General features: G+C 44.4%; 2 long non-coding RNA genes across 2 annotated transcripts; one reads left to right on the forward strand and one right to left on the reverse strand.

Annotated features, from left to right (window-relative positions):
* The first annotated feature begins 26,794 nt into the window (after nt 1–26,794).
* On the forward strand, nt 26,795–116,743 carry LOC129386150 (uncharacterized). The gene is made up of 3 exons (XR_008613612.2): nt 26,795–27,126; nt 39,744–40,019; nt 116,649–116,743. It is a non-coding gene; the product is annotated as an uncharacterized lncRNA (long non-coding RNA).
* On the reverse strand, nt 39,710–53,038 carry LOC129386152 (uncharacterized). The gene is made up of 2 exons (XR_008613615.1): nt 52,976–53,038; nt 39,710–39,991 (listed from the first exon to the last, which is right to left on the reverse strand). It is a non-coding gene; the product is annotated as an uncharacterized lncRNA (long non-coding RNA).
* Nucleotides 116,744–144,179: the final 27,436 nt, after the last annotated feature.

A 144,179-nucleotide genomic window follows, 5' to 3' on the forward strand; every position in this document is an offset into this window, starting at 1 on the left:
CACACACACACACACACACACACACACACACACACACACACACACACACACACACACACACACACACACACACACACACACACACACACACACACACACACACACACACACACACACACACACACACACACACACACACACACACACACACACACACACACACACACACACACACACACACACACACACACACACACACACACACACACACACACACACACACACACACACACACACACACACACACACGCGCGCGCACGCGCACGCACACGCACACGCACACGCACACGCACACGCACACGCACACGCACACACACACACACACAGACGCACACCCACACGCACCTAGCGCTAAAGCAATGCGCAAAATGGACAGTGCTTAGAACAAATATGGAGCCTTAGTAACGTGCGCTTAATAGTTGCGATCAAGAACTTACCAAATGCGCATAGTCAAATTTCTGCAATGTTATTGAAGCTAAGGCAGGAGGCGGGCCATGCTAATATGCTGATAAAATTAAGCATCCTGGGAAGCTTTGAGTTCTGTGCATTGTTGCAATTTAGCGGTTTTCCGGCAGAATTTAGCGCTTCTGTGCGCTGCCTAGCGGGAAAGCTTGTGCTTTAGCCGACGATGGGGTTTTTCGGTGGTTTTATATGAATTTGCTTTTTTTAGCAGAACAATAACCAGCTACTTTTATTTCGAGCTTCACATGTCCCAAACATGCAACTACTTCATGCCTCTTTGGAAGTGAGAGGCAATTATCATTATCATGGCCAAACAATGCGCTTCACATTTCTGGCCTTTATCCCAAACTTTGTGCGGGATGGTCTCCGAAGTAACAATGAATGCTGCTTCAGTAACACGCTGCTTGAGTCCCTTATTCGCAAGATCGGCACGGTGGAGGTCTACAGGGTCAATGATGGGACTGGCCCTAGACCCAGACATGCCAGCGAACAAATACACACAGAGGACGCGCGATCTTATCAAGATGAAACACAGTAGACTTTTCTGTAATCTTAATCACTACCTGGTAGATCAACTTGTTCTCTGGTCAGTGTTTGTGGTTGGCAGAACCACCTTTTTTAATTATTTTGCAATATGCTTCTGCATGCCATAGCCGGACAAAAAAGCGACTATTATATTCAGAATGTATATGTTCTATTGCATTATAGACGAAAACAAACAGACTTTAATGCTCAATGAACTTCTTTGACTCTGTTTTACGTAGACGCGGTAAAACATTTTGAACGTGATTCAGATGGATTTCTGCATATAGCGGGGCTTAGGCAGCTTTTGGATGCTCTTATCACGAGTTTTGTCGTTTTTTAGGTCTCGACCACCGGCGTTCTTTAATTTCTAGTTGGCAACACTGGTTCTCTGCCCGGTTCTAGACCATGGCCAGGCGTTATACATACAAGCTGTTCAAACATGTTCGAGGTCGGCCACTCAGCCTGAGATAATTTCTACACAGTATGTGCCCTTTAAGCGCAGTAAGGCAATGTAAAGCAAGGTAAAATAAGGTCATCATCATCGGCCTGGTTACGCCCACTGCAGGGCAAAGGCCTCTCCCATACTTCTCCAACTACCCCTGTCATGTACTAATTGTGGCCATATTGTCCCTGCAAACTTCTTAATCTCATTCGCTCATCTAACTTTCTGCCGCCCCTGCTACGCTTCCCTTTCCTTGGGATCCAGTCCGTAACCCTTAATAACCATCATTTATCTTCCCTCCTCATTACATGTCCTGCCCATGCTCATTTCTTTTTCTTGATTTCAACTATAATGTCATTTACTCGAGTTTGTTCCCTCACCCAATCTGCTCTTTTGTTATCCCTTAACGTTACACCCATCATTCTTCTTTCCATAGCCCGTTGCGTCGTCCTCAATTTAAGTAGAACCCTTTTCGTAAGCCTCCGGGTTTCTGCCACGTACGTGAGTACTGGTAAGACACAGCTGTTATACACATTCCTCTTGAGGGATAATGGCAACCTGCTGTTCATGATCTGAGAATGCCTGCCAAACGCACCCCAGCCCATTCTTACTCTTCTGATTATTTCAGTCTCATGATTCAGATCCGCGGTCACTACCTGCCCTAAGTAGATGTATTTCCTTACCACTTCCAGTGCCTCGCTACCTATCGTAAACTGCTGTTCTCTTCCGAGACTGTTAAACATTACTTTAGTTTTCTGCAGATTAGTTTTTAGGCCCACCCTTCGGCTTTGCCTCTCCAGGTCAGTGAGCATGCATTGCAGTTGGTCCGCGCATTCCGCGCATTTCTCTATCACCTGATTGATAGTGTGAATATGGTCTATTGTTGAGTAACCATTACGGAATCCTGCCTGGTCCTTTGGTTGACATAAGTCTAAGGTGTTCCTGATTCTATTTGCGATTACCTTAGTAAATACTTCGTAGGCAACGGACAGTAAGCTGATCGGTCTATAATTTTTCAGGTCTTTGGCGTCCCCTTTCTTATGGATTCGGAGTATGTTAGCGTTCTTCCAAGATTCCGGCACGCTCGAGGTCATTAGGCATTGTGTATACAGGGTGGCCAGTTTTTCTAGAACAATGTGCTTACCATCCTTCAACAAATCTGCTATTACCTGATGCTCCCCAGCTGCCTTCCCCCTTTGCATAACTCCGAAGGCGTTCTTTACTTCTTCCGGCGTTACTTGCGGAATTCGAAATTCCTCTAGACTGTTCTCTCTCACAGTATCTTCGTGGGTGCCACTGGTACTGTATAAATCTCTATAGAACTCCTCAGCCACTTGAACTATCTCATCCATATTAGTAATGATATTGCCGGCTTTGCCCCTTAACGCATACATCTGATTCTTGCCTATTCCTAGCTTCTTCTTCACTGCTTTTAGGCTTCCTCCGTTCCTGAGAGCATGTTCAATTCTATCAATGTTATATTTCCTTATGTCAGCTGTCTTACGCTTGTTGATTAACTTAGAAAGTTCTGCCAGTTCTATTCTAGCTGTAGGGGTAGATGCTTTCATACATTGGCGTTTCTTGATCAGATATTTAGTCTCCTGCGATAGCTTACTGGTATCCTGTCTAACGGAGTTACCACCGACTTCTATTGCACACTCCTTAACGATGCCCATATAATCGTCGTTCATTGCTTCGACACTAAGGTCCTCTTCCTGAGTTAAAGCCGAATACCTGTTCTGTAGCTTGATCCGCAATTCCTCTAGTTTCCCTCTTAACGCTAACTCATTGATTTGCTTCTTTTGTACCAGTTTCTTCCGTTCCCTCCTCAAGTCCAAGCTAATTAGAGTTCTTACCATCCTATGGTCACTGCAGCGCACCTTGCCGAGCACGTCCACATCTTGTATGATGCCAGGGTTAGCGCAGAGTGTGAAGTCTATTTCATTTCTAGTTGCGCCATTCAAGCTCCTCCACGTCCACTTTCGGCTATCCCGCTTGAGGAAGAAGGTATTCATTATCTGCATATTATTCAGTTCTGCAAACTCTACTAATAATTCTCCCTGCTATTCCTAGAGCCTATGCCATATGCCCCCACTGACTTGTCTCCAGCTTGCTTCTTGCCTACCTTGGCATTGAAGTCGCCCATCAGTATAGTGTATTTTGTTTTGACTTTACCCATCGCCGATTCTACGTTTTCATAGAAGCTTTCGACTTCCTGGTCATCATGACTGGATGTAGGGGCATAGACCTGTGCGACCTTCAATTTGTACCTCTTATTAAGTTTCACAACAAGACCTGCCATTCTCTCGTTAATGCTATAGAATTCCTGGATGTTACCAGCTATATTCTTATTAATGAGGAATCCGACTCCTAGTTCTCGTCTCTCCGCTAAGCCCCGGTAGCACAGGACGTGCCCACTTTTTAGCACTGTATATGCTTCTTTTGTCCTCCTAAGCTCACTGAGCCCTATTATATCCCATTTACTACCATCTAATTCCTCCAATAACACTGCTAGACTCGCCTCACTAGATAACGTTCTAACGTTAAACGTTGCCAGGTTCAGATTCCAGTGGCGGCCTGTCCGCCATATGAATCCGCCATTGAAGGTCCTGTCGGCCATTGGAAGGTAAGGTAAGTTTAAATAAGATAAGATAAGCGTGCACATGTGATGAAATCTTCCTTGTAACAAGAATATGCCCCTCTGCTACAAAAAAGCGGTACTTAGGGTGCAAAGATTGCATCGTGAATATTTTTTAAAAATTCTAAAATGGGGCATTTTAGCTCAAAAAAACACTCTGGCTGTGAAATGCGCATGGAGTCTTTATCATCAAAATTGCCATTTGGTCAGCTGAATGAAGTGAATTCACAGAGGCTATCTTGATTTGTACTACGGGATCAGATGAAAATAAGGTCCGATCCTATGTGAATGGGCAACCTGAAAGCCGAATTTTCGTACGATTTAAGACTGTTTCAAGACCGGCGGGATTTCAAGAAAAACATACTGTGGCGGCTAATTTGCGCATTACGTTGCTTTTGTCCAGTTCCTGCATAATTTCCTTCCTTTAGAGAAATATTGTATACGCGCTTGTTCCTGCTTGACATATTTAGAGATAAAGAAGTAAAATGATGTTGAGCTTATACCAAATGAGTGGCGTCTGTTATTTATTTTAACGTAATAGCGTTAAGGGACCCGTGCCGCAGAAAATCCGACGTCGGCGTTCCGCGCCCAGCTTCAACCGACATTTCGGCAAAAATCATTCCGAACCATACAAATCAAACCACGCATACCCAACCACTCAGACCCTCCGTATAGTGCAAAGAAACTACTGAACCAATTGAATTTCTCAGAGTAAAATACATAAGAAAAATCGTACAGTAATATATACACACAACTTACAGACATGATAGCACTGGATTGTAATTTGAATATACCAGAAAAAATAATTATCTTACGTGGAAGCTTAAATACAAACCCTTTTTCCAGCGTTTCTACCATCCATATACCGGCCACGGCATCCGACATTTGCGCATCGGCATGTGAAAATCTCTGAGGCCATGGAGCGGCCCGCCCGGTTCCTTGAAACACTTCCAGATGTCGCTCGCCGCCGCTGCGTCGCGGCCCACGCATAAGGCCGCGTTTCTACCAGAAAGCTCGCCTTCATGTATCGCGTTCGCCGCCAGCATTTCCCGGCAAAAATTGCCGTTGCATCAGCTGCAGTTGCCGGGAAGCGCGATAAGCAGTCAGGGATGTTTGAATGCCATCACGTTGCACTGTTAAATGCGAAGCTTAAGCGTCCTCCAACTTTTTTGTCATTCTGGATGCAATAAAGAGCTTTCAGAAAGGGAGCGCACGGGTCATAAGTAACTGCCATTGAACGTTTGTCTTCCATTTCGGGACATAATAAAAGTTGAGCCGCCATTTCCTTTTCAGAAGTGTTGCCCACGGCAAGGTACGTGTGCAAGATCGTAAGCTTGGGAAGAATCACTGGCCGTGATTTTTTTAAAAAGAGGCCGTAGAATGGCATCAAAATATAAAAGAAACTAAAATGAAGCGAACACCTCATGGTCGGATGACGTCGTTATTTTGGCAGTTTGTCAAAAAAATAGGGTCACAGCTTCCTTTCTCACACTGTATGACCTGCGGGCATGGGAGTGGGGACATATCTGTGGCGGCGCAATAAATGTTTTTTTCTCTTTTTGTCGCATTGCATTATAACTGGGCGAGGACAGGCTCTTCAAATCTTTCTAGTGTGAAAGTGTGCGCAAACACTACGCTTCTGTCAACTTTTCCAAATTGCGGAGAGGTCGGACGTGATAACCAAGCATGGCGGAGTCGGAGACTTCTGTTAAAATGTTGTTCTTTGCGGGAGGAAACGCGGCCGTCTTGACAAATATCACCAGCTAGGCTCATTTAAGTTGGCCAGAGGGCAAGAGCAAAACGTGCCTAGGGACGTAAAGAAAGCACCCAGAAGACAGGATGCCGAGATGAACACGAAAAATGCACTCGCTTGAGGGGAAGCAAGCATCGTTGAAGACAAATGCTCGCAGTTCTTCATAGGGTGAGCGCCACTCCACTTGCTGGCCACCGATAAATCGGCGAGATTGTGTCCTCGCATTCAGAGTCACAGAAGGCTAACCTGCCGATCAAGCCATGACGATGCTTTCGTCGGTTTTTACGCGGAAGTCGTTTGCTCGGTTTCCGTTGTCAAGCGGCAAATCGTTATATCTGCCAGATCGAGCGGAGCATTACTGACCGACTCAGGGAGCTTGAAAGTAAAGTAAAAAAGAATGATGATAAATTTCAGGGTTCGGAAGCGAATTGTGTTTCAAATGTCAGTCACAATTTTGCGGTGCAATAATTTTAGACAGCAGCGCTAGTAGAACGGGAATGTTTGGCTTTATAGGTGCGATTCATAAATAAGCGTAAACGAAAGTACCAGTGAAATGTCACTTTACCTGGCAATCGGCTGAGGCTTCTTTTTTGAACTCTTGGTTGTGGGGCGTGTGCATATAGCTGGTACTTGTTAATGCATGGTCACTAGAATTATTTGTATATGCGTTAGAGAGGTTATATTTTCATAGATTTAAGGCTATGGGAATACACCGAAGTTATTGAGTGACACATGAACCAACGCTTTTGTGTCGTCTTTCTTGTTTCTGTTTGTTCTTTGCTTCAGTTACTCTACCTAGAGAGTGAGTGAGCATGACAAAATACATCGCTAAAGTGGAGACAGGCTTCGCTTACTTCTGCCTCTGGTGTTTCATATTTTTATTTGAAAGAGCATGAGTTACGTATTCGTATTTAAAAAAAAAAGAAGATCGTCAAGTATGGAGTTGCTGCGTGCATGAGCGAATTAAAAAAAAAGAGGTCTTTATCGGGTGTTGATTAAATAAGGATAGAAAGACTTGTAAGACAATATCGAACACGTTCCCACCGAACATCAGTCTAAAATTTTGGGCATATCTGCATTGCAACAAGGGAGAGAAAAATGCAAATGAGAGAAAGGCAGGGAGGTTAACCAGAGTTAAAGCCTCCGATTTGCTACCCTGCACTAGGGGAAGGTAAAGGGGAAGTAAATATGGAAAGAAGAGCGGGGACAAAAAGAAAGGCGGGAAAAAAAAAGGATGGGATTATTATAGTCTTTCTAATAGGTCACTGCCACGTAAAAAGGCCAACAAAGCATTGACCGACTTTCGGTACGACGAGAGTTCATGTCGGCATTCCAAGTCTGTCTGTTATGAAAGTGGCCGGTCATCAAGGTGTGCCAACACAGCCGCTAACGACAGCCGGTGCGCGCTGTATCGAGGACAGTGGCACAGTACGTGTTCTATAGACGTCTCCTCGCCGCCACAGTGACTGCAAGCCACGCTCTCGTCCTTGCCGACTCGGAAGGCAAAATATCTTGTGTAAGCGACACCAAGCCACAGTCGGCAAAGTACTGCTGTCTCGAGTCGAGAGAGTCCAGATGGGGGCCGAAGTCGAAGGGACGGGTCCAGTCGGTGCAGACGTGTGTGCTTGAAGCTTGATGTGTTCCATAAAGATATTATGGCTTCATTTGCAAGCACACGAATTCACTGCAACAACAGTTGTTCTAGAACTTGTACATTCCTGTGCCATCGCTAGAGACTACAGATTCGATATTGTAAAGCGCTATTTGAGTCGCGTATCCAGGATGAATAGATAAGCCTGTCTCGCTACTGAGTCGGCGACAACGTTCACAAAGTTTCGAATAGAACAAACGCGAGAAAGTAAGTAGTATTGCGAGAGAACCATGACATTATGACAGCGGTAATTCCATTAAAGCCATGAGTGGAAAAAAGTAGAACAACTTCATCTGTGAGGCGGTGAACGCAAGGTTATTACAAATAATTATACAAAATGCAACTAGGAACATACATTAGTAAAGGTGTCGAACATAATTTCTTTGTCAGCACAACCACAAATTTATGTAATTATTTAACTGCACTGAAATTTGAGCGAGAATATTCTTATAATACAATATAAACCCTGTACAAATATCCATCACCCCACGCCCCCCCTCCCCTCCCCGAAGAAAAAAAACAAGAGTGTTTCACCCATTAGCGAAACCTTGAACCTAAAAAGGCAGCAAGAAGAAAAAAGAAATGATGCAAGATAAGGTATTCGATATAATCCAGATGCCAGCCGGTTTTGAGACAGCCAAACGAATGCTAGAAAATGTCTATGTGGTATCTGGCCTGAAGCAAGAAATGCTTATGTTTACCGAGATCGCTACTTTGAAACTAGCGATAAAAGCGAAGTTGTCTCTGAATGTATTCACGCAAAAGAAACGCATAGGCAAAATAGGCGGGGGAAAGAAAAAAGAAAAAGAAAGGGAGGGGGGTAACGAAGCACGAGAATAGTTCCTATTACGATATATTCGAAATTTGTTGACCAAAAAGCTGAATAATGAATAGAGCGTTTTCTAAAGCTACAAGGTGCTTCTTTTTATGCAAAGCACCTAAAAAAAAAGAAATATGTCATATCTAGGCTACTGCCTTTCTTGCAGGTTGTCTATATGGCTCGGCGGACATTACCAGGAAGAAGATTTTTTCTTGCTGGTACAGCAGCCTGAACAAGTACAGTATGGATCCCGCCTTAATATTAGACCATATATGCTATTCCTAATAGGAACTAATCAATTAATTTTAAACAGCGGTAGAGAACATTCACTCTATCCCACTCCGTTCGTCTTTCTTTCAGGGCGAATAAAAGCGAGAGAAGATGAAGTGGAACCCACAAAGAGGTTACCAGGACGCCTTGGTATGAGCAAAAGATTCTTTCTCGATCATTTTTAGAAACAGAAAAGCTTGTGGCTCTACAGGAAATTGAAACAGCAAGAACTATAAGATATCTTGGGTACCATTTCCTCAACTAATGCGAAATGCCAGAACAACGAAATAAGCATAAACGCAGCGGACATGTACATCTTTTTAAAATTTTTTGGACACAGGAAAAGCAGGAGCACGACGTGCAGACAGACCTTTTTTTTTTCAATATAAGAAACCTGAGTCTTCTTTCATCGACAAGTACTCTACTTTTTTAGCCTTTCCTACTTCAATCTTTTTTTTTTTTGATGGCCGCTTCCAGAAAGGAAAATCGTATTAGAGAAGTAAGGCACGACACCAGGATCCCGTGACAGCTCTTCCTGTAAAAGCGTCCTCGCTCTGCACAGCAGAGACAGTGACACATCCCGAATGAAATTGAAGTTTCAGACAAACGTGGTTTCTTGCTTTTGGGGCAACAGCTTGTTCGAAATCGCTTCCCTGCCCGTTCAGTGTTTGGAGCATGCAGAGCCCCGCACGCTCGTCTGACGACATACGTTGTTCGTGTGTCTCTGGTAACGCCGTCTTTGTGTTGGATCGGTTTGACGCTTGGTGGCTCAGCGGAAGGGAAATCTCAGTGTTGAACACATGGTCACGGGTGTGATTCCCTGCCCATGTTCGGGAGTTGCATCAGATGGTGGGGGCTTCTTCTTCTTCGCTGTGGAACGCTGTGGTTTCATGATGCATCGGCTCCGTCTTTTTTCGTGTGCGGTGTCCAAATTTTTGTTTCGACTATTGTGATTTTTGGATCACTGGTGCTGTAAGTGACCCGCTGTCGAACGACACCTCTTCAGCGGAAATCGGACTAGTTATCTTCAGTTCATCGCCATTTATTCGAAACATCCGAACCCCCGCGCCTCTGCCGCGCAACGCGGGCAGCGTGCGTCGGCGGTAGCAGCTGCAGCAGCCATGAGTCAGGACGGCGTCGTCGACAGCGTCGACATGACTCCAGAAGAGATGCTCGATTGGCGCGAGAAATTTATTTACTCCGACACCAAGAAGCCTTCGCCAACCTCGCCCAGCACCCTCAAAACTCCACCGCAAGTAAGCCACATTCTGCCTCGTCCTCCTCCACTTCCAGCTGCAGAATACAAAATAATTCTTCGTCTACATGGTGGAGTCACCTGCGCCAACCTACATCCAGTCTCTCTCCGGGACATCGTCATCAAGTCTACTGGTCTCCCCACGGCTGCAGCATCGCTAGATCGACTCTGGACAAACGAGATTAACAACACAATCATCATATGCACTCCCTGCATGGACAGGGCTGATCGCTATTTGAAGATCGCCACCCTCACCATCGTGGGCAAGAGCTGCGAAGTCTCGACGCACGTGGCAAAACCTAAAAATTCGTGTAGGGGTATCATCAAGCTGCCGGCCTCCCTGGTAGAAGGGAACGTGTTGGCTAACTTTTCGAGAGTCCAATCCAGCAATCAACATCCTAGCTGCTCGAAGAATGGGCTCTACAGACGCCATGCTGGTCACTTTCGAAGGCTGAAAGGTCCCCTTCTACATTCACTACCTCCGCACAGACCTCCGCTGCCGACCATATCGACAAAAAGTGGAGGCGTGTACTAAGTTCCACCAGCTTGGCCATCGCCAAGACGTCTGCCCCAATGTGACCATATGTCTCTGCCCAAAATGCGGCACGCCAGATCCTCCTCAGGACCACAGCTGTATTCCCACTTGCATCATCTGCACCGAAACACACGAGACCGGTTACTCAGAGTGCAAACTTCGTTACAAACCACGGACACCGCCCCCGCACCTCCAGAGTCTAAACTGACACTTCCGGCCATGAACACTGTACAGGCCTCCAATCAACGCACTGGACAAGAGAAGCCGCAGAGCAGGTCTGGCCGCAAGAGCACTGCAACAGCGGCGCAGCTCCCATCATGGAAGCAAGCTTGGCCTCCGCTGACTCCACGCAATGAGGAGAGACTGCCCATCAACCATACAAAGGTTAGCTGGGCAGGAGTAGTCTCCCACAATAGCAGCTCCTCACAAGATGCTGATAGCTCTCTCCGCAAATACTTACTAAATCAGAAATAAATGCTTAAAAACGAAATCAAGCAGCTCAAAGGAGTCCTCCACCCCCCATCGATATCACTGACACTCCTGCTGCTACTTCCGAACCACTGCCACAAACGCTTGCGCCCACACTCACACGTCCTCCGACAGAACAAATGAACACTCTTGCATCCACTGCTACGACGGAAGCCGCAACTCCAATGCCGCCTTCATCACACACGCAGCCCCCACCCGTAGAAAGGAAGAATGCCGAAATAACAGACACCGAGAACACCGTTGAAAACGCCATTGTCCTCACTGACCGCATGGACATCCTGGAAAACAAACTTGTTGCCCTTGAAAATCGGATACAGAGCAAGCTTGATGCATTTATTTCTGAGGCATCTGCACAGTTTTGCCGGTTTCAAGAGCTAATGGACAGCTGGGGAAGACACTCCGCGACGTCACAAGTTCCCGTCCTTCGAAACGACAATAATGATGAAGCCAGCCCGTAGTATAGTCATCTGGCAGTGGAACTGCAGGGGGTTCCGCAACAAGCGCGCATGTCTAACACTATTTCTACAGAGTCTTAACTAGCTCCCTGACATTATAGCTTTGCAGGAAACACACGGGAAAGTCACGCTACCTGGATACAACACGTTTCAAGACCCTCACATAGACAAGCCCAACACTGCCATACTTGCAAGGCGACATCTTTCTGTTAAACGGGACACATTCAGCAGTACTGAAATCCCCCACGATTTCTTCAAAATTCTATTTCAAAGCCACACACAACCCACCCTATGCGTGTTGAATGTTTATAGCCCTCCCAATGCTCGACAACACCGCTTTGAGAACATGCTTGCTCAAGCCAAAGCTAACGCCAATAAACAGCCGCTAGTCGTAACGGGCGACTGCAATGCCCGCCATCAAATGTGGGGCCACTCCGCATCCGCTCCTAAGGGAAGAGCTCTATGGCAGCACATACAAAATCAAGGTTTCACCATCTATAATGACTTCACCCTTCCTACCCGGCTAGGAAATAGCGTCAGTAGGGATACATCACCCGACCTCACCCTAACTCACCGCATCACTCAGGCGACGTGGCAAAACCTCCAAAACAACTTAGGAAGCGACCATTACATCCTCGAACTCCGTGTAGATTTTAAGCACAGACCGCTAGCCACGAAACCATTAAGGCTTACCAATTGGACGGAATTCAGAAAATCGCGCTGCAACACTAACGAAGAAACCATTACCGACATTGAGCAATTGGCGAACGCCATGCAGGCAGACGTAGAGGCCCATACCACCACTCTCCCGCTAGACACACCCTTGGCCACAATTGATTCCAAGCTACTACACATGTGGGAAGCGAAGCAAGCTTTACTTAAGAAATGGCTAACAGCACGTTACAATCACAAACTCCGAATCCGAATCGCCAAATTAGACTGTCAGATCCAACAATACGCTATCAAATTGGCGGCACAGCAATGGACTCAGATTTGCGAAGGAGCGCATTGTAATGTCAGCACCAAAAGACCTGGCAATTGCTCCGGCACCTGCTCGACCCCATCACGTCTAGGACGCATAATAACCACCAGATGAATAAACTGATGCATGAACATTCAGCCGACCTGCCGACCATGTTCAGCAACCTGGCCTCCAAACATATTCCCCCTCCTACGCAAATACCCATGCCCGACTGCGCTGGTGAACCCAATGAGGAGCTTTGCAGCCCCATCACAGAAGCGGAGGTTCGACATGCCCTCAACCAAGTGCGAACCACCACGGCACCAGGCCCAGGCTCTGTGACTAATAAAACGCTTCGCAACCTCGATAAGCAATCCATAAGCAAACTCACCGAGTATTACAACCACTGTCTGGAAGAGGGGGAGATAACCCAACAATGGAAAGCAGCCAAAGTGATCTTCATTCCAAAGCCGAATAAGCCAATTCACATTGATAACTTCTGTCCAATTTCTCTCACTTCATGCATAGGGAAGATCTTGGAGCACGTAATCCACCTACGCCTCTCCAAATACATCGAACATAATCACTTGTTCCTTCGGAAATGACTGGCTTTCGCAAATCTCTTTCTTGTCAGGATGTCATGCTAAGGCTCAAAGAAGACATTATCGAACCAAGCGACGCACGTGACAAGCAAGCGTTGCTCGGCCTCGACCTCAAGGGCGCCTTCAACAACGTGTCCCACTTAGCCATACTACGCGAACTTAGCAGTATAAACTGCGGGGAGCGAATCTACCGCTATATACGCAGCTTCCTCACGAAGCGCACTGCGACGCTACAATTAGGCAGCGAACAATCTGGCCGAATAAGTTTAGGAAGCACTGGCACGCCCCAAGGGGCAGTACTTTCCCCCCTCCTCTTCAATTTGGCTATGCGACCTTTAGCTTTCACTCTCAAGAAGATTCCTGACCTCCGATTCACACTGTACGCGGACGATATTACGCTGTGGATGACCGGAGGTTCTGACGGGCACATCCGAGACACCCTCCAAGCCGCAATTGATCAGGTCGAACAAGCAGGTCACGAGTTGAATCTCAGGTGCTCCCCCACCAAATCACAGCTACTCCTTCTGCGCCCCACAAGATGCTTCAGGACTTCACCGCGGAATATCCAACTCACGATTGAAGAACACCCAATACCCCAAGTAGACAGGATAAGGGTCCTAGCATTAGACCTCCAATGCAACCGAGCAAATCAGCATACCTTGCAAGCACTACAAACGACGATAGATAATATGCTCCGCCTGATAGGGAGGATCTCCAACAAACACGGAGGGCTTCGAGAGAAGGAGCTAATTCAGCTAATCAAGGCTTTTGTCTTAAGCAAAATCACCTTCGCACTGCCGTATCTCTCACTTTCTAGGCAGGAAGAGGATACTGTGAATTGCTTGATCCGCAAGATACACAAAGTCGCTCTTGGTGTTCCAATGAGAGCATCCACACAAAGGGTGATGGCCACGGCCACACTAAATACCCTTCAAGAATTAACCGAAGCCCATCTATCGTCGCAATACCAAAGACTCACCACCACTGAAGCTGGACGTGAGATACTGAGACAACTTCATCATGCTCCACCATTCAACGAGAGCAAGCGACATCAACTTCCTCCAAACATACACGGCCAATAGCACATCCAGCCCCTACCCAGAAGCATGCACCCCGAATTTCACGTCAAACGCCGCAAACTTCGAGCCAAGGCGCTACAACGCAGCTATGGACAGGCTGAAGGAGCGTACTGTGTGGACGCTGCAGCCTACACCCCTAAACATCGTTATGCTATAGCGGTCGTAGACAACCAGGGCAACACTGTTTTTTCAGCATCAGTCAAGACCACCTCGGCGGGTGACGCGGAAGAGGCCGCCATTGCACTTGCATCGGGGCTACCCGATTGCGACGTCATCATTAGTGACTCTAAGACTGCTATCCGGAACTTCAGTAACGGCTACATTAACAACCTCGCGCACTCTCTATTTCTAGCTCACCCACCAGAAAAAGACAACGCTCTCGTATGAACTCCAGCACATCAAGGACTCCATAGCAACGAAATGGCTCATGCCGCTGCTCGATGATTCACGGACCGAGTGGCCGCAAATATGGGCCTAACTCTAGAACCCAGTTGCTCCCAACAACACACCAATAAAGACACACTCGTCACATTCCATTAAATTTGCACACATGACAGAAACCAACGCCTAATGTATCCACCTCTCTATGTGTCTAGAACGCGTCAGAGGGAAATACTGTGGCGACAACTACAAACTCGCACTTTTCTTACCCCGCGCACTTTGCACTTATTCTTTCCCGTCACCTACCCGACACCCAAGTGTCGCTTTTGCCCTCTCCCCAGATCACATTTCTCCCATATCATGTGGCAATGCCCCATAAAAACTCCCCCCCGCACGCTCAAACCATTAATTAGTAGCGAGGAGCTGTGGGAGACTTCCCTGCGCAGCTCCGATCCCACCCTACAGGACCGAGTCCTGAGGCGGACTGAGGAGGTAGCGGAGGCCTACCATGACTAGTAGACGGACTTCTAGCCACATAATGTGGTGATGGACGCCTGCTGAGACTGGAGTACTTGGACCTCACTCCCCCCGCCCCCGGCCCCTCCCCTTTCTTAAAAGGGGAATGAAGTTCATTCATTCATTCATTCATCAGATGGTGGTAAAATAGTTTGCTCCAAAAGAATTTAGTACTTGACTGGGGATAGAGGCTGTGGGGCAAAGTGCCCGCCGCGGTAGCTCAGTGGCTACGTCATTGCCCTGCTTAGCTCGAAGCGGCCGGTTCGATCCCTGACGCGATGGCCGCATTTCGATGAGCAAAAACGCAAAAACGATGAGAAACGGCAAAACGCTTGCGCACTTAGATTTAGGTTCACGTTGAAGAGCCCTAGAGGGAAAAATTATCCCCCACTACGGCGTGCCTCATTATCGTATTGCGGATTTGGAACATAAATCTCCGGAATCTAAATAAATTTTAATTCCTTGACAGCCGTAAGTAAACACTGTTTACATTAAAACAGTCATCCACTGGTTTCTAGAGTTTTTCGGATCGGCTTGCTTCTGGCGCTCAAAAAACAAAACGAAAACATTCAACGACGATTGGGATACTTCCTAATGCGAAATTTGAGCGCAGCTGTATACGCCTTTTCATATCGTGGTTCTCGTGCGGCACGTTGCAAATTGAGTGAATGTGTTTCGCGACTGCCCCGATAACAGGGGGATGGAGAGAGGCGGCTCGTGGGTGGCGCGTGGGCGCGATTCACAGCAGCTGCCGCAGACAGACCTCCGCTCATGAAGCGCTTTATTTCCTTACAAACAACGCACACTACTCTGGAGCCGTCTCGTAGCCACCATCATTGCAAAGTGTGTCTTGCGCGCCACTACGCTTTTCTCGCGCTTTCGCCATACCCTCCTCCTCCCCTTTCCACCTCGTGGTTCCACCGCACCCTTTCCACGGCTTTCCTCCTCGCACTCTCTTCGCTATCGCAGTCTTTCATCTCCCGCTGCGCTCCGCGTTCCCTTTCATCTTTCGCTCTGTTCGTTCGCTCGGTTACGAGGGACAACGCGGACGCTCTCCGAAGGAACGCGCGCCTGTGAGCTGCACTCTAAAAGAACAAGAACAAAATGCATAAGCTCTTTTCGGATGTAGATGCAAATAAAAAAATCACTAATCACGTGCATAAGAGCCAGATTTTCAGATTTCTAGTGGTTTGTTTATTTTCATGAAAACCTGTGCACATCGCTGACGATGCCTATGGGCAAATTCTCGCATTTCGCGTGCGAGAATCGCACGCGAAATGCGAAGGTTGTGGAGGCGTTCCCCATCTGCTGCAAGTTGTTTTCTCATCCGTTTTCATTTCCTATAATTTATCATTTCTTTGATTTCTTTGTTCCATTTAATAAGCACCAGTAATTTCCCCTACGTTGTCCTTGGTGTCAGTGTTTGCTGGCTTCTTATGATATGACTAATAAAGATCTGGCCCCTCGGTTAACCCCCTTTCTTCTTCTCGCACACACACACACACACACACACACACACACACACACACACACACACACACACACACACACATATATATATATATATATATAGATCGCGCGACCAAGTTGGTCGCAAATGGTAGCAAACCGTCGCTTTTCTCGAAAAGCGACCATTTTGGGCCAGTCGCCCACTGCGCGAATTTTCAGTCTCGCGAGCGTGGTCGCAAAACTGATAAACCAATCAGCGGCGCACCGGAAGTGATCTTTCACATGTCTGCATCCGGCCTCCTCCCGCGTCGCGGCGAATTTCGCGTAGATTCCGAGACTTCTCGCTGAGAACAATAATATCCGGTATTGCGGCTTGCGGGTCGCGCTCAGCCGGGCTTGCCGGTGTGAACATCAGTCGCCTTCGGTCGCTTTTTGATCGCGAGTCGCAAATGGTCGCGCGACGTCCTCAAGTCGCCGGTGTGAATGAGCCATAAGGGTTACGGACTGGATTCCAAAGGAAGGGAAGCGTAGCAGAGGGCGGCAGAAAGTTAGGTGGGCGGATGAGATTAAGAAGTTTGCAGGGACGACATGGCCGCAATAGTACATGACCAGGGTAGTTGGAGAAATAAGGGAGAGGCCTTTGCTCTGCAATGGGCGTAACCATGATGATGATGATGATGATGATATATATTTCAATACCAATTTGCCCATGTTTTAGTCGCTTACTAACTATCTCTTAATGTTAGTGTTAGCAGTATAGATGGAGTATAAAATCAGGTGATACATATATTGAACTGAATATTTCGTATCTGTTGAATCAGATTTGAACGTTAGCAGGTAATAGATGTGAAGACACATAGCTAACAGGACAATGAAGGTTGCTTTAGCAAAGATAATTGAGGTCAAACAGAAGAAAAAAATTACTACATTATTTTTAATTCCGATTGTTGCTATGCGGCCGCATTGCCAGATTGCCGTATAGTCATGGATAAAGATGAAAAAGCGTGAGTGGGATGGTCATATGGCAAATAGTAAACTTCATTTTATTGAAGTAAGAAAAGTAAGCATGTGACCATGCGACGTGATAGGCAGGCCGTATATTTAGTCATTTCATGCCGTTAAGTTATTGGCCTCCTTTCGCGGAGGAAGGAATCCGACGGCCTACATCACTGTATGCTGCCACAAAAAAGTAGAAGCCCACGAAAGACGGGAAAATCATTGTAGGATTCTTTTTTCCACGATGCTGATCACTGGCGGCCGAACCCGCTAGCGAATAGAAACAAAAAATAAAAGATATCAGTTTGGCTTACGGAGGCGCATATAGTGCCCTCCGGCATTCTGGACCTCAAGCTTTTTTTTCCTCCTTCCTGCGTATAGCCGAGGAAGACAGGCGAAATTTATTTGAAGAAAGTCAGAGTGAGCACTAAGATATACAGCACTCTTGCTTGACTATCTGCGCAGAAGGAATGAAGAAGGAGAGAAGTGGTGCAAGGGGTGATGATTAGGACGAGCTGCAGAGAATGCATGCGTGCAAATATGTGTCCGAAGGCCCTATTCAAAGCCACAATTTGAGCTGCGTGTTGTCAGGCACGGTTCTTTTATAGGGACAAAATACAGGTTATCAACTAGTTGATGTCGCATATATTGTTTCAATTTTGCTTACATGTACAGCCAAGCCTCACAGGTGCGTCGAAAAGATTTGCGAGCGGACTTGTCTTCGTAATAGAAAATGCCTGTGGCGTCTTCAAGTCGGCGAATTTTTTTTTAATTGTGCATCGTTACATACATAATCGATTCTGCAGCGACTATAGACAAATGACTATTCCATCAGGATCAGTACTTCCCGTTCTCAAGCGCCCTGAAAAATAAACAGGTTTTAAAGCGGATGGAGATATAACAGCTCACTTGTGAACGAATGAAAGGGAATGATCTTGCTCCATCTCCAATGCGTGATCAAAGTACTATAAGAAGAACGTGAAGTTCGACTATTTCGAGACCAACGCAGCGATATTTCTCGCGCACTTTGGTTACTCAAACCACCAAGTCAACTAAATGTATTTATTTATTTTTTGCGAGTTGCGTAATGTCAAAAGACAGCCGTCATATATCACAGCTTACGATTGGAATGGTTTTCAGAACATTCAAGGTCACGTCGGAACGAGAATTTCCGCCATTTCTAAGCGTGCTCCTGGCTGATAGCCAGAGACTCTAGAACGGTGGCGATTACGATGCTCACTCGACTTCCACACTTGCAACGATCATTTTATTTTTCTATAGTTGCCTTCGTGAACATTCCCGCATAGGTACAGCCTGTGAAACTTAGGATTAACAATTCACAAGAAATGTCGACGACAAGATAAATGACGCCTAGAGATATCCATTTATGAAGCATAACTGGGTTTCCCAGGCCAATTTCCCGAGAAGCTGTTAGCCTAACGGCCGATACTTTGATGTATGTTGGCCAGTTTGAGCTAAGTTTCCCAGCTTTCCTTGCATGGAACAATTTTCATTTATTCATTTCAGGAGTGTTTATGAAATAGCTTGTCAGAGCTGTCTCCATGAAAGTAACAAACACGGTTTCTTTCTTTTTTTATTCTTTCCTGAGTTGGGTACATTAGATTTTCTGATGGCCGGCTTAAAGAGACCTACGCTTGCTATACTGAACAAGAACAACGCTCGCTTTAGTGATTGCAAGACTTCGAAAAAATTGGCGTAAAATGCAAAATAAGTTCGAAAACGTGTTGTAATAGAAAATATATTTCAAGCAAGCAATGAACACTATACACAGAGAGACAGAGAGAGAGGAAAAAATATTTTTGCATGAAATGCAGACAGATTGGCCTGCGCCAGCATTCTCTGCACTGGGAAAAAATATGTAACGCGATTCAAATTATAGTTGAATTCAAAAAGCACAATGTCTTCCTAGGCAAGTTGGGGCTGAGAATGGTATGTATGAACAGTACAGCTCAAAGACTATTTCGGTAAGCAATTTCTTCTGGTGCGGCATGGAATTTCGAAGGCTTGTAGGGAGCGAGCGCCGGGCTCATTCCATGGTGCTTCCCCCGATGTACAGAAATTTCTCCGGCGAGAGCGCCATGTCGCGCTCCTCTATGCACTGAAGGCGGAGTTACTGTGCGCAGCACTCTATCGCGTCACCGTTTTCGTGAGGGTAGTAAGAAGCACGTTGGGGTTTTAGTCTGCACTACCTTCAGGATCGGCCCAGATAATTAGACTGCCCTATCTCAACAATCGGCAGACGAAAAAGGCTAGAAGTGAGGAGCTGATTTACCCCGTACGGAAAAGTGGCGGTAACTAGCCAAGGAAAGCATTGTCTTCAAGAAGGAGTAAATATACCCATCAGATCAGTTAGGCGTGATATGGCGGCGGTGCAATTTAGTTTGACGGACAAGAATTAAGATCAATTATATAATATAGTTCCTGGAATAGAATTCAATATTTCGTTTAAAATTAGTCAATCTGTTGAAACAACAGTTCAAAGGCTTCGGCTAGGCACTGCCTGTACTAAAAGCTTCCTGTAAATGATAAGAATAACTAACAGGGCTACATGCTCATGTGAAGAGGCTGAGGAAGACATAGAACTGCTTCTCCTACACTGTAAAAATTATGATGCTCCCGGCAACAACCTTTCGGAAAAGCTACATATCTTGGATAGACGACCCTAATCCTTAGGAAAAATTTAAGATCCATGGCCAAAAGAAAAACTTGAAAGCATCGCTGCGCGCGCCTTAATACAATTTCTGGAGGAATGAAAAGTATGACAAAAATACTAAGTCCTACAATAGTTATTGATCGCATTGTTATTACTAACAGGAACCCTTAATTACATGTTCACTGTGTCTTCGTGTTCATGTAGTATTTGTATTTGTTGTGTTGAGAGTGCAGCATTCAAGTGCCCAACATCTTCTGTGTGAACATCTTGGTTTTGTGAACATTTATGCTATGTGAACTCGTGTGTTGCGTGGGAACCCTTCGGTTTTGTTAGTATTTATGCTATGTGAACACTATTGTTGGGCGCGATCATTTATTTATATTGCAGTACTGAGACTGAGCACGTGAATATTCATTCATGTGTTCATTAGTCCAGTTTTGTGATTGTTGGCAACTTTCCGTCGACAACTATTATATAAGAGAAGAGGAATAGCCGGCGCCACACATAGGCTCCCACCTCTCCTTAAATACATTTAATAAAGAAAAGGTACATGTGTAAAACAAGCGCGTTCCATCCATTTAATTATTTTCTTACGAGACTTGAGAGTCAGCTGAAAACTAATATCGCTTTCACGCATTCGCGACACACCACACGCCAGATAATGTTGAGACCGCAGGCGGTGAGGTTTCAACATACGCTTATTACAGCTTTCTTCTATCCGTGTATAGGAATGTGAGTTCAGTGGCCGATGTTTGAACAAATTCCTTTTTCCGGAGCAATGTATTTGAGATAGTTTGATAGCTGGCTATAAATAGGCCTACCTCCTTATTTTCTATCGTTTAATAATAAAATAGAAAAGTATGAATTGATCAGATTAATTTAAGGCATTGTACACTTTGTACAATGTATCGTGCAAGTCCTTCCACTTCTAAGCATTTCACTTTGAAGAGAGAGGCAATACATATTAGGCATTGTTGCTTCAGGATTTATTGAAAAACTTTTGCCTTTTAGGATTGGTTGGCTCTTTCATTCTGTTCGTGAAGTGTTTTTATTGCTTCTCGTAATTCTTTCCAAAATTAAAAAACAATCCGAGTGCACATTTACATGCATGACAAAGATCTTAAATTTGACGAAGTGGTAAAAGCAGGGAGCACTTGAATCTTACAAGTTGTGAAGCTGACATTATTTGGCCCACTATGCTATGGACTTCTGAAAGTGCGCTTGCATTCATTTCCTTTATTACAAGTATAAAGGCTTAAAGTAAGCAAAGAACCTAGTTCGACGAAGAAAGAAGCAGAAGTCCGTAAACTACTTTGCTTTCGGCGTCGAACGCGAAAGGCTTCTCTGATCGGGACGACATAGCCCGAACGTACCTGTTTTTTAACGAGTCTGAAAGGCGAGCATTCTATGCAGAAAATAACGTTGCGAAAAACTCGCGGGTCCGTGCATCAGAAAGCGAATTGCTCACTGATCTATAGATTTTTCTTTTGCCTGCGAGAAAAGGTTGATATTTTCTTGTAGTAACGCGAGTAGGTTTGGTAGGGAATCGTTGAGTCCGTGAGGCGACGTAATAACGTTGAACCTGTTTTGCAACTCTATCGAAAAGCCATTTGTCAAGAAAGCTACATTGAACGGATGTCGAAAGCAAGGCTCAGCAAGTGTGGTTTCGGTAACGGTTTCGCAATGGCGCTGACGTTCGTGTCATTGCACGGAATAGTAAATGTCGAGGTGCTATCTGCAATCGCGGCACGCTATTGGAAAACAGCACAAAACTTGCAGTTTCAGAGGATTCTTTGGAAAAGAACCTTAACAGCGACACTGGAGCTTGCTTTTATAACACAATACGAATCACTGTGTATGCGGCTCGCTCAAAGGGTGCACGAAGCGCAAGTGCTTACGTAATTTCGGACTATTGACATTGCGATAAAGTAGTCAATAGCCCAAGGCAATCCACAGCATGGCTTGCAAAAACTTCTACTAGGCAAGATCAAAACTAGGTGAGCGTATCTTTGCGTAATCAGAGAGTGAAGAATGTAGAGGCCTACCGAACTGTCAAATTGAATTTGTTGCTGTGACAACAACAGTACACTGAGATAGGCGCAGTACACAGGCGCTCACGGGAAGAGTACAAATGAAGCTGTGCAATGTGAAATGGGCTGGGCAAGTCTTGAAGGTAGGGAAGCTCACAGTAAAATTAATTATGAGGAAAGACTGAGAAATATCGAAGAAAGGAAATGGGCTGGGAAAGTGTTCAGGTATTTGTACAGGAAAAACATTGATTCAGAGTTCAGAAAAAGAACTAGGAAGCTTACCAGCAAGTATGCGGCCTGTATGATGAGCAATACAGCAAGGAATAACGTCAAGCGGGAATTGAGAGAGGCTTAGATAATCTTATGGGGGCCGGCAATGGAAAAGAAACCTGCCATCTGTAACTATTTAACAGAAAAAAAACGAAATCAGGAAAAAGCAATTTATCATAACTCAAAGGCAAGCTTACTACTTTTCCAAGCGAGATCAGGTTGCCTTAGAACACGCAATTATAAGGCGAGGTCAGGATGCTTAGAAAATGCACTTATAAAGCGAGATATAAGAAGGAAGAAGAATCATGTGCATAGTTCGGCATAGAGTCTCTCACTACGTTACCTGGAGGGAAATCTGGCACTGCTGCTCTGTGGTACGCATGGGGATGCCGGTATAGATTTTGACTGCGGATAGGCATTGTTCTTGGAGAGCCAGGACACCTGCCTCGAAAGCCCCATTCCGCTTGTCTCAATGATTCATTCTCTACTAAAACAGCACGTAAAATCCTGTTTTAGTTCTGTTATTGCACGAAAACATGTTTTGTTTAATTATGAAAACTTGTTATTGCATGTACAATTATATGAAATGTATAAAGTATCAGCGGGCCGCCATAGTTGGAAGACAGACGACAAAATTCGTGCTTGCTTTGGAACAATTTGTCGTTTGTTCTTGCTTTTATTCGCTTCGTTATGCATGTAGGGGAGTAAACGTCATTGGAAGATGTAATATGGATGAATGAATGCCTTTTGTGAAGATTTTACTTTAAGGACGCGTTATTTGTGCAGCCATATCCTCGTTTTAGACGAAGCCTCTTACAACATCTGCGAACACAAGCCTCGCAGATGCATATATCGTCATTGGATCCCATGACGGCACAGCGCGCCTTAGGAAACTCCCATAGATGGTAGTGCTAGATTTCCCTCTAGGTCTTATAGTGAGAAACTCACTATAACTCACCACTGTATGTGATGCGGTAAAGCTAGGGAAGTGATAGAGCATGTTTTATTAGAATGTGGTACCAAGGTACAAGGTACCGCTGGCCTCCTTGAAGCCCTTGGGTGCAGCGAGAGCAGGGGGAAAGTGAACATGTCCGATATAGAGGTTAATAAGAGGCGATTGGAAGATTGGTGGAAAAGTAGGGAAAAGCAAAGTTCAAAATAGGGGTTCAGAAATTTTGGTTATGGGAATTGATGGAGGGGAGCTAGTTTTTTATTTTTTAACATAGGTAGGACATTAGGCAATATAATAATAGCAGCTTAGTGGCGTAACCCACCGCTCCGCCCCAAAGGGGGCGGGCATAAGATCTATCCAACCATCCTTGTGAATATGCAATGAAGTTGTAGAAAATTCAGCGTGGACTCAAGGTAGGATTCCCTCTGTCTTTATTGTTGTTCACGCCTTGCGTTAAGGGCGTAGAAAGACGATTGGACAAGAGCGAATCAGGTTTCGATGTCTTTTACATCGGGGATGTGCAAAGGGTTAAGCAGAAATTCACTGGGCTGATGTATGCCGACGACATAGTGCTTATAGCGAACAATGCGAGAAATTCACAGAGATGCGATTATGTGTGGCAATACAGCGACAAAGTTAGACCTTCAGTTTAGCACATAGAAATCTGGAATTATATCTCTAACGAAGAGACTTGTAATGACGGGGTGTCATTTTAACAGCACCTCTGTACTCATGGCCGAGAAACATAATTACCTGGGTGTACACACAAACGACGAAAAACGACTCAAGCACCTGCTAAGATAATGTAAGAATGAAGAGGAAGTGGAATGCAGCAATTGTGAAAGATGGAGGACTTTCAGGCTAAATAAATATAAGGTGGGGCGAGCAATTTCAAGCGAGTAATGATGCCAGCCCTAGTGGTCACACTTGCCATTCTATGCTTAAAATCGCACTTCTCGGCGTTAGAAGTGCACCAAAGATTGGTAGGCTGGTTGACTTTGGTAGCCCGCAATAAACCCACAAACGAGGCAGTGTGGGGCGACATGGCCTCTTTTGAAGAAGCGCAGAGCAAATTTCGTTTTGAAGAAGTGCTTAGAAACCTGGATCGTAAAACATCTATCCTGCGATACGCAATTACTTAAATTTACAACCGACTTTAATACGGACAATACCCCCAAAAACTTACAGCATTTTTCTTGATTCCTCCAAAGCTATTGGCTGTGTTGTTCATTGCTGGCCGTTTTCACAATGAAATTCCCTCGAACTAGACTTTGCTGTTTGTCTCGGATTAAAATGTTTTTATGATATTGCAAATAATTTACATTTGTTAATAGCTGTGGTTCTTCCCTGGCTGATGTAACTTCGGGAGTCCCTCAGAGCGGTGTCCTAGGCCCTTTACTTTTCCTAATTTACATCAATGAGATTGCGATAAGTCCAATAGCATTTCTTCATGTATAGGGCTTTTCGCTGATGATTGTATTGTTTGTAGACGAAAAACTTCTCCCGTCATCCTGCAAAATGACACTAACCTAATAAGTTCGTGGTGTAGTAAATCGGAAATGGTTGTACGTTCAGGCAAATGCAAATTCATTTCTTTCAGTCGCAAGGTATCCAATTCAGATTTTTCCTACTTAATTAACAACTCTGCCATATTTCGTGTTCAGTCATAAAAGTATCTAGGAATACACCTGAGTCACGATCTTTCACGGTCACCCCACCTTACTGCTGTCTGTGCTAAAGCGTCCAAAACGCTTGGGTCCACTCATTGCAATCTGTGTAAATCGCCATCTAACATTCGCAAGTTAAATTACCTAACGTTCACGCCCACAGTTAGCATTCTCGTCATCGATCCCCTCCCCCGTCTCTTCCCCAAGATTACTTAATCAATTTTAGCCTGCAGGAAAATGATACTACCTGGGGATCTTTACAAGAATTACGCAATCGGGCTCGGTAATGACCTCACATGTATTTCAAATAATTTAGAAACCGGTACTCTCGCAGCATAAGAGTATAGCGTTGTGCCAGAATCAACAGTTGTTGGCATAAATCAGCGTACGGAGATTCAGATTAGGACAGCGGCACGAGGCTTGGTGCAACGACTGAATTCCCGGGTGGCTGGCCTTGTTTGGGATTCCAAATGAAAAGGCGCAGAGTGCAGATCGGGCAGTGATGATTCTGTCTATGAACGCCTGAACATTGAAGCCAAAGTCCGCGAGGCCTTCGTCACTGAGGAGAGACACTACCCGCCCGCGAAGACAATGTCACATGTGTCACCTCTGCTTCACAAGCACCTACTATAGCCTACAAATATCTAGCAGCAACACGAACAACGGGAACACATCGCGTTAAAATATGCACCGCACACCACGACAAAAATACGCGGTATCACAAGAAGAATGAGAAGGTACAAGAAGCAAAGTATTGTCTCTATAGCAGCCTTTAATTAAAGTGCATCGGTGTGGAGCATGACGTCGGCAGGAAGGCTATTCCACTCCGAAGCAGTCTTCACGAACAAGCAGATAGATGTGCAGCATTTTGAGCAAGCGGAGGGTAACAGCGTTTTATTGCTCATGCGGCAGGGCAGTCGGTGCGCTGGTAGAATGATTGGAGCACTGAGCTAATAAATGTTAAAACTCTGAATATAGGCACATCATAGAAATTTGACGCCTTTGCGCTTCAACTCCTTGGCCCAAGAAAGCAATTTTTTTTTTGAAGGGCGCAACTTTGACTATTATGGGTCTGTTCTTGTTACTCCTGAATTTAGCTAGCGTATGCACTCTTTCTCAAACTCTCGGTTCAATTGTGCTGCCCATTTGTACACAGTGGTGCTCAATTATTGGTGTTTCAGGTGCTACCGATGTTTCGTGATCGGAATCTGTCAAATAAATTAATAATAGAGTGCATCTCCTCGCTCTATCTTTCGCGTCATCGAGTCTAGCCTGTATTGACGCAATTTGGTTTGCACTCTGTTCGGCAAGTGTTCGAATGCCATCGACGTCATTCTTTAATGCGATAATGGACAAGCTGTCTTCCATTTTAGTCGGCCACTTTTCATTGCCACAGGACGATTTGTCGCTCTCAGATAATTTGTGTTTTAATTGCTTTCATTTCATCGAACAATGAGGTTTCGCTGAAACAGCTTTCATTAAGCGCCTCCTTAATTTTATTAGGTGCACCAACGCTGCGGCTAATAAGTCTGTCGTTTAGTTCGATATCGCCTGATAAGATGAGTAGCTGTCGAACAACAAGAATGCACTCAACAATAATGGCAAGGCAATACCGTGGGCCCGGCAGCAAAAGTACAGCAGCATAGCGAGTATGTCTAGTAAAGAGAATAGCCATGCTTTACCTGCAAGGCGAACAGTCGTCGCAGGCGGGTGTTCGTCAGCATTGCTGCAGTACTGCCGGGCCCACAGATGGTGGCGCAGGATCTGTACGGCTTTAAGATGCAGCGATGGGGTGAGAGCGTAGCCGCCAGTTGATTAGATATCTGCGGGTCCACGGGGGGGGGGGGGGGGGGGGAGTAGAAATAAAGGACGCGATCGTCTCGTTCGGTGGCGCTACTTGGCTCCGGGCAATGGAGGGGTAACACGCATGCTGAATGGTGTACGTTTAGGTTGGATGAACGAGCGCGTAATGCAACCAAAACACGCTGGGTATAAGACCCAAGGTACCCAAGTTCTTTGCACGCATTGGAAGGAATTCGCCTTACCGTCCCACTGGCTGTATCCGCCGAGCAAGAAAATGGCTGGACAGTGTACGCCCAGTTCTGCGGTGCCCGGCTTAGTGTGTTGATAGCCAACGGGCCGTGGGCATGTGGCCGAGGCAGAGAACCAGAGGTCCTTCAGGCAATACCGTAGCATTACACGTTGTGCAGCAGGAAGACAGCGAGAGTACCTGCAAGTCGAACAGTTGTCGCAGGTAAGCGTTCGTCAGCATGGCTGCAGTAGTAACGGGCACACATGCTCGCGATATTCACGCTACAGCTACAAGTGACGGGACAGGCAGGTCGCGTCGCGGAGCAACCACGCGGACGCGACATGAAGAAAGTAGTTGTCACAAATTTACCTTGTTTCACGAATCAATACAATTATAGTACAACAATCGTAAATCATGTCACTGAACCGACAAAATTGACGTGTCAGTGCCTGTACGGTAGACTTGTAATCAAGACACAAAAGAAATGGCCGTGACTAAAACAGTTCATGTGCTCTTGAACGTGTGAAGAAGTGACTTAGGATAGAATGAATGAATAAAACCAGGTTTATTCCGCATTAAAATTAAATTAAAGGGGTGACGATTGCGGTCCATTCTGTGAAGGGTGTTGTCAGTAGTTTGTATCACGCGAGACATTTCGGTGTGTTGCCCAGACGCTTGAACCGTCCTGATAAATTGTGGGTCCAGACGCTTGTACGTGCTCTGTGAAGCCGTTTGTTGACGTTTTTTCCTTCTTGACGTCATTCTGTGGTGTTTAGATTTCCAGTCTCACCTATGTACACAAACTTGTAATCTGCGCATAGCATTTTATAGACTACAGCAGGAAACTCGCATAAAGGCCGACCTTCAGATATATACGTTGACGAGGACCTGTTTAATTTCTAGTCGGCACGTGCGCTATACGTATGCCGTGTTTTTGAAAAACGCGCGTGAGAGCTTCACTTGTGTGCGTCATATAGGGGACCATGGCACGCTTTTTCGGAAGCGCTACTGTGGAAGCTTATGCTTGTGTTTGACGTTGACGCTTGAAGGCGCTTCTCGCGGCGTTCCGAATAAAGTATTTCAGATGCCGATTTCGCTTAAGGTCATCATCAAACTTTTTCAGTTCCGCTGCTGGATGTCATTCCCAAAAGAGACCCGCCATGGTTGCTCAGTGGCTATGATGTTGGGCTGCTGAGCACGAGGTCGCGGGATCGAATCCCGGCGGCGGCGGCCACATTTCGATGGGGGCGAAATGCGAAAACACTCGTGTGCTTAGATTTAGGTGCACGTTAAAGAACCCCAGGTGGTGAAAATTTCCGGAGTCCTCCACTACGGCGTGCATCATAACCAGAAAGTGGTTTCGGCACGTAAGACCCCATAATTTATTGTTTTAATTCCCAAAACACGCCTGAAGTGCGCGATTCACGAGAGGTGTCACAATGGGAGTCTTGTGAGACCCGGGGTGCACTGATATGAATTCGTTGTATCGGCCCCAGCGCGTAGGGTTTTTGTACAGATCAAAAGAAACATCACTTGAAGGCCGCTTTGGTGGCGTGTCCAGGAACGGTACAAGGCCATCGGCCTCTAGCTCGACTGTGGAATGCAAGGATGGTTCCATGTTGTTTAGGTGCTGAAGAAAACTTTGAACGTGCTTTTTCTCTAGGACACAAAAGCAGTCGTCCACGTACTGAAGAAACAGGTTCGACCGAGGCTCCAACCACTCCAGGACCCTTCATTGGACGTCCTCCATCGTTATGTTGACCATTGTTACGAAAATCAAGTCACCATTAAACGTAAAGTACGTGTTAGTCAAACAGAACTAAAGTGGTGCACAAAGCTTATAGACCTCAACTGACACACGATCAGACAAGGTCCAGTCTTCCTTAAGGAGCTCTGTGCAGGTTTCAATGACAAGATTCACAGGCACGCTCATGCAAAGCGAGCAAACCTCAAAGGAAACGAGTACGTTCTCATCGTCCTGGGTCAATGCCTTCACCTTCTTGATGTAGTCAATCGTGTTGCGGACGTGCGTCTCTCTTTCCTGTTAATGGTGCAGTTACTTTCTCAAGGTAATGTGACAACCGCAGAAGAGGGGATCTAGTAAAGTCGACGATTGGTCGTAGTGGCGTTCCACTTACTTACGAATGAATGAATGAATGAATGAATGAATGAATGAATGAATGAATGAATCGCTATGGCCATCGAACAAATACCGGTATTTGACTGCACAAACGCTTGCAGAGATCCCAGATGCAACTAGGCAAAGCAGTAGCTTTAGTGGCTGGTGTTAATTTATGGCGACTGTTGTGCACGTGTGTATGTGCGCGGTATCTCTCTCCTTCATTTGCTTCTCCTCTTTCTACTCCCGCCCCCCTCTTTGCTTCTTGTGAAGCAAAAAAACATCTTGTGAGGGTTTTTTTTTTTCGTCTTCGCACTTCTGCTGTGCGCCCTGACAGCAATATGCTAACGTGCTGTCAAAACAAATAAGGGCCCGAGCTCTGGCTTCCATATCGTACCGTAAGTTATCCCCAGTACCCATAATGGAAAACTGGAAAAACTCCAGCCCACGTACGGCACCCAAAGGAGCTGTTTTGTTCAGTGCAGTGTGAAACAAAGAAGCATAGGAAGCAAACCTGTCGACGTTCGCTTCCTATGGTCTACGCCGTAAATATTTATCACCCATGTCACCAAATTTTTTATACCTCACTGGTGTTATTTCGAAGGCCTTGCAGTTTGATTGTTCACATTTAGTGTATGCTTATGTGTTACTCAAACGTAGACATCTGCTGTTAGCGTCCTTCGAGGTTTCGCATTTGCAATACACAGCACTGCTGTAGTTGACGAGTTTTGCTGTAGTCAAGTAAGTTCTGAATTTCTGAAACCGGACGTGAGTGTTGGTCTTTTTTTGTTGTAGCGCTCCTGAATAACGAAAGACGAGGTCTACACGTTGAGGCCCTGTGCAGAATACCACGAGGAACATGCAATCCTGTTGCTAGGTGAAACACTTCTCTTGAAAAGTATGGGAGGAACGCTTTTGTTAATTTTTGTTGTTGTAGTTCTTCACTCGTACAGATGCCCGCGAAAATCAAATGAGCGCTTCTTCTTTCAGAGATAGTAGCTATAAAGTCAAACGCGGAACTACCGACCACTCCTCACTATCGAATCTAATTAGCGAAATCGTGAGAGAGAGAGAAAAAGTGGCACATGGACGGACAGACGGACGAATGGACAGACAATATAAATTTGTGGTTTGGATAGCACAAGCAATAGCGACAATAGCTGAGTATGGAACGAAAAGAAGGTATGCGCGCGCGGTCAAAAAGGCGAACAAATTTATGGAACCACATTCATGCAAGATATTTGCACAATGCGATCTCATGCGTACTGTGTGAAGCTACCAACTCGCCCCAGTTATAACGCCCATTCGAAATTGGTTAAATTGGGTAATATAAATATAAAATAATAAAGCGCGTGTCGTGTTATATATGAATGTTCGTAGCAAAGTGGGTCCTAATGGAAAATGTTCCTCAAGAGAGCGTTATTTTAAGCTGCCAATTACTTCAGCAAGAAAAAAAAACATAGGAACTGTAGAAGGCACCGGAATCATAGGAATGATTGGATTATGCTGCTGCGGACTCAAACAGGCACAAGCTGCGCTGTATTTACGCTAAGAATTATAAAAAAATACGACGTCTTTTTATGTTGCTTCAGTGCCTGATAAGCGATCGCCATAAAGAACGTCTTGAGTATCACTATCATTAGTGGGGGTCGATCGGCTGCAGAGCAATCACGAAACGTAAAATAAGTTTTGGGAAGCAGGGCTGAGATTAGGAAACATGATGGATGCTAAGCCTCAGCTTTTGCTTGAACTGCTCAGTTAAGAAGAGTGCGCACTGCGTAATTAGGAGATTTCAAATGGGCCCGGGTTAGTCTGTGGACAGACGCCGAGGCTGAAGAATATCAAGTGAGAATGTAAAAGCCAAAGCTAAAATGCAAGAATATGCGCAGAGAGCCGATTCGTTTCCTTGCCAAACCTTCTGTGTCAGCTTGCGTCAGGTCGCGCTCGAAAGCAAGCAGAGCTTTGGCTTAATGCTCTGTGAAGGGGATTTGAGGTGGCCGATCTGGCGTTCTGCGAAATTTTGAGCAGAGCCCGAGGATTCAGCCGGAAAGACGAAATGGAAGATATAACAAAAAAGAAATAGGCACACTGAGGCTTTAGACGCAAATGAGAAGGGATGAGAACTGCATTGCCAAGAAAGCAATAAAGATTGATACTGATGGCAACACCAGACGAGCTCGACCTAAGAAAATGTCGAAAGGGAATTCGAGGAAACTCTTGGCAGGCATGAAACTAGGAACGACAGAGTAAATCCTAGAAAAGCTAGTAAGAAAGGCGAATGTAGAAAATAGCTTCTTGAAGAAATATTGGACAGTTTTGCCGTAAAGGCGAAGCCCTGAAAGCGATAGCAAAGATTAGCGTTGCGCTGATGCCCCCATGAACGTGACGCGGTCCTGTGTTACCGCAAAACATCACGCAAGGTAACTGTTGCTGCGCAGCAGACAAGTGCCCCGGCTGCTATTAGGCGTCTCAAAGCGTGGCGTGATTATGAGAGCCGCCATCGGCGTTAACATGCATCGTACCTCGATGTGTACGGGATGAGAAAGAAGGAAAACCGACAGTGTTTGTAACTATGAGGTGTACAGTCCGTTCCACTAAGACCACTGTTTTGTATGCGCACAGCTGCACAGCGGCAACGCTAGTGTTGGTGCGTGCAACCCTCATGCCAGTAGCTGAACGTGGAACGCTGCCCTGGCACCGCCTCAAAGACTGATTGAGCGCGGCACGTGAGGGCGCATCCAATTGGCTTCATTATTTGTGTAACCAAACGCACTGCACGCCTCTCGCGTCTCTGGTGAGCTTCTAACCTTGCAAGGTCGGGTCTCTGTCGTGCTGTCATGCCGTGCGTGACAGAACGGCGGCGGCGGCGGTGGCACCGAGGACGCAAACGCGCCTCGAATGTTATTACAGTGGAGCTGTTAGAACCTCGCTGGGTTTCTCTTGACGTGCGCAGCTTCGCCGAGCTGGGGGAGAGAGCTGAGAGTGGGAAAACAGTACAAAAATATCATCGCGCACAGCATAGCGCCGTGGCGAGGGTTGGTGGAGCCTGGCGGGGGAGAAGGAGCGGCGCGCACGCGAGCGAGGAACACGGCCCGGATGCGTGCCCTCTCCTGTGGCGCGCGAGGCTGGGGGGTCAGGCGAGGGAGGAGGGGCGTTCTTCTCTGGCGGCTGCTAGGGTGCCTCGACGTCCTCCTCGCCCACCGCTCCGTACGGAGTGGAGACAACCGCGGCGTCTCCTACGGCGTTGGTCACGCGAATCGCGGACGCCGTAGGGCCGCTTTTCCGGCACTTGTTTCTCTTGTGGGCGGTTTGGCGCTACTTTAGTGGCCTTCCTCCAGCTTCGCTGGTCTCTGGTGTTTGCGATAGCAGAGTCACGCATAATTTTTGTGATTTCTACTGCAATCAAATGTTGAAGTGTTTGTCACATTTGCCGATATTTTTTTTTTTTTTTGCAGCGAAGCTGTTAAACATCTCTTTGGTAGGTTTTTTTCGTGTCCAAGTCCGTGGGAAAAAAAATTGGACTCATCTCGGAGGTTATGCAATACCGGACTTACCCGCGGCGGAGGGGAAGCAGGCTTCCAGTACTCACAAATGGAGAAGTCGACCCAATGTGCAAAACTGCGATAAAGACACCATATCAAACCAAAGCCACATCCTCTGGGAATGCGAGGGCCTTCCCCCACCCAGAGAGTTTCTGCCAGCTGCCTCAGAAACAATATGGGAGACCCTAATAAGCTGCCGCAGCGACGGCAGCACGCGACGTCGGGAGTGCCACCACTATCCTTTCGTGTATACAAGAACCAGCCTCGCAACAGATTTCATTGTTGCTGCAGCACCACAATGGGCAGGCAATCAATGCCTCGGACTCCCGAGGAGCAGCATGAATACCATGAGCGGCGAAGGGAAAAGAAATGGCAGTGCAACCAGTGGCGGCGCGCTGTCAAAATTACCATTACTACCATCACTCTTAATTACCATTACCCTAAAGCAATAAAGCATTGAAAACCCCCCTCAGCAGTTGTACTGATGATATATTATTGGTTTATAGTGAGATACAATCTTGGTTTTCGACAGCTTCGCTTGATATCCACTTTCGAAGGGCCGGAATGGCGAGTCAATTTTCTTTTAATTGTCTTGCATCTTTTTCCTTGTCATAACGTCATCGTGATGCCGTCGTCGTCACGCCTTCCACGTGGACCAATTCGTCCAAGTTGTCCAATAGCTTGAACCACTAGGTTTGCGCTCGTGCTTCCTGCATGAAACAGTTATCCCCCTTGTTTAAGTTGGGTTAGAGCTATTATCTGGGAAACACCATATTGGATGGCTATCTACGCATTAAGGCGCATTCACGAATCGTAAGCCATGGCACTCTGTGTATTACGGGAAACTAAAATTGCGTCTGTGTTCACAGTATAAGCGCAGAGTAGAAAGGTTAAACTCCCGGAAGGTATGTGCTTGGGTGTTGTGAAGTGAGCTACACCGCGATCAGGCTTGAGCATTGTAAAGATTTATCACGATTAACTAAAAACAAAGGAAGTGACACAGGGACCATGCGTTAATGTACAATTGTTCTTACGTAGGAGAAAGAGAAATAAATTTTATTTTAGGAAACGCAGAGGTGGACGTTGGTGTGAGCTCGTATGCTGTGGCCTACCACTTATCACATACGTGAGAGGAGCTGTGTAATATATTTCATGAATAAGCTTACGCAACCTCTAGCAGCACACAGTGGTTGCTCAGTGGCTATGGTGCTGGGCTGCTGAGCACGAGGTCACGGGATCGAGTCCCGACCACGGCGAAAACACCCGTGTGCTTAGATTTAGGTGCTCGTTAAAGAACCCCAGGTGGTCAAAATTTTCAGTCCTCCACTATAGCCTGTCTCATAATTCGAAAGTGGTTTTGGAACGTAAAATCCCATAATTTAATTTTTTTTAACCTCTAGCATTCAGATTGTCTCAAGGTTTTCAGTCCGGCCATCGACAAAGGCAATACTTGGTTGTCACATTGCTCAGTACGCACACAGACGACAGCTACGTACAGACAAAGCTGGCTCTATAGGTGGAAAAGATGTCAATGATAGGCTCAAGGCTTCGCGAGAAAAAAAAAAAAACGTGCGCAGCTTGCACTAATGGTTCAAGGCTAGAGTCAACAGCGGAACTTCTGGTCACCTAGCTTTTACGTGGTTTGCCTAAGTTTTTTGTAGGTTTCGCGAGAATATGTTAGGTTTTCCGAAGTAGTTGGTAGGCTGGGCTAAGTCGTTTCTAGGTTTTGCGAGGTTATGCTAGGTTTTGCTAAGTTGTTGTCTCAGCGAGCTTGACAGTGAAATTTTTTGAGCAGTCGCCGGCCGGGATCACTTTCTCAGCAACGTCGAGCGTTTAGGCGGTGACTCTCGCGTTCCCTGGTCTGAAACACGGCATCCTCGACTCGGCGTCGCCTCTTCTCTGCCGCAGCTTCGGCGTGGTGTTCCGGATCAGCTCGGTGGCGATGCACCGCTTCTCGCTTTGCAGTACGGTGATCTTCCTGGTTAGCCATCGCTGCTTCTAGCGTCCGGACTTTCTTCGGTCTTCCTATGGCAGCAGTATGGAGTAGAGGAGGCGAGGGGTGTGTCGCTGCTTCGACTGTTCCGAGCTTTCACTCGCCTATGATGTCACGACTCCGCCCTACGCACATGGGGTACGAGGAGGTTACGTGTCTCAGTGCTCTCGCAGGTGGTTGCTAGGCAACGCGAGGTGGTGCACAGCTGGGCTGAGTTCTCTGGTAACGCTCCACGGTGGAAATAAAAGCTTAAACAGCTCCGCCGTTAAAATCGCAGGGGGAAAGGAAACATTGCAAAGTTTCTTTGTGTACGGTGTATGTTACAAGCCGAGTGAATCTATCGAGAGTGATGACAGGGAATAGGAAGGGGAGTTTAATTAGACAATTTTAGTATAGCGTTTGTAACAAAACGTTAATGCACTACACTCGCAAAAATAGCGTTAACCTCACAGCTCATGCTCCGAATATTGTTGGATTTCTGTGGTTTACCTGCACTATGATAACGTGCGTTATTTGGCGAGTTTAACAAATGGTGTAACGTTTGTAACGTTTACGTGCGTTGAGAAATGGCATTGTCGAACATGGCAGCCCCCGTAGCTCCCGCTTCACCGTGAATTCTCGAGATAGCTACGCTCTCACTCTTGTTGATCGCCAGTGACCACTGAAATCAGGTTTTGCGTTCTCTTAACTCACTTGAAAAGTTAGTTATGAGCACGTAGCGCGTCTAATTTCCGAGGTCCTTTTGCGATTACTGCGCCCGTAGGCCTGACGAGACGTGTCCTTACAGCAACAGAATGGTTGCTAATGCATTTTCTTGGCTTGGATGCGTTTGCCAAGAGGCATCAGATGGCGCCCTGCCTCTTAACGTCTTCCTTAGGTTTGCGTTCCCGCACATTAAACTAAATGTCTTGAAGGGACGCACACCATAATGTTCCGCAAAGGTTCTTGTGTTTAACGTACCTAAGGCGACAACCGATATATGAAATTGTCTAGTATGTTCACACCACTACCTGAAGTGCGCATGAACAACGTTGTCACAGTTTGTTTGCAGAGAAGGCCAGTTCCCATGGATGTTGCAGGAAATCCACCAAGCAGATATTCGTTGCGAAAACTGATCGCTAGACTGCTCGCTGTGATGACGACGTAGGAATAACGACAAAAAAAAAGCGGTCATCTATATACGGGCGCGAAAGAGTCGTAGTTTAAATTAAGGCACGCTGGAGCATTCTCGTAAAATTTTCAATTTTTTTTTAGTGACGAGTTGTAAAACAGAACTGTTTGGAGGAAGACGATAAACGCTTTGTGTTGGTTGGTTTTGTTTGCAGCGAGGTTACATGGCACACAGTGAAATAACGCGGTTTCCGCTCCCGCGATCACGAAATGACTGCCGCTTTTTTGCGTGCTCTTCCTCGTCATGCCTTTACTTATTTCTTTTTCTATGGAGTCTTGCAAAATGGCCTTTTCAAGCAACCTTACTTTTGGAAAGTTTTCTGCAAGAACGGGCTCCAGGTCATCCCCTGTGGGATCATGTTCATAAAACTACATCTTTCACGTACTGTTTTGTGCCCTCAACAGTCTATGTCATTCGATCAGTGCATATACGAAACTTGTGCCTGTGTGTTTTCCGCAGATCACTGGGGGTATCGCCTGTCCGCGACCCACAGCGTTCATTCCGAGCTGTTACCCAACCGACCAAGCTTAGGGAGTTCAACGCAATGTGTTACAACATGTAGATTTCAGTAGCCGCCACATATTGGCGTGCTTACTTCGCGTATAGGGCATTATAGATCTCAACTCATTAGAGTTGCAAAAATAATAAAGTTTTCAAATGCAACATAATAGTATTGCTAGAAACAAAAACTGACATTGTGTATGGAACTACATACGTAATCATAAAAGCCAAACCACTTTCATCCATTCTGACTTGCTTTAACGAGAGAGCCCAGAACTCGGGTGTAATAATGTGCAGTACAACGATGCTTACTCCGACCGCTTGGCCGCCAGTACTACATATCTATTTACTAGACCAACCAGTATAAGTTAAAGAAGTTTAGTTGAAGTTCAGGTACATATACTTCACCTTTTGAGAGAGGCCTTCTGCGCCATGGTGACCCCAAAAACAGTGCATTTGGGTTGTTTCATGACAAAAAAGGGCTATGTTAAGTATTTTTAACCAGGTGGGGGAATCGGAAATTAGTTTTAAGAACCTTACCCCTCGCATCGTCAGCCCGTTTAAGAAAGTAGTAATAAATTACTTGCTGGGACTATTTTCACCCAACGGCTCGATCTCTCAAGTTGCTGCGTGTATTATCTAACTATAAGCTTTGAAATAACAATATTTTCTCTTGAGCCACTATATATTGGAACATCGAGATGGCCCCACTCATTATGTTTGATGTCATCAGTTTCGAATTCAAATGTCACGCAATCCGCCTTTCACACATTGCAGTTAATCTTCGTATATATTTAGCAAGGTTGTGAGGGTTCAAGGTTGAAATTTACTGACCACTTAGTTTGTAGCATAACATGCAGACTCTGTGCTGATCTCATGCACATTTTAGTGCTTCTTGCAAGTGTTTCCTATTTTTAAAATGTTACTCAAATGTTAAATTGTCATTGAAAATGCGGTATTTGAACAACAAAATAGGAATATCTGAAGTTCCTGATAAATTGCGGTAATGACGCCAGGGAATGTCTTCTATGATAAGAAATAAAGGAAGTATAGTGTTCCTGAGAGGACCACAAATATTTCGAAAGGAAATCTCGCTCCTTCTTGCATTGTTTATGACTCTCAAGTTAGTCAAGCAGTAGCCTATTCTGATTTCTGGAAAGTGGTGCTAGGACGGCGCGGTTCCTGAATTTGACTTCTTGGATAGCGCCATTTGAAGCAACACCTTTTACCAGAACATATTATTGAACTGCACCATGCATACCATTACAGTGACCGCTCACGAAGAACTTTGGGAAATCCAGGAATATACAAAGTAGATTAAAAACTGGCGGAAGCCATGAATGAGCAAGGTATAGTCCGTACTGCAAGTTAGTCAAAATACATGACATAGTAATGCGCATAGACTACGTTGATAAACAGACACCAAATATTGAAGCCGGGAGGAAAAAGTTCAGCCTGCGTCATACTTAGTGCGAACACGCCTTAAGTGCCATTTCGTTTCTCTTGTGGGTGGTTCACGATTGTGCAGAAATACGGCTAGTTGCCTGTAGCTAAAGATGCCTCCTTTGAAAAAGATATTACGGTGATGTTCGTTCATGCAGGCGTTGGGCCACCCTTATGTAAAAATGCTTTCATATTTTGTATTTCAGCAACGTTTCTAAAGGAACTATTTGTACAGGAAGAAAATCTCATTGGGGAAGTAAAATTAACCTTAGTTTTGAAACCCGAGCCCATAAACACCCGTAACAGGCGGTCTACCTTCAGGACGAAACGGGAATTTAGTTCTAAGCAGTAGGGTGGACTGACCGCGTAGGAATATGAAACATTGAGTAGGAATATGAAACATTGATTTAACACACATGTGCTACTTTAAATTGTGACGTAGCGAGAGGGTAATGAAACAAGTAGCTGTCGTTCACATTTGCTGTGGGAATGCCGACAGCTCCAAATTTATTATTTTATAGCCACTTTGACTTTGCGAGTTTCTGCGGATTACATCAAGTTGAAAGGAACCTGATTGCCTCATTTTTTATTGCGGCAGAGCTTCAGTCGACTCAAGTGCTAGGAACTTAAATTATGCATCGGTAATCAATTTGCCTTAGCCAAGGACAACACAGAAAATGCAGATGCGTTCTTCGCACTAAGTATGGAAATGAGAATGGACGGCTTCCTTTTAAATTCACGCGAACGCAACGCCGCCGGCAGGGTTCTGGATCTCCGTCGTAGTACGATGGCCGTTGGACAAGAAGCGCCGCCAGTGAGTCCCAGAACGAGGATGAATGACCACACGTGTTCGCGCGTAGTGCCCGATACAGGTATATACTATATGCAAAGGCTGAAGGCTGCGATTCGGCCGTCGGGGCGGCCATTGGATTCGGACGAAGTTTCGCTGCGCATATGAGACTCCATGGCACGTACGTAACACCAGTCCGAGCACTGTTCTCAAGCCGTCGTATGTACTCAATGTGGACTTCGTCTTACCCTCTTCCCAACCTCAACTTTTTGCTGCGGGTCATGGTGGTAAAATATAAGCAAATGGTGCGAATTACATGAAGATTTTAATAAAAAACCCTTGTGCAGGCGTAGTTGGGTGGTATAGGGTTGGAATTTGCAGGCTACGCGTATCCTGGTTCAATTTATAGTTTCCTCTATTGCAATGTGGGGGCAGTGGGGCCAAGAATATTGTTATAAATAATTGTCAGTATGCACAAATGCAACGAGTCCTACAAAATAAAACTGCAAGCTTTCTATTAACGAGATAAGAAGGAGGAGTTGGCGTGTGAATGCGGCGCGAGTTGCTCTTTATCTCATAAAGAAGTAGAGTTTTACACCAATGCTCATATTCATTCTTGTACCTAACTATAATACTCTTTTATGTGTCGGCACTCTTTGGCCATCATTGGCCCTTGCGCACAAAACACCCTATAACATCATCATAGATGCAACATAAAGTCATAGCATAAAGTACATATATACCTGGTTTATATGTTGCATATGTATAGTGAATAATTAACCCATACTTGTCCATCAGAGTGCGCCAGCTACGGGGGAAAAAAGGAAACTTAAAAAGTTTCATCTGGCTGGATGGGTGGCTGGCTGGCTCGCTTAAGCTATTATATAATGTTCGTTGTCAACGCTGTTGAATCGTGCGCAAGCTTTTCTGCCGATATATACGTGAGGAAGGATAGATGAACCTCAAAGCCTCTCTATAGAGTGTTTTAACAAAAACAATGCATTCGAAAGAAATGATGCATTTGCAGGTGCCTCCAAGTAAGTGACAACTGAAAAAAAATTTCCCTAATCGTCCTAAGGTACAGGTCACTGCAACAGGTTCTGTGCAGACTGTATGTAGCGTTGCCTTCGTGAATAGAAAGCATGGCATGTTTGTTTCTCAACAGGCAACGTTCGCAAAGGTTCGGAATGGCAATCCACCACTCTTGGCCGAATGCACGCACCACCTTGGAAACCCAGACAATACAAACATTTGAAACAATTTTTTTCTTTTTTTTACAGATGCGTGCCTCTCGGAGCAACTGATACATCAAAGACGGCGAATACGTATGAGCAAGCTCTCCCAGTGTTCGTCGGAAGTGCTAGCGAACTGTTTTCGCTAGATGTTGATGATCCACCAATGCCGCCACCACCTGCGTATTCTCACTGGCGGCCGGGTTGTGCGGCCGCTTCGGGGCTCCCATGAAGACTGCGTTGCTGGACCACGTCGTCAGCAGTCGCCGCCTCAACCTTACAATCTTCTTGCTGATCTGCAACGCGGAGCCGGTGAAACACAACGTGAGTAAGGAAAAATCACAGATTACTCGCTAATAAGATTTGAGTCCGGTGCAGGCAAGGTTGCTTTTCTTTTATAGCCATTGATAATTACATTTCAAAGCGGGAATTCGGGACCCTGACGTAGGTCAGACATTCATTGACATTTGCTATCGAGCACGCCGCCGCATGACGGTGCCCGAAAATGCTTGGAGAAGTCCTCAAAACAGCTTCGTTGTACGAAATCAACGAACTTCATCTAAAAATCCCGTCGAATCAAGAGAAAATGCGTGCTCCTCACGATGCCTACGTAACTGAATGACTGGAGAGCCGGATATAGCTCCGGTGGCAATAGCATGCAACACAGTGCCAAAGACATTTGCGCCGCATGGCTAAACCATCACACTTTCCTCGCTTCCGCAGATGCAATCGACGTTGTTGGCCAATCTCAAGGTCATAACGGACTGCTACTGTGCGCTTTGGCAAGAAAGCTATTACGAGATGGTTGTTTTCGGCGCATGGTTCTAGAAGGCAAAAAAATGACAAAAGTGTCCCTTAGACGTAACGTATACGGTCATAGGGCTAGGTGCCCCGGAAATGCATAATCTCTAGCGGCGGCGTAAGATCAGGAAGGCACATATAACAGATTGAAAACAGGCGTAGCCTCTGATTGGACCAAGCTTCTCAGGTATAAGGGGACGTGCGGGCAGTTGCCTTTGGGAGAACAACAAACATTACATTAGAATATGTTATTCGCGAGACCATTCCACTATTGCGGCAGATATCAACGTTTTAGTTACACTACGCGTTGTCGCAGCTAACACGTCATTCTTTCCCCCTGAAACTATTTATGTACACATGTAAACTCCTGCTACCTGGAACAGATTTTTTTACGGAACCTGTGAGGTCGATTACATCTTTCTTTCTTTCTTTCTTTCTTTCTTTCTTTCTTTCTTTCTTTCTTTCTTTCTTTCTCCTATTTATTTATTCATTTCTTTTATTATTTGTTTGTTTATTTGCTTGTTTATTTATTTATTCATTCCATTCTTTGATTCTTGTTTTCTTTCTTTGGCGCGGAAGTGGCGTTTCATTTTCGATTGATGGATTGCAGCACCTTCACAGTGCAAATAACTAGTTCTCCAAGGACTCATTGCAGACACCCATACAACGTCAGCTGCAAAGTCATGAAACTTGATAAACTTGTAACTGATTACTACACCGAGTCCTTGGAGAACTAGTTATTTGCACTCTGAACGTACTGCAATCCATCAATCGAAAATGAAACGCCACTTCCGCGCCAAATACCTCAAGCTAGAAGTCAAGTGTTTGACAGGGAAACTGAAGCGAGGGAGAGAAAACAGCTTGTTGAGACCTAAAAGTTTGAGATTACACCTGCTAGCTCCTCCTACTTCTTGCGCTCTGCCCCAAACAATTTGCGATCTTCTCCAAAACAACTTTCGTATACCTTCCCCACAAAAAAGGAAATATGAACCCCTAAACGACAATATCGATAAAGCGAGGCCTCAACTAATGCAAACATTGTGCCAGACAGCTAAGATCTGAAGATTACTCTGCGGCCGGGAAAGAAATATATAACTACCGGAGTACATTCAGAGGAGGCGCAAGGGTTTCTTAATAAAACGGCAGTCTCAATCCACTAGCAATAATCAAATTGTCAAAATTTCGATCACTTTCTCATGCAGCTTCAAAGCACTTCCTATTTTCCCAGGATTTTCTTAAAAGAGACTTTAGTTTACGCTAATACTTGCAGGAGTGAAATGTTTGTGCAGTTTCTCGTCTTCTTAACTTATGTCTAGTTTTCTCTGAGTGTTCACAGATGAGTTCTTGTCTGCATCGGTGTGGGCCAAGTTCGATCTCCAAGATCATTTCTCTTACACTTTCTTGCTTTCTTTGCGTTGTCAGCTGATTACACGCGCCGTCATTCTGTCACTCTTCACCCTTTCAATTATACGGTTGATAGATTAAGCCTTCAGGGAAAGGTTTTCTCCTTTTCCAAGTAGCGAAAGAAAGGGCGGAGAGATAAGCGAAGCTTGCCGCCACAGCGAACTTCTTGCCATCGTGTGAGTACCGTTATCACCAAGCTCAGGGTGGTTTACTCCCTATCTGTGCGAGACACGGCAATTGAGGAGCTTCATTGCTGAACTAAATATTGTTATTTGTTTTGCCGATGCTTGCAAAACGGTGTGAACTGTTCCAGAGACCAATGATCATAAATAATTTTATTCGCTGCTTTTGAGTAACGAGCACCTTTAAAGTAAGAGCCACTTTACACCACTGACTAGAACAATTTGTTCTTTCATATGAGCTTTTGTGGCGAATAAGTTCTTGGGGAACACGTTTTTATATTTCCGACGGTGATTTAGTTTCGCTTTAAAAATGAGTCGCAAGTGTCAGTAGAAGCGTTGAGTGTGCCTGCTCTGCAACACATAGAATTATATAAAGCCAGCCTGCTATTCTTTATTCATGACGTTGTGCCTAGTGGCGAAAATGATTGGGCGAGCAGATTCAGGCGCAGAATATTCAGAATAAGTTGAGAATATTTAGGTTCAGAATATTCTGGGGTCTTGGGTGGTTCGTTGCTGGTTTGGTTTTGTTAACCTGGTGGCCTATAGACGTTCCATACTTAGGAAGTAAACAGCACGAGAAACACGAGGACGTAAAAATGAAGTAGGCAACACACGTCTTTATACACGAGTCTCTTGAACACATGTCAACACACCTCCTCGCGACACGCGCCTTCGTCTCCCTGTTTCCTGCGCTGCTTTGTTTTTAAAGCATGGATCTCTACCAACGAGTCCAGCTTGATGTCTTGTTGACGCCATGCTTGTTCCATGCTTAGATGTTTGTTGAGACATAGCGCAGAATAACGCGAAGTATCGTACGTTAGCAATAAGCGAGTTCGGCCATAGTTAATATGCATTTTCTATATTTCATGCAGGTGTTAACTTACTAGCACGAAATATGCTTTCTAAGAGGGAAATACAAGGGACGTGGCGTTACCTCACTGCAGACATGGACCACGCTACCACGTCGTGCCGGCGTGGTAGCGTAGGCGTGGCGAACTATACACCGTCCATGGAAGTTCGCACCCGAGGTCGGCTTGATCGGCAGCTTATGAATGTGTTCTTTCTTTTGTATGTCTGTGTTTATTTTAAATCCCCACCATCGACATTCACCCCTGCTGAGGCCACTGAGCCATACTTATCAAAGTTCATTCTGTCGAGTCGCAAAAGTGGTGAATGGCAATAGCTTTTGCAGGGCTTCTCTAACTTTAGTAGAGCGTTAAACATCTTTACCAATGCACCCTCCCATGCCATTATGAAATTCGACACGTGCAAATACTACAACAGGTGGAAACAAATACCAAAATACCGTTCTGGAAATGAAAAAACTATGAAGCATAGCTTCTCTTGGTCAGACATTGCGCCTCGTCATCTGGAACTTTGAATGGCTGATATTTTTTTCTTTGTCGGTTGACTAGCTTGTTCCCTGTGAGCCAACAGTGACCATTGAAGACGCCACAAGAGTTTCGCGTGTATGGAAAGGGGGAGGGGGCAGCAAAGCAAATCTGAATCCGCTAGCAACAGACAAAAGTGGGAACCTCGGTTAATACTACGAACTGGCACAATGCGCCTACCGTCCCGTTATAGTCTGTTAACTTCTATAGGTTGGTCAGAAAGGCGGAGACCTTAACTCAAAGATACCTGTATACGTAGTTTTCGTGGCATATTAAAACGAGTGGCTAGGCAAGTGGCATGTCGCCTAGCCCTGAGCTTCTGTTTCGGCTTGTTATCTCTGGGTGCACTTAGCGCTGGAGCAAGAGGTAATATCTACGCAAATACGGTCGCACGCCAGGTGTCATGATGCACTGTAATTTTGTAGAGGGAACGAACAGGGGGGAAGCATCTGCTGTCCTTGTTTTCTCCTTCAGTGAACAGACGCAGACAACGACCGGTGACTCAGCTCGTTTCAGGTTAGATGGGCAAATACTTTTGTGCAGCAGCATTCGCGTGGTCTTAAATAAGGGAGGACGAAAAGCCACCATCTGTCTCCACCCTGTTGCAGAAGAATAAAATCAAGTTTACTATGCGGAAGGTCTTTTCCACTAACAGTGCGATTGCAGAAGGAGCTCACAACTGAACACGGTACAAAAGCTCACAAAATTTTGAGAAAACCCTATACAAAGGTTTACTGAACAAGAGACAAGTGATCAAAATGTCACCGTTTATTACCCAAGCTAGTTGAAGTATATTTTAGAAACTTTCTTTTTATTATGAACGAACACAATCTTACCGGCTCAAATATATACTGGAGCAGGAATCGCGACATCTTTTACCTAGCCTATATGTCATTACGAATCATTACATGTCATGATTACGAGAAAGCGTTTGATTCAGTTGAAACCTCAGAAGTCATGGAGGCATTACGGAATCAGGGTGTAGATGAGCCGTATGTGAAAATACTGAAAGATATCTATAGCGACTTCACAGCCACCGTAGTCCTCCATAAAGAAAGCAACAAAATCCCAATAAAGCAAGGCGTCAGGCAGGGAGATACGATCTCTCCAATGCTATTCACAGCATGTTTACAGGAGGTATTCAGAGAACTGGATTGGGAAGAATTGGGGATAAGAGTTAGCGGAGTATATCTTAGTAACTTGCGATTCGCTGAATATATTGCCTTCAGGAGATACTCAGGAGACCAATTGCAATGCATGCTCACTGCCCTGGAGAGGCAAAGCAGAAGGGTGGGACTCTAAAATTATTCTGCAGAAAACTAAAGTAATGTTTAACAGTCTCGGAAGAGAACAGCAGTTTACGATAGGTAGCGACGCACAAAGCGTGCGTCGCTACCTGTCGCTACAAGAAGATCTACTTAGGGCAGGTAGTGACTGCGGATCCGGATCATGAGACTGAAATAATCAGAAGAATAAGAATGGGCTGGGGTGCGTTTGGCAGGCATTCTCAGATCATGAACAGCAGGTTGCCATTATCCCTCAAGAGAAAAGTGTATAATAACTGTGTCTTACCAGTACTCACGTGCGGGGTACAAACCTGGAGGCTTACGAGAAGGGTTCTACTTAAATTGAGGACGACGCAACGAGCTATGGAACGAAGAATGATGGGTGTAACCTTAAGGGATAAGAAAAGAGCAGATTGGATGAGGGAACAAACGCGAGTTAATGACATCTTAGTTGAAATTAAGAAAAAGAAACGGGCATGGGCAGGACATGTAATGAGAAGGGAAGATAACCGATGGTCATTAAGGGTTACGGACTGGATTCCAAGGGAAGGGAAGCGTAGCAGGGGGCGGCAGAAAGTCAGGTGGGCGGATGAGATTAAGGAGTTTGCAGGGACGACATGGCCGAAATTAGCACACGACCGGAAGAGTTGGAGAAGTATGGGAGAGGCCTTTGCCCTGCAGTGGGCGTAACCAGGCTGATGATGATGATGATGATGATGATGATATTTCATAGCCTGCCAGTTACTTAGTCTCAATTTAATTTTATTACAGCAATTTTCGCTAGCGCCTTTCTTCTTGCGGCATCACGCCTCAAGAGATCTGTTCTCCTAAAGAAAGAAAATCAGTGCCTTTCCACTTTATAAAGAAGGATGACCAGCGAAGTTGTGTATGTGGGCCCCTTAATGGCGAAGTGCACCTCCACCGCGGAGGTGCTGTTCCGGGCTGGGCCAACCCGCGGCAGCGGTGACGCAGACGTTAAGCACTCCCCATACGTGGGCCGTTCCCAAAGATAGTGCAATGCAGAGCCGACCCGTGGTGGAGGGGAAGCAGGCTTTAAGCCCTCCCTATAGGTGGGCCGATCTCGAACATAGTAAACTACCGGGCCTACCCGCGGCTGAGGTGAAGCAGGCTTTAAGCCCGCCCCATACGTGGGCCCATCCCGAAAACAGTGCAATGCCGGGCCTACCAGCGGCGGTGGTGAAGCAGGCGTTAAGCACTCCTCATACGTGGGCTGACCTTGAGGATAGTGCAATACCGGACCGACCCGCGGCGGTGGTGCAGTACGCCATTAACGGGCCCACATTCACAGCTTCGCTGGCCATCCTGCCTCACAGAGTGGAACGGGCCGGAATTTTTCCTCTGAACAAGAAACAAACATCGAATAATACAACAATGGAGAAGTCACTAATGAACATGCATGATTATATGGCAAGAGAGCGCAAGAAAACGGATTTTACTTTTGTTCCTGGGCACACGCTGTATGTTGTATGGGGAAAATACAGAACATTTTCAACTCTGCAACTGTACCAGAACTGAAGCGTTTTCTCTGAGCAACAGAAATATTGTGCCGTCATTTTAAAATTATTCCTTGTCATAGGCTAAATTAACTTTTTTTACCCAGCAAGGGCATATTACAATAGTAATTTAAATGTCAGCTTGAGTTATTTTCAGTCTTATAGGGAGTCGCTGTAATACTCGTGTGAATGTTTATGTGTAATCTCTTTATTTACGTTTTCCAGAACTGTAAAAAAAAGCAGCTATGCGTATTAAATAATTAGGCACTGACGTTTGGCGGCCTCTACCCGTCAGTCTCCTGTTTCACCGAAAACTACTATAAGGGGGTTTATGAAATCTCTCAGTGTATAAGCTCTACTTCTACTTCTGTTGGTTACCGTGAATAACAGGGCATTTCGCACCTAATATTAAAGGCGCTCCGCAAAATATGTAAACAAGAAGGGATTTGGCAAATTCTAAAATCTGCTTAAATCTTAAATGCGTTCTTCAGGCCTGACATCTCTGGCTAAAGCAACCACTGATGCCAGGGCAGTGATCAATGTTAAGTAAAGACGACGCTGCATTTAGGATAGTGCAGGTGGATAGAAAGATTTGTAAAAACTAGCGCAGCTTTCTTCGTATGCCGACTCACAAGTGAGGTTCACCACAAAAAAAAGGCGATGTAATTTCGCTAGCTCTACATTAATGGACTATTCTCTCGTTTTCCTCTGATTACGGTGCACATAGTTGTTACTAGCTCTTGTTATCGCTTTTGTGGTCACGACCGATGTTGTTCTACGTTTGCTCTACCAGTTTTCACAAGTCGGAAAGCTGACCCATCGACGGCCTAATTGGTGTTCGGAAATAGACAGACAGAGGAAAAAGACTGTTGTCGCCGTCGGGGTCATGTCACATTCCGCTGTCGCCATTTTGCCGTCATCTTTGTCGCCGTCCACAAGTGTCATCATGTGATAGCCGGCAGCCACGTTTATGGTTTGAATGCTGAAATAACGTTGTCTTATGCAACAGTGAAAAGAACACTTGTCGTCTAACTTTCCTAGCAAGAGAAAGCAGCTGCTGCCCCAACGGATATGCGTAACCGTGTAAAAATGTTGGCCCTAACGGCATTCCTTGTTTCACCCCTATTAATCACTATACGTAACTCCAGCTTCTTGTGTACTATCTTGCTTACAGCTCTCGCTGTTTGCCTCTATGTATACAACATGGCCACAATTAGTACATGACCGGGGTAGTTGGAGAAGTATGGGAGAGGCCTTTGCCCTGCAGTGGGCGTAACTAGGCTGATGATGATGATGATGATGATGTTGTTGTTGTTGTTGATGATGATGATGATGATGATGATACACAGGAACACTTGCCTCAATAACTACAACCAGCGCTGCTCCTGAACATGGAAACCGTGAATTTGGATCCCCTCATCTAAGCGCAGCGGCGGAGATGGGGGGTTGAGGGGGGGGGTGTATGTATGGATGGATGTTATGAGCGTCCCCTTTGGAAGGTCTAATGCCTAATGTCCTACCTAGGTTAAAAAAGAAAGAAAGAAAACAGGATGAACTCCGACAACCAAATTTTCTGACCCCCTATTGTGAACTTTGCCTTTGTATGTCTCCGTTTTTTTGTAGTTTGCCTACTTTTCTTCCGCTAGTCTTCTGATCGCCTCTTACTAATCTCATTTGCGGACATGTTTACTTTTCTCCTGCACTCGCTGAGCCCAAGGGGTTCAAGGAGGCCAGTGGTGCCTAAATTGACCGCTGGGCAGATGTCTTCACGTTCTAATAAAACATGCTCCATCGTTTCCCTAGCTTTACCAAAGCACATGATTATTCTTCCTTTTTATGTCTCACTTTATAGGTGCGTGTTCTAAGGAATCCTGATTTAAGGAAGGAATCTGAAGCTGAGGAATCCTCCTTAGCTTCGAAAACTAAGGAGCTTCCCGTTGAGTTATCATAAATTCGTTCCTGATTTCGTTTTTTCCTCTTAAGTAGCTATCCATGGCACGTTTCTTTTCCATTGCCGCCACCCATGAAATTATCTCAGTCTCTGATTTTCCGCTTGACGTGCTTTGTTGCTGTGTTGCTTACCCTACAGGCCACATACTTGTTGGTAAGCTTCCTAGTTTTTTTCCTCCCCTGCGAATCAATGTTTTTCCCATACAGATACATCAACACTCTGCCAGCTCATTTACATTGCTCCATATTCCTCAGTCGTTCCTCATAATCAGTTTTACTCTGAGGTTCCCTCACTTCAAAACTAATCCAGCCCGTATCACCCTGCTCAGCTTCATTTGTAGTCTTCCCTTTGCTTTCCATCGAGTCCTGATTGTACACCTGATTTCAAGCAAACAACCACATTTCCTAAAGTAAGTCCTGGAACCATTACACCTTTCCACATACCCCAGGGCACGTACCCACATACCACATACCCCATAGCGCTCTGTGCATGCTTCATTAAGGCTGAATTTCTTGACTGTTGTTTTTTTCTGTGTTTCCATATATCTATTGCCTTCGTTTATCCATATACCAAAGTATCTATATTCTTTTACCCGAGGTATTTCTTGGCCCTGTATCTCCACTGTTTGCTCACTGTTTTCATTGAATACCATAACACCTGATTTTCTAACAATAAATTTCAAACCTAAATTCTTGCCTTCCTGTCCACAGATATTAGACAGACGTTGCAAATCACTTTGCTTGTTAGCTAGCAACACAATGTCGTCCGCATAAGATAAACCTGGAAGCTGCTGCTCTACTTCCGTATCCACTTGTTTGCATGAAACATTAAACCCGAAATCACTTCCTTCTAGCGCCCTCTCCATCCTCACCATGTACATCATAAACAGCAGTGGGGAACATGAGTGGGGATAGAGGGCACCCCTGGCTCAGACCCTTGTTGATATCAACTATCGCCTCGTACTTCATCCCTTCTCATTCAACGCAAACGGTATTTTCTAGGTAGTAAATCTCTCTCAAAGGCTGTATAGACAATCGTCACCTAACCTTTCCCCTTCCGGAATATCCCACAGAATGTTGCGGTTTACGTTGTCATACGCTCCTGTAATGTCTAAAAATATCTAAGGTCTTCTTTCTACTCTTGATATTTCAATACAGTGATTAAGAACAAATAAGTTATTATCCAAACGCCTACCTATCCTGAAGCCATTCTTAAGTTCTCCCAAAACTCTATTATTCTCTGCCCATGCTTGCAGCTTTAATTTGATTGCCTGTATTGCTAAACTGTATATTACCGACGTATATTACCGAGTGGTCAACGGTCTATACGAGTGCATTCTTTCTCCCCCTTACCTTTATAAATTAAGTTCATTCTACTTTGTCGCGAAATGTCTGGTATTCGTCTATATTTTAAAGTTTTTTTCCATTGCTTTCACCAGGGCTTCTTTAATTTTTGGTCCTAGTTCATTAGTCAGCCTAACGGGAACCTCGTCTAGCCCTTTGGATGTGCGCTTAGGAACTTTCTCTTAGGCTTTTTTGCAGTTAATATTTGCCAGCACCCGCTCTTTTTCCATCTGGCTCTGTTTCATGTTCTTTTTTTCTTCAAATACAACCTCGTCATTGCCTTGGAAAGATACAGGTGTTATTTTTCGGATGTCATTTAATGCCGATTCCCCTTCCAGTTTGTTTCCATCTTCGTCTACGATGTATTGTTGTTGACTTCCTGCCTAATAATATTATGTGGTTACAAAATATTCTAGGTGCGGTCATCTATTTCTCACGTATTTCTGACAACCAACGTTCACTTTCACTTTTTATCGTTGCTTGTACCAGTGCTTGAACATGCACTTTTTCTCCCGGTATATTTCCCATTTACCGGCTACTTCATCCTGCGGCAACTGCGCCTTCTTTGCCTGCCTGTATTCTCGGGATGCTTTCTGTCCTTCAGCGATCGCTTCTCGTATCTCCCTGTTCCACCAGCTTTTCGGTTTTTTTTCCCTTTCTAACGAACATGTTGTTTCTGTTTCCGTATTTCTGTTTTTATTACACTTAGAAGCTCTCTATATTCCCACTCTTTACTTGGCCATTTGCCAAATTCTTCTTCGACTCTAGTGACTATACTTGTTATTTGTTGAGCGTTTAAATCTGGACTGGCCATTTTGCACTCCTTGCTCTCTTTCCCAACTACATATACCATTTTCAAAATGATGCGTTTATGGTTACTCCCTATGCTGCTATACCCTTCCTCGTCAATGACCATTTCTCTCAACTTATCATGAATTCCTTCTGTCATCAGACAGTAATCAATGGTCTATTGCCGGTTTCCCACTTCCCACGTTATGTGCCCTTCACACTTATGCCCTGTATTCACGATAACGAGGTTATGTTGCTCATGAAGGTCTAGCATTGACTTCCCGTTGTGGTCGGTATAGCCACCTAAATACTGTTGTGGGCATTCATGTCACCTAATGGTATTATTTCGGCACCATTCCCGAAACCCTTAATATCAGCACCTATGCATTCCACGAACTCTTGATTCTTATCTGTGTAATTATTTGCGGTACGCAGATACGTAACGCCCAGCCAAGTTTTTTTCCCGCTCATTGTACCTGATAAACAAAGATGCTCTTGACATTTTGAATTTACTCTTTTGATTTGGCTCCCTGAAGGATGAGCCTTCCGACTCCCGCTCCCTTTCTTTCCCACTTAGTTCTGTGTCACCCTTTCCAAACATAATTCTCAATCCATGGCGGCTCTTCATAAGGTGCGTTTCTGTGACCGCATACACCCCTATTTGTTCTCTATTTAACTGCTCCTGAATCTCTGCCCACTTTTCCTTTCTTCAGCCGCCCTGTATGCTTATGTAGCCTGTTGCATGTCGAGCTCTCTTTCTTGTTTTCCTGCTTTTTCTGTTATTGACGGCGATGCTATTCTGACGTTCCCTTAGGGGATCTTCTTCATTACTTCCTACTCTGACCTCCTGAGCGCCCGTGGGCCCCCTAAAAAAGCAACAACGCGACCCGTAAGTCGCCAGCCCACTTCTCGTCCAAGGCTGTAATTGAAGTGGATCCCGTCTTGTTCAAAACCACCACACCTTCTCCCTTTCCTGTTTACTTCGACAACTTCGAAACCTTTCTCTCGGTACATTTTCCATATCGCCTCATTAGCAGCCACTACGGCTCTTTGTACGTGACTGTCACGTACAGGCACCTCCGGCACCGTGCACACCACGGTCTGCACCTGAGGGAATAGCTCACGCAAGTCGTCCACCCCTTCACCAAGCGCTGGGCTAGTCCAGTCCCTTTCCTGTTTAGGACGTCATTTAATCCACCAGCTACTTTGACAAGGTTGCGCACGTGGGCATATTCCGCAAGCTTCGCTTTTGTTCGCTCCATGACAGAACCCAATGCCCGCCCGGGAAATGTCTCTGCCGCCACTCCTTTATCGCTTCTTATCCTCTCCACAATTACTTCTGAGCACTTAGCCAGGTTTGAGTCGCCGTCAATAATCACCATTTCGCTCTCTCCTATCTCTCCCTGCTTCCCTTTGTCCTTTTCCTCGGTATTCGGACTCAACAAGGGCTCTGACCCCTTTGCTCTTGCATTTGTGTGTGGTGGCCTCAAGGTAGGTGCCGCTCCTTCCAGCTGCTTTCTATCCACGTTGCATGAATTCAATGTGCTTTGCTGGCACTGCCTCTCCTGTCACGTCGGAGGACTGCATTCCATTGTCACGACCATTCTCGTTCACAATGGCGGTCCTGTTCAGCTTTTCCTCGGCCGCTTGAAGTCTTTCTTCCACTACCTTCCGTGCATCACGCTCCCTATTTAGCTCACTTTTGAGCTCTTCAACCTGTTTGACAAGCTCTTCCTGGAAAGACTACATTTTCTTCAGCCTAGCATCGACATCACAGTGTGTGCCGATTGAATCGATTCCCTCTCCATTCTCACCCGTCCCCTCATCTGCCTTGAGGGATCCCCCGCATACTGCACGCTTTCCCGGCTTTCTTGCCATGTATTGCACGGCTTTTCTAATGCAAATACCGAAGCTTTCAGAGCACGTGACTTCTAGCGAAAAGCGATACGACTCGCCGTGGTTCCTCAGCGGCTATGGTGTTGGGCTGCTGAGCACGAGGTCGCGGGATCAAATCCCGGCCATGGCGGCCGCCTTTCGATGGGGGCGAAATTCGAAAACACCTGTGTACTTAGATTTAGGTGCACGATTTAGTTGCAATTTCCGGAGTCCTACACTATGGCGTGCCTCATAATCAGAAAGTGGTTTTGGCACGTAAAATCTCATAAAAAGACCGATACGCAAAGAATCTAAATCCTTAATATGTCGCAAAGTAATTCTCACCAATGTTTTAAAAGCAATCAATGCCGCACAGACTTAAGGTATGATACGTTTTCGCACGTGTTCAACCACGCGACCATGCTCTCACTTTCCTATCAAAGCAATATTCCCGATACCAAAGCACACACAGTAAGACCACTAATAGCTATTAATATTGCCACTTCCAAGCTACTATTCAAAGGCTATAAAGACTGAACGTCCCCCCCCCCCCCCCGGTTGCACGTGTTGAAGCACGTGGCCCGAAAGGACGCTCTGACTATCCTCCAAAACCAAATGTACACAAAACACACCTGCGCACACGAAAAAACAGAGAGAAAAAAACTACCTAATTGTTATTTAAAGGCTAAAAAGATCAGCAAATCAAAAGCAGGAGCAAGCTCAAAGCACGCACAAAAAACTTACGATTTTGTCGCCGCCACGGAGCCATGAAAAGCACGTCCATTCGCTACTAAATCTCACGCCGACGGGGTGTATTGTGTAAGACTCCACCTAGTGGACATGTCGATTACGTCTGCTGCTGAAGTTCTGATTGGCTGGGCTGGAGTGCGCATCAGAAGGAGGCATGCACTCCAACCAATCAGCACTTCAGCAGCAGACGCAATGGACTTAGAAGAAGACCACTAGGAGGAGGGGGTGTCTTCTGCAAGAAGACACCCCCTCCCCCCTAATGGTCGTGAGGAGTGCTGCTGGTACCGCGAACTGGTGACCTGCAGCTGTACCTTAAAGAAGCAAGCGTACAAAAGTAGTTCCGATAACAAATGAATCACACGAAGTAAAAATACAATGTATTTTAGAATGAATAAATAGAGCATACACAAAGCGATGCCGGATGTGTAAATTCAGTGTTCTATCAATGAACCTTGGTCCACACTCGCTCCTGTGCAAGAATGTCGGCACTATTTTTCTGCAATGAGCCGCCTCGTCGTAGCAGCTATCCACATGATCTCAGCAGTCTACTTCCTTTTTTGTTTCTTGCATTATGTATACACCCCCCCTTCCCCCCTTCTACATTACTTCAGCACATCGGTACGACGATTGATACACACGTGAATGACACAACGTGAAGTACACAGCCATTAATTGAATCGTTTCTCTGCTTGCAATTTCTACTGAGCGAAACAATGCTCGGCTGCTGAGGAAAAAGTGGACACAGGGAAAACTGGTTCGATGTGCAGGTGCTAAATGACCCGTGAAGGAGAGAAACCATTAGTTTGCGACTCAGTGCCTGGCGTTATAGTCCGAGGAAAGCAGTGACATGATGTTTTCTCCTGTTCATTTCTTTTCGCATCTTTTAGCGTGTACAAGAGCACTACTGGAATTCCAAAGGAGGCAATTTGGTAATGGAAGCTGCTGGCGCCAGTGCTTCCAGTCTCCCAGGAAGCCGTCGCTTTCTTTCGTTTCCGCGTTTCAATGGGTTGTCGGCCCGTTTCGCGAAGCCTAAGAAAATTTGCAGGCTATGCTCTTCGGTTTGCTTTCGCCAGTTACGGAATGTTCTAGGCTTCTGTGTGGGCGCGTAAGTCTCACACTCGTTAGAAACAATATCCAAGCCATTTGCACGCATATAACTCACTGCTACTAGTGCCCCCTCTTCTAGACGGGAGTGCCTGTAGTTTTAAATTTTGGCAGTAGAAATGATCGACAGGCGTGTTTGTACGCGTTCACACTAGCCAATGGAAGCCGAACGAGAAACAGCACAAGATGACGAAGTGACGTGGACAAGGCATGCGCTTTCCCCTTAAGTTAGATTCATTTCGAGTCACTCAGCATGTTCTGACATACGCATTCATACCTGGTGTTGTTAGCTGGATGGAGAAGTCTTTCCCACCGTATCGCCGTTGATAGCTCACGTTCAGGTTGAGCTCTTGCCGACGACTTTTGCAAGGCTAGGCCACCTTGCGGTAAACAGCACTCCCTCCTTCTCCTTATTCTCCTTGTCTTCAGTCTCCTATTCCTTGTGCATGGCTTCCTTGAATTTAAGTGTTCGTTCAGAAGCGATCAGTGACGCCACTTCTTTCTGGCTGTTGTATGTTCGTTTTTGTGTGTGTGTTTTAAATTCTTTGTTAGCCAGCGTGCCACTAAAGGTAATTTACTATCATGGCTATGAGGGACGTTAGTTAATACTGCCAGGCCTAATCTTGTACATACACACACAAATACCCAAAAGAATTGGATGGCAGAGCAGCCCATCCTCGTAGCTCAATAGGCAGATCTTCGCATATGTAATGCGAAAGATATGAAAGATACGAATATATGCGAAAGATGCTGCTACTGGCGGCAAGTTGTTTCTTTGTCCATTTTTAGTTTCCCTCGAGCTTATCAGTTCTATAGACATTTCAATTACAGGTATTTTCACCTATGCTTTACTTATCTTTATTGACTGTTTGCTCCATGCGGTTGTGCCTAACAAAAGAATAAGCTCCTTTGTTCCCCTTCTCATTCATTGCAAAGGTAAAGCTGAATACAATCAACTAACAGCTCACGTGATCGCATATATGTTCCGCCGCCAGACTGTTCGGTACAAAAACATTTCAATAATTACGCGCTTTGAAAACCATGACAGCTTGGCAACGCTGCCAAGGCGCACTAAACTACAGTATATGCAACACACAGTGCTTTTGAAATTAAATTTAAAATGTAGGACATCCCGTTTTACTGGGAATCCGCAGCACGTTATTGTTTTAATTGCGAGGGAATTATACGGATGCATGATGTGCATTCACGCCGTTGGTCCTGCCACCGCCGCCGTGCAGTTCTGTTATGAACTGTCAGCGCAAGGATGGTTAGACACGGATTTTGTTTGGTAGCAATAGCGACGAAGCGAAGTGAACATACCGTCACGCTCCGCTCACTTGGCTCTGCAGGAGACGGGTCCGAGCCACGTTTTGCCTTGCGCTGCTTACACTAGCTTACCTGATGTGCAGCCGTGTGTACAGCACACCATGGCGGATATAGTGGTATGAGCGGAACGGACAGTACAGTTGAAACAAAATGAAACACTGACGGTTTCCGTTCGGTCTGATTTCGTGAATAATCGATGTGAGACGCTTGCAACGCCAGTGGCGGCGGCCCTCATCACGTCAGCATTGTAGGACGCCTAGCGGCTGCCAGAGCGCTGTGGGCGCTGTTCCTTCTGCCCAGCGTGCAGTTAGTTTCCTTGCGTGCTACGTGGCGCCAACGTGTCGCACTGGTGTATTGTTCAAACCCCCTCCAAAAGAGTTCAATCAAAACGATAAACATTGTCAACATGCTTCGACCTTCGGGCGAAACTTTGCTCAAACATTTCTTATCAGGTTTTAGATGCCAGTGTATGCTCTTGTGGTAATACATCCTAATCCTTCGTATCAGTGCCGTTTCAGTCTTTGTTGACCTCATAACACAGAATAATGCGCGCATGTGTCCTGCCAACATTACTCCCGTGAGAAAAGCGACGACCATTGTGGTATACTTAAGAAAAAAGGAAGTTAATAACCGAGCAAAATGTAGGAGCCATCACTTGCATATATTACCTACGACTACGAAAAAAAGTCGCAGTTTCGCCTGAAAGGCGAAGCATCGATTACCATAGCAAATTAGTAGACAGCCATACGACGTAAGGCTAGTACTTTTATCGGCCGTATCAACTTGTAAACATTCGTTCGCTAACTAATAAGCATGGCGTCAGCGCGCACAGCAAACATGAACACATCACACTCGATGACCGCGAACACTCACTGTCAAGACGCTGGCATCGGAAAATGCGGCAGCAGCAGCAAGCGAAGTTACTTTTGTGTTGTCTATCGATTCAACGCAAACTGAGCGCCAAGAACACATCTGCATACACAAAGCGTCGGAGAGCCTGGGCGTCAGCCACTGCGACTAAGCAATCTTGCTCAGACAGAAAAGCAAGTCGAACACAATAACCAAGTATGAAAGGGCTTGGGCATGACCCCAAACCTAACGATCACTTCTGGAGCCAGTTGCTAGGAACCAGTTGCTTACTGCGATTAGAAAAAAAAAAACATTGATGCTGCTTGCACAACAGGCGCTTAGCGATTTTCACACTTGCTAGGCCACGGCTTTCCCACATAGCATCAATATTGTTATGCCTTATATTCATGCCAACAAATATGCATAGTAATTTTTTTTGCGTGGTATATCTTAGAGAAGTCATGAACTAGGAGTAAGGCACATATTTTGGATATTTTTTTTATACTCAGTACTTATACTGCCGCACTGCACTAACAATATGAAATTATTATTTTCTTTTGTGCTTCTTGAAAAGCTTCTCGAAATACTTGCATACAATACTTGCATACTTGAATAAATACTTGCGTTCAATACTTGCATACAAACTACCAACGATCAGGATACAATTTATTGTATCGTGTTATTCGATGCGGCTAACACGTCTTCAAATGAAACGTTAAAACATAAAAATATCGAAAATGAGTGCATTTCTACCAGTAAGGAAATAATTAAAGAGCTGCCACTGAATTCGATTTACTACATTTATTGCCTAATTTCGTTTTTATTCAGTTTCATCGTCGAGAAATGTTTCTAGAAACAGCCCTTGATTCACGCAAAAGAAGAAAAAAAAGAAAACGGTATCTTGAGCTTTCTTGCACGTGATCAAAACTGCGAAAAAATAAGCAAACGATAGTAAACTGCTATAATTATTTCATTTTCTAAACATGTTCTTATTTTTTATGAACTATGCTGTCAAAAGTCAGAGTAACTTTAGAATTGTTTGGTTTTCAACTGAGTGCGTGTAACGTTGCGTGGCGCTTGTTCTGTTGTTCGATTTGTTCGCACTAGTAGCGGGAGCATCCGAAAAGAAATAAAGTTCGGCAGTTTCTAGGCGTAACCGGGAGAAATTTACGCGTTAAAAAAAAAACCTAATCACAAACAATCTGAGGCTCTTTTTTTGGTTTAAGGAATGCCACAGCGAACCATTCACCATGTACATTTACCTCGGTGCTCGATAACATCTAAGATAAATGGTCTAGTTAGATTGAAGGGCACGAACACTTTCAAGGCCATTAGTAAATAGCGCTGGTGTAAAATGACTCCTAGTCCGTATTGACACTTTTACGAGCTCTACAGCTTAGAGGGTGGCAAGCGACACTCCGAGAACGCACGCCAGTCTCCCCGAGCAAGTAGCCGCGACATTTGGTGCTGACAGCTCGGCCGTTAATCTTCCTCTTTTTCTGGCGTATGCGCTGCTGTACGCTTCTATCTAAGAGATGTTCGTAGTTCAGAGGGCAATTAAGTGCAAAGTGCCATAATGAAGCAAGTGTAGTTCTTCAATTCGCGTCATTATTTTCGTGAAATCACTCCTCAATTTAATGCAGAACATACGTTTCATTACTGAAGAGCTTATAGTTCGCGTAAGAGACCCAGTTCACTGTAGAGAAAAGACGGGGAATCCGGGAGATGGCAATTCAAGGCGATGAGCAAAACGTGAACAAGGTGAATGCAGGAGCCAACGTTTCGACAAGTGGACTTGTCTTCTTCAAGGCGACATATGCTTTCCTCGCCACAGTATATATAGGTGGGGTTATTCTAAAGGGGAGGGGGTGTGAGGCGGGAGGGCGCGGAAACGAGGGAAAGTGTGTTAGCGTGTCGAATTAGTAAAGGAACGCTGTGTACAAGGTCAAAGCCAGGACCCCCCCTCCCATCACCCTAGTCTGTCAACGCACGCGCGTTAGCCGGCGTGTCAAGGGCGTCTGACACGCCAGCTGACGAAAGAAAAAAAAAAGAAAGAAAGAAAGAAAAAGAAGGGAAGAAAAGGGAAAAGGGGGGGGATACGCCAAGAAATCAAACTAAGTGTTGTTGCCTATAGCTTGAGGTTTAGCATAGCGAATAGATTCTAAAGCTCCCTTTGAAACGTTTATGCCTATTGGTTGCAATGTCTTGAACTTATGGATAAGGTATGATTCTCTGTATTTTCTTTCTCGTTCAGAACGGAAATTTGACTGTAAGATGTAGAGTTTAAGTTCATCAAAGTTATGACCTGGTTGGTTGAAATGCTCGGCGACGGCTTTGGGAAGCTTTTTAGCTGTGTCCGCGCGATGTCCGTTTAATCTGACGTTCATTGATTGTCCTGTTTCACCGATATATTGTTTCTTACAGAAGGAACATTCAAGCATATAAATCACATCCGAACTTGTGCAAGTGAAGCTGGATTTGACTTCATGTGTATAATTATTTGCGGTGCTTTTAATTTTAATGTCACTTTGAAGGTGCCTGCAGGTTTTGCATCTAGGGCGACAACATGCTTTTATTACGGGGGAATGCTGCTGGCTGACTTTTGCGTGCACTAACATGTCTTTAAAGTTCTTGTTTCGGCGATAGGTAACCCTGGGTACATCCGGGAACGCTTTTCGCAGACGCTCGTTACTTGATAATATTGGGTGGTATTTTCTTAGGATGTTGTTTATGTTTGGGAGTGCATTAGAATATTCTAATGCACTCCCAAACATAAACAACATCCTAAGAAAATTTGGGAGTGCATTAGAATATTCTAATGCACTCCCAAACATAAACAACATCCTAAGAAAATACCACCCAATATTATCAAGTAACGAGCGTCTGCGAAAAGCGTTCCCGGATGTACCCAGGGTTACCTATCGCCGAAACAAGAACTTTAAAGACATGTTAGTGCACGCAAAAGTCAGCCAGCAGCATTCCCCCGTAATAAAAGCATGTTGTCGCCCTAGATGCAAAACCTGCAGGCACCTTCAAAGTGACATTAAAATTAAAAGCACCGCAAATAATTATACACATGAAGTCAAATCCAGCTTCACTTGCACAAGTTCGGATGTGATTTATATGCTTGAATGTTCCTTCTGTAAGAAACAATATATCGGTGAAACAGGACAATCAATGAACGTCAGATTAAACGGACATCGCGCGGACACAGCTAAAAAGCTTCCCAAAGCCGTCGCCGAGCATTTCAACCAACCAGGTCATAACTTTGATGAACTTAAACTCTACATCTTACAGTCAAATTTCCGTTCTGAACGAGAAAGAAAATACAGAGAATCATACCTTATCCATAAGTTCAAGACATTGCAACCAATAGGCATAAACGTTTCAAAGGGAGCTTTAGAATCTATTCGCTATGCTAAACCTCAAGCTATAGGCAACAACACTTAGTTTGATTTCTTGGCGTATCCCCCCCCCCCTTTTCCCTTTTCTTCCCTTCTTTTTCTTTTTCTTTCTTTCTTTATTTTTTTTTTCCTTTCGTCAGCTGGCGTGTCAGACGCCCTTGACACGCCGGCTAACGCGCGTGCGTTGACAGACTAGGGTGATGGGAGGGGGGGTCCTGGCTTTGACCTTGTACACAGCGTTCCTTTACTAATTCGACGCGCTAACACACTTTCCCTCGTTTCCGCGCCCTCCCGCCTCACACCCCCTCCCCTTTAGAATAACCCCACCTATATATACTGTGGCGAGGAAAGCATATGTCGCCTTGAAGAAGACAAGTCCACTTGTCGAAACGTTGGCTCCTGCATTCACCTTGTTCACGTTTTGCTCATCGCCAGTTAACTGTAGTACCTCGTTTACCAAAGCCGGCTACCGAGGCTGAGCTGCTCATGCGAGGAGTGAAAAAAAAGCAGATCATGTTACCCCTACACCAGGTGGACCGAGCGACAATCAAGCGAATGAGAAGTGTCGCTCGGGAGAAGCAATCGCAGGCAATTCAATGCAAAGCTCGATTAGCCTGCAAATGACAGCATCCCGTGGCCCCCTCCTGCTGCTATTTCTTTTAGTATGCGACCGAAAAAGATGAGAAAAAGTAGGGAAATGGTTTATTTTGCGTTTAGTTTAATAGTTTATGGTAACCATGATCAATATTAAGTGGGCCTAACATAAACGTATACGTGCGAAAGTAAAAAAAATCTGGCCCGCACTACGAAGGAAATTAAGAGTTATCACAATGTGCAAGAATTAAACACAGTCGTAGACTACACGTTGTAAAAGAAATTCAAGGCTGGTTTAACAATAAGTACGGAAAAATTAGGAAGCAGCAGAAAGCTGGAAACGTGAACTCGCTGCAAATACATGCCCTGGTAGAATTAAGATCAAGTTTCTAGCAGCTCCAATGTGTCAACTGTGGAAGAGATCATAAGCGAATGTTACCGTGAAGTATGTGGAAAATGAAACCTTATTTTAATGTCGTTATTTTATCTGGAAAATAAGAATTTTAACGTCCGTAAGTTCGAGACAAGGTACGTACATTGAATGTAACAATGGAGGTACTCGTTATGGACTTACTCGTAATGAATGTTGCGTGGGTGCACCAGAAAAGTGTCACAGGGAGTAGACGATGTTATGCAGTAATTTTAGCCACTCAATGAGGCACATTTCAGAAAGTTTTTTGCAACTTTGGTCAGCAACGAGCCAATTTCAGGGAGAAACAGCGACAAATGAACCAAAGAGTTGCCTTTCGATGGCTTCTACTGGGTTTAATATGACGATGTTCGTGAAGGCTGGTAATGCTGAAGCATATTTTAATATAGAGTGACTAGTGTTTTTGATATAAGTACCTGTACAATTTACTTTCTGAAGGGGCTACGTTTAGTGTTTGGCATTAATAGCGAGTTTGTTTAGCGCTTTAGAGCAAATGCGTTCAGTTTTCAGTAATAAGTGACTCTGAAAGACAGCCAATAGAGCAGACTAATTATGATGTAACATCGTATCACTAACACATACTAATCAATTTCACACACAGAAATCGCCCCCCCCCCTCTTTTTTTTTTTGTAGAAGCAGATTGCTATTGCTTCCGAATACACGCCAAATAACAAAACTCCAAGGAAAGCGGATTTCTGTGACCTGACCTCCAATCATTTATTCAGGCCGCGAAGCCGTGTGGCCCCTCTCTACAATCAGCTAATGTCAATGGTTGTACACATTACATTGTACCTCATAGTAACCTTCACAAATAAGGATTGTCGCTTAATACTTAGACCTGGGTTTCCTTACATGCCCTCTTCTTTTTTCCGTTGCCCTGAATTTCCCTCCATAAATTTAGTGGCCGTTGACCCTTTACTTTCACTTCTGCAAGGCTTGCCTCGTAAGTTTGGTCTGACCTGTTTTCTCCGACGGTACTGACTCTGCCCAGCCATTTTGTTTACTCAACGATGGCTTCTGGCAAGTTAGATGACGGGGAACGGAAACGCGCAGTTAGACGCTTGGTCTGTAATAATTTTCCGTGCCTGCTATACGCGAGTGGTCCTTTAGGCTCTCTTCATCCACATTTTATTTTGTGTCGACGACTATGTCGAATGCTGTTGGGCCTTTGACAAAGTGCGCCATTATCCTAGAACGCAGGGGCTCTTTACACACGGTCTCTACTTTCTTTCCGGAGAGAATAAACTATTATTCGCAGTGAGAAGGCAAAACGTCGGTTCTAGGGGTATTTGGCGTTCTTGAAAAGCATAACGCAATAGTTGGCATAACTGCGAAACATAAATTCCAAGGGCATGCTCCCCATTTCTAATTATGCTTATTTTTCATCCATGTGACTACCTTTTGTATTTGTGTTTTGAGTGCATAGTGTTCCGCTATGAAAGTTCGCTAGTTTAATGGCTGCAAATTTATAAATGATATCGATATGTTGATTGCCTTGTGTTGTACTTGCTACCCATACTTTATTTCCCCAGAACCCTGATCTCACCCCCCGCCCCTCCCGCACTGTGATGGCGCTCTGTGCGTAATGTAATAAATAAAAGAATTACAAATCGATTTCTGCTCTAGGCTGTCTTCCCAGGTACCTTATATACCATGAAATTCATTCCCACTACGTGAAATCGACTCTACTACATATTAAAGACTTTGTTGCTGCTCAAATTTTCAGGAACTCGCGGGTCGATATTATGCGCAGCTAAGGTGCATTGCAACTATTATTTTGCTGCACTTTTACTTAAATTAAACCCCGTGCGAACTGGCTTAGAGCAATTTGAGGACACTATATATATATACAGGTGTAATGACCTAGGCAATACTTGTAGGTATGCGTAATTTAGTAGGCAACGAATTGCGATCGTTAGGAAAATTGTCGAGACTGTACTTACTCGCGTCAATCAAATTGGTCACTTCACGTGTGTGGTGTCGTGAAAGAAATTCAAAAGAACGAAAAGAAAAAAAGAACGGTATGCGAGGTGGAAAACGAAGAAGGTGGTTGTATGTACCATGTGTTCCTTACGTCATAGTCTTCCTGTGGAAACGTTGCGTGATAAGTCCTGGTGCTTGTGTGAAAAGAGTATTTGATATGTAATCTTGAACCCTGTATGATGTACGACGGAACCACTCAAAAGATAAGGAGTAGCGAGCGCCTTAAATTGTGCGCCAACATCTCCTTACATCATATCAATAAAAAAAAGGTGGTTGTATAGGTTAGACTGTGTGAACCTTCAATTAAAATTATAATAGGCTGAACCTGAAAGTGCACTTTCCAGTTTTTTGTTTAATATTTCTATTCGGTCTTTGTCTTCGATACTATCGCCTTATATACTTTTTATCGGACAATATATTATACGAATCACCTATGCCAAACTACAGCCATGTTCTTTTTTATGTCCTGGTTTTTGAGCTTCAAAATTATCGCGCATGTTATTTACAGACAATATTCCTACCTTCTAACCGAGAATGGAAACTGAGGGGCTCGATTTTTGTTAATCACAACCATATAAACAAAAGATAATGAAGCCATGTAAAGCTTAGAGCTAATTATCTGGTGTTGAGATTGAAATGTAGAAAATAACGAAGAAAAGTGTAAACATCAAATGGATGAAAAGATAATTTGAAACGAGTGCGATCCAGACCAAGTTATCTTGTCGTCCACTTTCATTTTCCCTTTCCCGCATAATTTTGTATATTCCAGTCTCAACCACCACCAGTTTATCCTATGCTCTCCCTGGCTTCATTTTTCCACTGGCTTTATATAGTTGGCATTACCCTGTAACTGCTGTTATAATTCAATCATTCTTACACAATTTCATAGAAATTAATTCTAATAATGTAAAGATATAAAATTGAATTGGTACAAAAGAAGTTCTGATATTCTTAAATATTGTATGCGTACAGTCTCATAATAAATGTTTAACGTAACGTATCTAACTTAATCGAGTTCTCATTTTTAACTATATATTTCGTCTTCTAAACACGCGGAGCCCGAAATAAATCTTGCTTAGTGAAGTCACTGTCACTTTAAATGACCTCAGAGATCTTCCGGCAGCTTGTTGTGATCGGTTGTATTGTGGTGTTTCCTGTAACCTCGTTTTGCTGATAGTAAACACCAAAATTAGAGGAGTTTTTTATTGTTATTCTGTTCGGCCTTTTGTTGCGTAGCCGCTTGTCAGTACTATAATACGCTATTCAAAATGTCGTGTCAATTCCATCCGTGTTCCCACGAGCTTACTTATTCATATTTCGTCGTACGCGCACGAGTGACAGATGTGTCTCAGAGGTTGTATTGCGCACGCTCTACTCCACACTGAAAGTGCGCTGCAGCAAACACCACCAAGATCACGTCTCTGCGCTGGTACCACTGCAATTTCCGAGAGTTGCTTTCGGGCACCTTGACCCACATCAGCCTTGCTCTCTCTCGGACACTGATAAAAGAGAGGCAAATAAGGATTAGTGCTTGCTTTTTCTTTGTTGCGATTTACTTATACTCTTCTCAGACGGCGGTGCGGGGACGTAACCTGACACCGTGAGCGGAGAGTGTGCAGACCAAGCAGACGGAAAGAGCGAAACAAACTTCCCGCGAGAAAGTGAGATCAGATCGAGCAGCAGCAAAGACAGGCGACCGTGTGTGGCGGCGTCATTTTTCACGCAGTCGAAATTATCCAGTTATGAAGAGAAATTGGCTCGCGCTACGGAGATCCACCCCACTTCCGCCAGACGCTGTCGGTGCTGCGTGAAATCACATCGCGACCCTCGGAACATCCAGAGCTGCCTTCTAGTGTTGGCATTTTTTAGCGGTGTCATTGCAGAATTTCTGTGCTTGGAAATTTTGGTGCGCATGCTCGTAGGCGGAGCTAGCCAGGGTCGTTTGTTCCGCGTCTGTTCAGTAAAACTGAATTGCTTAGGAGGCACCGGCAAACGTGATCCAAGCAAATACGACACCAACTTGCTTCCCTTATGATTTCGTATGGTGCAGGAAGCGCATTTATTTCGCGCAATTTTGCTCTGGTACACTGGTGCATCGCTGAGGGGCTCTTTCTTTGTGCTAGCGGCGCTGATATTGAGAAATGTATTAGAAATGGCAACGTTCCCAAGTATCAATGTTATTTGGTGCAGCTTACGAAAAAAAACGGGGCGGAATGAAAGACATAGGTCGAAAGGTGTTAAAGTGGAAGCTTGGGCGAGTTGGTGATTCAATATCGACATGTCTGCACAGCGCAAAAAGACGAGAACGGAAGATAGGACACAACACAGGTGTTCCGTACTTCGGAAAAGGGTAAAGATCACCGCTAGCACTGTCAGAGCATGAATGACAATGCGCTCGCTGGCACTCGCTGCACTTGGGTGCAGAAAGTGCGTGCTTCAGTATTGCACCGAAAGAAAGCCTACGACCGTACCTTCAGGGTGCACGGGCAGAGTGGTCGGCTTTCAACTTATTTATTTATTTTATTTATGTATTGATACTGCGGTCCTGTTTCCAGGACCTTAGCAGGGTGCATACAAAGTGAAATTGAAAAAATCTAAGTACAAGATACCGCGATACATAACATAGGTCACTCGCGGTGTGCAAATGCAAGCCGTTACTGAACAACACACAGTAAATCACTCGCTACATAAACATAGGTGCGACTCAAATAATGGCAGTGAGCATTGGGTTACAACGTCATCAGTAAGATTATTCCATTCAACAATAGTTCTAGGAAAAAAGGAATATTTGCAGCAATTCTTTTTAGTAATTAATGGTGTTATTGTCTGTGAGTGTCAACGACGTGTAGCATAACCAGTAGAGAAAGTGATAAAGCGTGAGGTATCAATGTTGTAGTGCCCTTTTATGAGCTGAAATAAAACTTTTAAGCGGCATGTTCGGCTCCTTTGTGTCACAGATGCCAATCCCCTTCTCTTGAGAAGCTCTGTAACTGAAGTGCGGCCATACGAATGATATATGAATCGTACTGCCCTTTTTTGAACTTTTTCCAGTTTCGTAATGTTCCTTTTAGTAACTGATGGTGCCGCCTGTACGGTTTCGAACATTTTTTTTTTAATACGGCAGCGTCAAGAATGCCGGAGCTGTTGGTTATTCGGCTATTTTGTGGAGACACTCTTTTTCGTTAGTACGTGCTTACTTCCGTGTTTGTTTTTCCGTTTTCTGCTTCGAAGGCTCATCTGGGTAGACATATATGTGTTGGATATGAACACACCTTGTCGGCATACGAAAGTATTCTGGGGGATTCATCGGAATAAGAAATGGAAAAACTCCAAGCCTGCGTCGTCGTTCTATTTAAAATAAACTTATTCCTACAACACTGCGCAAAACACATACAAAACTGATACCAAATGCCAAGGCGTATACAGTGAGTATAAAGAATACCGCCTACTTCCTTCGGCACACCTGCTGTGATAATAGGTAAAAAATTCGTACAATGGAGGCAGGGCTCATCACGTTTAGTCTTAGAGAAGAGAAAAAGAAATAGCAATTAATGCTGAAATGTACTGCATGAAAAGGATTCAACCAATACCAAACTCTAAAGTAATACTTGGGAAACTGTTGCTGAATGCTTCAAAAAAAGTTTGCGCAACGCTTCACGTTCGTAAGGGGCACAGTGTTTTACCAGTCGTGTACCACTGCGCCTGCGATACATCTCTCGTTGCGCCACTCCGACGTCAACATATTCGAGTGAACAGTTTCACCCACTAGTTGCCGATGTTATCAGAGTACCTCGTAACACCTACCTGTAATTTCCTCAGCCCATAAAACTACACGAGCTCTTCTACAGTACATGAAGGAAACTGATTTGAGCACCTGACTCTACTGATACGCGGTAACTTGGTTAGTGTGTGAATGAACTAGACTCAAGTGTTTTCTTTACTTTTTTCCCTCCCCTATATCCCTCTATACACGAAGGGTAGCAAACTGGTAGCAAATGAAGCAAAGCTTCCTCTTAAGAGGAAGCTTTAGCTCGGGCCCAACTCCGACGCGGCCTATTCAAATACATGTAAAACGCAAAAACGCTTATCTGAGATAACCCCTCGACCTATTTTAATGAAGTTTGTTGCATTTAAGAGAGAAAGTTGAATTCTAGTGACTATTGGAAGCGGAATTTCGATTTAGGTCTTGGATCTTGTTAAAAGAATTTTCAAAAATTCGGAAGTTCGAAAAACATAGGAGGACGAAGTTTACAAATTCATAACTCTGCATCAAAAACTGATATCGCGGTTCTGTAAACGGCATCCATTAGACCATTGAAAGCGGATAGATTTGATATGTCATCTTATATCTTACGTGAATTTGTTACGTTGTTTACAAAGGTTCTGCAAAAGCTGTATTTCCATATTACTAAATTTTTTTAGATTGATGTATAGCATATCAATTTTGTCCACTTTAGATGTGCTATTAGATGCAATTAAAAGAATTGTATTATCATTTTTAGTTTTATTGTTACAGAGTTGTAAACCTTATAGTTTATTCTTTTTTAATTTGCGATATTTGTCAAATTTTAATAAAAAATTAACGACCTAAATCAAAAATTCGAAACGAACAGTCACTAGATATTAAGTTTTTCTTTTAAAAGCAATAAACCTCGTCAAATGTGGTGCAGTGGTTGCCGAGAAAAACTAATTCTCCTTTTACATGTATTTAGAGCACCCGAGCTAAAGCTTCCTCTTAAGACAGGTCGCCAAAAACGAGCCGCGCTTCTGGTTTATTTGCTGCCCGCCTTCGCTTGAAACGTTTCCTGTAAAGCATGCACCGCCGCAGCTGCACTTGTATTGCAAAGCGGCCGACTTCTCATTATTTGTATTCTTGCTAATGTTACGCCTATAAAGGGATTAATTTTCTCCGATTAAGCATTCGTTACTCAAGCCTATCAGAGAAGTGCGTTCAAACTTATTTGTTGCAGGCACGTACTGAAGTGGCTGCTTACTCCAATCGGAGAAAAATGGGAATAAATATTGGGGACATGACCAAAAATAGGAGTCTACACTGTGATGTTTCTATTTTACCGCAAGCAAGAAGCCGTTGTTGAATAAATTCAATTCCTTTTTAACAGTATCTTGCATGCTTTTCTGAGAGCGGACTGCGTTGCAGCGAATACAGCTACTATCTGATTCCTTGGTAAAAGAATATATTAGCAGCGACATGGACTCGAAAAGAAGGACTTCGCTTCCGGGCAGCCGAACCCTTTATGGCATCATTTTAAGTACTTTACGGAGCTCTAAACAAATTAATCAGTACATAAGTGGAAGGGCTGCCCAATATCAGGCGTTGTTGGCAAAACTATGCGAGAAGATAAGGCGTAACTTTTTCTTTACGCCCTTTATAGTTTGTCATTTGTGCACAGTCATGTTGCCTTTATCATTTTTTTCCCGGAGCATTTTATGGCCTTGTTTTTCTGTTTCTTGCATCAAACAATGTCTGTCATCGCCAGTGAATTATTGAGTCTGCCCATTAAGGATGGAAAATTATAACGCGAACAATAAGAACAAACTCATAATAAACCGGCAAGTTTTTTAATCCCTCATTGCTCTATGTCCTGCTCCGTCAGGTACCTGGTCCTGCTCCGTCATGTGGGCCGCACTGCTTATTGAGTAGCGCTCTTTCTAGCGCGTTACTCGAGATTTTCGTTTAACAATAAAGAGACACTTTGTTGCTTCGCATCTTCTGTCATCGTCGTCTTTTCAAATCGAGGAGATTTGTTGGCTCAGCTGGTACTGCGCGAACAAGGGTATTTTTTTTACAAGGAACATCCTGCCTTTGAATCTGACGCGTCTTTCACTCGAAGACGTTATAAAGCTAGAGTAGCAGACAATTACTTGAACACTTAGTCTGGTCCGTAGTCGCTCAGAGCACATAAACGCCAATTTGGCTGGGGGCGCACTAGCCGCGTGAAGATGCTTTGCTTGCCGTTTTTGATGCTTAGAGTGTTGAGATAAACAGGAGGATAAACTTGTTAACGAGAGTGATGTCGCCACTTGTGTAGAAACTAAGAGCACAAAGCCATTCAGAAAATTTGTAGAGTATTAGAAGATATACTCGTATATTGAACGATGATAACTAGAAGGCAATCCGCAACTGTGTACAGAGCTTGTGCATTCGCAATATTCGCTGCCACTGGTAGACCTGCTTTTCTTGCTTTTATCGGGTAAGTGAAGGGCTTGTCACGCTGCGCCATGTACATAAACTGAGAGGGTTTTTGCACGCTACTACATAAATTATATAGCATACGTAAAGAGGCATCGCACAAAGACTAAAACCTTGTACGGTTGTCTGTCGTAATTTTGCCACGGCGTCTACACGCATTCTGAGCACGCGCGTGATGCGTTTGTTTCTGAATGTTAACTTTGAATGTGTTTGAATGTTGTGTTTGCAAGAGATCCGAGGAATAGCTTCCATTGCCCTTTATAACTTCTTTCCATGCTTCGTCTACTGCGTACGTCAGCTCGCACTCCAAAGTTGTGTTCTGATGAAGTATCCTACAAAACTGGCCAATGTTGAAGATTGGACGACTTGGCATAGCATACTTGCCGATACCTAGAGCAGTGATCACACAACGCCAAAGAATCAGTGAACTATACCAGCAAAAATAAGGCAGTTCATTTACCGTTCTTCTCTGGGCGCGCAGACGTCGATGTTCAAAGTGAAATGGAGTCATAAATGGGCTAGAAATTTGTACAGTAATAGGTATTTATTTTCTTAAAAACCATTAGAGAATTTGCTAAATACGGATAACTGTATGAAAGCGATTCTCCAGAAGCGAAATTATGCGTAAGGTGCCTTTTAATTTGCAATAATGCTTACGAATAGTGTGAGAGCTAACAGAATAGAGAAACTTTTCGTATTATAGCAGAAAGGAACACATCTATGCCGGCAGAATAAATGGTATATCTCCCGTGCTCGTTAAGTTGCTATGGATTGCTTCTGTTGACCATGACGCTGCACTGTGAATTCCCACCTGAATTAAACATATGCTGGTGTGGACGGGATATAAAAAACGAAGTCTCTCATACCCCAGTTTAAGTGCACGCTAAATTGCAATAATGGTCAAAGTTCATTCCGAGTTTCCGGTATGGCGTATCGGATAGCCCATGTTGCACCTTTGTGCGAAAAGTCAGCGACTGCTTGTTGAATGTCTCATCATTCGACATAATATGTGCGTGCGTTATTGAGTAATATGTGTACCGATTGCCCGCTTTCATCGCTCTTGCTGCAACGGCATTGCCTAAGACGCAGATAAGAAAACGATGTCTACAATGCCGTTATTCTACTCAATCTCATTACCGCAATTGAAAAAACAAAAACAAAAACATTGCAGTTGCCTAGGGATCTTATAAAGCCAATCTCATGCGCAGCCACTGTAAGTGGTCATTGAAAGTTATAGTCGTTCAGTCCACTAAGGCCCGTTCTCGTTAGATAATATTGCCAGTCTGACCCACTCCGAAAATAATTGTCACTGACAATACTGCAAATAACAAGCTCTATTAGGCAGTGGTGGCTTTCTAGCTTCGCGAACATGTCACCAAGCTTAACGGTGGCACGTGTCAATGCGCGTTGGGAGTGTCACCTGGTCGTTAAAAATAATGCTTTTGCCTCTTCAGCAACATCCAGAAAACTTGCATAAACGGAATAAAGAAAGCGCATTTCGCATCAACAAAAACGTATTTTCTCAGCCTAGCTAGGAAAAGAATCGTTCCAAGTGAGATGCACAAGTTATTTGCCTGTAAGAGTTGAAGAATTTCTCAGAGCACGATTAGGTAAAAAAAGTTAAGAAATATTTCGTGATTGCTTGACGGTATCGTTAACAAACGGATCTGATGTTAACGCGTTGAATTATTCTTTGAACCATGTAACAAACGTTTGTCACGGGATGGTGTGTTTCCTGCTGCAATAGACGCATTTACAACCATAGACGCGTTCAAAGCAATGACATTACAGCTGCCTCGGAGGTGATACGAAACCCTCAGCAATGCAGGAGCCAACTGGTCCAGATGCTACTGTGGTCACATGAAGCAGCACAGAAATAAAGAAAAGGTCGACAAAATGCCAAAGCTAGAGGCAAGGTCAGCGTACATGGTGGTTCAAATGATTCGGTGACGAAGTATTGATTAAATTGCCCTACTTTGTCTCTTCCTGTGTCCTTTTATTTCTTCGTTATTCATTCATTCCGCATCTCATTTGTATTGTAGTTCACGCGCTTTTGCGTCGACCTTGTCTTCTCTAGCGTCGACACCTGGCTGACCCTTTCATTTTTTGACCAAAAGACCTGATGCGTAGATGCTGGAGATATGCCAGTCCATGTTGCAATGCAAGTAATTTTTGGCTATATTGGCGCTGATTATTCCCCAGCCGTAACTTTACTTACTTTACAGCTAATTCCCGCTTTCTCTATCACCGAAACCTACATTTTGATACCTTTTGCCTTGCGAGAGAGGGCCATTTTTTATGGATGTGGTTACCAGATACCCATATCCCATATACGCCAAACCTTTGTGCAATGAACAAGGAATACCTTGTGTTCAAAAGCCAAGTCCTAGTCCGTAGGTGCTCTGTTACTAAAGCAAGCAAAGCTTTTGTGAACTTGCGGGCTCTTAAGCTTGCGAGAACTTTTGTTGAGTGTCTTTAAAAGAACTGACCTGTGACAAGACGGCAAAGTAACTCGTGCCAAACGTCCATAGGAAGCAGAAATAAGCTATTTTAGTAGCTCAAACAGAAACGCGGACTTAAGAAGAAACAAATACAAACATCAGACGCTAGCTGAGCGTTGTCTGCCTTCTTGTGCGTGTGTTCCTGCTTGTGCTACTGGAATATTTTGCGACGCCGTACCAACAAGCCTACATCGCAAAACTCGAAGAAGCGAATTCCTTAGTTCACGCTAGTTTGTTGACAACTGAATCGGGCTTCAAACTAAAGCCGATATTCAATGGAAACGGAAATTCTAGATATAAGGAAGCCCACGAAACTACAAACAATGAAAAGAAAAGCGAGCTTTACCACGAACTGCTAAATTTGGAACGAGCAAAACAGACATGCTCGAATGTCTCATCGGCGTAGGGAAGCATGTCTCATTTCGCCTGGCGGGCTACACTGTTGACTCACTTTATATAGACCATGTTGTACAAAGTACTAAAAATTCTCTTGAACCGCCTTCGAACGTGATCGAGGGATTACTGCAAAAGCAAAAGTTCGTTCGAGAGAAATGCCAACACATGAAAGCACTATCAGCCCTGGAACTTCGATCGAATTAAAGGGAAGAGAAATGGCACATTGCGAACTGGATTCGTGCAACTTTTTGCCGCACATCCTTGTTATCAAGATGTGGAAATAACTGCACTTGGGCGATAAACAAGAAATTGCGCTATGCAAGTGCTGAACTGCCTAGAATTTCTTATCAGCCATTAGCGCGAAGAAGATTGAAGACTCGAGTACCATTGACATTTCAACGTAGCTTTCCACTCCTAGTCGAAGTAAACACGAAACCACCGTAACCAGCATAAACTTTGACGTTAAGAAAAATGTACCGTACAGAAAGAACGTCTTGTTAGCCGCTTAGGACATGAAAAAGATGGCTCCACGAAAGGCCTGAGTAATCCAAAAGAGAACATCTCGGGTAGTTCTTGCGAAGAAGCTGTCGTGTGCGCCTCACTGGGTAGTATATATCACTTTGAAAGCGTTTTCCAGGCTCATGTTCGTAATTAGCGATTGTTTTATTTTGCTGTACTGCGCTTTTCCTTTGAGTTAGTTTCTCTAGCCATCTCAAATCGTTCAGCGTTTGTTAGCTGGCGTAGACTTCGTTTGGTATTGTGTAGTTTCCGAGTGTGCAGTCATCTCCGAGCATTTCACTCGGAAACACATCTTTGTCGTAATCGGAACATAATCTTATTTTTCAGTCTCATTGGTGCTTATTTGTTCCTTCGTTTTATCTTAGTGCCAGCCACATGCACATTTCTCAAAACATGGCTGTTTGATTAAAGGGGAATTATATAAATAAATAAGCCGACTTCACAATTTCTCCGGCTATGAACTCCTTTACTGCGAGATCAGCAGCCACTGAATGCGGACGCGGTCGTCTTGCTAGCTTGTTTTCTCCTCAAATAATCCTGTCAAACACAGCTACCTTGCCAGCGTCGTCTTTGTCCGTTGCAGTTTCCCGGACTGTGGCCTCTGAAACACTTGCACAGAGCACTGTCCGAGTGTTGCGCGTCGTACAAATACCGCGTGTTCTCCAACTCGGACGTTGCCTCAGTGGAGTGAGTGCAATCCCAAGTGGTGGCGGTCCTGGGCAAAGTTCAAGCTCCAACGCAACCAAACAAGTGTGTTGTCCCGGATGCCCCTCGGTGTCGATTTCTCGAGACGCTGTAGACACCTCACATGTTGCAGTGACACTGGTACAGTTTTCCAACATTGTGACGTGCCTGAAACACTTTCACACGTGTTTTCCGTTCCTCCTGCGTACACGAAAGAACTGCACTGACTGGTCTAAGATTAGTGTGAACGGCTGAATATAAACACGCGACGAGGGGGTATAGACATGGACATCTTCTCTGCCTCCCTTTGTCCCATGTCTCAGTATCGGTGCTCCACCTTGCCTTAGGCATGAACCAACTTGCTCAGTTCAATTGGCCTGTTCGACCGCCCACGTCGATATGCGACCATTATTTGATGAGATGGTGTTTCATATACTGACGACTATTTTGTGTCTTTGGCCTGGTGCAAATAGCGCAAGAATGACTATCAGGACAGTTATAGCCTTTTAAGAAGCCACTGGACTTAGCACACGGCTTTAGAGGTACCGTAACATAGTCTAATCAGCTTCTCATCTTAATAGGAAATACTAATTGCTTCCTCCTTTTTTCGCCTGCTTAGTGCAGAGTAGCCTGCCAGAGTGCAGAGTAGCCGGCCAGAGCAAGCTGTTGCTCAGGCTGAGCTCTCTTCTTGTCTGTAAATGGGTTACTCTCTATTTGTCGTTTCTTTCTCTGCACGAAGTGGTGGAGATGGAGTCGAGTTTGAAGAGGCAGCCTGATGGCGCCGTCGTGATCAGAATGGCGTAACGGAAAGGACGGCCTAACAGAGCAAATGAAATTTAACAGCTTTCGCACTAAAAATATCCACTGTCTGGTAAACGCCACTGGGTTCCAGATGCGACAAATCGTCATAACGAGTACATTGAGGGCCCTGTAACATTGTATTTTGCCGCACGCAAGAAATTTTGTTAAAAGCTTGTTCACCACATTGCTGTTTGCGTGTTCGCACTGAATGCTTCCACTATCATTTGTAATTTTCAGCTCATCGGGCATCGCCAAGTTTGGCAAAGCGCAATCGGTTTGCACTCCTGTGAGGCAAGTTCGAGCATCAATCCTCATGACGAACATGCAAAGAAACACTACTCGGCGCATGTTTTCAGCTTCCCACACTTCTGAACTATTCTCTCAAGTGAGTGGCCGTGAAAAAACAGACGTCTAGCGAACACGACCGTGAAGCAGTCGGCAGAATACGGCAAAGTCTGAATGACCATAACGCTCTTTCTTCAAGGTGGTTCAATAGTTACAGCACTTCTGACAAGCATGTTTAACTTGCGGCAAGGGACGTAAGGTGTTTAGAAAAGCGCTGTGCTTCCAACAATATATTGAATGTATTTAATACATGCTTTATCAGCTGACGTAATGCATGACGCTCATCTACGCCTCATTATGCTTTTCGTTTCAAGTTACACACACTGGGCACACCAATGCAGAACCACTGAGTCTAAAGCTACTTCACAGCTGAACGTGCCAATTGCAGCACTGAGAGGCTAGCTTTTGAGAGGAAGCGCTGGCTCGGGCCCAACTCCGATGCCACCTATTCAAGTACATGTAAAACGCAGAGACGCTTTTCTGAGAAAACCCCTGGGCCAATTTTAATGAAATTTGTTGCATTTGCGTGAGGGAGTTAAGTTATAGTGACTGCTGGAAGCGGAACCTTGATTTATGGCCTGAATGTTGTTAAATATGTTTTCAAAAATTCGAAAGTTTGAAAAAAAATAAAAGCATAAGTGTACAAATTAATAGCTCTGCATCAAGAACAGATATTGCGGTTCTGTAAATGTATCTATGTATGTATGCTTTATTTCCACAAAAACTAAATACAGCCTTGCGGGGCTAAAGCGGGGAAGAAAGCTGCTCGTAGCAGCTTGACCAGCCCCAAATACCCTTACTACAAAAAAGAAGGCGCAGCAGAGCGGAAACATAGTTTTCCCAAGTACCTGCAAATTCAAGCACTACAACATATCATGCATACGCATCGCAAATCAGGCGAGGAAGGAAAAAAGAGAAAACAAAAACAAAAGCAAGACGTGAGCAAGCAAGCAAAAAACGCACAAAATCTCACCGCACTTGATAAGCATATACGGATGGTACAGCTCACCTATGAGAGAAAAAATCACGAATATCAGGAGGAGAACAAGTCGCAATATGAATTTTATTAACAATAAGATAATTTAATAACCGAGGTAGCCTGGAGCACAGCATTTATGATCCATAGTTTGTGCACGATTTTGGTACGTGTCAGTACTCTGGCTTTCTTGTACTGTATGGAGTTTCGTGTAGCTTCAAGTTAGCCATAAAAGTAATGTAGTTTTTTTTTCTGTTCATTTTTATACGCAAGCACTAAACGATACTTTAAAAGTGCCTGTACTTTCGGTGTATTAAGATTATGAAATAAATAATCTGAAGGGATATCGTATGGTTTACTACAAATAGCGCGACGAGCCTTCTTTTGCAGTATATACAGCCTGTTGATATTTGTTTGAGAAGTGGTAGCCCAGACAAGACAACAATAACTTAAATGGCTGAGAAAAATGAATTATATATTAAGCATATAATAGAGCGAGGAAGATAGCTCAAGCAATAAAAGATTCTAGTGATTTGTGAAAGCTTACTAGCAACAAAATCTATATGGCTATGCCAGGTCGTAGTATGATAAAAAAAAATACACCTAGCGATATTACCGAATGTTCAAATTCAATTTTAGAATTGTTCATTAGGAAATCTTTCTCTAGCGTAGGTTGCGTGTTCTTAGTGCGAAATAACCCATGTGTATAGTCTATTTATAACTGCATTAGCTCTTGTAATCAATTCGGCAGAGCGGTCAGATGAAAAGAATAACGTCGTGTGATCAGCATAGATTGCGTAACGCGTATCAACATCAATGTTTACTAAATCATTAATAAAGATATTGAAGAGAAGGGGGCCTAAAATACTGCCCTGGGGTACACCTGCCTTGACTGACCGAACTGCAGATTTAAAGCTATTTACTTCTGCAAACTGCTGTCTATGACCAAGATACGACCTAATCAAGTCAAGTGCAATGCCGCGTATACCATAGTGGTTTAACTTACGAAGCAAGATATCGTGATTTATAGAATCGAAGGCCTTTGAAATGTTGACAAATACTCCCAATGTTAGCAAACGTTGCTCAATATTATTTAGAATTAGTTCTTTCTATCCAAGCAAAGCTAGCAGTGTTGACATATTTTTCCGGAAAGCGTACTGATGCTTAATTAACAAGTTGTACTTGCCCATAAAGTCTAATCTTCTGCAAAAAAATCTTTTCCGAACACTTCGAAAAAATAAGGAGAATAGACACAGGTCTATAATTAGATAAGACAGTCTTTTTCACCTTTCTTGAACAGTGCAACTACTTTTGCCGTCTGCATGTTATACGAGAACACACCGGTAGAAAGGCAGCTATTATAAATATGGGCTAGTACTGGAGCGATTATATCTAGTACAAATTTTACAGGCTTGATTTTAATGTTATCAGCATCGCAGGAGTTGTTATTATTTAGTGCGGAGAACAGTAGAATTACGTCTGAAGTGTTTATGAGACGCAAAAGAATTGAATTCGTTCGTTACACAGTTCGTTGTAATGAAACTGCATGCGCTGTCATTCACATTGCATTTAGGTAGATTAGTGAAATAATTATTAAAACAGTCGGCCAACTTCGCGTCAGGTATGTCCGCTCCATCAGAAGTTATACGCAACCCTGTCACTGAATTGGGAACTCTATTCGGCAAAGAATTAAGCCAGTGCCATATCATATTGCTGTCATGGCTACTCGATGAGACGGATTGCTTATAAAATGTAGTTTTCGCAGCACGTAATTTCTTAGTTAAGCCACTGCGATATGATTCAAACACTCTTATATCGTCAGCATCCCGAGATGTGATGAATTTATTGAATAGCCTTGCCTTTTCTTTTATCTTTTTAAATAATTGAATAGTTAACCAGGGTTTTCGTATCCTTTATGAAATTGAAATTGCATCCATTAGATCATTGAAAGCGGCCAATTCGATATGTCAGTTTGTATCTTAGTTCAATTGATTACGTTGTGCACAAAGGGTCTGCAACAGTCGTATTTCCTTATTACAAAATTTTTTGACATTCATGTGTAACATACACATTTTGTCCGTTTTGAATGTACTGTTATATGCAATTCACAGAATTCGGATGTCACTTTTCATTGCTGAGTTAGAGTTGGAAACTTGATAGTTTCGTTTTTTGGAAAGTTGCAATTATTGCCAATGTTTGCTAAAAAGTTGAAAAGTTAAATCGAACATTCGAAACCAACCGTCACTACATTTTAAGTTTTTCTTTTAAATACGACAAACCTCCGCAAATTTGGTGCAGTGGTTGCCGAGAAAAACGACTTCTCCTTTTACATGTATTGAGATAGGAGCACCCGACCTAAAGCTTCCTCTTAAAGTTTGCTTTTCTGAAATGAGGATTCTTCAATACTTCCCGAACACAAACCCAGATTCTGCAGTTTTTGGCTTCAAAAGGGCAATAATGACGATGTGGATGACTACCTTTGAAATGTCTCTGTCGCTCCTTTATTTCTTCATTTGGATACCTAAAGACTCCGTGGAGCATTACGCTGAGAGAAAGGTAGATAAAAGACCAAAAAAGGATTTCAGCAGTAATGAGGTTATTATTATACAGAGACTACAAAAAACATTAAAATGTCGTTTATGCAAGTGATTCAAGTACAAACAGTAAAGTAAATCTTCAATAGAGCAGTGCAGATAGAAATGAAGCTACTGAACCGAAACACAAATATCAAGAAGCGACAAGGCAAACGATAACGAATGAAGTAACAAGGCAGCTTGGGACACATCTTTCGCATCCTTTACATCTGCATCACGTGGTCCCTAAATATATGAGCAAAGCTTTTTGGAAAGAGCATATGTGTTGTGATTGTGGATGGCATATTGTTTTACTGATATCCATTGTTACGGCCACAATATCTGAAAAAAAATTATGGTCGGTTTGCACACGGAATTCTGTGTGCTAGCTTCGCCTTCATTCGGTACTACCTCGCTGTTTGTTGTATTCTGGGCAGTATGAACATGACTAAGTGTGTAGCAGCCCAGTTATGCAAACTACTGCTTTCAACTTTAACCCCAGATACCACTGTATATACCAAATATCTGTATTATATATCTACTAATGATAAATTGAATCAAATACTGGAGGAAAAACAATCAGCTGCTTTATAAGTATAAATAGTATCCTTCTTTTACTTTATTTCCACTCAAAAGGGGCTATGTACGTAATTCAAGCCTGCATCGCGAAGCCAGAAAAAAAAACGAGCTTTTTCCAAGTGGAAGCAACACATGCGCATAAAACGAGCGAGTCAGCAGGAGCACAACGACGAAGTCGGTCGACAAGTGCGTCGTGTCAAACCCTGAATAGAAATGTTAGCATTCGAAGTATGCAACGGAGTCGCAGTCAGTTTCCGTTCAGAAAGCGCATGACTGGCAAGACGCCCGAGCCTCTGGAGAACCCTCGTTATTTCACGCAGAATTCAAGAAGGGAACAGAGAAGCTGAACAGACCATCTAATGAATGCCGCCATAATGATGTGTTTTGGAGTTCGAAACAAGTGTCGTGTTTTCAGGGTAGCGCATATGTCGGGGGCACCGCGGTTGATAATTAGGCACGCCGTTGCAGAAAACGAACGCCTGGAATCGCGATATGTCGTTGCAGATATTTCAGGAACGATCGAACAGCAACTGGCTTGCGTGAAAAACTCGGTGACACGGTAATTAAGATGTGTTCCCGAACACACGATAGTGAAGCACCGATCGCCGTTGAATTTACGTATTTTTTTATTACTTGAATAGTGCGCAGTAAAGTGCTGAATATGATTGACTCATTCGGAGCGAATTAGTGCTAAAAAGGACGCAAATAGAGGGAAGTATTCGATATTATCGCCACTACATTGTTTTGCCACTTTTAGAGAATTGTAGAAAAACCTAGAGAACATTAAGGTTCCGTTAGCCAGCTGAGCATATATATTTAGACGTGGAGCTTTATGTTGCAATAGGCCATACACATTCTATCCGGGTGATTGGTCAAGAATTGGGTAGCTCTAAATAATAAATTACAATGTATCAATGCAAAAAAAGATACTTGTTCAGGACAGGTACAGGTTAGAATAAAGGGGAATAGAATTTGGAGCGTATTCATTGATGAAAAAAAGGAAAGACAACTGAGAACATCAAGCTAAATAAACTGAGAATAACATAAATAAAACTATATTTGAAAAACAAAGTCATTAGGATCAGAATTTAGTGATTAAAATTTTATAGAACCAAAACGAAATTCCTGCAAGACAGAGGAAACGTCCCCGTCACAGTGTGCAATTGTCAAGGCACCTTAAGGATAGAAACACTGGCACAGCAAAGTATAATTTGAGGATCCGAAGCTGTGTTTCTAAAGGTACACGACGCTTTTCCCACAGACACCTTTTACGTGGCCAATCTTGCAACACTTGAAGCACTGGAGGGGTTTCGGTACGAATGGTCGCGCTGGATGGCGGACACCTCGTACTTCCACGTGGGAAGGAGGGCTGTCTCCTTCAAACCACACCTTCACATAGCGTTTGTTCCCAAGTCTGGAAATCTTCGTAATGAAAGTACCTGCTGTCGTTAGTTTGATTAGTATTGGCAAGTCGTCATTCTGGATGGTAACATCGGCGTCATAAATGACTCCCACAGTACCATCACCGCCTTTAGGTGATGGTAGTGTTGGCGTACATTGCTCTACCTCTACGTCATTACCTTTGCCTCATTGATCGTCACATCGTCACGTTGTCGGTGCATTGCCTTACGTATATTGCGTGGACCCTGTAGGCCGGTACGGTCTAGCACGCCCACTGGTAGGACAATTTTCTGTGAGTTGATTCTGACATCTTTGATCTCATTTGGTGCGATTTTCTCCAGCAACGAAGAGAGCACCTGCCTGTTCAGGAGCCGCAAGTCTGTCGTCGAGTCCACGGGCACGAAGAGCACAGTGTGCGGCCAGTGCTGCGGTGCACTCTTCATAGAAACACTTGCCGACGACGACGTCTGTAGCACAGTTATTTTTGCTGTTTCGCTCATCACGAATTTGAAGTCATCGTTCGAGGAGTCGTAGCTGTCTGAGCATAACTCAGTGGCCTCACTGTCTGTATCACTGGACGTGCTTCCGCGTTTCCTGGCGTTACACGGCCTGACGGCCGCCGCGCATCAGAAAAGTCCTCGGAGTTCTCTTCATCCATTTCCGCAGCTACCAGAATTGCAGGAAAACAAAGAGAACACGTAGAGGCAAAGGTACAAGCCTTCTACCAAAGAATCACTTCGTCTTCTTCCACTGTTGAGAGGATGTTTCACACCCGCCACCATTGCCGTGAATGGCACTGGCTAACACTGCCAAGGCTACGTCTAGCACACATACACAAATACTCAAAAACATGTACGTACATATAGGAGGACGTGCTGCGCGGTACCTCAATGGTAGAGAATCGTACCCGTCATGCGGAAGTCGTTGGATCGGCTTCCACCAGCAGCAAGACGTCTTTGCCGCCGTTTCCGTTTCCCCTTTGTTTAATGTCTACACTTCAAGTAAAGTTAACACATAATTTTCCCTGTGTTTGACTAGCGTCATTGTCTGTCAGCTTAATGTGGCTGTAGGCAACAAAACATAGAGAAATTCGTTTCTCTTTATTTTTCGTGCTGCAGGTCTTCTCTTCTTTCCAAAAGGACAAAAAAGATTTAATTCCGAGCATGTTCATCGGTTTTCATAACATTTACAGTGTGGTCTTGTATATTTTGCATTTTTAACTAGAAATTTAATGAAAACTGCTTGTGCCTTCTATGTCATTATTGCCAAAGTCATTTAAACACCGGTGCCAGCGGTTGCCTTTATCATAGTGTCAATCAACACGAGGTTCTTGTCCCAAATGACGGCATCTGTTTGCTTCAAGAGGCTCATTAAACAGTCTTAACAAAATCATGCCCTCGCTTCCACTTTTGCTAACTCCAAATAGCGCACAGCCAGCTATATACACTCCGAAACCATCGAGAAACACAGCCTAGACTTATTTACTCTTTAACGATGCGTTTCCAAGCCACGGCCATCCAGTGTCCATGTCAACATTTAGCTCTAAACACGAGAAGGCGCCTTTACGCTGCCGGAAATCTCAGCACTGCTTACGCCGTTCGCCGTCTCTCTTTTCACCACAATGTTTTCACCGCAAACACTTTCTACGGCTATGTCGTCTTGACCAAAGTTCGACGGCAACAGCGAGAGAGATGGGGTGTGAACCCTGGGATCTCGGAGACCTTCGCAAGTGACCCGAATAGACACCGGTGACATTCCTTTGTGGCAAATATAACTGAAGTTGGGTTTTCTTCAGATAAACAATAACAAGGACGCTTCTTAGTACGAAGCACGGATAACGTCATCTTTGAAAGGCAGGTTAAGTGGCATTTCTTGTCGATGGCGGAAGCTCTTAAACATCGGAGAGCGCATGCATGCACAACTGTTATTCCAAGGGAAAACATCCGTCGCCGGTTTGTTTAGAGAGCCTTCTGGAAACCCACTTTCACGCAGTGCCGAACTGCTTCGCCGTAGCCAAAGCTTCAAAGACGTTCAACAAGGCCAGGATGAAGAAACAGCTGCGCGCAACGAAGTGTGCCCGCTTTGGAAGTTCCCAGTGGTTCATACCTTCTTTTAATGCCGCTTCATCCCCCTCGCCAAGACATCTTTTAAGACCTTTTAGCTTGATGCAGTACTTGAAATGACAGAAAAACAAGGCGGATCAGGCACCGTAAATAGATCTTCTTTTGTCCGTCCTTGGGTATTCCTTACTAACATGAAGATTTCCTTTCAGTCGCTGTCGGAGAGCAGTGATGATGACTTACATCAAGCTATACTTGTTGCGGTCCTCTAAAGCATGAGTACGGCCTCTCAGCCCCCCCTCTTGCTTAAGAACGAGTACATCTGAGACAAGCGCTGTTCATGGCCCATAGTACCTCCTTCGTCCATTCTGCAATTGTGTTCACAAAGGGCGTAAAATGAAAAGCGTAATTGTAGTATAGTGTGTTCAATTCTAAAATAAATAGTAACGGCACTACGAACTACGAATGACAAATTCGTGCGTTGGTTATCTTCTCGAAATTGTCCCTCTCTTTTTGTAATAAGGTCATGGCTCAGCTATTACTAGATTGGGATACTTTCGCATTTAATATTTTGCTTGCTTATGGCGCCAGCTCACCCTCACGGCGGACACGGGGTAAGCCCGAGGAAGTACTCTAATTTTTTACTTTTTTTACTTTTTTTCACTCGTTTTCATGGTGCATTTACTAGAACGCAGAGAAGCCACCACTGATTAGCAGGAATTTGTATTGTTTTTTTTTCTTTTTTTTTTACCATACTTATGGCCACTAAGTTCAATATTAATCACTGTACATGTATTCTAATTAATGAGATGCCAATGAGCGTCACTATATGGAGATTAGAAAATAGACCTAATTACTGTTCTTCAAGTATTGAGCTGAAGCAGGCGAAGCCTGTGATTACCATAGCATAAGATGGAAGGCAAGCAGGTGTCAGGGCAAGAACACCTAAGCGTGGGGACGTTCGCAGCTTTAACTGATATACTCCAGAAAACAAGTAGGAAATACTGTGATGGCCGGTACACACGGAAAGAATAGGATTGTATGTCATGCGCCTATTCAATGAAACCCAAGAAGTTGGAAAAAGTTGTTGCAGAAATACAGTCGCAAAAAAAAAAAAGCACGTCGTGTTGAATCGTGCTTACATATCAGTTGGCGGCGGCTAACGTTGCTTACCTTCTGAAAAGTGCCGATCGTGTGGGCGCGTGGCATTCGGATGTCTGATTTAGGTGCCTAACAGTGGCGTCCGGTTGTTAGCACGCACTCTTCAATGTGCGCGTGGAGAAATGAGACTGTAATCACTTCAGAAAAAAAAAACACCAACATTACTCCGCTTAATTTTCGGCTATATGAGTTAATTGCGTGCTAAACAGAGCCGTTGTAACACATGCGGCGTTCGGTGACAAGTGTGGTTAAAGAATGCCTGATTATATGCTCAATATTATTTCACTGCATATTAAAGTCTGCTTACAGCGGCGGAGCAAGGATGTTGTGTAGAATTTTTCAGTGAACGGATAAACGGGGCGTGTCGCATCCTTAGGCGTACGATGTTTACAGATGATCTCCGTTCGCTAATTGGCTCCACTTTGTGAGCGTGCTTGTACACAGCTTTATTCTTTCGTGAACGACGATGACTAATGCGTTTTTCAGACATGATCAGGGTACGCGACAGTGCCAGCGACATATTGTCGCTAAGATCAGTGGTTGGTAATGGTACCGTGACAGTTGACGCTCTAGCGCATCCATATTAATAAGGTACACAGATAGCTTACGCGGCAAATTGATACGTTCCCAGGGGCATAGAACAAGCCATTTGAGGGATTCCCGATCATGGCGTCTGATATCAGCTTTGGCGACTTCATTATTTTTGGCGGGAGAGAATACACTATCTCGGATGCCCTTTCACATTAGGAACTCTAGTCTAGACGAGCGTCACTTGCGGTTCTGAACTAGCAGCTTGACCCGCTAGAATGCTGCAATGAAGGCTGATATGGAGAGAACTGGGGTCACGAGTTTGGACGAGAATGTTGGAGAGACAGAGAGAGAGATAGAGAGAGAGAGAGAGAAAAGGGGAGGAAAGACAGGGAGGTCAGCCAGTGTAAGTACTGGCTGGCTACCCTGTGCTGGGGAGGTGTAAATGCAATGAAAGGTTGAAAGAAGAAAATAAAGTGAGAAACATTCACACAGTAACGCGATGCTAATCGCTACAACTTTCAAGAACGGTCACACAATTCACAAGCCCTCAAGAACTTGTGCAGAGCCCTTAAGGCCTTGAGGGCCGAAATTTGTCTGGACCAGTGTCTTAGAATTTTTTCTCCTGTAAAGGGGCGATCATCCAGTTTTTTTACCGCAGTCGTGAGCCTTTTCTTGACACATTGTAACAAGTGTTGGAAATGTCCAAAGCACACTGTTGTGAAAATCCTACGACATTGCCAGGGCCATCGTGATTGGAAGTTTGACTGTGACAGTAATCAAGCTATTGCGCATCGCGTGTGACCGTAAGCTTGCAAAAAGAAAGAAAACGTTCGCGGGATCCCGTAACTAAGACTAATGGCACGTTCTTTCTCGTAAGCAAACAGTTGCGGTGCTGCGTGGACGGGAATACAATTTGATAGTAACAGTTACCGCAAACGATTTGTAGGGACTGTTAATTTTGTGGTGCTTGAACTTCTCGAACTTTGTTATTATTTTACCCTTACGGTGACACGGCAAGAACAAACGTAACGAATTGTTCGTTTCTAGTCGCCTTTTTTCGCGGTCGCTTCGGGTACTCAAAGACATTTCTTTAATGCGTAAGCATTCCTTAGCGAGCTCCCTAGCCCAGTCATGCGAAACGTGTAAGGCGTTGAATCTGCATAAAAATACGGAATTTCCAAATTTAAGACGTTTAATCACTATGATCGAGTAAATGGTGATGATTGGTAGCGTTTAAGCAACAAGGAACTACTTAAATAAAAAAAATCAAACAAAAATATAATATCCATAGACATACAGAAGGCTCCTTAGAAAATGCACGTGGAAGCTGAAATTTGCAGTTACTCCAACTTAACCCCCCTGGGGGTGGGCCAACTTGAAATGTGGGGTGGGCCTACCTAAATTAGGGAATAGGCCAGCGTAAATTTGGGGGTGGGCCAAGTTGAAAGGAGGGGGTGGGCCAAGTTGAACTGGGGGGGGGGGAGCAATTAGTATTTGGGGGTGGGCCCAACTTGTTTCGGGGTGAGCCAACTTGTATTTGTGAGTGGGCCAACTTGTATTTGGGAGTGGGCCAACTTGAAATTTGGGGGTCGGCCAACTAGTGATTTTGGGGCGGTCCAATCTCCACTTGAACGCTGCTGAGTGTCCTTCGAGTTATGAACACTTCGCGGGCAAGCGAGCGCATTTTCATTGGGCCTTACCAAGGCGCAATCAGAACACAGGCGAGAGCATGCGTGGACAAGGAACGCTCGCATAACGCATGCTTGCAAGCACGACAGTGAAGGTGGCATGGCTTTGCGGCGATGCACTCTCCCCTCACGCAACGCATCACGTGCTACTGCGGCAGCTGGTGTTCGCTTTCTACCGCCCTGCTGCGTCGAGGCGCACTCTTGCCCGCGTTTAGGCTCAATTGGTGCGACTGCGCTAAAGGGGCCGGATTCGGCGAGAGAAATCCGACAATTGCCTACTAAAGTCTAAGCATTCTTTCCCATCGGAAAGGCCATGGGTAGACGCACATAAGCTAGGAAAAGCAAGCAAGCAAGACTAAGGAAAAACGAAGTTACAGCCGAGCCAAACAATGCTTACGCATTAGTAGGCGATTCTCAGAATTTTCGTAGCCTTTTTCTTTCACAGCACAGCTGTGTATAGCTACCCTCCGGCGGTGGTCTATGCGAGTCCGTCTACGTGTCGCGTCGACACGAAAAAATTTTCGTCTCCAGTTTCTCGTGAGTACTCTCTAGCTGTTAGCCTAATATAGGTATCTTAGAAAATTAAACTGTAATTTGCCGGTACGACGACTCTACCATTACAAAGAGTTTCAGTCACTTGTCATGATTAGTTAGCTCACATTGAAGTTGTAAACGTTATGGAATTCCCGTATCCGTTCAACACATGACCATCTACGGAGGGATTGCGGTTACAGGAAACAGGTGTAACTTTTCTTTCATAAAAATTATCCCAAAAGAAATTATGTGACAATTAGCCCCTAAGGCGACTCTATCGTTGCGCCTAGTTTCGTCTACATTCCATAATGACGTAGTTGACAGTGAAGTTGTGAATTTTGTGGGGATTCCCGTCTGCTGTCAATACATGGGCATCTACGAGAGGCAAACGGACAGTCCCATGCTTGTTGTAATAATAATAATAAATAATAATAATAATAATAATAATAATAATAATAATAATAATAATGGTGAGGATGATGATGAAGTACCTGTATATACATAGATGCATCGATTGAGGTAAAACACAACGCAGCTTCGCTGTTCGTCCTTCTTTACAGAGTGGAAGGGCAGATGATTTTCTTTTTTTGTTTGTGACGGTGTGTTGCACGTGGCATACGTTTATTTTGCGTGTCTGCAGTTTCCAGCTAACACTTCTCATTTCCTGCTTGTACTGTGGGACGAGAAGGGATGGGAAGGCAGTGAAATGTAACAAACCTCATGTACCGAGCTTTGGGTGCACGTTAGGGAACCTCAGGTGCACAAAATTTATGCAATGGTGCGTCTCGTAACCTCTGCGTTATTTTAGCCCATTGCGGAGCATGAGACCAGAAACACACTCCTCCGGCCAACCTCTCAGCTTTTTCTCTCATTAAATCTTCTCCCTAGGCTGACAACGTTCCTTTGTGAAGATTGTGGTCGTGAGGAGAAATGTGAGCACAATTATTGCGAGTCTCGTCATTTAAGTGCAAAAAGACAACCGCTCGCGACTGCGCCAGCTCGTAGTGATGACAGACCATTGTCAGAGCAAACAATTTTGGAATACCGACCTCACAAATCGTTGTAGCAGAGAGCTGCGAACACATTAATTGTTGCAATTATTATGAAAAACAAACCTGCTCGAGCGCCTTTAGCAATGACAAGTGGTCACTGTTGTTGTTCGCTGTGAACATGAGCGAAGCTTGCATGTGTTTTGTTTTGATCTCTCTCTCTCTCTCTCTCTCTCTCTATCTATCTCTCTCTCTCGCTCTCTCTCTCTCCGTTTATCTCTCTCTATTTCCGCGTATTTCTATGCGGCCCTCTTAGCCGCCAGTGTAGAGCAGCACATCAAATTATTGTTCCAGTTGAACTCTCTGCCTTTCTTTTCTTTCGTCTCTTTTTGGCTCTAGTGAAACGTTAAAATCAATCAATCGATCGTTGGGCCCGCGTCTTCATTTTAATTTCTCGTTTGTTTTTACCCGCACTTCTTAGCCAAGCTACCTAAACTAGATGTCCTTGCCAGTGTCATCAGTGTTCAGCTGTCCTCACAATCGTCCAAGGACGAAAAAAATGAAAATAGAAATAGATATAACTCAGAGCAACAAATGTGGCGAAATCGAATTTGAAATGCGGGACATATTGCATAATTGCAGCGAGGCAGTCGTGAGCGCAAATGAAAATGCAGCCAACGCATTTAGATTGACGTGGAAGCACCCTGCGAACAACAATTTTATAGGAAAATGAGAGAGAGAGAGAGGGGGGGGGGCAAGGAGGGAGGGAGAAAGATAGAGAGAACCAGCAATGCACGAACAGAAGCTAAGGAAACAAAGCACAAGACGAGAAGATAACGAGCGATGAGGTAGCCCGCGTGTATGTAAGAACGAGCAAGCTTGGCTGCGAGTAAACGAAAAATAAAATAATGCGGCAGATAACGAAAGAAGGAAACGAGCAGACAGACAGATCAAGGCGCCAATGAATACAAATGCGAATAGGTGCTACGGAGTAATCGACAGGCTGTGACATAGTGCCATAGAAGCTTTAATTGATGTAGCGCAGTGAATTAGCTTTTCTGAGAAAAAAAATTACTGCCGGCGGCCCGTAAAGCAGCCGCGAAAAGCATCAGCTCGATGAACGGCTTTCTTTAGAGGGTTAACCGTTCACCGGCACGAGATTGCGAGATTACGGGCCGCACATGACTCATCACGCGCAGAAAGTGACGCACTCCCCCCCCCCCCCCTCCCCCCGCCCCCCAACTAGGAGGCGACGCAATATACTAGGTGGAATGATTTTTTTCTCTTTTGCCACTCGGTCAAAGATCCAACCGCATTGAGATTACTAACTAGGTACTGGTATTACAAAGGATTCCGACAAAATAGGCAAGGTTAGAAATTTCACCCAAGTTGTTGGCCGCGGAACGACGCTACTAAGCCAAAGGTTGCGACAGAGATGAGGGTAGAAAAGGAACAAGGAACACGAAGGGGTGAATTTAATTTCGGTATACGCTCACAATTTCGTCTTGCTTCGCATTTTTCCCTTCTATACGCTTCTCAGGACGTAGAGTCGTCAGAATGCCATTCGCATGAGCAGCGGCTATTTGTGCGCTGCAGTTGTGAAATTCCATAGGTCATTTTGTTTGCGAAGCGAACAAAATTAATTTATTGGCAGTTTCACCCGAAGGTCGAAGCACTCAGAGCGAGAGCAAGGTTTAGCGTTGCGCTTGTACTCCTCGGACGGTGCTCTAACCGTGGTCCAGCCAAACGCAGGGGCGACGTGTTGGCGCTACGCAACACACAAGACAATGTCTGATGGCCAAAAACAACGATGGCCTGGCGACGAAGCTTCTCAGAACGCTGGCGTCATCAGCGCCGCCAGGGGCATTGCAGGCGTCTCATCTGAAAAAAGAAACCGTTGAGATTTACAAAAATGGCGAAAAGGAAATCAGCAGGGTAAATATGTACGGCAAAGCGTAGCACAGTGCATTGGCACGTGAGTGCCAAGCTGGCTGCATTAGGACATAAACATACCATAGCAAATGTGTGCCACAGTATAAAGCATGTGTGCTGCAAAAAAAAAAAAAAATAACACAGGAAAGGAAAGGAAGAATTAGAAGGACTCAACGCATCGTAATGGAATGCCAGGATATTCACCCAGTGAGACCCATACGGAATGTTCACCTTCCAGAAGTATTCGGGTTAAACAAATGGAAGTATCAACTGGTACGCAGTTGAAATTAGTACGACACGTTTAGAGTATTGGTGGAAAAAGAGTAGAAAAGATTTGATAGGACCGAAATCATTGCAAGCGTAGGTAACGGCACATATAGTAACAGAAGGTGTAAGTACGAAATCAGATATGCAAAAAACAAGAAACAAAGAACAAGAAACAAGATGGCTAGAGACGTAACAAAACATGACGAAATCAAGCAGGCTAAGTGACTATTTGGCACCACCCAGTTTAAATGAGGATGCCAATAAACATCATCATCATCAGCTCGACGCTGCACGAAATGAGACTGATGGGAAACCATAGACATTAGTCAGCGTGCACTGGCTTGACAGTTACTGCTCTGACCAAAGCATGCACACAGCAGCTCAGTAGGAACGCTAGTGAGCTTGTGGTGTGCGTGCGCTCATCGCCGAAGTATAGAAGGCACAACGTAGCACTTGCTAATCCACCGAGGCGATCGAGCGCAGCGTTGACGGTGCATCCATTCAATGTATTTCTCTATGGTACGTCGACTTCGCGTCATCATTTTTGGAGTGCGACGCACTTCGCCTGTCAGGAGACACTTTGAACATCCGCGCGCAATCCACGCATTCGGCGTCAGCGACACAGTGCTGCAACACCCGCGTAGGCAATGACGGTGTGAATGCCTGTTCAGCGTCTGTTATTTTGCTATTACATTCAATCGGATAAATACGTCAGGCTTATTGAGTGAATTTTAATGTGTTAATGTTAATAGAATGCTAAGAGAGAGAGAGCGAGAATTAAACTTTATTGTTAGACCAGGCTTCTTGAGCCCAAAGGTGGGTGGCCTCCTCAGTTCAGGTAGCCATGGCTCGCTGCCGCCGCCCGAGCCCTGTTCACCAACCGTAGCTGGCTGTCAGGGTCCTGCGTCACCAGCAGAGCCTCCCACTGGTCATCCGATTCTTCCTCTATATCCGCTTGTTGAGCACGTTGAGACGCTTGGCCAACACTTGGCTTCCAAGAGTGAGAATGAAGGTGACGTGGCTTCGCGGCAATGCCCTCTCACTTCACGCAACACTTGGCACGCTAGCGAGGCAGCAGGTGTTCCCTTTCGTCCGCTCTGCTCTGTCGAGGCGAGCTCGTGACTTGGTGTCGCAGACAATGAGAAATGAATTGCCATTTTGCTCGTGTACAGATGACTGGCGCCGGCTTCTTCACTCAGTGGGTCATTCGACCAATTCGCATCAATATTGTTTTGCAATTTTCAACTCAGAATATTTGAGATAGAAGGCATACGCTGTGAATGGAGCGTTTCATGACTGTTCTTTGCCGGCTGCGATTATCAGAAGCTCTCACGAGGAATTCAGTACAGACCATAAAACCTGGTCAGCTCAACTTTGACATTTAAATAATACAGTATCTATCGTCGCATACCAAAGCATCCATACTGACCACCTCGCCAACCCCGAAGCCCACGCCAACGGCAAAACTTTGCTTGGAGTGTCTATAATTGGTATCGCAATAAAAGTAAAGGAAAGAAAAAATGAACAAGGATTTGCCAAGTCGAGTAAAGCATGAGGCTCTTAAACGCCGAGGAAACTTCTGTTCATACTGTCGGGCATGTGTGCGTATGCCAATGTGCGCGTGCGTATGCATGTTTGTCCGTGCGTTTTTTTTTTTTTTTTTTGTATTGGAGAGTGTGCGAGCGCGCGCGTTAGTGTGTTTGAGCGAACACGCGTCTTTGAGGGCGCTCAAGTTGTTGCGTAAGTGTACATGTGCCTGCATATAGCTCTCTGTTTGTTTGTTTGTTTGTTTGTTTGTTTGTTTGTTTGTTTGTTTGTTTGTTTATGCGCGTGCATACGTGCGTGCATGCGTGTGCATGTAGGTGCTCTCGCGCACCGACTACCTGCTGTGCTCACTGATTGCTGGGTCAGCGCTCATCGATTGCGAGTGGACATTTTGAGGAGGCCATCCCGCAGATTTGTCTGCAGCTGATATCTTGCCCACACCCCACTTCCTTACCCTTAATGCTGCATTTCATGCTTGTCCCGTGATGGGCGTCTATGCAATTCCAGGCGCCAGCATGGTTTCATTTGGCCGCTTTTCTTACGTCTCCGAGCGGGTGCTTGCTTGGCCTCATTCACGCTCGGTGCTTTGGCCCTGTGGCAACAGCTGCTGTCCTTCACGTTGCGTGCTCAAGCTGCGTAGATGCCGCGGTCGTCATTCCTCGCTACTGTTCTTTGTGTCCGGTGCTGGCTGAATGCGCTCGTTTCCTCTCGCTACCCTTCTTTTTGTCTCGGTGTCCTTCTCTTGTGTCAACGCCGCGTGTCTGTGCCCTCAAGGAGCAATGAGGAATCATTGGCGCTTCTTTATCGGGAGCAGGGACCTTCCACAGAAGTGATTGCATTCCTCAACGCGTAGCAATAAAAAGGGTGGTTTTTTATTTTTCATCCCTTCATTATTATTTCTTTGTTTGCATGAGATTCACTTGGTTACTTTTTCCTTCGTAAAGTATTTTTTTTCCTTTCCTTGGAGGACGTATTTGGCAAACGAAATCCTGATGGTTCTAACTCTATTGGCACAAACCATTCCTAGAAAGCCCGGAATGAAGCTCTTACTGGTTTAGGCATGCACTTGTTGCGAATTGTCACAACGTCTGTAAGAACATACCTGCGTTTTCAAATGCACAAATCTCTAATATTATCGTCTGTCTCATCGCAGCAATCCGTCCTTCTACGTGAGGCAGCAGTAGACACTTTCGTGGTAGCGTTTTTTTTTCTTTTTCTTTCATCTTTTCGGCTATGTTATTCACGACTCCGAAAATAGTCATGAGGTATGACGTGTTTTCTCTTGTCTATGGTGGCTTGTGTTATATAAAGCCAAAAAAGGCTTCATTGTATTTACTTTCAACATACGAGTGTGACTTATTTCTGCGTGTATCTGCCGAGGATATGCCCTTTCCACCCCCATGATAAATAGCGGTTCGGCCACCTGGTAGCATCAAGTGGTTCGGATCGGTTGTTCAGTGTTATCGATGTGGTAGTTGGGTGAGCTGACAAAATAAATACCCGGTTGTAGAACGCAAGGCGTAAAATTTAGCTACGAGAGCTAAGAGCTTCAAGTTTCATAGCAGAGACCCAGGGGCACTACGGCTGCTTGGAACGAATAAATTCGTCGGGACGAATTCGAATAAATTTAAGTATTCCAGTGTTAGTTGGCTTGGATACGTGAAAGATAACGGAGTTTTATTCCAGTTTAGATCACGCAAGAGGTTTATAAGTAACCAGTTTCGTACGTGAAGGTGCCTATAAGACAAGTTGTTGCAAGTAACTTATTCTTCATTGGTTTAAATTAAACAATGGATTTCGTGTTAAGAACGATACATGCTACGCTTGTGGTTCTTGCCAGACATCACTTGTCCGTTGCAACTGAATTACTTAAACGATTCACACAGAGAGACAGAGAGGCGAAATAAAGGAGAAAGGCAGGGAGGCTAACCAAACGGCAAATACAATTTGCTACCCTACACGCTGGGAAAATAATTTAGCGCTGTGATAGTGCGCGGCGATCGTGACCGGCTGGGATCGTGTATATGCGCTCTCTCTACATGCCTATCATTTGTCCTGATATTTCTAGACGATTTTGGCGCACTGTAAACTGGGAAAATTGGTGATAGTTTATTCTTTCTAAGGCGCAAAAGAAAAATACAGAAACGGTGTATATGCTGTCGTACTATTTTTCTGTCTGTCTGTTTATTGCACTCAACGAAGAATGAATTTCACGATTTACGTTACGAAACTGAGATAACTCATTTATGAGGTAGATTCACAGGCTTAACACATCTTAATATTCTCGAACACTCCGGCTGAACAGCGTTTCGTTTTTTTTTCCTTACCTTGTTTTTTTTTCTTTTGAAGAGATAAAATGTTTGCAGAGAGAGAGAGAGAAACTTTATTTGGTTCCTTCAAGGATTTAGCGTCTCGAGGTCTCCGTCATCTTCTTGGGCGCCGGCGACTTGGAGCCTCTTCCAGCAAGGGTGGGCCACTATGTTCGCAGAACTATCTTGTAGCGAATGTCCGAAAAAAAAAAGCAAAAAAAGCAACAGAAAGTTATCTAAGGCTTTACAACTATGGAGGAAATAAATCTATTTTTATGTAGTAAATCTGGTTTAAAAGTGGAAGAGCAAAAGAAAAGTGATAAATAAGCTTCACATTTCGCAACACATTGAGGGGGACTTCTGGCGTGCAGAGTGACCCTTCTGAAAGATGGCGGGTATTAAGGATGAAATATGCCCTTTGCTAAGCTACTTGCAGCGCTCCTTTACTAACGCTTAAGTGGCGTCACGCCAGCTGGTCTACGGCAGTATATATATAGGGACAGTTTTACTCAACTCTAACGAGGCCTTTCTGTGCACGTAGCGCTAAGTTCAATCACTCGTGCCTTGTGATGCACCGCCGGCCGTCGGCGCGCTGTGTGCAGCAAGTTCATTTAATTTTCTCATTTGTGCCTTTCGCTGCGGCGCGTGTGAACCAGGCACGTGATACTCACTGCTCGCTGAGTAATGATCGAAGCAGGGAAAGGAACGCGCATATTTTTCAAAGTTGCCTGTCACCTTACGCCAGTGTTGCATTAAAGAAACGCTTTATCGCTAATATCACCTCCAGGAAAACGAGAAAGGGAAAAGATTTGTGTTCCGGTAGAAAAAGTACTGAATCTCGGAAGTGACAATAAAAGTACAGCGCACATGCTCTTGTTTGAACAAGTGCAAGGAGCTGTGCTGGTTTGTGTGCAGAGCTGCAGCTGGTAAAAAAATGTTCGCGGAAATCCGCGCAACTTTCAGCCATATCTTCTTTTTTAGTTGAGCATTTGCCTCGAGGCGTAATGAGAAAACATGAAGGAAGCGTGTAGCTCCGCATCTAGGAGGAAATTCAGCAACTCGCAGCAAATAACAACGCACTCACAGTCACTTACAGAAAACAACGACGGACCCGAATTGCCGATGCCGTATGCAATATTCTGCGCAAGCTAACGTTCGATTTATGTATATTCCACGTAAAAAAAAAGGCACTTTCCACTTTTGCGAGACACCCAGCTTGTGTACAGTACTGTTTAAACTTTTAAAAACGAGTAAATTTTCTTAATGTGAAGCTTTCTGTGTATAACCCACCACGTTATCGTGTGCGTCGGTAATTCCGTGCCACGTAAGATATACTTGTGGGTGTAATAATTATTTGTGCACAAGATAATACAAATAAGCCTCGCATGCTGACCTCCGACGTAGTGCCAGTGAGCGCACTTCAGTTGTGCGTAATCAAACAGTAAATCACCACATAAAAACACAGACAGAACGTCACATAATACGCAACTGAAGTGCACGTAGTCCTCTTAATGAAACAGCGCAGTATTTTCGACACCTGTCTTTAAACTCTGTTATATTTTGCCTACCCCTATTCTCAGGTCTCTCTTTATGTGCCCACTATAGTGGCCAATCCTGCGGAATGAGTATGTCCCATTGTGCCAGAAGCGGTATGGAAACCTCGAATCTGTTCACATATATGTGCACCGTGATACAAGGGCTGTACTGTATACTATGTGTGTCATTCTTCTTCCTGCGTGTCCCTCTCTTCATCATCCTTCGACCAAAAGAGAAGCAAACATTGCCTTGGTCCTCCTGACTACTCTGTGCCGACGTCTTGCGGTGGCAAACCGCCAGGACTGGTGTTTGCATTTCGGCACAGCTTGCGAACTGCATAGTGCGTAAAACATAAACAGGCATCACGGTTCTCACCTGCGCTTTGCATAAAAATTGAAACAGATTACACGCTGCACAAAATGAAGATACGGGAAGTTAGTTATACGCATCGCATTAGTCATATGTCATTTAACTACCTGCTTTACGATAGCTTCGCTTCCTATAGCTTCAAGCATGCGCGTTGGAGTTCTTGCATGCCACACACATTCGCTGTCAGAGCATCTTCATGTTGAAATATAACCTTGCGTAATGAATATGTGTGACTAGTAGTGCCTCTTCCACATCGCGTGTTCGAATCATCGAAAAAATGAACGACAGTGCTTGAAAGGACTAATGTACCTTCGGTTTTTCATCTCAATCTAGGCCTTGCGTAGATATTCAGCTTACAGCATTACATACCCGGCGGGCATTTAGGTTCTGCATATTTAGGGCTAAGATAATGGCGACTCCCCGGCTGTTTTTTGCTGAGTTGAAAAAAAGAGAGAGAACTGATTTTGATTCACAAAAAGGGGGAAAAATACGGAGATGGGATCTTTACTAATCGCCTCTGAGTTGCCTGAGAAAAGAAACAGTTTCGAAATCTGTTGAAAAATGCCCACCCTGACAAACAAGAACACCGTTCATCGGGAAGCATATCACGTCGTATACAGAGGTGAACCCACCAGAAAAATGGAACGGACCGAATGGTATCGCAGTTCATTGTTAGTTTCTCACCGGGTCCACGTTTGATTTGTAGGTGAGTGGTGGACTGCATGTCAAGGCTTGCTTCACTTCAGATTGTGCAGTACGCCAAAGCCCATGCACTGAATAGCTTAAGACCTCAGCGCTCGCGCGACATCTCTCTGAATTTGCCCTTCTTTCGCATATACTCAACGCAGGCGATCGCAGGTTTGTGGTTCGGAGCATGCATTGCACGAACCGCCATGTACGTTTCCTTTGTGGTTCGCACGCTAGACGGCCGCACACTAGTTGGTACTCCGAATACGAAACAGACTATTGTTGCTTTTAGCTTAAGGTGAGTATTCATCGCTGCGATTCCGCGCACTTAGAGTGGCTTACTTTCACAATACTTGGAACTTGCTGGCATGAAATTCCCCCACGTGAGAGGAACGCGCAATCCTTAAAAGACGGAACTATATTTTAACATATTCTTTCTTACAGCAAAGCTGTTAATGGGATTGGAATCGCTCAAACATGGTGGAGGGAGGAGGAGGAAATAACTTTATTGAGTTCTGAGGAACCCCTCCCCACCCACTCTTGGTTTAGTGGTCGGAAGGGGTCGCGGGCCGCACCCACGTTGGGACGGGAAGCCAGTGAGCCTCCGCCCTTTCGTGAGCACTCTGGACGGCCCGGAGCTGGGTCTGGTGGTCGTCGCTTCGCAGGGCGTCCACCCAATCTTCTTCTTTACTGAACACGGTGCCGCTTCACGCGGAGCATTGCCGAAGCATGTGCGCTAGCGAGCAGTACAATTCGCCACAATCCGGACATTGCGGCTCTACCTCTGGTGAATAAAGGCTCAGTTTGCCTCTCGAGGGGAACGACGCTGTCTGAAGCATTCTGAATATCGATGACTGTGGTCTAGTGAGTTTAGCGTGGGGGAGCGGGAAGGTCGTCCTCGACAGCTGATAGTACTTTGTTATTTCGTTGAGAGAGAGAGAGAGAAAACAGGGATAGGAAAGGCAGGGAGGTCAACCAGAACAGCATTCGGTTTGCTACCCTACACTGGGGTGGGGGAAAGTGGAATAGAAAGAGGAAGAAAGGGAGAGAGTAAGCACTGAGTACGTGTAGGAGGGACACCATACACAAGGACACTATAAATGGTCTCTTAAACCGGTGCACTTCAAGTACTGCACTATTGCACGAATCGCTTTTCGAGCCAGTGACGGGTGTCGCACGGTCCGAGTATCTTTGACTCGGTGAATGGTCTCGAGTCCAGTCGGTGTAAAGTTGCCCGCAGAGAGAAGCATTGGACATCGTAGCCAACTCCGCTCGGAACTTCAAGTGGCTGAAGAGTTCTGTGCACGGGTTGCTGGGTCCGTGGCCATCAATACTGGCGCAGCATTAAATGACATCCCTGAGGCACGTGTACCAGAAATGAACGTGTTATTTTCACTCGAAGAGCTCGATGCTGCGTTGGCGACCTGCAGGCGTTCTTCGTCGCCAGGACCTGATGGCATCACGTGTGCTGCCCTATGTCACCTTGGACGTGACGCACAAGATGAGCTGCTCAACTACTAGAATGAGTCTTGGCAGAACGGCGCTGCTTGACATCTCATCATATCATCCGATTGCGCTTTCGAGCTGCGTCGGCAAAATGATGGAAAGAATTATTCTTGTTCGCTTGGAATAGTACCTAGAACAATTCAACATCTATCCGGACGCCATGACAGGCTTTCGTCGAGGTCGATCATCCATCGACAACGTCATTGACATCGTAACATGGGTCCAAAACCAAAAAAGCCTGAAGCACCTATCTGCAGCACTTTGTCTAGATATAAAAGGAGCATATGACAACGTCTCCCATGAGGCCATACTGAACTCACTTGAGGCTTGAGTGTTGTCAAATGCGTGCAAGACGAACTTTCGCGCCTTGGAGAGCATACAAGGTCAAGCCCTACGCACGTGTTTAGGGCTGCCTTAGTGCACCTCAACAGCAGCAACAATTGACATCGCGGGAGACCATATAAACCAGACACATGTAGCTGTCGACTCTCTTGATCCGGGGATCCTTGACAGAGGACATTCGCCATCTGTCAAGGATCCCCGACCATCATTTGGCCTCCCTACCAGCCGAGAGACCTCAATCGACCTTTTCACGAGGGATTAGCGCTCATCAAGAGTGCCTACCGACATCTTTTACACCGGCGGCGAAGCCTTCATCTCCCCTGTGGTGCCTACGACAGCCTCAAGTGAATTTTGCTATTCCTGGAATTGCGAAAAAGTCCAATCATCCAGCACCGGCTCTGAAGCAACTTATGCTCCTATTGCTGCACCAGACGTATCATGACCCCATTCATACATACATACCGATGGTATATATGTTGCCCGTGCCCGTTCCCACCATCTGGCAACACTACCATCAGAAAGGCCGCAGGCATCATTTTGTACTACGATTTCGGAGTATTACACCTGCCTTCCATCGGGCTTCACCCCCACAACTAAGCCATCTATTCCTCCATGATGTTTGGCTCGACCCGCAGTGCACCTCACCATACCAGGAATAGGGAAAAAATCTGAGCTGTCATCACCTGCTCTTAAACAACTAACTCTGCTGATTTTGCACGAGAGGTACGCCGAACACGCACATATATATACTGATGGATCGGCAACTCTCCAGTGTTCCTCTGGAGCCGTGCATGGTCTTACCAGTGAAAGCCACCACCATCAGTTTCAAGACATGTCACCCAACGACACCGATGGCTGCCGAACTTGCAGCTCTTCGCGCTACACTTCGTCTCGTCAGCCAAGAACAACCTCGAAGATGGTCAATATTCAATGACTCAAAGGCAGCACTGCAATCTTTGCTATCAGCCCTGCGGCGCGGACCACACGAACAACTGGTATTTGAGATTAGAGAACTAATCCATACCTTAAGTGAGAAAGCACACCGGGTGACATTTCAGTGGCTTCCAAGTCACTGCGGAGTCATAGGGAATGAACACGCCGATAACGCTCCTTGGTCGGCTCTTCAAGGGGACGACGAGCAGCCGATACCTTTATCAAGGACAGATGCCGCTAGAAAACTTAGAATGCTCAGCCGTGACATCACGTTCTCCTTGTGGAACGCAGGAAGTTTTCAAAACAACCGACTCCACAATCTTGACTCCTCTCTACGCCTTTGCATTCCAGCTGGACTCTGCCGTCGCGAAGCTACCCTGCTTTGTCGAATATGGCTAGGGGTGGCTTTCACCAAGTCTTTTGCTTACCGAATTGGATGGGCCGACGACGCCTCGTGTGAGGACTGTGGTAACGAAGAGACTATTCAACACCTTCTTTGTGAGTGTCCTCGCTATAATTTACAGAGACAATCACTCGCAATCGCGATAGCGCGCTTTGACCGAAGACCTCTCACAGAGGAACTTATCTTAAAATGCCGCCATCACAAGCCATCGCAGCAGAGGGCGACGAGGGCACTGTTGCGGTTTTTGAGGGCGACAGAATTGGACAAGCGGCTGTAGCCTGAACAGATGTTGATAGTGCTGCAAGTGTTACCTTGCTGTGCGATGACAGTATGCGGTGACAGTGACCGATTGTGATTGTGTGTCTATGCTCCTTTCTTTCTTTATCTCTACTTTGTTACCACTTTACCTCCCCCTCCCCTCTCTCCCCAGCGTAGGGTAGCAAACCGGATCTTTGTCTCTGGTTAACCGCCCTGCCTTTCCCCTTTCCTCTGTCTCTCTTTCTCTTCGGGGATCAAGCGACTGACAGAAAGTTTTCCATCGCTTATCTTCCAATTTATCCATGCGACGCTGGACTTTCTTTTGTATGCGTCGTGAAGCCCTCAGATACAAGACGGACTTCGTGCGCCGATACCTCCTCTCCGCCTGTCGGCGTGCCGCACGCAGCCTCTCCAGTTCCATGTCCAAGTCTGTTCGCCTTGCTGACCTTGTAAGCAAGCAGATTGATGTTTTCAATGAGGTGAGCAGCGGGTCTCGGTGCTCTCCTCGCTCCCAGCTACTTCGCTCGTCACGATCGCCGCGGTGCGTGAGTCCTCGCGCGCGTCCGTGCACCAGCTCGTTCGCGTTGTGAAAGTCGGAGTGCACGTCGACCCCCATGTGGGCTGGAAACCATTTGACGATGTGATGACCCGCGGCTCCCTCGTTGCCGAGGACGGCCGCCGCTTTCCGCGATATGGAGCCCGAGGCGAATGCTCTGGCCGCCGATCGCGAATCTGTGTACACGTAAGGACATTCGGATTCCCTCATTGTCATTGCTATTGCCACCTGTTCGGCCACTTCGGACGTTACCCCCTTGGCCGATGCTGCGTTAATGATCGTACCATCGCAGTGTATCGAGACGGCCGCGTACCTGTCGCTGCGCCCGTACTGGGCCGCGTCTACAAATGCCGCCAATCCCGGGCCGTTGGCGCTCGATTTCAGCAGTGCTCGGGCCCTCGCCTTTCAGCGCCCCTCGTTGAATTGCGGGTGGACGTTTCTTGGAAGCGGTTCTACTTTGAAAGTGCCCCTGACAGCCGCGCTGAGCGCGACCTTGCGTGCGTTGCACTCTGCCTCTGCATTTATCCCTGCTTCTCCTAGGATGCGTCTGCCGGCCCTGGTGGTCGACAGCCGCACGACCTGTGCCTTGGTCTGTGCTTCGATGATTTCTGCTAGTATGTGCGTTTTTTCACTGCGTCTTAAAAAAAGTGATATAATTTGCTGCGTATATGTTTAGATAAAATGTAGGAGATGTTAAGGCAAATATAGAGGATGTACAGGCAAATATTTAAGTGACCGGAGCTGGGTTAGTTTAGGCGCTAAGGTCTAATCCATCGGTTTCTTCCTTTTTAGAGGCACTATACGAAACGCTTAAAGATTTCCTCCGCTGCTTTGGGAGTAATCTTATATCTGGAGAGCGTATGGTCAAGCTGTGACTGAGCAGCTAAGAAATATTGAAGCGGGTAAGTTAACTACAGCCTTCGCGGCACATTACTTAACAAGCGTTATGAAGCTTAAGAAGTGTAGCTGACGAATTGCGTCGGAAGTTTGCCTAATTTCCTGAAAGAACAGTAAATACAAGAGACGCGATCTAACGAGCGGTGTGTCGGCACTGTTTAATGAACCTCAGCTAAGTGTTTGCTTTGCAAAAGGTTTTCTAGCAAGGGCTTGTCTAATGCGAAGAGGCGCTTAGAATTCGTTCGCAGTTAAACTCATACCTTTTTAATCACATTCACAGTGCGGCAGTTAGAACGAGGCACTTTTGCCATCAGCTGGGCAAGAGAGAGAGAGAGAGAGAAATAAACTTTATTGTTAGGCCAAGCTTCTTGAGCCCAAAGGTGGGTGGGCAAGAGATTGTGATAATTTGAAGTATATCACAAATGAAAACTTAAGACGTCAAAGAACAAAACGAAACAAAGGCACCGTTTGGGGACTAAGCAGCTCGTATCTGCGCTGATTCTGCCTAAATCTTCACTGCAACAAGATTATTTGTGACTACATTTCATGGCACAAGAGATTTGCTGGCTCAGCTGCTATGTCTCAAACTTTCAATGGGCCTATGAGCTATGCAAGAATTCACATAGACGCCGACGTCCGGTTTTCAGGCTTTACGAGAATTATTACTAAATTTGTCGCTTCGAAATGTAAGCTGGTTACCAGTGCCATGATAATGTAATTCCACTAAATTGACTAATCCCGGCTGATTTCATTCTGTACTTTGTAGTTCATCACTGCAATATGTGCTTCAACGTGACGAATGTATAAAGGGGGATAATTCGAAACGAACCAATCGTTCTATAAGACTCTAACCTTGGTACTGGAATGAGTTAGAACTTATCTCAACGACTGTATATATTTTATTTCTTATTCTATTAGTTATTTCACGCCGGGCCTTTATTACTGCAAGAGTTTTGTCCACTGTGCCTCTGGAGGTGCGGCCAGCCGTGTGGCCTTTGAATGTAGTCCGCATAGGCCACGACACAATAAAGACAGTAGACTCAAGCAGTGCAAGAGCCCTCCTTAACGTAAACTCGAACTAGGACCAAAATTTGCTTACAATTAAAGCACATTTTTTGCACTCTTTGTGTATAGAAACAACAATAGCCTGTTCATGTGCGCGTTCTCTGAAGCACCGTTGTCGCATGGATAGGGTTTAATGAAGCGAGAAGCGCTGCTCTCAGATATACCTAACTTGAACCCGGCTAACATAGAAAACCTTTGGGACTATGCAAATTGGCACTTTCCGTGGAACTAGTAACACCCAGCGATCCGAGTTACTTTGGCGATAGCGGTACGATTTGCATACGCTCCGCACGAACTTGAATTCAGAGCAACACAATAGCCTCCCGCTTTAGAAGTTAGCATTAACGCAGACTTTTATGTTTTTGTGTACCCGTGTGGTAGAGACAAGATTTAGCAAACGTCTGCTCATGCTTTGTGTACTTTCTCTTTCATGATGTTCTAGTTTTTTGAGGCAGGTATTTAAAATGTGCGAGTGATCAAAATAGCAGGCTATTATGGTTCTAGAGAAACCACCATGAAAGAGGAGACAAGTCGGCGCTACTGAGCTTTTAACGGTGATATTGGTGGCATTCTACATTTACACCCAAGTAATGCATAAAAATTATACTTCTCTTTTGTGATGTGATGCGCATATTTAGGTAAATGTTCTACTAAACCATCAGTTTAAATGAACTTATTGAGAGTTATTTGCGTATCTTATGAAAATGTCCCATTTCCATCATAAGGGCCAAACAATTAATAGGATAGCAACACTTCGGAATACCCGCCGCGGTTGCTCAGTGGCTATGATGTTAGGCTGCTGAGCACGAGGTCGCGGGATCGAATCCCGGCCACGGCAGCCGCATTTCGATGGGGGTGAAATACGAAAACACCCCTGTACTTAGATTTAGGTGCACGTCAAAGAACCCCAGGTGGTCGAAATTTCCGGAATCCTCCACTACGGCGTGCCTCATAATCAGAAAGTGGTTTTGCAAGTAAAACCTCATAATTTTTTAACACTTCGGAATAAATCAAGTGTAAGACTCCTAGCAGGTAATCGCAGTATGAATTGAAGTAAACGTAAGCTAAGTAAAAACGAGCTGTTGCGCTAAGGGTGTTTGGTTCGAATCCTGCCATCGGACAATTTAATTTATGTGCGTTAATTAAAGCCAACGCCTTTCTTAGCGACTTTAACACAACTTTTCCGTCTCGTTTGTGTTTCAAACCTTCTTTCCTGGGCCGATCCCGGAAGTAGTGCACAGCCACTCCAATAAAATTACATTATGTTCAGGTTTGAGCTCTGTTATTGTTTCGCACTTTTAATATTTAAGTCTCATAAGATTTAAGATAAAAGCCATGCGCTGTCGGTCTTTTGTTTCATGACGTTTGTTTGTGGACTATCATTCTGAAAATTCTAAGTAATAATTTTGTCAAGCATGTAAGAGCTTGTCTGAGCAAGTTTAGTGATAGAATGCTGCGGCAATATAGCCCGCATATACCGAATGTCGTATAGCAGGGCAAGATATATAACATACATAGACCTAAGTGTATACGAAACCTCATGGCGACAACGGTGGCAAAATTTTGTTTGGGGTGTCCAGATAATTGCTATCGCAGAAAACATCGCTCAGACCTCACTGACGCGTTAGTAAGACGTATCCATGTCGGTGCTAATAGCAATAACATCTGTGCTGCGTTGTACCAATGTTTTGGTCAGCATTAAAACATTGCTATAACATAGCAGCGCAGTGAAGAAGATTTACTTCAATCCACTTTAAATAAAGTTTATTATTACTACTGCTACTACGAGTAAGCACTGTCAAAACGCATCTTATTATAAAGGCGTCTACCCTCTGGACGTAATAACTGAAAGTTCTTTAAATATGGGTGGCATTCTGAAATAACATTTTTTTTTTTAAATTCTGCCAATTGTGTTACGCTGGTGAACTGTGGTGAAGTTCGACAGATGCCCGCAGGAGCAATGTCCAAAATTTCTGGGTATGATCATGTCATGGGCATTTATATGGGGTGCCTTCTTTCCAATTTGTTTTATGTGATTTATTTTATGAACTGTTTATAATGGAAAAGACATACACAATCTAATTCTCCTTATTCACAAAGAACACTAGCCGCTTAGTCTTTTCTTGCTTATATGCTACTTTTGATGTTGCCTTATGATACCCATTGCATGCTTTCCATGGCTAGCACTTTGCTCGTTCCTTGGGTCGTTCCTTGTGGCAAACGGCGCTTGTCGTGACGACACGGTTGCTTTCAAACTAAATAAACACAACGAATTAAGGTTTTCCGTGGCTTTGTTGAATAAAAACATCGCATTCTGTCTAGTCACTAAAGTGTACTTCAGGCAGAAAGCGTGCTAGGTCTTTTCATTCCTTAAGATTTTATACACGTTATATTGGCACCTTGCGTTTCCTTTTCCTACACGATCCTTCTTCAACTAGTACTTGCAAAGTACGCTCATGATTGTTGATCTTTATTTTTCCTATATACAATGGGTCTCAACGCTCTTGAACGCTGCATCTTTACTAATAAATGAAATTAACTTCCCAGATAAGCAGTTTCAATCACTTATGTTTTTCTTTCACTTGTTTAGGGATTATAAGACCACGGCATTCAAACCGATTGGATTGTTTTCCTCTTTTTTTGCGCATTATCAATTCGTTGGCTGTGCTGTAAAAATAAGCAGTTTTCATTGTATGAGAGATCAATACCCTTTCAATTTTCCTGCAGCCATGATGAATGAGTTTAGGACATCTGATCACATGCCGAACGTGGGCCATCTAAGCAATGTATTGTAGATGTCAAAATACCTTTGCTCATAGTACCTCTTCTCACAAGCCACCATGGACTCGCTCACCAATCTTTCGAAAATATACTCGTACTTTCAGTTACTGCATAACTTGCAATATCTGATGTTTACTGTTCTGATATCTGATGTTTTCTTTATTCAAACGAGCTGAAACCCATTCCTTATCTGAATCATATCAAAAGAAAGAAAAGAGAACGGTTCTCAACGAACCTAAAAGGAATCGCTACACAGAGGACTTCATTCGAAAAACAACCAGACAACAAAAAAAGAGAAGAAACTACGGGATAGAAGCGTAGACTGTTGGGCCAATTAGCGCATCATGTAGTGTCGTTGAGCGGAAGTGCGGGTAACAAGAAACGGAGTGGACAGGACAGACGCTCACTTACAACTGAAGTTTAATGTAATGTTTTCCAGGTATCGGAGGGCAGCACATGCGCAGTGGAAATGCTGATAGAGAGCTCAAGCCTAATCACACGCAAAAAATACTAACGTCCAAAGAGATATCTAATTTCTTTATCCATCAAGGTAATTGACAAGACACTGACACACGTGGCAGACTGTGCGTGTATCTAGCCAGCCTCAATAATTTATCTCGCCAGTCTGTTATTACACTTGTTTAAAATGGATGCATTTCTACATAGCGGAGTGCAACCGCAATCTTTGATGTGTGCAGGTAGGTGCATAAAACGCGCAACAGCCTTTAATGACACCATGTGCTCCGTGAGTCGGTCGTTTATACATCGATCCGTTTGGCCAATGTAAACTTTACCGCAGCGGAGCGGTATCTGGTAAACCACCTCAGTGGAGCAAGTCACCAGGCAGTTTACATGTCTCTTCTCACATGCATTTTTTGCACTTTTCCCTCCGATTGCGTATTAGAGAGCACAACCTGGTGAGCTTACAGGGGGCTGTGAAAACTACGTCAATCTCATGCTTCGGTCCTACTTTCTTCAGGTTGTGCGAAACTGCATATATGTAAGGCATCACCACAACCTTTCTTGGTTTCCGCTTTTCCTGTGTGGTTGCGGCGGTTGCCATTTTGAGCTTCTTTAAAAGTAAACCACCCACAGCCACCAAAAGACTGGATGGAAAGCGCGAGCGTTAGAGAGGTGGCACCTGCAAAATGAAGCTGTGCTCGAACTTGAGCAAACAGGACTTTCTCGAGGCCGAATTCAGGCACGACAAGGCAATCCCTCGTTTGACGAGCTTACTGTGTGAGGAGTCATAATAGAAGGCTTTTTTTGGAGCATGCTAAATATTCCCAACAAACATGGTAGTCCCATTTGATATACAAAGCGAGATTTAAAAACGGCAACAGACCATTGCAGGGAAGTTCAAGGTTAAAGACAAAGAATATGAAGTACTATTAAAAAGATCTAACACACTGTTAGCTGCTGATAGGGGCGTTTGGTCATTCGGTACAATTAAAAAACAAGAAAGTCATCAACGTCTCTGTAAACTTTTAAAACATTCCGTTCTACAAGTTCAGGGTGCACCTGGCGATCCAACTTGACAAAGAAAATCTCACAGAGCACAGGTGCAACACTAGAGCCGATGCATATGCCCCTCTTTTGCTCGTAGGCATTGTTGTCATAGCATACAATCATGGAGCACGAATAACACTTCAGTTCTAAATGATTGTCCGCATTGACCAGGGAGGCGTTTTGAAGGGGCACTACCCCATGAAAGTCTATCGCATCACGGATTGCTAAATATAACTCGTCGTACGGCACAGAGTAGATAGGTTCAACTGACATGGAATTAGAAGGCCTCAGAAAAGCAGTCACACCCTGCAAAGGTGATGTCCTCGAAGTATTCTTCACTGCAAAAACACACAAAGATTTGTGTCCGTTCCGCACCATCGTCACAGAAGATCACTGCTGGTAGCACAATGTCAGTTCTTTCTTGTAACGCCATCTCAACATGTTGACACCTGTAGGCCCCTTCAAGTTAAAGAACTCGGAACTGCTCGTGCAGGACTTAGCGGAAGGATTGCCTGGAGCAAACTACGGCGTCTCTATTCACGCTGAGGAACTTTTCTCCTTTGTGCCGCATGATGAGTCGTCTTTTAGCAGTCCGTGATGCGATTGACTTTCATGGGGTAGTGCCCTTTCAAAATGCCTCCTTAGTCAATGTGGGCAATTCTTTAGAATTCTTGAAGCGTTATTTGTGCTCCACGATCGTAAGCTATGACAACGATACCTATTTGCAAAAGAGGGGTATATGCATCGGCTCTTGTGTTGCACCTGTGCTCTGTGAGATTTTTTTAGCCAAATTGGACCGCCAGTTGCAACCTGAACTTTTAGAAAGGCGTGTTTTAAAAGCGTACAGATACGTTGATGACTTTCTTGTTTTTTAAGCGTACCGAATCACCAAACGCCCTTATCAATGGCTAATTGTGTGTTAGATCTTTTTAATAATACTTCATATTCTTTGTCTTTTACCATTGAACTTCCCTCCAACGGTGCATTGCAATTTTTAGACCTTGCTTTGTATTTTAAATGGGACGACGATGTTTGTTGGGAATATTTACCACGCTCCAAGAGAAGTCTTCTACCTTATGACTCCTCACATACTAAGCTCGTCAAATGAGTTATTGCCTTGTCTTGCCTGAATTCGGCATTGAGAAAGTCCTGTTTGCACAAGGTCGAGCACAGCTTCAGTTTGCAGGTGTCATGTCTCGAAAGTTCGGGCTTTCTCTCGAGTCTTTTGGTGGCCGTGGGTGGTTCGCTTTGAAAGAAGCTCGAAATGGCAACCGCCGCAACCCCACATGAAAAGGGGAAACCAAAAAAGGTTGTGGTGATGCCTTGCATACATGCAGTTTCGCACAACCTGAAGAAAGTAGGATGCAAGCATGAGATGGACGTAGTTTTCACAGCCCCCTGTAAGCTCACGAGGTTGTGCTCTCTAATGCTCAATCGGAGCGAAAAGTTAAAAAAATGCATGTGAGAAGAGACGTGTAAACTCCCTAGTGACTTGCGCCACTGAGGTCGTTTACCAGATACCGCTCCGCTGCGGTAAAGTTTACATTGGCCAAACGGATCGATGTATAAACGACCGACTCACGGAGCACTTGGCGTCTTTAAAGGCTATTGCGAGTGGTATGCACTTACCTGCACACATCAAAGATTGCGGTTGCACTCAGCTATTTAGACATGCATCCATCTTAAACAAGTGTAATGACAGTCTGGCGAGATAAATTATTGAGGCTGGCCAGATATACGCACAATCTGCCACGTGTGTCAGTGTCTCGTCAGTTGCTTTCACGGCAACTCCTTGGGCGTTAGTATTTTTTGCCTGTGATTAGGCTTCAGCTTTGTATCAGCCTTTTGACTGCGCATGTGCGGCCCTCCGCTTCCTGGAAAACCTTTCATTAAACTTCAGTTGTAAGTGAGTGTCTGTGCTGTGCACTCCGTTTCTTCCCGCCCGTGTTTCCGCTCAACGGCACTACAAAGTGCGGGATCTTCAACCATTTATTTCTCCCTTACCCCAGAAACGAGTGTCTATCCTATACGTCGAATGTACCAACGATGCTCTCAGCCGAATATTGAAAAAAGGCCTCAAAGTTGCGCCCAAGTCAAGAAACACTGTCAATATCCTTCTCTCTAAACCAAAAGATCGTCCTCCAAAAGAAAAGCTTAGGGCGTCGTCTACAAAATCAGCTGTGCCGACTGACCGGCGTCGTACATCCGGGAAACCAAAAATCTAAAAGAAAGAACCAGACAACACGAGAAGGGGGGGGGGGGGGGGGGGGGAGTCAGAACATTCAACTGTATACGCAGCGCCGTCGCTGAACATTGTGAAGACGCCGACCCCAAAATTGCTTTCCAAGAAACCCAAATCCTTCAAACAGAGACGAACTTGCGAAAGAGACTACTACTGGAGTCATGGCACATGCAGAATACGGGGGGTAACATAAACCGCTTGAAGGGCAACCTACCCTCGGTGTGTATCCATAGCCTTGGTGACATGACGAAAAGAAAAAAAGACGCCCAGCCAGGTAGGTCCCCAGTCGCGGTTACCAACACCTAAACCTCTGCGCTCCTCCGTGCCCGCCCGTCCTCCCCCCTGCTCCGATCCTGTCAACAGCACTCTCATGGGTCAAGCTCTCCCATCATCGGTCATCCCAGCCAACCAGCACCACTGCAGCAATCCAACCCTTTCGCCGCCCCCCCCCCCCCCATTCCTGGATATCAAGTGTCTCCCCACCTTTCGTACGCTCCCCACCTTTTTACGAAAGACCCTTTAAATGTTGCACACCGCCTCCCCCGAAAAATACCCCCTGACGAAGGAGCCCAAAAGGCTACGAAAGATCGGGATAATAAAATTCACTTATTTGGGTGGAGTCAGTCTGACAGTTCTAATCGATTTCCCAACCAGACAGGTAATTCTGTTGAAATGTTTATCTTCAAGTATACGATTGCATCGCGTTGCAGCTGAGGCAGCAAATTGGGCTAGTTGGCTGGAATTTATTCTGAAGGGCGGGTAACAGCGTTAATACAAAGTACGACATGGAGGCAGACAGGCACGTGGTATTTCAGATGGCGGGACAGCCATTTAACTTCGTCTGGGAGTTTCGAAGAGTTCTTCAGATATAAGTGGAGTTTTCGCAAAGTGTTCTAACAATATTGGGGTGGCTCGAGGTAAGCAAAAGTCCTTCGAAAATCACGTAAGAACCTACAATCGCAACGAGAAGTCAGGTGCTATTATCTTCTGTTCGCAGTTATTGAGTTAAGACGATGAAACAGCCTCTGGAGTCCGGAGATTCTTTATACTGTACTGTGTCTCTAAAGCGGGGCACTTGAACACGACTTGTTTCAACAACTAACCCACAGGAAAGCTCTACTACACATGAGACTGCGTGATTCTTGGCATATATGCTCGAAAGTTTACGTATAAGAATACGTTTAACCTATGGGGCCAACTTTCCCTCCTTCCTTTCATACCAAGCCCCGTGTGCTCTATCCGTATGATTCACACGTGCGAGATAGTACGTGCCAGCATTATTTGTGGCTCCTGCTACATCTTTTTCTTTTGTGTTAAGAGCGACAGGCAGAGCGCGCTGTCTATTCCATATGTGGTGCCGTGGAAACTAATTAACCACTGCTGGACTACGGATTCACTTTCAGCATGCTAGGCTGACAGTATGTCCACGTCTTACATTGCAGAAAAAGTTCTGTGATGTAATGCTCAAAGATGCGTCCCCGATTCTCTCGTAGTACTTATCTTGACGCTCTCGCTCAAAATGTCAGGTATATCTTTTCTTTCCTGAAATGTCTGTGTTATTTCTTTGGCCTCGTTTCTTGTATTTCTTGCGTGCGTGCGTAGCATGAGCAAGGTTCCCACGAAGATGATCACCTAGAGTGCCCGCGCACGTACACAAGCTATTCGCCACTTGATAAACGGCGCCCTGTCATGAAGGGCTTTCGGCGACGTCACCCTCAATTCTGGTTTCATATTATATTCACAACAGGCGCTCGAGTCCCTTCAAGAGTACCGAGGTGCTTACGCCTGTTTTCTCGTTCATTGTAGGACCGCTATTTATCGGCTTCTCAATATCTCCAAGTCCGTTCTGGCATGTATACCCAGTGACGCTTATTTTTTCTTTGGCACACGTGCTGTTTGGATAGGTCTACATCATTGCCTTGTATTGCAGTCGTCGATCAAGTTTCAGCATGGCAGCCATAAGGTTATATGCTCCTTATGTGGGTATAGTTGAAAACAGAAAGCATGCATCCCGAGATTTCGTGCATTTGGAGCATTAGTGTTCCTCACTCCGAACCTTTAATAATCGATACATATATATATTTCAAGTGTGCGCTCTGTGGCCTGCTTCGCTCACGAGGGATAGTGGCTTTTAAGCTTATAATTCAGCACATGTGTACTATATTTTGGCTAGTAAAGGTTTAGCGCTTCATGTACAGGTGCTTTTTTTCGTGTTCTGTTCAACAAAGACAAAGAAGCCGTTTGAGCACCACGTTAGTTTCTATCTGTGGCCAGTCCCAACTATCTCGCGAAGTATCAGCCATTGTTATCGCGTGGGCATGTGGCTTTCATTCCGATGATGTGGTGTATATCACATCATCAAACAACAGAAATTATTTCTGTGTGTGTTTAGCTTACGTCCTTAATAAAACTTGTTGTTGGGCTAGTTGGTAGATTCGTCATACAGCGAAAGAGGCGGAAAACACCAACGAAAAGACAAGCGAGTTGTTAATTGCGAGGTGACGTCCTTTCCTTTCGCCGGTCTTTTCCTTGCTGTTTTGCGCCTTTTTCGGTGTATCAAGCTTACTTCCTGTCTTCCTCACTTTCTTTTCCACCCGTTTTCCCTCCTCCTCGAGTTAAGATTATTCAAGCAGACTCTGTCCTGGTTCAACTTCTTGCCTCTTCTTTAGATGTGTACTCTTTCTTTATTCTTCAACATCGCACCCGAGATTTCAATGCCCGGATGGATCAAGGCTGTAGCAAAGTGGCAAGTGGGATAGATGACAATGATGCCTAGATATGTTTATAGTTCTTCTGTAACTAATCATTACCAAAGTTTGATTGAGTGTGTTTACTTTTGCACAATTTCTCAGCGCCAAATACCGGAAAAATCTGACATCTGCTAAAGACGGCTTCATGTCGCTTACAGCGCTCGATTGTCGCCCTGCCCGCCTGTTATGTCGTCGATAGCCTTCCGCGCAAAGCACATCGACGCGTCTGCAGGAGCCATAAATTGGCGCTGAATCTATGAAGGGCAGATGAAAAGGAGACTGCGAAGAGAGAGAGACGTATTGACCTTTTCGTTAGTTTTAAATTACGCTGCGTTTCGCTCTCTCAGCTGGTAAGCTGTTCACTACACGCCTCGAACCTACGACAGCTTGCCAGTTGGGCACCTCGTAATGGCGTCGATAAGACGTCGCACAGCAGGATCATTCTGAGCCGGCACCGTTTATTGCCATCCGTAACGGGAGAGCTCTCGGCCTTGTGGTTTAGTTGTCCTTCTTTTTTCTTTTGTGATAGCCAAAACAAAGCTTAGCAGTGCTCAGCTACTGGTCCTATATCATTACGTTTGAGGACGAATGTCTTTTTGGCGGCAGTTTTTCTTCAGACCAGTATTAACCCCTTCACGTTCTACTGCGATTTCTCTGCGAAAAAGAGTTTATGGACCTTTGCGTTTTTTCACTGCTGTATTCCTAGATTCCGGCACTCCTTCCTAAGCTATTACTCTCATTTCAAATAACCAAGAATACTTAGCCAGTATGTATGTAGAAGAGCATGACGTCGCAAATGTGGGTTTAGCAAACAGCTGCTTTTGGCAGACGCTCACAAGAGAAAGAAACGTTTATTATACGAAACAGTGTCCCGAGGAAGGACGGGTATCACCCTAAGGTGGGAAGGCTCCTTAGTCCAGGAACCCTCTGGCTTCGACTGCCCTCACAAATACGCTCACAAAGAGTATTTTTATTGATAATTTCGAACGTATTTCATTCCTATGTATTATTGTTGTTTTGACATTCACCCTTTTCATGTGAAGCACATGCCATGCACATGACCAATGCGAAAGAGACTACTTTGGTATTATGTTCGACGTCACGGTGGACTGGCATTTGGCCAGTTCGAGCGTAATATTTTTCTTTAATTGGCGCTGCTCCGTAAAACAGCAAATGCCGCAGGCTTGGTTCGTTCTCTTTACAAGCCCTCTAAAACGCTGATTGAAAATGGTATTGCTGATTCTTTGATGGAATACATCTACAGCATCGATATATATATATATATATATATATATATATATATATATATATATATATATAATATACACCCCTGTCTAGGGTTACTTGGTGTTGGACCGGTGGTCAAAGCTCTCGAGGTCAGGACACGAGAGAGAGAGAATGAAGAGGAAAGGCAGGGAGGTTAACCAGATATGAGTCTCCGGTTTGCTACCCTACACTGGGGATGGGGGATAGGGGTTAGAAAGATGACAGAGAGGAAAACGCAAAAAAAAAAAAAGAAAAATAAACACGCACACATGGACCCCGAGGTCAGGACACAAATACCAAACAGTTAGGCGGGTGCTTTTGACATCGCCAAACTGCGCTATATAGTTACTAGCTCAAAACGTGCTGACGAAAATGGGAATAATAATTGTGTCGCGTTTGTAATGTTAACTGCCTGACCAGCATAACCGTATCTTTATTTCTTCCTGGTATGCTTCGCCTTCGGGGCTTCAACGCATGGCGTAGGTAGAAAATAGAGAACCGACAAAGAGCAAGAGGTACGGAAGAGTCAAACAACCAACCTACTTCAGTTTTCTTTTTCGCTCTCTCGCTTAGCACTGCATGAGCGAACTAGGCCAATCATTCAGCCTTTCAATTCCACAATGTCCAGCTTCTACAGACCGACCACTACGCGCCCTATTCCAATGAACGGTTTCTCTCGTGTCTTCTCACTGCTTGTCGCCCCGCGCTGTCGCCTGAGGCTTTCGTCGCTTAGCAGCTCCGCTCCTTCTCTTAGGGCTCATACTCACACCCAGTTCATTTCGCAGAAGTTTTTGTTCGGAATTTTTGTTCGCTTTAAATGTCCCGTTGTTTCTTCGGCAACCGCCGTTTGCTTTATTTTCTTTCCTCCTTCTTCTCGGCGCCTGCTCGTGTCAACGTGCCACTGTTTGCTCGGGACCTAATGGGAAAACATCCGCATTTCTTTGTCCACACTCTGCACGTCGTAGTGAGCACGAGCGAATGGCGACCCTTGGTAGGAAGCAATGTGGCACGGAAACATTCATCCTTGTTTTCGCACAACCATTTCTTTTTTTTTTCAGCTGAAGAAGTAAACTTTCAGTCATTGTTACTTTACCTACATTTCTGTAGATATCAACAACAAGAAAAATAAAAGCAATTAGGGCAAGTCGGCTGAATTAAAGGGAAAAGATGTGAAATTATTATTCTTGAGTTCTTGTATGGGGAATGTATGCGTGTCATTGTTTCTATAGTTGTAAGTTATTCCAAAGATATGATCACGTGCGCTTTATTGAAAGCGATGGCACCGTTAGTCTATGCTCTGAAATCTAGTACCTTGACGCACAGAAAGACGAGAAAACATTTGTATTAGATGACCATGTTTGGTCATGTAGAGATAACTGAACATGAATGCGTAACTCAGAAAGAATCAGTGAACAAGCTTTTTACCTAGGAAGAATTCTATTTTATATTGCAGTCAGTTTCTTGAAACATACGTAGCGTTGCATTCATTAGTTTAATAGATAGTAAGCAAAAATGATCGCCATGGATGTATCGGCCACGTTGGAGTATCTAAGGCGCCATGCGTACACTGTGTTGCAATCTCAGCGCTGACACCCGTTGTTGCAAATGGGTCGCAAGCCCCAAGGGTAGCGTTGACCTGGCGGCCTGGGGCACAACTGGAAGCATCCGAAGGTCCTGGCAAAGCGTGAGTCGACTGCTAACAGAACAACTTGTTTATTCTAGCATCGCAAAGAGCGGCCGGTCAGGTCGACCGAAGTGGAGAGACGGGAGAGCACGCTACTCAACGCAAGAAATCGGAGCCTCTCTCCTGGCGTCCGGGGGCAGCTGCTCTTATACTCTCGGAGTTGAGGGCAAGAAGGAACGCCTCGATAGAGGCGCACGTGACGGGGCACGGACACGCTGAGAGACAGGTTGAGACGAGTGCAGTGACGCATCCGCCGGGCCGGCGCCGGTCAGACTTCCTCGCTTCACACTTGGGGAGCTCCTCTCCCCGGCTGCCGCGCTTTGACAAGCGTGAGCACCAACATGCACACACACACACACGCACACTTGAAGACACGTGGCATTGAAACATGCCTGGACGCGCTTGGCGGGGAGGCGTATCGGCGGCGCTGAACGGGCCAAAATGTCCGCCACTTTGAACGAAGCCCCGGCGTCCGTTGCATCCGCGCCGGCTATACCGCGCGTCGTAGGCGAAACGTAACAACTGACTAATTAACGAAAACATGACCCTAGGAGAAATGCAAGAAGGCATAGCGCAAGAGTTTGTAGAAATGTTGGTATTTGTTCGTTAGTCTCGTCTAAATGCCAGGTTACTGTTAGTACCTATGGAAGTAATAAAAGCGACGCGCTTTTACCTGACTGCGCATAAAAATGAATAAAGGCGATTTCGCCCATTTTGCAAAACGGTGACGCAATAGTGGGTTCACACGTTCATATAGTGGGTCAATCATACGCTGTAAGTATTGCACTGTGTGGTCTGGTATCGGTTCGATGAAACATACAAAGACGTGCGCTGGCAATCCGCCTTCAAAAAACAAACATAAGAAAGAACAACCTTTCTCAATGGCGGCGTTTTAAAAGGGCCATAACATGGTCGTGCGGTTATTCTGAGTTTGTCGCTTAGTGTACAGAGCCTAATATAGTTACATACACGCACACGCACGCACGCACGCACGCGTACATACACGACGCACGGTGGCCATGACGTATTTGCTCCTCCCGCAATCGCTAGTTACTGGAGCAACGTCCCGACCGATCATCGGCTGAGAAGCCAGTGAAGGCACTTTTATGGTTTCTGAGAACTTCTGGTTTGCGCGAGCGTCTTTAACTCAAGTGCTGTCCGTACACGTATCTACACCTTCTCTCTCCCTTCTCTGGCTTCCCCTTCTCCCTTCCCCCAGCGTAGGGTAGCCAACCAGACTATTGACTGGTTAACATCCCTGCCTTCCTATATTACCCTCTTTCTCTCTCTCTCTCTCTGCAATCGCTTCTAGGTGTTAGTATTTTACCAAAGCATGACCTTTGAGGTCGGCATCCATTACGCGAAGGGAGCTGTTTCCGGGAATGCGAATTCAATTCCTCACTACTCAGGGTTGTCTGGCTGCTGTATTGTCCAACTGTGATGTAAAAAAAATTCAAATACAGGTTTTCGACCACACCGAATGCGCTTATTTTGTGCCAGCTTTCTGTGTGATGCATACGGTTTAACATGGAATACTTAAATGAAGCTCGAAAATTTGGTATAGGAGCCCTATAATTCTGCGTTCCATCAGAGACAGTCAACATTGACAGCTAAGAAGACAGCTCCGAGCCCAAATTATGGGACGCATCTGATGGAAGACATCTCGGCAGCTTTACCCAGCTCGCATCAATAAGAAAAAAGCTAAAAACGCACCATATTATCTCTATTTCCTTACCTTTATTTAAAATGTGCGAATCTAGATAAAAGAAACTCAACGTAGAGCTTATATTGAGCGCATGAGAAAAGGGCGACTACGCTTTCTTGTGTGCAGACGATGATTACATCGAGTTCTCCAAGCATTTTGATCAGCGACCATCCTTTTTGGACAGCAAAGTAAGCTGCATTGTTTTCGGCTTCGATGCTGCCTTCGCGAAGCTTTAATTTTTTTGCCGACTTTGTCAGAACTGGAACCAGGCGTTAAGTGGGCGCTGTCGGCCTTCATGCGAGACACGGGGCTCTTCGACACCTGATGACGCACATAGGGACACTCATATCACGCTCAGGAGGACAAGTGCCGGCTATGTATACCACCCCGCCTGCTGAAACACCACCACCGCTACCAGTGTCGGCCTTAACTCTCTTTATAGCCGTCTTCTCCGAATACTGGGACATACCCAATGTCGTCTCTAGTCCACGTTGTCTTCTGTTGGGGAAGACGTAGCACTAACCGATGGTAAACAGATCAACCAACCAACCTTCCCCGCAATGAAGGTCACCTTCCTCGGTTCGTGGAGTCCGCCCAATCTGCGGCCAATCCCCCACGGTGGGAATGTGCCACTTGTTCAGAGGAACAACAACAATGAACGTTCCCCGGTGCTAAAGTGAGGAGGCATGACTATATGTTCCACTTCTTTCCTGTCCTGCTTTTCGCATTTCACCACTGGCTTCACTTAGATTCTTTCACCTCGGGGTTGTTCATGGGCAAGCAGCACAGCATGGCATCAGATTTTCATATAGCAGATAGCGGCGTGGCCGCGCTCCCTTCTATAACATCTGTGGAATGACTCAGAGACAAAGAAACAACGGGCTCAGCGTTGTGGTTCAACATTCGTGTCTTCCGTAAACTTTGTACTCCCATTAGTAAAAACATATCAAAGGGCCCATCAGGTGCTATCAAATATCGAACGTAACGAGAATTCAAATATTTTTTATTCAAAGTTCTTACTCAACACGTCCCCAAAAATATTGCGTCTTCACAACTGTGAAACCAATGCTCTGTTGTATCGGCGCCAAGGCGCCAATTGACAGAATATACAAAAATTCCTCTTTTGTGTAGCCAAGCTTTAACAGGTCAATTCATATTAGAAGCATGAAAGGCGATAGGAACGAGGCTTTCAACCAGACTGGTATCCTCGATTGATTAGTAGTTGTCGCTGTCTCCCTTTTAGGGTCAACTATACTCGTTTTCTTTATTGGTTACTATTCTTACCAATCGGGCTTTCGGTTATTTCTAAAGGGAGAGTTTTGCTTTTTCCTGCCTAATACTTGTACACGATGTTAACTCGCCGAAATAAATACCATTCATAAAAAAAAGCGGAATGGCTGAGCAGTAGAACATCTGACTGCTACTTTGTGAGACCGAGGCACAAATCCACAAAATACACTGATCATTCTTTTTTTTTTTTTGCAGCAATATCTTATGGGTGCTCTCTTCTGCTCGTTTTGATGTCCGCCGCAGGCGCCGTCATCCACTCGCGTCCGTCGCCAAGATCCCAAATCGCTTTCCTGGCTTATAAAGAAATAAAGAAACAAATTCGCAGTGCCCAGAGGGAATTAGAACAACGTTCAACAAGAACACGTTAAAATTGTTGCCCTATGAACTTATTTTTTAAAGAAAGATGCCGACTTCAGCGTTGGAGATGTTAGCATGGCTGATTGGCCGGTGTGCACCTTGCACCCAGCATCTTGGTTTAATTATTTTAGCGATCACTGCATACACTAATGTGTTTCTCCCTCAAGAGATACGGGCAATAGCGAACCGGGACGCTGTCAGAGCTTTAGGCACTGAAACCTAATGGGCTGATTTTAATAATTTGGAATTAGCAGCCGTTCTCTATTGTGTAGAAGCGCAATAATCACAGCAGCAAAAATATCACTAAGAAAAGCTTCAGCCTTCGTTCGTCGTTGCTTCAAGTAAACTGTAAACTGAACCTTCCCTGTTTTTTCGCTAAGCAGTTTGCCATAGAAAGCAGCATGGCTCGTTGGATGCATTAGTTTTCTCCCGTAATAATTTAAATCTGCATAAATTATTGCGGGCGATAAATGACAAGCCGTTGTGTTTTACCGTCCTACATACGCAATACCTGCGTGTAATCTATCAGATTAACATCTGTTTACGTTCTGAAAGAACGATGAGAAATAAAATATACTTATGTGGGAAAAAAGAAGCGGAAGAACAAAAGCTCTGGGTGTTGAAATAGAGCTTAGCTGGGTCCGGCAAGGATTTCCACAACTACAGATTAAACCATGCACGTAGCTCATTGCACAACTGTCTAAAATAATATCTGAAACATTGAAAACGCGATCTGAATGAGATGTCGGACATATAAAGTTTCAGGAATAAAAAACGTCGCTAGTGGTGCGCGTGTTTGTAAATGCATCTGCCATGCGACGCTGATGTCCAGCAGTTGCATCGTGGGAATAGAGCACGTTAGTCATGCTTACGAATAAGGATATTTTAACTTCTTAGCCTTAAATAAATGGCCGCAAATTATGGTTGTCTGGACATTCTGTATCAATTTCATGGCGTAAGAAAGCAATTGTGCTATGGCGTAACACATCACACAGCTGCGTCACAAAGCCAATGAATTTCGCAATTGCCTTGATCAGCTGAGATTACGCAGGTAAACTAAGCTTAATATTTGAACAGCATAAGCCGAACGTATGATTAAGCATTAATTCACCTGCATATCAAACTATTATTTCAAAAACAGCGCACATGGTTTCAACACACCTGACGGAATTGCTTCCATAATAGTCTTTGACGAGAACGTTTGCTTTCGCGCTGCAAATAAATACCGATACTGAGGTGTGTGTGAACCACTTTTGGAGAACTATCAGTTGTGTTTTCAGCAAACAGCTTTCTCGTATTTCTTTCTTTCTTTCTTTCTTTCTTTATTCAATACTGCAAACCTTGTACAGGTCCAAGCAGGGTGGGTCAAATGACAACAAAACAATAAACAATAATAACAAAGCTAAAAAAAATATCAAAGTGTGGCGAAAGGCAATAAGGAATCATTCCAGTCGGTTATCGTGCGAGGGAAAAATGAAAACTTGAATAAATCTGTTCGCGCAAAATATGGTGTCAGGGAATTAGGATGATGGTGGCGTGTATGCCTTGACGTTGAAAGCGACAGGTATGGAGAAGGGTTAATAGCTAGATCTTGATTCCAAAGCAAGAAAAGAAATTGCAAACGTAAATTTTTTCTTCGTTGTTCAAGACATTGTATACCGTTAATGTGCATTAATTCAGAGGGTGAGTCATACGGGGAAAATTTAGAGTAAATAAACCTTACAGCTTTTCTCTGTACCTTTTCTAGGCGGGTGATATTGTGTTTATTAAATGGGTCCCAGACAACGCATGCATATTCAAGAACAAAGAAGCGATGATGCCCCTAAGCCGGCGTCAAAGCATAGGACGCAATTTTAATCAATTTCCATCGCCTGCCTATAGTGTTTAGCTGATTTCGCGGTCAAATTAGATTTGGGAACGAAGCTTACGTGACTGTCTGGCCTGTTGTGGCCACTTCAGCTGGTTGTGTCACTGCAGCCCGAACACGGCCTTCGTTCTCAAAGACAAGCTCGGGAGCATTTGAGCACAGTTTCCCTTCTTCACCTGGAAGAATAGAGAGCGGAAGGAAGGAAGGAAGGAAAATCGACCAGTCTTGCTTGTACGGTGTGCTACCCTACGCAAGGAGCAACGGGTAGGAGAAAGGAGTTCTTTTTTTCCTCATTGTATGACACAGTTTTTACAGCATAAAAATAACGAAGTCTTTCTGATTGACCTGGCATTTGAGAAATAACACTACTCATTTAAGAAATATGTACGTCTCACAAAATTTGCTAATAAATATTGAGAGTACACGTAATGAGCCGTAAACAAAACGGAATTGTTGGGATATGAAAGAGTTATTACGTTTCACATTTGTACTGAATCGCTCGAGATGGGCTACATTGTCATAAATCTCGTATGAATTAAGAAGATTCTGAAGAAATCGTCTTTATAAAAGCTGAATGAAAATAATTCTGTCAAGTTGTTTCCTAATATGCTAAACGGTACACTATATAGCTATAAACGTGGCAGCCAGCAAGCTAGACAGAAAAACCACTGGACAACAAAGTCACATGTCAACAGTTCTAAGTGCAGCATTCTTGCTGTACATGTCTGCCCTTATTTCCCTTTGTTTTTCCGCCTAGCTAGCTGGCTGCCCAATTTATGATTATGTATTCCAGTGTCTGCATGCGGACGCTTGACATATTTTGTGGTTGTGCCCAGGGACAAATACTACAAAAGGTGCCTAGAGGTGGGGCAATGCGAACAGACCAGCCCACTGCCTACAAACAGTTAATAATGTACAATACGTTTTACTGACCATCTATAGGCAACTTCTTCACGAACAAGAACTGCTCACATTTATTTAATTAACATGCCACGTGACAAATCCAGGGATAAATAAAATACTCCAACTTGCCCAATAAGCAAAATATAGCGAATGAACTAAAGGCGCTACTTTAGAATTTATTCATATGCACCCGTCGCGTGATAAGCACACTTTGTGTCATTGCTTCTTTAGTGTTTTGTTTCCGCAATGTAGGCTGTCTACGCCTACAACTGCGAAAGGCTATAATGAACATGTGGAAGGATAAAATAACATACGCGCACCTAGCGTGAGTTAGCTGTGTAATTTTTTTTCTGGCTATGTGAACGGATCGTTTGCTAAGCATTGATTTCGAGCTCACGAGTGCTCGAATGGAATGTGACGGAGAGCCCATATGACACCACGAGGTAGAAATTTTAACGAGATGCGCAAAGAGAAGCTAAGTGAAGGCCGTTGCCTCATCGAAGTATTTCGGCTGTTCATAATTAAGCAGCCACCGAGGAAGTGCACCGAATCATGCATATGGCATGTGAAACTGCGGGAAAATTTCTATCTTTTTCTTCTTTTCGTCCAATAAAGCACTGTGCTGAAAGAACAGAAGGAGTGGGTACTCGCTTCAATCGATGGAAGTAAAACCACTGCTCGAGAAACGCTTTTTTAAGCGCGCACCCTCAAAAACTGTCTGTAATGTTTGAATAGTGACTGCATTGCTTATGCATTTGAAGAATGGTAAGTTGCTACAAACGTGTAGGTGACTTCTAAGAGGAAACTGTATGGGGGCGGCAGTTTGGGTTCTGTATAGTGGGAGGTGGCATTTTGGGCAGCGCGTAAGTACAGACATACATTTGAATGATAAATTGTTATGTGCTTCGTGTGTACTTCTTTAAAGGCCTACATGCAATTAGTATTTCAGAATAGAGCGCACTTCGGAAACTATCAATTCCTTAGTACCTTCTATAAGTCAGGTGGGCATGCACAAAACGTTTTTCAGTACTCTTAGTTAGCACCGCGTATCCATTGATAAAATAATTAGGTGCGCTACTTTGTGAACCACCATCATCAACCAGATGTTCTGCTAATGTGCGCTGTGGTTTTGCGTTTGCGTGTGGCGAATCCACCACGTTCAAATTATGCTTTTATAGTATGGTAAGCTGTGCTTGATCACTGCAACATTTTATTTCTCCAATATTTTTCCCCCTACGCCATACTTGTTGTTGTTCTTCTTCTTACTGTTTCCTAGTCGATGGCGTTTATTTTTGATGTTTGGAATAGTCGTCGCTTAGGTGGCCTCATCATTTCATAATCAGCAACAAACCGCATACTGACTCAGACAATCTGCGCGCGAGCACCTCGCAGCGCAGTGTTTTAGCAAACAGAGACCGTAAAACGAGCTTTTCTCGGAGCGGGTATCGTGTACGCTGGATGCACAGACACATCCATACAGAGAGCGGCGTGTTCGCGCAAACGGACTCTCCCGCTTTCGCGAGCCGATACTAAACATCCACTCCGGATAATTTCTGAGTACTGCATTTGCATATACCTGGAGGCGAGGAACACGAGCTAGTGCTTTTTATTTTTGCTCATGTATTGATGCCCCATCACTCGCAGCCGCTGTTATGTTTATGCGGCCTTTGTTTTGTGCGATCATTGGAAAATAAAATACTTCGTGCATCGTTCTCTCTAAATTGAAAACGCTTGAAATGCACCTTTCGGGTGCTGTAATAAATCACCAGAGAACATCACTCCGATACGTCTGTTGAGCCTCGACTAACCTATTCTGTAGTTCTCGTATGTATAGTTCTCGTAGCTCTTTCACTATGCCAACCGAACATGAAACAAACTGATCACTCTTCAATAAATTCTGATAAGTTAACGATTTGTCTGAATAACATCCATGCATGCAAGTAAACGTTAAGCGACGATAAAGCGGACAACCTGTTACGCATTTGTGATAGGTGCATTTTAATGGAGCTAACTCTATGCTGATGGTGTGTCGGTGAAAAGGCAGTATTGCCAGATGATGTAGATTGTTAATTTATAATGAATCCCTCTAAGTATCGCGTTGTTACATATTTGTATTGATTCCCATTCATGGCTCGTTTGCTAAAAAGAATTGGCTTTTAAGTTTAAGTTAATGAATAAATATAACCGCTATATGGAAAATAGAAAAAAATATCAAGCGACCTTGTTTGCATAACAGCCCTCAAATTCCCTCAACTGCTTATAGATTCACCAAATGTAATCGAGACTGTGTTGAATCAGGTGCGATCAAAATTTCTCCATTTCGGCTGCCGTTGCTTTGAATGAACTTGCTTTGAAGGGCGACGGAAACACAGGCTTAATTTATGGTGGGTTTGAATTGCTGTGTCGGACAAAAAAAAAGCTTTCCGGTTCAGGTGTGTTCTTGGGCCATCCAGTTTCAATTTCCATGCATTGTATTACATGCATTGTATTGTAGGCATGCATGTGGAATGTGTTATCTCGTCCATGCTTGGCTTCAGGCTCTCTCCAATGCCGAGTCCTGGTCTACCCTGGTAATACTGTTATCGTAGACGCACAAGTGTGTAGTTCTTATTCATATTTTTTATTGATATGAAATTAAAGGAGAAGTTGACGCCTTTATTCGCATCGGCTACTCCTCTCGTAGGGGAAGTAAAATTCTCGTCACAAGAAACACTGACCGGAGAAAGTAAAATATCACAAGCATTTGCGAAAGATCCGCACACGAGTAAAGCTACGCACAGAAGAAAACATAAGGAGAGTAAAAGAAACACGCTATTTCATAAACACGTAAAAGTACAAAAGATACTCTGAAAAAATACGCACATAAGTGGAAAGTTCTGTAGACAAAACAGCTGACTTATCTACACTTACTTATATTAAAAGACGCAAAACAGATAACATCAGATGTCAGCTCACAGTGTGAAACACGTTGTTTAATATCAGTGCCCTATTGAAACAGCCCCTATTGCCTATAACTCCAATACCCAATAACATCATCATAAATATGGGGAAAATGGGTTGTTATGTGGAATTCTATATGTTTCATATTGGATTGTTTGATATGGGAATTATTGGGTGTATGGGTTTTTCAAATAGGGCGGAAGCCTTCAAGGGCAATAGAAACGAGTCAGAGCTTTAGTGGGAATAGCTTGGTACTTGAATGGGCAATTACTATATGATCTGGTATTGACCTTTGCGAAAAGTAATATTTAAGCCAGATATGTCATTAGTTCGGTGGCATGCTGGGATATTTGCAATCAGGTTTTCAAAACTATCAGTGATTGGTCGTCGGGTGTCACAGGCACGTTATTGGATGTATGCATTTTCTGAGTGAAAGCGAGCAGCCGATATTCAGCAAAAAGTGTCGCCTCTTGAATCTCCCGTACGATATGCACATTTGATTTCAGAGAGAACCCGCGTGAAATGATTCTGTGTCGTGCTACAAGAGGCTCCACTCTTTTGCCAGCTGATTTGCAAGGGGCAGTTCAAAGCCTTGAGTTCACCCGCCCACTCAGCACTGGTCCTGTTTTCTGCTTCCGCACTCTAATCACATACTTGCATTGTATCACTCCCGGCATCCTGCAAGGCAGACTTCCTTAACATTCAGTATCTAAAAAAATTGAAGAAAGAAAGGTCGCAGAGGGACTTGAAAAGGCACAAATCCGGGGTGAGTTAACATAACTGTGCCACCTAAAAAAAAGAACGAGATAAGGAGACGGTCGTGGATGGTTGTGGAAATAAACTCAGTATAACGCAGTGGTAAAATCTGACCTTTCTATGTAAAAGTTCTGGACGTTCCATTTAAACCGATGCGTGTGTTCGCTTTCACCACGTGCAATTATGTAGTAAATGGCGCTTCCTAATGCGATAAATTTCGTGTTTACCACTATCTTAGGTAGAACGCATCACACGTTTATTTGAATTTCACCATTTCCCGAGAAGTTTTCTTTACAACGCTCTCGGTGCCGCAAATGTCGGTGGCAATTATTGATAGAAAAACCAAGTCTGAGGTCTTGACGACGTTGAAAAGGTCACGACGCGTACAACACACCCGTGTTTTGAGGGTCACTGCAGTGCGAGTGTCGCTAGACTCAATCCAGGACAAATACGTCCCTCGATGGGGCCTAGTCAGAGGCTCCCGACATTTTGACTAAATTCGGGATGGTCGGCGACACTAGCTTTATATTTTAGCAGGACAGTGATTGACTCGTTACGACGACCTTATTTTTGTGTAGAACCATAATGCTGGTCGTGCCAGTAACCGCTATCTTGGCCATGTCATTTCCATGATAAGCGCAACTCAAGAATTTCTTCTCGTACATTCAAGTCACGCTATACCCGACCGACTTATTCTACGTGATTCGCACATCGCCCGCCCGTAAAAGAATCTGTGGTTATCTCTTCCTTGAGGGCACCATTAGTATGCAGCAAAAACTTATTTGGAGTCACTGAACAGCGTTATTTGACAATATGCTAGGAGTATTTCAGGTCGTGTATTTGATACTAAAACCTTCTTCAATTATATCGTTGATTCAATAAAAGGAACGTCTCCTTCCTCTTAGATTTGTATGTATAATGTAAGTACCAAGAGGAAGTTACCAGAGACAGCTATAATGCTCGTTTTATTTGCAGAAGAAGCGTCCACATTTTCCGACAACGAACTTTAGCGCAATGTGTGCTTTCTGTACTGAATAAAACGAAAGCAGGACGTGTTCGTTAAAAAACCCACCAAAGTGTAGTCCGATGGCCGCCGGTGTGTCCTCGCATGACAGAAAATAGAGACGCTCGTCTGGGCGGAGGAGATTAATACAAAATCAGTAAGCGCTCCAATTTTATCCTTTTCCAAGGAATATTTGCTACAACTTTTACTGGACGCTCTACGTATTCATCTCAAATTACGAGGTGAATACGAGCTGATGCGGCTGGAAACCCAAAAGCACTCAGGAGCACGAATACGAAAAAAAGAAGAAAAAGAAAAGAAACTGCTCTTTGCAACCTGTTTGTATTACTTATTTTTCGTTTTTTTTTTTAATATGAACCACAGCTGTGAGCTAGGCAATGGCATGAACGCTTTCGTTGTTTTGTCGTTTCGCAACATATGTCCCATGTGCTGCCGCACAACGCCTTGTGCCTTCACATGAGCGCTCATCGGATTCAAGCGTATCTCGGAGGCTGCGCAGTATGATGCGCAGTAGCCTAAGAAACGGATGCACTCCGGCTCTGCGGAATAAAAGAAAAGCAGGGATGACGTGGCGAGGAGCTGCTTGAGTGAGGGAGGGGCTCTCTAATGAATCCTGAAGGGGCGTGCCGGGCAGCACAACTAGCATGTTAATCCATAGGATTGTGAGGAAAGATGAAATGATACAGGCAGGACATACGACACTTAACACACGCAATAATCGAACATGAAATATATGCATCCGCTTCGATAACTCGAAGTTGCAGTTACGGGAGCTGTGAATGAAGGGCTGGTTACTCAGCTATCGCACGTCGGGGTAGCTGAACGACTTTTCCTGCACTTTTCCTCAGACACGCTTTAGTTTCGGGCTCACAAGCGCCGTCAGCATTGCCTTCGGCTGGCGCTATGCTCACACCTGGAGGCAAGTTATTGCACGGGCCAAGAACCAAATTTAATTGATAGAAATTGATTGATAGAATACACCGTGGTAAGCAGTAAGTATGTTCGGCGAAGAAGTGGTCAAACAGCTCGATGTGGCAGATGTTGCATAATGTTCACAAGTAGGCCAATACACGCTTTGCAAAATGAGACATCTCTCGGGTACGTCGTTGCGTATCTACTGAAACATGCGAGAATCAATTATAGACACCTCTATTAAGAATATAATAGTGTCACATGCACCTCTGACGTTCCAAAAAAATTTCGACAAACCATCTAACGATGGATGCCGACGTTAATGTGATTAGCAATTAATCAATGTAGTGACACGCCGTTATAACACCGCAGAAGGACGTCATGGGCGAGGCGTGTGTGAAGTCTGGCTCCTCTCTCACGTTTCTTCTCCGGGTAAGCTGCGCCATCTGGTGGCACCACCACGAAGTCTGCGTTTAGCGCGCGTGTGAATTATATATTTACAGAAGATTAACAGATGATATCAAGCAGGCCCAGCACCTGAGAAACTTCTAAGTTTTTTTTTTCATCTTTCAAGAACGGCTTATACCTGGTGAGGGAACTTGGCGTCAAAGAGGTTCAGTGAACAGCCCAGTGCTCTACCAGTACCCAGTGCCACAGTGAACAGCCCAGTACCCAGTGCCACAACCTAGTGACCTTAGTTGCTCCTATAGCATATACTGTGTGTTTCGAACCCTCTGCCATCAGCACGGCAGCACGATGTGCTAGCCACTAGGTCATAGACTATCCACTCCCAATGACCCAAGTTGGCGTTGAAATAATTAGCGACATAGACAGATAGATGAGAGTTAGCCACCAGAAAGTGCGTGAATTACCCTAAGAATGCTAATCGCATTAAAAGTGCCGTATATAGGAGCTTCAGGCTGTTTTACTGGTCATGCATAATGCAGCTAGGTTGTTGGAAGTAGCACTCTTTTATTCGGGTATTCTTGTCAAATTCTTAGCATGTCATACCATCAGGCCCAAAATGCCACGACGGTGAGCCAACAATGTTGTCGATGCAAGTGCCGCTACATTGCCTTTTGGTTTATTTAAGTATGAGCTAATGTAATAATTTATTTATTTAGTATTTTATGCTATATACATACTTCATGTTCAGGTGAAAATAAGTGACCCTCTCCAGAAAAGACTCGCGACTTCTGTATTTATTTTTATCTCAAGAAGAAGAAAATAAGAAAAATTGGGTCTAAAGCCCATCATTGCATAATATTAAATGTTCAAGCACTCGACATAACATTTTCCACCAAGAATCATTTTTTTTAATCGACTTGTAGGCAGAGCAGGAACCTCGAGTCAGAAAACAAGGTGATAAACCGAGCACAAATTTCGCGCGTTTTGGAAAGGGAATTCAGCGGCTGGATTAGTACGGTCCAGTAATGATGTCATCGCCCGATGATGAAGTGACGCAGATGAGCTCACCGCGCACACCTTGTCCCAGGTGTCATAGGACAGCACACGCCGTTTCGTGGATCTTGTTTGTCTCTCCGACACCGAACGCCTGCATGTGGCCAATGCGTCTATCAATCATCTGTGGAGCGCGTATCTCAGGGAGCATATTTCAGCTTCATTCGCTCACTAGTCACAAGAATATTTTTGCTTCACATGGCCATGAGAAGCCCGCAATAGCCCCCCAGACAAGAACATTAGCCATTTAATCTATCAGCGTAGTGCATTTGAACCCAGAGTGACTGTAAGATCACTCCAATAACAAATTGCCATGATTCACTACTCACTGGTTCTGATACACGTTGTTTGCTTGCCAAATGTGGGTTGCGCAGAGGTTGATTACCTCTTCTGACCGCATCGAGCCTCAGCACAGCAGACCACTCGTCACTAAATACGACATTTACCACCGCTTCCACGACAGCGGCCTTCTCTGTCAACGTTTTCAAAACACAGGTAACCTTTATTGAACCACATCAGCCGAAGTGAACTCTGAGAACTTTAAGAATAAAAGAACGGAGCAATTGCTGTCTTCTTTACGGATTATCGATTAAAATTACAAAAAATTGTCCTGTTCTTCACAATGCCACACAAAGAATAATTACAAAGTTATACGTTTGCATGCATCTATATCTTTATGGCTTTTGTTTTTGACTGATTGTGACGCCGTCCTACACAACTGCTTTAGAACAGGAACGAACACCTGGCTTAATCTGTCGAACGACTCTCCGGTAACTCAGGTGCTTTGATTTTCAGTTCATTTCCCTGCTGTAAACTTTACTGACCTATATAATGCCGAAAGGTGCACTAGTTGATTTCATGATGCCGACATTATTGCACTGTGGACGTAAGTCTTATTAGATCTGTGCAGGCATGTGCATGTCACATTTTTGTTCGTATAGTATCGTAAGTCATTATTATTGCACGCTCCAGCTAAACACTTGTGCGTGGAGTTATTACATGAAGTGTGAGGGCTGTACTCGTCTTGCACTTTCAATACATTGAGCTGATTTTATTTTCTATACAATCAGATATTTGTAAAATGAACGGTGCATTCGTGCCTGTTAGAATGCCATGAAACTTACTGTAGCTTTCAGTAAACATTTGTGTTAAACACAACCGTCAGAGCACGCTTAGAACTGAAAGATTTAAATAAATGTTATTTTTACAGTTTATGATATACATCTTTTCAATATAACAACCAAGGGATACCGTTACTCGTTACAATCTTCTTTCACTCACATTGAATGTATAAGCAGCATCGTATCTTAATTATCGGTACATATTACTGGTACGGCTAGCGAAGAAAAAACGTCCAATCAGGCAAGAAAGGTGCTCCTAGAGATAGACTAGGTCCAGACAGGACAAAATAGACAGAGCGGTACGACCATGTTCGATTGAATATCCCACAGGAGCGTGAACGTATTGGATATAGGACTTGACAAGACTCTAGTGAAATGAGGATGATATTTCAGTTTCGATTCGGCATAATTTATTAATACTGTTTAGCAGTTAAGAATGAAATAGAGTGTAGGAGAAGTAAGAGAAAGGAACCAGGAACTGGCCCTGTTGATAATGCCATAGAAACACATAAAAGGCATAAGAAAGGAGAGGTGGCTGTGAATGCCAGCTGAGGCAGCGAGAAAGGCCGAAGGTTGCAGTAGAGGAAGAAAGCAGCGCACTAGTGACAAGCCAGTGGCTGGACGTGCAACAGAAGTGATAGTGGCTAAAGGGTGACCGGGATGAACCGGCATCGCTCCGTACAAACAGCTTGATTGGGTTAGGCTACGGTGCCCTGGAACCCTCTGCAGAGAATGTCGTCCCAATGGCTATGGCGTCGGCATAATAGCAGCTTAGTCCCCCTCCCTCCCTTTCTCTTTTTTGTTTTCCATCTTCCTATACTGCAGCCCTCCGTCCGACAGACTCAACAGCAACAGCGCTGCCCAGTGAGCAGACACGAAGGCATTGACCGGAAGCCATCCGAAGACGCCCCATAAGAGGTTCAGTTTCACGGTGTATGAGGTATTGTTGAAGCTAGCAGTATTGGCAGCTCGCGGTAGTGCAGCCTTAGAAGACCCAAGCGACGCGGGATTGAATCCCGGCCACGGCGGCCGCATTTCGATGGGGGCGAAATGCGAAAACACACCTGTATTCGATTTAGGTGCGCGTTAATAAACCCCAGGTGGTCGAAAATTCCGGAGTCCTTCACTACGGCGTGCTTCATAATCAGAAAGTTGTTTTGGCGCGTAAAACCCCATAATTTAAGACCCAAGCGAGAGCGGCGAAATTCGAACTGTCAGCTTTCACTTTCTCTCACCCTCCATTTGCTCATCTATTTCAAACATGTGGAAGGTCCTGCACAGACCCAAAGGAACTCGCACTATCAAATGACAACTTCGTCCGTTCATCGCACTTACAAAACATAATCTGCTACGCACTTCTTTATTGATATCTAATGATAGGACTTAGTTTTAAATGGGTAGTTTCGTCAAATCCTCACGTGGAGAGACGCACTAGGGAAGTTAGAAATATTCTTGAAGAGATTTGAATGAATGTTGGGTAACACAGTAATGGCATTTCCTACCACCATTAACTGAGTGATACATGTTATGGCTCAACACCTGATACATGTCTTTCTGCCACCATTATTGAGTAACTTCGGAGATGGCCTATATGCCTACACTGTGTTTCTGTTGGTTTGTCAAGGGTGTTCAGTGATCTATACAACTTTTCTAATATTATGATTATTTGCGTGTGATGACAGAACCCGCATTAGATAGCTTAATGAGTCACAATAAAAAAGTGTCACTGAGTTTGACACAGAATATGAAAAATTATTATGCAAATAGCTTCCAAATGCACCAAGTAATATTTAATATATTTATTTATTTTATTTATTTGTGCATGCTGCAGCCCCAGCAGAGGGCTATTCCAGGGATAGATTATAACAGTGCTGAACAAAAAATAAAGCGAAATTAGCAATGACTCTTAGAACATTGGCAATCTTAAATATTAGTACAACAGTCAAAGCTCTGGAAGTTCGTTTTCTTCAATATAAAAACAGCGAAACAGTGAAATGCATACGCATAAAGTGTAAAGATACTTTAGGCAGTTACATACCTTGGTTTTCATAAAGAGCACTTTTGAATTCGCCTAGCGGGAGCGAAATAAGGAAGTCAGGTCAATAATTCCATACTTTTATAGTACGGGGAAAGAAGCTACACTTGAATGTATGTATCAGGGCACAGAAAGGGGTGAGATCAAGCTCGAGAAAATTACACGTGGCAGTTACACGTGGAAGAAGACCTGGCGAACAATAAGCAAGCTGTGTTCGAAATGTAATAGGACATGTTAACTATGTTGTGCAAAAATTTTTATGATTCTACATCACGACGTGTGAAAACTAATCTCAGGCTCAGCCCATGGAGCGCAAACGAGGGTGACAAAATAGCGCTCACACTGAAAAATTATATGCCCATTTGCTTACTCCTAGTATGATAAAATATATTTACTAAAATAATCTCCAATAGAATAAGGGCAACACTGGACTTTAGTCAACCAAGGGAATAGGCTGGCTTCAGGAAGGGACACTCCACAATGGATAACATCCATGTCATTAATTAGGTTATCGAGAAATTCGTAGAGTACAATAAGTCTCTCATGTCGCTTTCATACGTTACGAAATAGCATTTCATTCAGTAGAGATACCAGCAGTCATAGAGGCATTGCGTAATCATGAAGTACAGACCGCTTACGTAAATACCCTGGAAAATATCTACAGAGATTCCACAGCCACCTTAATTCTACACAAGAAAAGTAGGAAGATACCTCTAAAGAAAGGGGTCAGACAAGGAGACACAATCTCTCCAATGCTATTCAGTGCGTGCTTGGAAGAAGTATTCAAGCTATTAAACTGAGAAGCTTTAGGAGTAAGGATCGACGGCGAATACCTCAGCAACCTTCGGTTTGCCGAAGGCATTATTGTATTCAGCAACACTACAGACGAGTTCCACCAAATGATTGAGGACCTTAATAACAGAGAGAGTGTAAGAGTGGGATTGAAGATTAATATGCAGAAGACAAAGATAATGGTAAATAGCTGGGCAAAGGAACAAGAGTTCAGAATCGCCGGTCGGCCTCTAGAGTCTGTGAAAGAGTACGTTTATCTAGGTCAACTAAACACAGGGAACCCTGACCATGAAAAGGAAATTCACAGAAGAATAAAGATGGGTTGGATCGCATACGGCAGACATCGTGAGCTCCTGACTGGGAGCATACCGTTATCATTGAAAAGGAAAGTATACAATCAGTGCATTTTACCGCTGCTGACATATGGGGCAGAGACTTGGCGACTGACAAGGAAGCTTGAGAACAACTTAAGGACCGCGCAAAGAGCGATGGAACGAAGAATGCTAGGCGGTTTGGATCAGAGAGCAAACGCGTATAGACGATATTCTAATAGACATAAAGAGAAAAATATGGCGCTCGGCAGGTCATGTAATGCGCAGACTAGATAACCGTTGGACCATTCGAGTGAAAGAATAGGTACCAAGAGAAGGGAAGCGCAGTAGAGGGTGGCAGAAGACTAGGTGGTGCGACGAAATTAGGAAATTTGCGGGTGCTAGTTGGAATTGGTAGGCACAGGACAGGGGTAATTGGAGATGGCAGTGAAAGGCCTTCGTCCTGCAGTGTACATAAAATAGGCTGATGATGATGATGATTATAATGATGATGATGATGATGATGACCGGTAAGAATGGAACGGATGGCTTTCTTTTGAACTGCTTCTAGCTTGAGGAGGAGGAGGACGAGGAGAAAAAGAAGGAAGAGAGGGCCGAGAGGGGTAGTTATGTTATTTTGGTTATGGCGTGACCACACTGTGGCGACATAATTGATAATGGGGTGAACAAAAGTTTGATACGTTTAGAGTTTAGTAGCCTTTGGAGCCTTCTGCTTAATACGACGTAGATATCCAAGTTTATTCACGGCCTTTTGAGCTTGTTTGGCCAATGTATGGCGACTGTGACAAATTGCGAATAAATGTTACGCCAAGGTATCTATATTTACCAATACATTTATATTACCGAACTCTGGTTAAATTTGGTTCATTCCAGAAAAGTGTCGCAATTAATGTCGCCACTCTTCTTGCGAAGGAGAAAACAATCGTTTTTTTTAATTAATGTCCAATTTCCATTTTCCACACCAAGCACTCAAAGAGGCAAAGAAAATCGTTCACTCGCTTATGATTAGTCGCAGAGTCAATCACATCGTATAAGACCTAATCGTCAGCATAAAGACGAAGGCTGGACGAAACATTTTTTTTAGGGTATTGGCATAAATTAAAAACAACAAAGGACCCAGAACTGATCCTTGAACCCCAGAGCCTACTTAAAGATTTGAAGACCTGGCTGAACTGAATTCGACGTATTGGGACCGGTCAGAAAGAAAACAAGCAATCCAATCGACCCGACTGGAATTTTTTAGTACAACATTTAATTTTTGCAAGAAATGAGAATGAAGTACTGAATCGAAAGCCTTAGAAAAATTAATAAAGCTAGCGTCAATATGTTTATCGAGATCTAACTGATAAACAATGTCATGGATGAATTCGGGTGATTGCGTGATAGTGCTGAAATGACGCCTAAAACAATGCTCAACTTTAGTTAAAAAATTGTTCGATTAAATAAAATTCATTATGTGTTTGTAAATGGTACGTCCCAGAATTTTGTACGTTTGGGAAGTTTAAAAAGTTGGACTGTAATTCGTTAGGTTTCTCTTGTCGCCTGCTTTATACAACTGTATTACTCTTGCAAGCTACCAGGATGAAGAAACGGTACATGTTTCGTGAGACTTATTGAACACAATTTCAGGATAGCGTGACGTCCACAATGAATAGCGAAGTACGGAATGCAATCAGACCCACTAGATCTTTTTTGTATCTAAATTTAAAATCAACTTAAGGACGCCACTAATATCAACTGCAGTATGAGGAATGAATAAACTGAATGATTTTCAAAAGCTGGGTACATGTGAGAATCATTTGCATAGACAGAATGGAAATATTCATTAAATGCATAAGAGATGCGCGCAGGATCACTAACACCTCATTGCTGATAGTACGTGAAGACGAAGAAGCAGTAACAGGCCTGACAGATTTCCATAACTTCCAAAGATTATTCTTTACTAATCATGACAGCTCGACATGAAAGGGAGTCTTTGGGCAGGTTCTTTTTCAGATGAACTTCATCTTTGGCACATGTGAATCTAGCAATGGCATCAGGATCGTTACTGTGTTCTGAACGTCTCAGTCGTCTAACATAGCGTGATAATTGTAAAATTTCTCTCGTCATCCAAGAAATGGCACGAATTCCTTTCTTTCTTTTTAATGGAACAAAGCAATGAATGCACAGATTTGTAATACTTTAAAATTCTTGGACGGTTGTGCTCACTTCACAATGTTTACTGAGTGTGCAAAATGATTCGAAGCCGTTTGATAAAACTTGAAGAACAAATGTGTCGTTAAAGCGATTTAAGTCGGAAAAGGTTTGAATTTCGGCACGCAGTTTACAGACTGAACATCTGAGCAATATAAAAACTGCCTTGTGATCTGAATCTTCGTCAGTTATTTCATACTCGAACAGCTTATTAACAAGGCTTGAGCGAATAAATCCCAGTTCAATAAGTGCGTTTTGTCTTGTTGCGTCATCAACTACTTGTGTAAGCCCAAACGATAAAGAAACGTTAATCAGTTCACTATCTAAGAAACTGCGATGAGCAAGTGAGGGGCAATGAATGTCCGGTGTATTAGAGTCTCCTATTAGAATTAAACTAAATACGTGAAAAGCGTGCGTGTTGATATAATCAGCGAGAAAGAAAATGTTATTAGGTGAGGAGGCAGGTGCATGATAAAAAGCGAAACAGATTTTTTTTTGCAAACGTACAGTTTACATTGAACAGACTCAGTCTGCTGGAAGAGAGAGAGAGAGAAACAACTTTTTTAGTCGCCTGCAGAACGCCACCATGACTAAATGGCCCCGCGACGCGGGCCCTGACGTCTTTTCAGCGGGTGGTCTCCACTCAAATCCAGCGCGTGTTACTCCCGCGGTCGGTCGCCCTGAGGGGCAACGTTTTGTTGCTTTCGGTCGGCCTTTGTCTTTCAAGAGCCGCCGAGAACTGCTGGACGGCGCAGGTTTGAATTTCGTGGTCGTAGCCTTCCGCCGCAGCCGCGAGTAGCGGCGGAATCGTTGTACTTGTCGAAGCTTCGTCGGGGAACTTGGGGCAATCCCATAGGATGTGCGTCAAGGTGGCCCTCTCCGAAAACTTCAGATCAGACTTGAAAACAAAAAAAAAAAGGGGTGGGGGGAGCGACTCCGCCTCTTTCGCTAATTTTGCAGTCTGGTCGTACAGCTATATAGCCCGGTGGAGTGATTTCAGAGTCATATATGTCTCCTTGAAGCCAGGTTTCAGTGACACCGATGAAATGAGGGAAATATGTCACCAGGGAATGAAACAGAGGCAACTTATTTACTAGACTCCTTGCAGGTAAATTCAAGTAAGGTTGTAAGAGTCGCTGGTCATTCAGTGTGAAGACGATGTAGATGGATGGGTGTTCCGCAAGCCTGCATAGAAACTGGAATTGTTTACTAGGGTGTTAGTAGCGAGACTCACGTCGTCGACTAGGGCGTTTGCTGCGTTATTCCACCTATACAAGACACTATTTATGAAAACGTCATCATGACGTACCCTCACCACAGAACCATGACCACTGAAAGAGAAGATTGCTGTCCATAGCTTTTTCGAATCACACGCGCGTTAGCTGAGAAATCTTCAGTAACGTAAAATTTTGTTCCTTTAAGCTTTGAAGCAATTTTCATTACCTCTATCTTATTTCTAAAGCCCAATACTCGAAATATAACGGGGCGTGATCGAATTTCATGTTTCGTGCCATACCTGTAACAACGTTCATTTGGCGGCCTTTTCATGTGTAGCTTTCCTGAAAATTTGGCGTACATTAGGCAAAAGCAAGTTTTCAGCATCCTTTTCATCAAGACCGTACAAAATAGTATTTTTGCGCCTGGAAAGATAGTCTAGGTAATCGTACTTTTTGATTAATTTTGAAACTGCCTGAATAGAGAGCGTACATCAGAACCAGACTGATGAAACGAGGCTCTTGGATCAGCGGCGTTTTTTTCAAGGGCGGCCACATGGGTTTACAGTGTGTCGAAACGCTTGTTGACAGTTGCTGAAAACTCGTGATGTCAGCGATATCACGAGACACCATTTTCTATCCTCAGCATTCCGGGAATGTTTGAGTCGTTGTCGGTCTTATCAGGTTCACATGAGCACGAAGTATCATCTGAATTATTGGCGCTACGAGTCGCCTTTGTCGTATAAGGCCGTGATTTTATTCTTAATCACTGATTTACGCGGTACAGTGGATGCATAAAACGAGCCATAAAGCTCTGTGTGCGACAGAGCAGCAGCAAACAATGGTCCTCTTATCTAAAGCAATGGGCGTGTTCATAGTAACGTAACTGCACGAAAAACAAGACGCGATTAAGTATCCTGTCGGCGCTGCTGTCGTCTTGCCCACAGACGAAGGAACCCGGGTCTACGACTTTAACAGTTGTGTCGGTGACGTTATAGTCGAAGGGCATGCTCTGATTTGGCCATCCGATGACGTCACATACAAATGAGAAGCATATGGCGTGACGATGGCACTACTACAGCACTTGCCAAAGCTGTCACACGGGAAGGTGACGAGGCAGTTCGGGCGCAGATCATCATAGGCGGGCACAGGCTGTATTCAATGCAGGGCTTCGCCAGCGGACGGATCCATTTCGAAGCATCGCGAGCAGAAACCAGTGTTGAAGATTCCAGGTAAACAGAAAAGAAATAGCATGAAAAATAAGACGCAATTAAGCATCCTGTGGGCGCCGCATGCTGTCCACGGCAGCAGCATGGGCAAGACGGCCATTATGGACCATTGACCATTATTCTGGTCAAGCAATGATTTTTACGTGCACTCAATCAATTTTATTTCTTCTTGGCTAATCACTATGCTTTAAGAACTTGGGAAACCTAGGAAGCCTATTATACTTGTTGCTCCTGGATTTTCATTTTCTGCACGTATACCAGAACTACATAATCTTTTTACGCGTTTGCTTTACGTATAATCTAAGGTTGACGGTTGGCATTCGAGTTCATTTGAAATCTTGACGGGCAATCTAATGCATATTATGGTTTGTATTATGTGGTTTGGTAAAGGAACTAATTTCATTTATCTTGTGGATATTGTGGTACATCTAGTACCCTAGCTCTGAGTACGTTCACTCCTGCTTGGGTCTGCTAGCTTGCAGTAACAAGAAATAAATCAATAAAGTAAATAAATAAAAAACAAAATATTTTTACGTGGCCACATTGATGCAGGGGAACCATATTGAAAAAGAAAGCTTTTTTTTTACAGCGCTGTTCTCTCATTCGTTATCTATTTTTCTCGCCTCATTTGAGTCTGTGCCCTCAACGCACCGAGAGTTTCGGTAGAGCGATGAGTCAGCACAGCCGTTGCTTTCTTCAATTGGAGCACTTCCGCAGGCGGTAAATCTTGTGGCGTACTGAAAGGGACACGTTCGTGGTTCTCGGAGCGCGATGCCAAAGGATTAAGTAAGTGCGAGCAAAAGAGCCCCATTTCATGCATCCTCCCATCTTCCACCAATATCAGGCGAAAAAGGCATGGTTCTGTAGAAACAGCGCAAAACGCCTCACGGACTATAAGCGAGGGGAAGTACTTGAGGACGAACGGTGATTCAGAGAAAGCTCTTGCCTATAGGCACCGCCAACGTAAGAATAGTGTATGGGGGGTGGGGGGGGGAGGAGATGGCAAGGACCACTTGGAGCAGGGAGAAGACTGCGGCGTGGGGCGCCGCATATCAGCGGAGTACTTGTTGATTTGCTGTTTGCAGAACGGCTTTCGGAAAGCGCCCCCGCGGGGAGTTAGTGGATTAAGCGAAGGATTACAGCTCAGCAGCAGCAAGGGCCGCGGGCAGTTGCGGTTAAGAGGAAAGTGATTTGGGGGGTGGGGGGGTGTTAAAGAAAAGACAGTGAAATAACTCACTGAATGGTACAATCGATGTTTTGAATATTTGTAAATTGTATGGAGGTGAAGGATGGAGGCCGGGAGTGGATACTGTTTTTATGGTCCCACCCTGACGCTTGTGAGAGAAACGAGCATAATGTATACTGGTTCTTCTAACTTCATCGTCTATACTTGTCTAGTCTCAATAATTAATAAAGGGGGGTTCACTTCTACATTTGCCTAAACGGTGTTCATAGTTGTAGTTTACAAGGAACATTGATTTGAAGTATTAGAATGATGAAAATACAAATCTGTAGTTGGCCTATGTATTTGCTTTGCACTCTAAGCGGAAAGAAATTACCATGACTGTTCAGTGTATGAATACCATAAGTGTGTAGTTAGCATATACACGTCCACCCTTATGACTGGTAATTCTCGGTCGGTATAATGCAGCGATTTCTTTCGCTTAATTTGATGCCACTCTTTTCATCCACAGCTCGCAGCCTGCTGATCTCGTTGTTAACATGGGCAGAGGACCACCCTGACCACTAAGGAAGCGTAAGAAGTGATGGCATTGGAATAGAATCGTGACATCTCGGCCTTTACAGTCAATCTTACAAACGTCTACGTTTCAAATCAGAAATCAAGCGTAATCCATCGACAATACCCTTTATCATTATGTGCTCTTCGTAAGTACAATCTCGGACACACAATTATATTTCGTTATGAAAAGAAAGTTGAGAAATCTCTACAACGCGATAAAAGAAATCCATAGAACAAGTCAGGAGCTAAAAACCCGTGAGCGGAAGACACTAATGGAGCAAAGAGTAGCTGCAAGAAATAAGATAGTGAACCTTTCTTATTAAAAAAAGCAACACGTCCTTGTGAGCGGAGTTAGGTATTTCGTGGAGTTAATGAACCGTCAATGCGCAACAACCCCACTGAACAGAATGAAAAGTTCTCCGTTTGATTTCAACAACATAGCAAGATCCTATTCTTCAGATGCCATAAATGTGGGCAGGAAAACACAAAACAAAGAGACAAGCGGGCAACGAATGATACCCAGATGAAGTCGAGCTGACTGCGTAATTGTCATTCGGTGCGAACGAAAAATTAAAAAAAAAATTACATGAAAGCTCAGGAGGGTGCTAAGGCTCAGGATGCTTTGAAAAATGCGGGGCACTGTATTGTGACGAGGAAACATATCTGTCTCTTTTGCAGTCTTCATTCTTGAGCAACGATCGTGTGGCGTAATCTATGAAGAAAATGCGTTTGACAGAGAAGAGAGGATGAGCGGTTCGTTGCACGTTGCTGAGGAGTGTGGCAATGGAATACGCTGATAGCGCTTTCCTCGTGAGTGGTTTCTTTGCAGCACTGATGGCTGAGTCACAGACAACCCGATATTTTTGTAAGAACAAAAAAAAAAAGAGAAAAAGAACTTAGCATTTGAGATAGAAGGATGAAGTTATCGCTTCTCCTCATGTTACTATTTCATCCATGTTCCCGATTTTGCAAGTTATGGCGTGATTTCGACAAGACAGAGCAGTTCAATATACACTGATACTTGGCTCAAAGGGTTTCGCAGATGAGGAAAGTAAAAATTAAATTTGGAGACAGTGTTCGGCAGCGTTCATCAGTGCAGCTGGGTCAGGGTGAATGCTGTCTATCGCCTAACTATAGGCCGTTCAGATTAAAAATATTACAAAGATGGCTCAAGATCACTCTCAAGAACAAAGCTCGGCATCCAGTCAATCTTTTTTTTTCTCTCTTTTCTCCGTGTCCTTGGGAATGATTACCTATGTGGCTTCGTGCAACTGCACATGGACGTACAGCTTCTTATAGACCTGCATATATTTTCGGGATTGGACACGTGCAATTTATTATAAATGCATCGGTAAATCAGTCAGTGTGCCGTTATCACTATTGTGAATTTGGCACCATTTTTGTGGACTTGAGCTCTAGCGCATTCAGTTGCTGTTGGCAGTATCCCTGAGCTGTCATGGTCGGCATAGTGCCTGGTAATAAAGGTATCACGTCACTGCTAGCCAATATGGCACCACCAGGAAGATTTCGCCCCAACAAACACCGATTGTCTTTTATTTTATAACGATGACCAGTGAAGCTCACTTTAGTATTACTGTGCCCTAGGTAGCATCCATGAAATTTGCTCGATGCAACAGTGAAATAGTTCTCTCAACTGAGTGGAATTTGCTGCACTAACCGGGCACGTCGCCTCAGTTTACCGAGAAGCGCCATTTATGTCGATGCGCTTTAAACAATGGCACGCTTGTGCCCATCCGTATACTCGGCAAATAAAGCTCGTTTGTTACACATGAAAAAAAAAATAGTGCAAGACTACCAAGAACGTAGACTAGAAATTCAGCGAGCGACTCGTTAGTTAACGAAATTATGGGGTTCTACGTGCCAAAACCACTTTCTGATTATGAGACACGCCGTAGTGGAGGACTCCGGAAATTTCGACCACCTGGGGTTCTTTAACGTGCAGCTAAATCTAAGTACATGGGGATTTTCGCATTTCGCCGCCATCGAAATGTGGCCGCCATGGCCGAGATTCGATCCAACAACCTCGCGCTCAACAGCCCAACATCATAGCCACTGAGCAACCATGGCGGGTGAGTGATTCGCTTTGTAGTGCAGAATGCCGGGGAAATGCAAGGGAAATGAATTTTCCTCAAGACATTTAAAAATGCGATTAGTTCTTTGACTCATCTTAAATGACAGTGTGTGAAAGGCACAGCATGAGGTAACTAACAACAACGCCAAAAACGACAATAAAAATCAACAAGACTATCATGTTTTGCTATCGTTTCAAATGGAATACTGCTACCTCTCTGACCTACTCAGCTTGCTCTCCTCTTTCATACACTGGCTTAGCTTCAGTGATTACGCTATCACGTTTTCAAATCACTTGGCATTTTTGGTTAATATTTGAAGAGCGCGAAAACAATTGGCGCTGCCAAAAAAGACAGGGTGCTCTTCAGCCTTTTGCTGAAGTATCTTGTGTGCAGTCTTGGTCACAGCGTGGAATTTGAAGGTGCTCAAAAGAGAAATACTAAATCCGTTTATAGAAACAATATTCTCCGAAAACTTATTTCCCTGAATTTTGTGGTATCTTGTTAAGGGCCAAAGTTCAATATCATTGAATTTCGCGCCAAAACCCAAGCATGTTACTTCAGTGTGACGTCACACGTTTCAAAGTATTTTCTTCATATTTGGGATTTGTTGCCTCAGTAAAACTACGTGATGCTTGCCAGGTTCAAATGATACCTCCTTCGGAAACAATGTCCGTTTTTAGCTATAGACAACTCACTAGTCCTTAACAGGCGCCGTCAATATCAATGACTTCACGGCGAGTTGGTGTGGTAACTTCTATGCCACCCGTCTTTCGTTTTTGAGTCTTTTCTGGTTGACCAAACCTCTTCTCATAAAAAGAATGTTTTTTTTTTTGGTATTGCAGTAGGGGAATTTGCTTATATAAGCGAAATTATTTTTATATTTAGAGTCCCTTTGCGCTTGCAAAAATAAGCGATTTCAGTCATGTACAAGTCCAACAATTTACACCGGAACACTTAATCCTTGTATCGTGTTGTATTGTCTGGGTGTTTTTGTTGATTGTACTGACTTCAGCAACCAGACACCGCAATTAGAAACATCACTCTAGAGTTGCATGTTTATCGTGTCTTACGCTCAGTCATTCACCTTTAAAGCTCTAGAACCTCTGACGCTTCGCAAGGGGACCCTATTCACAAAAGAGTCGTACTCCAAAATTGTTCGCAAGAGAAACTTTCAGGCAATCCTGATGCTGAACATATGATCGGAGAAGGCGGCCTGTCAAAAGCAAAGAACACCTACAAACGAAAAGCTTTGTGAATTCGACCCCAGATATGCTCTTCGTGTCGTGTTTTCTTCGCCAGCATGCAAATAAACAGCATTAACGGGACACTAAGGGAAACAATAAATCAGTTTAGACTAATGAAGCATTGTTTGAGAACCCTCCAGGCAGTCATTTAAAAAAAATATTGATTATTAGGTGACAAAAGGAAGGTGCAAGTATGAGTACTTGAATTTGGCGCCGAAACCCCAGCGCCGGTACGTCAGCGTGACGTCAGGGATTCAAAGTTTGTTTTCGCATTTGGGCCACGTTGGCTTAATAAAGGTTTCCGAAACTTGCCATGTTTAATATTTCGTTCCCTTAGAACACAATGTCGTTAATCTGCACCCCAATATATATTTAGTAAGCCCTAGAAGATGCCATCGAAATCCAAGACGTCACAGCACCCAGGTGCGGGAACTTAAGTAGGCGTCGCCACCCGTATTTCGTTCTTGCGCCTTTTCTGGCTTACCAAACGCCTTATCATTGTAAGAGTGGTGTTTTTGGTGTTGTAGAACGGTAATTTACTGATGCAGAAGAAATTATTTTCACTTTAGTGTTCCTTTAAGTGTATCCATTGTAATGAAGCGTCTGTCCACAGCTGTCGACTCCTCTCGAAGAGCATCACAGTCAGCCCTGTGTTGGGATGTCTTGATGTCAAACGAGGCCTACCTGCCCTAACTTCAAACACTACAGAGGCAAATAAAGTTGTTTCTCTCTCTCTCTTGATGCCTTGATGCATGGTACGCCAACGCTGGCATGAGGTGTACTGTTTCACTGACTCGTTTTTATCGCAGCTTATACACGTAGTCCGATGCTGTATACATTGTGGTCCGTTGCAATATTGTCCTTTAGCCGTGACCTAAGCGTCAAATTTTAGTGGCATTCTGCGTCAAGTAAACGATGAAAGATGCCACTAGAACTTATTTCCGGCTTTCTGTCATCTCTCGAAAGTCACATGGAACACTCTTCTGGGTATAGTTCAATATTGTAACCCGTCTCCACACGTTAACGTCAAAGAAAAGTGTTTCGCAGTCGGAGCACAACATGCCACTTGACAAAAATATACCCTAGAAGCCCTCCCCCATGCTGGGCTATGAGAGATCAAGTAGAGGGTGCCAATATATTTTTGACAATCTTATGGTTGTTTAATGTGCAGCCAATGCTTGATATACAAGCACCTTGCATGGCGCGCCCATTATATTGTGGCCTCCGCGACCTGATTACTTTAAAATGAATAGGCACATTTAGTGCCTCAAACGACAGCTGACACTTGAACGTTTTCAAAGAATACCTGCATGTGAAGTAGGATGATCTTCCCAGATTGCAAGAAACCTACAAAGTAAGGAAAGCATATTTGAAACAAGTGAAATATTTTTCGGAACTTTGAATGCAAGGTACTTGCATAAGTAGAAGTCGTTATTAGTGTAGCTGTAGCAAGACCTCACTGAGAGTCATAATCACTTAATTTTGCCTGAGGAGAGCTAGAGCTTCGCTTGCAAAAACAGAAAAAAGAAAGTGACACAACAAGAAGACTTGTAGAGCACAGTATTTTCGCCTTTTATCGGGCACTAATATAAGTTTAACGACGGCGAGCAGGGTTGTTGTTCTTTGCGGTTAATATTCGCAGTACATTGTACTCATTCCAAGAGTGCCCTCACGTACTGATATGATCCTATTGCTCATAGAGCGAAAGTTAGCGAGAACAAATACCATAGGCAGTTCCTGCCTTTAGCGACAAGTATTGGCATATCTCTCCTCGTGTATTGACCTTCGCCAGAACTCTGTGCGCCTTGTCATCCGGAAATCTAGCGACCGACTCATCTCAGTCAAAAGCGAAATATTTTGACACCCCAAGCGATGGCAACATAGCCAGCAGATACTCCCATGGCAAGAGTTATGATTACTGATGAAGGTATACAGAAAAAATAAATAGGGCATTGCTCGCTGACAGACAAATGAATTCACTAATTAAAGCATAACTGTGCTAAGCACGTCTTTTCGATTACGTTCGATGCTACCCAAGTTTCTCGTTCTTTGCCGAGGTCCACATCCAAGAACATCTAATCCGGAACTCCACTTTTGTTCCCATGAGAGGGTTCAGGGGAACGTCTCGAGTCCACCAAATCCCATTAGTAGAACGAAGGCTACCTTGCCAGCGGTGAACAGAAAACGCAAGATGGCAGTTCGAACTTCGCTCGTGCTTAGGGAAAGAAGACTCATAAAATGCGTACGACGCAGGACTCCGTCTTACATGACACACGAACTCATGGCCGCTAGGTGTCACCAGCGTAAACTGGAATATCATGCATCGTGCGAGGAGTATGGACATGAAAATGTTCCCTTCGTGTTTCTTTCACACGTATTTCGAGTAAATTGGTACTTTTGATGTTGGAATATTGCACAGCCTCCTGCTTAAGTGCTGCTCTTCAACCTACTTGCGCAGATGAGAGCCTATTTTTCCCTCTATAACAGCAACAAGTGCAGGCTGCGTATGCCTAGGGCCTTTATGCTCCTGTGACATTAAATTATCACAAAGTACTGCAGAGAGAGACAGATACATGGTAATCGAGCGCTGCTAACTCTCTCACGACAGGTGCGCTATCAGAGGACGTGCCTGGTATTATCACTAGTCGGCATGACTGTCGCTTTGAATCTCAAGTCGTTCTGACGTTCATACCCTGCAGCAGTTCGTGCCTGCGTGCTTAAAGCATTTATAGTGGCCAGCCGCAGGAAAACAGTATTTTCATAGTTCTTCAGTGCGTCTACAGTTAGGTTGTTTAATGATACCTGCGTTGATATTCATCAACTGCAGTTACATAACACATTTTTATTCGTATTAGTCCACAGCGACATCAAACGAATGAAGCTCGAATAATTCCATGAAACGGCTATACCCTTCTAGCTCCGGTATTTCTTGCGAAGGAATAGATTTAATTTAAGGTTCCTTTCTGCCTACGCTGTATGTAGATTAATCCACTCAAGTAAAAATGAAAAAAATACAAGACCAATGAAATATACATAGCATAATAATGGCCTTTTTGGTTGATAAGAGAGGAGAGAGGAAACTGCCAGAGATAGTCTGTAGCACCTGACTAGACATCTGTATAAGAGGTATTCCAAAATTCAGTAGGCGGCGCTTTTGAGAAGTTGAAAGAAGCATGATGCCGGTGCCAGCAGTCAAGGTAGCAGGCGCCGCAGCAAATATTTTATTGAAGGTGGGCACCTATATTCCAGAAGAAAAACAGCCTAAGCCGGGAGGCACCATGAAATATTTCTTTTTCCGTAGGTACGAATGTCGGCAGCCGTGGCAGCTGGCTCCTTGCCGAGAATTTGAGCAAGAAATATGTCAAGCTCGTTTCGCAAGATGCACAATAACGAGCGTAAAGTATAAAGTATAGTAGTCGAAGCCAATATGAAATATACAATGACTTATCTGTCCTGTCCTAATTTTCTATCTTTCTATAAGTGAAGGCGGTAACTGCGAAATTTTATTTCAT

The sequence above is a fragment of the Dermacentor andersoni genome, chromosome 4, assembly GCF_023375885.2.
Source record: "Dermacentor andersoni chromosome 4, qqDerAnde1_hic_scaffold, whole genome shotgun sequence".
In the NCBI taxonomy this organism is placed as follows: Eukaryota; Metazoa; Arthropoda; class Arachnida; order Ixodida; family Ixodidae; genus Dermacentor; species Dermacentor andersoni.